The sequence below is a fragment of the Diabrotica virgifera genome, chromosome 3 (genome assembly GCF_917563875.1).
Source record: "Diabrotica virgifera virgifera chromosome 3, PGI_DIABVI_V3a".
Lineage (NCBI taxonomy): Eukaryota > Metazoa > Arthropoda > Insecta > Coleoptera > Chrysomelidae > Diabrotica > Diabrotica virgifera.
In genome coordinates this window covers 76,146,579-76,268,474 of record NC_065445.1, presented here as the reverse complement: position 1 = coordinate 76,268,474, position 121,896 = coordinate 76,146,579, and the positions used below count along the sequence as shown (strand labels likewise).

The 121,896-nt window shown below is 33.5% G+C and overlaps 2 protein-coding genes across 5 annotated transcripts; both read left to right on the top strand.

Annotated features, from left to right (window-relative positions):
- Positions 1-8,066: 8,066 nt before the first annotated feature.
- LOC126881153 (kielin/chordin-like protein) lies at positions 8,067-109,775 on the top strand. 4 transcript variants are annotated; one of them, XM_050645226.1, is made up of 10 exons: positions 8,067-8,214; positions 14,135-14,226; positions 22,343-22,438; positions 27,312-27,564; positions 32,801-32,958; positions 42,965-43,010; positions 47,369-47,982; positions 54,912-55,122; positions 102,798-103,318; positions 107,315-109,775. In XM_050645226.1, coding segments are annotated over exons 1-10 (4,377 nt in total). In that variant the 5' UTR covers positions 8,067-8,213; the 3' UTR covers positions 109,700-109,775. The 4 variants fall into 4 exon arrangements, with proteins under 4 accessions (XP_050501183.1, XP_050501182.1, XP_050501184.1 ...); XM_050645225.1 differs by having other exon boundaries at positions 32,801-32,980; positions 42,831-43,010; XM_050645227.1 differs by lacking the exon at positions 42,965-43,010 and having other exon boundaries at positions 32,801-32,980.
- A 6,314-nt stretch (positions 109,776-116,089) lies between these two features.
- On the top strand, positions 116,090-121,730 carry LOC126882514 (uncharacterized). Its single transcript, XM_050647481.1, has 2 exons — positions 116,090-116,728; positions 121,725-121,730. The coding sequence occupies exons 1-2, from the start codon at positions 116,090-116,092 to the stop codon at positions 121,728-121,730; spliced, it is 645 nt and encodes a 214-aa protein (XP_050503438.1).
- The last annotated feature ends 166 nt before the right edge of the window (positions 121,731-121,896 follow it).

Here is a 121,896-nt window from a genome sequence, read left to right as displayed (position 1 = left end):
TTAAAAGTACAATTTTAAGGCACGCATGTGAAAGTTTGCAGAATGAGCGAAGCGAATTCTGCAATTCACATGAGTGCCTTAAAAATGTACTTTTTAACACGTGTATCATACAATATATATTTTTTCTACAAACGTTATAAATTTATAAAATACAATATTTTTGTTAATTGCTGAAACCATGAAACCTATGACCCGTAAAAGGTAGAACTGGTTGTCTACCCTCGAGGGGAATGTCTAAAAATTCTTAGCGAAAATATTATACCGTTACATAAACTTGTTTTTTCTACAAACGTGTTAAAAATGCAATAATACAGTTTAAATTAAATTTTAAAAAACCTTTTAAACCACCTTTTTCAAATTGCGCAAGTTGCACTATTAATATTAATGTTAATAAATGAAATATAAATATTTTGAAACAATTCACTTTTAACTGCAGTGTCTTAAAATTTTTAAAGCACTAGTGCTTTAAAGTAGCATTTTTAACGCTCCTATGGAGTGCTAAAAATTGCATTTTTAACAGGGTTGTAGAAAAAATCCTTTATAAAAGGTATATTTGTTAAAATCCCTATACAGGGAAATCACAGAACAAAACTAGTTTTCAATCGGTTAACCGATCATTATCAGTGTTTACATGAATCGTAACATGCTAACCACCAAAGTAAAAAATATTTGGGTAAAAACCCTTTACAATTAATCCGTCATAGGAACAAAGAAATAAAATGTGGATTTTAACATGGATGCTTTAATATCCAATATTTCATGCTCTACATAGGTACCATTGAGCTCGAATCTGACTTTTTCACATCATGACTTTATGGTAGCAAGTACTGTACCTAGAGCATGAAACATTGGATATTTTGAACATCCATGTTTAAGATCACATTTTATTTCTATGTTCCTATGACGGATTAATTGTAAAGAGTTTTTACCCAAATATTTTTTACTTTGGTGGTTAGCATGTTAGCATAAAAGAAACCCTAGAACACACCTGGGCAGTCGACCAGTCAAGCACGGAAATGTGGAACAACTGCAAGGAGGCTCTGAAATTAGCAGCCGAAAGCACATTAGGAATATCCCGAACCCAAGAAAGAAACGACTGGTTCGACCAAGACTGCAAAAAAATAACAGATGAGAAGAACGAGGCATTTAGGACCATGCAACAACGGAAAACTAAGGAGAGGGGGAAAACGCATACACCGAAAAAAGAAACGAGACTCGGAAAATGACATATTAGAACGGCTCGAAAGCCATATGAGTCACGGAGAAACAAGAAAGTTCTATCATCAAACAAATATTATTAGAAAAGAATTCAAACCGAGAATCAACTATTGTAATGATAAGGAAGGTAACTTACTTAACAACAAAGAGGATATCCTGTTACGATGGGTAGAGTACTTTCGAGAGTTACTGGAAGGGGAACCTACTAACAATATAGAGATGGAATACAGAAATGAGGAACTCGTGGAACCCCCCTCGGTAGAAGTGAAAATATCTATAGAACAAATCCCCAGGCAGCGATGGCATCCCAGCAGAGTTATTTAAGCACGGTGGAGAGTAGCTCACCAAGGTAATGCGAGAAATTGTTTGTAAAATTTGGTCTGAGGAGCAAATGCCTGAAGAATGGAGCTTAGGCTTAATATGCCCGTTACACAAAAACGGAAACCAACTGGAATGCAATAATTACCGCGGAATAACTCTCCTAAATACGGCATACAAGATATTGTCAAACATTTTGCACGAGAGATTGAAGCCTTATACCGAAACGTTTCTAGGAGAATATCAGGCAGGATTCAGCCGTGGACGTTCAACCATTAACCAGATCTTTACACTACGACAGATCTTGGAAAAAGCGCAAGAGTTTAACATAGATATGTACCATATTTTTGTCGATTTTAAAGCTGCTTATGACAGTGTATTACGACCAAGTCTCTACAACGCTATGAATGAGTTAGGAATTCCAAAAAAAACTCATATGTATGATAAAAGTGACAATGGCGAAGATGATATCAACAGTAAAAATTCAAAACGACTCGTCAACCCCATTTGAAATACATAGGGGGTTAAGGCAGGGAGATGCGCTGGAGTGTCAACTTTTTAATGTAGCATTAGAAAAAGTCGTACGAGACGCTAATATAGATAGCAGGGAAACAATATTCAATAGATCTGTCCAAATTCTAGCATATGCAGGAACTGCGGAAATCCTAACCGAGCTAGTAGCAGCAGCAGAACGAATGGGGTTACATATAAATCGAAATAAAACAAAATTCATGGCGAGTAACACAAACACAAGAGCTGGAAATGTTGACGCAGATCTAATCATCAATGACCAAAACTTCGAAGCGGTCAAAGAGTTCATATATCTAGGGACATCGGTTAACCCCTATAATAACACATCAGAGGAAATAAAAGGACGAATAATAATTGCAAACAGGTGTTATCATAATCTATCAAAGTACTTAGCTAACAAACGTCTGTCTAAAAAAACTCGTATAAGGCTGTATAGAACATTGATAGTCCCCGTTCTCACGTATGGATCAGAGGCATGGACGCTAACTAAAACAGATGAATCCGCTCTGTCGATTTTTGAAAGAAAGGTGCTACGTAAGATATTCGGAGCGGTCTGTGAGAACATAATATGGAGGCGTAGATATAACTTTGAACTGCAGAATATCTACAAGCATATGTTTGGTGGAAAAGATATTATCAGCAGTAATTGCACAAGAGCTCTAAAATTCTATATTAATTTTAGAGGTCGAGTGCAATTTGTTGCGATTATTTCATGAATAAAACTGTTCAACACCAAAATTTTATTGTAATTTATTTATGTAAGTACAAATTAGTAGGTAAAATTAAACACACAATTTTTAAAACATTAATTGTCATTAATGTCACTGAATGTATTTTTTCGTAGCAACGAAGGGCATCTGACGTAATATACTTGACGACGGGCAATTATCAAAAATTATCGATTTAATTTAGATTTATGTAGCTTTCTATTGGTCAGAATCTCCTATGGATGAAATAATCAGTAGTAATTGCACAAGAGCTCTGAAATTATTGAATTTTTCCCGAGTGACAATTTGACAGTTTTAATTTCACGAGCCGAAGGCGAGTGAAATTATGTCAAAGTGTCACGAGAGCAAAAATTCTATATTAATTTCAGAGGTCGAGTGCAATTTGTTGCGATTATTTCATGAATAAAACTAAATACTGCTAAATACTGATGATGATCAGTCAACCGATTGAAAACTAGTACTGTTCTGTGATGTAGCCCTGTATAGGGATTTTAACAAATATACCTTTTATAAAGTATTTTATGGTTCTTTGTAATACATGGTATACAGGCAACTACAGAATTTTTTTTTCCTCGTGGATTATTTTAATTTAGAATACCTAGGCAACCAAGGAACACATTTGGAAGACCATATGAGTTTGAAATCTAGTAAGACACAGGGGCTAAATTGTTACAAATCTAACACCAGCTTGTACACTGTATATTTCTTGTACTGATCTGTAAGTACCAATGTAAGTTATTATTAATACTTTATATTATATCATATACTGACTACAACAGTTAACATCAGATTAGTACTGGTCCATTCGAACACCTTTGTGACACCTTCTGTGTTTTATTAAATATTGTTAAACCTTACACCTAAAACTTAACCTAGCTAGGGCAACTGTATCTTGACACAGCTTCATTTATTTTTTAGCTTTGTTCAGTTTCTAAGGGCCTGATGATGGCGTACAAATTGTAAACGTCGAATCCGGACGCACACAAACTGTAGTAAAAGAACGTTCAATAAGATTATGAGCATTAGACTCCTTATTTCCTAACATGTACACAATGTGCTCATACCAGCAGCTAATCACTTTTTCAAAAATATTTATTAGTTTATCATTCTAAAAAAATGAATGCATGTAAAAAGCATTGGATACGAAATTTTGCGTCTATGCCCTTAAATAAGAGAGTAGTTGAAAACATCTGACGTATATTTAGGCGACGCGACGCAATGAAGACAATCTGTCAAAAAAATCAAAAGACTGCTATGTGATTCTCGAATAAAACACGAAATTAGACTAAGATTATCAGTAGTAATTGCACAAGAGCTCTAAAATTCTATATTAATTTTAGAGATCGAGTGCAATTTTTTGCGATTATTTCATGAATAAAACTGTGCAAAACCAAAATTTTATTGTAATTTATTTATATAAGTACAAATTAGTACAAATTAAACACACAGTTATAAATATTTGACGATTGAAAGTCATCACTTTTATAATTTGTAAAACATTAATTTTCATTAATATCACTGAATGTATTTTTTCATAGCAACGAAAGGCATCTGACGTAATATACTTGACGACGGGAAATTATCAAAAATTATCAGCTTAATTTTTATTTCTGTAGCTTTCTATTGGCCAGAATCTCCTATGAATGAAGTGATCAGTAGTAATTGCACAAGAGCTCTAAAATTATTGAATTTTTTCCGAGTGACACTTTGACAGTTTTAATTTCACGACCCGAAGGGGAGTGAAATTATGTCAAAGTGGCACGAGGGCAAACATTCTATATTAATTTTAGAGATCGAGTGTAATTTGTTGCGATTATTTCATGAATAAAACTGTTCAAAACCAAAATTTTATTGTAATTTATTTATGTAAGTACAAATTAGTACAATTAAACACACAGTTGTTATAAATATTTGACGGTTGAAAGTCATCACTTTTATAATTTTTAAAACATTAATTGTAATTAATGTCACTGAATGTATTTTTTCGTAGCAACGAAGGGCATCTGACGTAATATATTTGACGACGGGACATTATCAAAAATTATCAGTATAATTTTTATTTCTGTAGCTTTCTATTGGTCAGAATCTCCTATGAATGAAATAATCAGAATACTACGTCTGGTCAACTCTTTTCTGTGAAATCGGAGGTCTTTAATATATGATTCTACTGGAGAAAATCAAAGTTTCATGAACATTGCACACCTAAACGAAGAAGTGCTGCATAGAATAGCAATAAGCAAGGAACGAGAACGTTTCAACACAGTGACAGTTAAAAAGACATCATACTTAGACCATATACTAGGACATAGTAAGTACCAACATGCTCAACTAATAATGAAAGGAAAGATCGGGGGAAAGGAAGGACTAAGAAGGAAAAGAATATAGCGGCAATAAACATCCAACAATGGACGTGGTTAAATTTTTAATATCTAATAAGAACAGTTGAAGATAGAGAAGAGTTTGCAATTGTAATAGCCAACCTCCATTGAGGAGAGGGCACTTTAAGAAGAACAAGAAGAAGAAGAAGAAGAGGCAATGAAGCATTAACAGGCCCAAGACCTACCAAATTCACAATGAAACTTTTTGCATTCGATTCGTAAGAGCCTTAGGAAATGAATGAAAATGATGACGAAATTCAGAAATAATTGATGAAAATGAGTTTGATTTTGCTACCCGATGGTTGTTGGGCTCGCTGAAAACGTATATCATGACGGCGATGGTCTCCGAGGCACCTGGTGCCCAGCATGGGCCTCATCTTCTGGAGCTTTATGAAAAATTTGATAAAAAAAAATTAATGCAAACTGTTTATTTGGAGGTCTTTAGGAACGCTGTTCATGAATATCATGACCGGATTGTCTCCAATGCACCTGGAGCTCAGGACGGGCCTCTCTTCATAGGATTTTGTGGAAATTTGAGAGAGAATCAGTGCAAACTCGTTATTTGATGGTTCTTGGGGCCTTTGAACACTAATATCATGCCAGCGATAATTTCCGAAGGCCTCCTCTCATAGAGTTTTACGTGAATTTGATACAAAATCAATGCCAAACTCGTTACTCAGGGTTTTTGTGAACGCTGATATACGAATTTTATGACGGCTACAGACTCCGACGTAGCTGATGACCAGAACGGTCCTTGTCTCCAGGATTTTTGTAGAAAATCGACATAAGTTAGGCCGTTAGGTTATATATTTTACTAATTTCCGATTGATTTGAAAATACTCTTACATATTTATAGTCCTGTCGCCAGGGGGGGTACAACGGCCTCGTTAATTCAGATGGACTTACCCAAGTTTTTTTTATGTATTTTGACCCGTAGAAAACGAATTTTTTGGGTAACAGTTGATCCGGATGTCGATAAGATTGTTATAGACCAAGAACTTGAGGAATCAAATAACAGCGATTTTTGGCAAAACAAAACAATATTTTGTATTTTTTGGGTCATTTTAAGCAAAAAATATTTCTACAAGTTTTTTAGTAGGATGCAGAGTTTTCGAGATAAACGCGGTTGAACTTTCAAAAAATCGAAAAACTGCAATTTTTAAACCCGAATAACTTTTGATTAAAAAATAAAATAGCAATTCTGCTAAGCGCCTTTGAAAGTTCAAGTCAAATTATGTCGGTTTTGATTATTTGCATTGCTAAAAATTTATTGTATTATTGTTAAACAAAGCTACAAACAACTAGTGCGTGAGTGATGTTTCTATGATTTCTCATTTAAAATCGAACGAGTAGGTAGAATAGGTACTAGTGCAATCAAGACTATTTCTACGTTACATGCGTTAAAACGCATGTAAAAGCACGGGAAACCCTACGTGTTTATAGCTTTGTTAAACAATAAAAAAATAAATTTTTACCAATGCAAATAATCAAAACCGATATAATTTGACTTAAACTTTCAAATGCGGTAAGCAGACTTGCTATTTTATTTTTTAATCAAAAGTTATTCGGGTTCAAAAATTGCAGTTTTTCGATTTTTTTAAAGTTCAACCGCGTTTATCTCGAAAACTGTGCATCCTACGAAAAAACTTGTAGAAATATTTTTTACTTAAAATGGCCCAAAAAATACAAAATATTGTTTTGTTTTGCCAAAAATCGCTGTTATTTGATTCCTCAAGTTCTTGGTCTATAACAATCTTATCGACATCCGGATCAACTGTTACCCAAAAAATTCGTGTTCTACGGGTCAAAATACATAAAAAAACCTTGAGTAAGTCCATCTGAATTAACGAGGCCGTTGTACCCCCCCTGGCGACAGGACTATTAAATATTTTTGGTTTTTTTATAAGCCAAATAGGTCTGAATCCCGCGTATGAAAAAAAAGTTGATTAATAGCAAGCTGAAAATTTGTTAATAGCTTAAGGGTGTCTAGTCGGACAAACTTTGATATATGGGAGCACTGGAACAGGGGAAGTTATAATTGTGGAACAGGTTAAAAATTTGGAACGGTCAGACCACGAAAACGGCACATGTATTTTGTCCGACAGAACAGACTTAAACTCTCCGAACAGAGATTAAACTCTCATGCAAAAATTAGACTGCTATTTATCACCAAATGGGCGTTTTAGTGAGTGGAACATGTAGAATATGTCAAATGACAGGAATTATGACAGGTGATAAATAGCAGTTTGATTTTTGCATGAGAGTTTAATCTCTGTTCGGAGAGTTTAAGTCTGTTCTGTCGGACAAAATAAATGTGCCAATAATAAAATCAATGTTATAGTTGTGACAATAATTTTGATTCAAATTCTATGCCCAGCCTCACGTTCTCTTCAATCTGTTCTTTGTGTTTTTCCTTGGCCTTTATTAGTTTAGTTTTAAGCGTGTTCAGGATGTCTTTTTCACTAATGTTTTGGATCAGTTGGGAGACACGGTGTACTTACTACCTTGCGACGCGCGGAGGAATCTGGATCCAGAAGTCTAGAGTCTTCTATCTGTCCTGTGTATATTTGCTTGCGTTATTGGGGATAATGAGTTTGTTTTGAACGCGATATAATGCTTCCTTAATACTTTGATAATCTTACCACACAAATTCTCACGGACAAAAAATAATAATACCAATCGTAAAGAATGAATTTTCATACTCAAAAGTCATTTACTCTTCAAATAATTAAAAAAAAAACAATATTTTCAACTGCTTATGAAACATGTGTAGAAAGGTTTTCAAACAAACTGCCCGCCCATTTCAGCATCAAACTCAGATAGTCCCTACATTGACTAAATACATTGACTATCATCGACTATATTGAGCTAGATAGTAAGCTAAGATTGCCCTGTCATAATAAATGTCATTCGTTCATTTCGTCAAACATGTAATTGCAAAATTTCAGTGATATTGTACTCATTTTTTAAATAACTTATTTATACAAATTCCAGTTATCTTAGCAAGCCGAACCATCCAAACTGAATTTCCTTAATTTAAAGTAAGTTGCTGTTTTTCATTATACTCGTAAAATATTAGTGCAATCAGTGAGGGTATTTGCCTCTTAATTCCATCCTACGGTATCAATTTACTTGATATTTTCACTGTAAGTAGGGAATAGCTCAAGAAACAAAGTCTACCGTGTATCCTCTAGCTAGGGCTAGGGGACCTCTATACCGCTTTTATCTGGGGGATGGTTCCTACCCCTTTTCGGAGGTGGGAAATTTTTTGGTGAAAATAACCTTAAAAGTGGCTAGAGAACTTACTTCTAAACAAAAACTGTTCTATATTTTTTTTTTTGAAAAATCAATACTTTTTGAGTTATTTCTGGTTAAAAATTTGCCATTTTCATTGAAAAAAGGCACTTTTTCGGATGGTTTTTTGCGTTTACAGTAAAAATTATGCATCTAACGAAAAACTAACTATATATTTTTGTAGCATATGAAAAATCAAAGAAATTCATTTGTTCGTAAATATTCTAGTAATAATACAAAAAGAGATATGGTAGGTGAAAAGAGATTTTTTTGGTGCATGTTGAGAATTGGTTGATTTTAGGGGTATAATGTTACGAATACCTTTTGTAGGGCTTAAAAAGACCTTTAGAACGAACACTCATCCACTAGAATTTAAATGCATTGTTTTCCTTCTACAATACCTTTTATTATAGTGTTATTTCTACATATGTTCAAAAAGTTGGACGGGTTTAAAATGAATGGTTTTTGAAAAAAATAACACCAAATTATAGAGCGAATTTTGAAATTTTCTTGAAAGTCTTCTTTTTCTCCATGTAACTCGAAAATGATAGATACGAAAAAAGGATATAGTACAAAAATGTAGAGTTTTTTCAGATGACAATTTTGTTTTGTCTTTCATTACTCTGTTTCTTTATGATTTTCGAGTTGCATGGCGAAAAAAAGATTTTTAAGAAAATTTAAAAATGCGCTCTACAGGGTGATTGATTAGTAGGGTAAAGCTCAATAGCTCCGCTATAGTAATATATAGCAATAAAAGTTAATAACAAAAATTTTAGCCACCTTTGAGATTCACATTACAAAATTAGCTAGAATGTTACAGGGTGTTCGATAACACAGTGGCAGACCAAACTTATGTTTTTTTAAATGAAACACCCTATATTTTATTTTAAAATTCGAAATTTTGTTAACTTCTCCATCACAAAAATGTAAAGGTTTGTTATGTTATACAGGGTATTTACAAAGTTATAACCAATTTTATATGAAAATCGTAACAAGTTCAACTCCCTGTATAAATCAAAATAAGCAAAACAACAATGGTTTATTAATGCCATATTTTTTAACGTATTGTCAAAATTTTCAAGAATGGTCGATATTGCTAATTTTCTTTATATCAAATACAGGGTGAGCCAAAACGCAAGTACATTATTTTCTCAGTAATTTTAAATGGAACACCCTGTATTTTATATCACTATTGAAAAGTACCATTATCGTACTTTATTTTTTAGATAACGTTCCCTATGCCTAAATTTATTTAAGTTTTCGAGATATTTTCATTTTTCAATGGACCAGTAGCGTGGCCACCCAAATCACCAGAATTTAATAAACTGGACTGATTTTTTGGGGTTACATTAATAATGAAGTTTATAAAATACAAAAAAATTAATAACCATTTTCAATTTCGTTGCAAAACGAAAACACAGCCGAACCATATTCTAGTCCAATCAGAGAGTGCTGCAAGCACCCCTACCGGTTTCGAACTTATTAGTCTCTCATCAGGAGGCACATATGCTGCTCTCCCCGATCCAACCAAAACAAACCCCAGCATGCAGTCCCGGATTGCAACGAACGAAATGGCATAGATGCCCTAGCGGCAACTGCTTGAAAAAAGACTAAGTTTTCACTCTAATGGCATATAAAACAACATAATGCTATTCTACATCCCACCAGAATGAAAACAATGGGAACTTTCTCTGGTTACACCTCCGAGGCTTCTACAATTTGCAAGCCATACGGATGCTGAGACTAAGGAAGATGAGGGAATTCTACAATTTAAAATTCACGTCCCATCTGCTCAGCGCGGTAAAGTTCCAACGAGAATGGTTTCCTTCATACTCCACACAGAGTAAATGTAAATAAAAAATGAATAACCATTTTCAATTTCATTGCAAAACGAAAACACAGCCGAACCATACTCTAGTCCAATCAGAGAGTGTTGCAAGCACCCCTACCGGTTTCGAAACTTATTAGTCTCTCATCAGGAGGCACATATGCTGCTCTCCCCGATCCAACCAAAACAAACCCCAGCATGCAGTCCCGGATTGCAACGAACGAAATGGCATAGATGCCCTAGCGGCAACTGCTTGAAAAAAGAATAATGCCCGATTTCACCAACGATACCTAAACAGTTGCCTTATTAAGTAATTCTTATCGATAGGAACTTCCTAAGTCAATAATTAAGAACAATAGCGTTTCACAACTAAAAGAACTAATTATCTAGGAAATTATTTCCTAGGTATTAATTCGGGTACGTTTGAACTATTTTTGATAAATGAAAAGAAGAATACGATGACATTACCTTACTTTTTCGATTATTTGTCATTACTGTTTGTTTGCCATTGCCAAGTTGGTTTTATTCAGTTTTGTACTGTTATAGTTATTTTATTTAGTAGTTAGTTATTTGTGAATTAAGTTTGTTAAGTTTTGTGTGTTATTTGTATATGTACAGTGAAATGGAGGAAAAGAAAAAAGTTGTAAATTTCACATATGACGAAAAATTAAAGTTAGTTGAATTGTAATTAATGAAATAATTTTAAAATAAATAATATGTTGAAAATTGATTCTTTCATTATTAATTTTTAATGACATACTTTTAGTGATATCATGAATGGATTTTTGAAACACAACACTAGTTTGTTAGGTAGTAGGTATACTACATAATTTTGTCAATAGACCTGTAAAAAACTCCAAATGATTTTCTATATTTCCCAACACATATTATATTATTAATATAAAAGAAAATACACAATTACAACTAATATACCTAATATTACAGAATAACGCAGAAAACTTAAGGTAAGAAGCAAATTATTGACAAACGTCACAAGTACATTATAGTCAAGTACATTATTAGTCAAAATTGTAAAAATATAACCTAACTGTCAATGATAAGTATGTAATACCCATAGATATATAATACTCAAATACCTAAAGTTTAGGGAGATCAAAAAACGTATCCTACCGTAAGGTAATGCTTAAGCGGTTTAGGCAATTCTTATCGTATGGTGAAATCCGTTTTAGAGTTAGGAAGTACCTAAACCCATTTAGGTAATTCTTAAATATTTAGGTATCGTTGGTGAAATCGGGCATAAGTTTTCACTCTAATGGCATATAAAACAACATAATGCTATTCTACATCCCACCAGAATGAAAACAATGGGAACCTTCTCTGGTTACACCTCCGAGGCTTCTACAATTTGCAAGACATAACGGATGCTGAGACTAAGGAAGATGAGGGAATTCTACAATTTACAATTCACGTCCCATCTGCTCAGCGCGGTAAAGTTCCAACGAGAATGGTTCCCTTCATACTCCACACAGAGTAAATGTAAATAAAAAATGAATAACCATTTTCAATTTCGTTGCAAAACAAAAACACAACCGAACCATATTCTAGTCCAATCAGAGAGTGCTGCAAGCACCCCTACCGGTTTCTAAACTTATTAGTCTCTCATCAGGAGGCACATATGCTGCTCTCCCCGATCCAACCAAAACAAACCCCAGCATGCAGTCCCGGATTGCAACGAACGAAATGGCATAGATGCCCTAGCGGCAACTGCTTGAAAAAAGACTAAGTTTTCACTCTAATGGCATATAAAACAACATAATGCTATTCTACATCCCACCAGAATGAAAACAATGGGAACCTTCTCTGGTTACACCTCCGAGGCTTCTACAATTTGCAAGCCATACGGATGCTGAGACTAAGGAAGATGAGGGAATTCTACAATTTACAATTCACGTCCCATCTGCTCAGTGCGGTAAAGTTCCAACGAGAATGGTTCCCTTCATACTCCACACAGAATAAATGTAAATAAAAAATGAATAACCATTTTCAATTTCGTTGCAAAACGAAAACACAGCCGAACCATATTCTAGTCCAATCAGAGAGTGCTGCAAGCACCCCTACCGGTTTCGAAACTTATTAGTCTCTCATCAGGAGGCACATATGCTGCTCTCCCCGATCCAACCAAACAAACCCCAGCATGCAGTCCCGGATTTATAAAATACCTCCAACAACAAGGGATGAGATAAAAATAGAATACAAAGTATATTTCGATGTGTTAATTTACAAATGCTCCGTAGAGTAAGTAGCTCATTCAATGATCGTTTTTAGGCGTACATAAATGTGTTAGGAGATCGTTTTGAACACCTTATGTAATTAAATATTAAAGATATTTTATTAAAAGTAGCTTCTAATTTTTTCAAACATGTTTTTTTGCAAAATGTATTACTGATAAATTATGTTTCGTTCTTTATTTGTTACATTGTTACATTTACATAAAAAAATACTGTTTAATTGTCTTCACAAAATATTGTATTTTGTGTTTGTGTGTTTTTTTGTAAAATTTATTACTAATTTTCTTTGTTTATTTGTTGCATTTACATAAAAAATAGTTTTTAATTGTTTCAAAAATTTTGCATGTAGTGGTTGTGTTTTTGTTTGTAAAATGTATTACTAATAAATTATTTTTATTTATTTATTTGCCACAGTGTTACATTGATTACCGGATTGATAATCGGTAATCTTCAATTGTCAATTCAGTCATGGCTTACTTAAAATTTAGATAAATTTAAACACCTAAAATAATTTGCTCTGAAGAATGAAAATATCTCGAAAACTAATAAATTTGGGCATAGGGAATGTTATATAACAATTAAAGTACGTTAATGTTACTTTTCAATAATGATGTAAAATACAGGGTGTTCTTTTTAACATTACTGAGAAAATAATGTACTTGCGTTTTGACTCACCCTGTATTTGATATAAAGAAAATTAGCAATATCAATAATTCTTAAACATTTTGACAATAAATAAAAAATATGGCATTAATAAACCATTGCTGTTGTGCTTATTTTTATTTATACAGGGAGTTGAACTTATACCCTGTATAACATTACAAACCTTTATATTTTTGTAATGGAGAAGTTAACAGGATTTCGAATATAAAATAAAATATAGGGTGTTCCATTAAAAAAAACAAAAGTTAGGTCTGCCACTGTGTTATCGAACACCCTGTAACATTCTGTCTATTTTTTTAAAAGCTCAAAAGTGGCTAAAATTTTTGTTATTAACTTTTATTGCTATCTATTACTATAGCGGAGCTATTGAGCTTTACCATACTAATCAATCACCCTGTATAATTTGATTTTTTTTTTTTAAAAACCATGCATTTCAAATAAGTCCAACTGTTTGATCATAGAAATAACACTATAATAAAATGTATTGTAAAATTACAATGTTACATTTAAGTCTGGTGGATGAGGGTTTAAATATACTTCGCATTTTATCTCAAAGCAAATTAGTCGTACATTTTTTTGCACCATTTCTTGCTTAGTTTGAATGTATTCGACATTTAACAGTTCTCATTTTAAAGCTTTATTTAAGCACTACAAAAGATATTCGTAGCATTATACCCTTAAAAATCGACCATTTCTTTGTTAAAAGTTGAACACACCGATTTGAGCATGCACCAAATAAAATCTCTTTTTACCTACCGTATTACTTTTTGTATTATAACTGGAAGATTTACGAAGAAACGAATTTTTCAATGAAAATTTAAAACGTCGAATAACTCAAAAAGTATCGAATTTTCAAAAAATATCAGTAAGTACTATTTTTTATAACATATTTTTTTATTCTCAAAAACTTCATAACTATTTTTCTAGTGCATGATTGTTTATGTCCATCTACACCGACTGCTGAAAGAAGAAAGCCAATAACTACTAGTTCAAAGAATACAAGTTGTTTTACAACAAGTGTGAGTAATAGTATCTTTTTTAGCTAAAATACAATATATTTATACAGGGTGAGGCAGATAAAAGTCCTATTAGAAATATCTCGAGAACTAAAGGAACCAGAACCATGAAAATTGGAATGAAGGGGTTTTGAAGAGTGATCTCTTTAATGAAAATATTTTCATCGATTTGCTACTTCCGGTTATACCGGAAGTGGCTTATAACTTCGTTTTTTAAATGGAACATCCTGTATATTTTTACATTTTTGGATTCTCCTGGATGTCTTCTTTCTTAAAATATGAGGTTTTGTAATGTTATACAAGGTAGTTTAAAAGATAATTACGTTTTTTTTTTCTTAATTTCCTAGCAATATTCACACCCTGTAGAATTGTAGTAGTTTGACATCAAAAACTCGATTTATGTACAAATGATTTTTAATATAGTCTACTGTTGTCAAAAATTGTTAGTAGAGCTAAATGTTGAATTGTACTATACAGGATTGGTCGAAACTCGGAAAGAGTATTTTCTGAGTTTTCTTAAATGGAACACCCTATATTTTATTATCGTAATAAAATGATATTTTATGCTACTTTTTTATTTCTTAAGCATTCCCTATACCTAACTGCTTTAATTTGTGGGTTATTGGTGATTCAAGCCAAACATTAATTTCAACAAAAAATACGTGAAATTTTATTAGGTTGGCCGTGAAAATATTCAATCACAAATAATTTTTCGAAAATAAATACATATTAATCTTGACTGATCTTTAAAATTGCCAATAATGGTTGAGCTATCAAAATACCTACGTAGTTAACATTCCTGGCGCTATTAACAATTAAGCACAAATTAAAGCATTTAGGTATAGGGAATGCTTAAGAAATAAAAAAGTACCATAAAATGTCTTTTCATTGCAATACTAAAATATAGGGTGTTCCATTTAAGAAAATTCAGAAAATCCTCATTCCGAGTTTCGACCAACCCTGTATACTAAAATTTAACATGTAGCTATAATAATAATTTTTAATAATAGTTGACTATATTAAAAATCATTTTAACATAAATAGAGTTTTTGATATCCAACTACTACAATTCTACAGGGTGTGAAAGTTGCTACGAAATTAATAAAAAAACGTAATTAGCTTTTAAACTACCCTGTATAGAGATCGAGTAGTGTGTGTGTGTGTGTGTGTGTGTGTGTGTGTGTGTGTGTGTGTGAAAAAATGGCTTGGATGCGGGTCCGTTAGCCACAGATTTTTATTTTATTTTTACCTCAATTTATTAGTTTTGTTATATTCCCACCTATCTGACCCAAATGACTATATTTGTTTCTTTCAAGTAGTTTATGAGTAATTTAAATATTTCCATTTTATGACAACTTAGTAGATATTCTATACTAATTGGAAAATGAACTTGTGTTTGTCGTAAATTGTAATACAATTGATTTATATATCTCTCGTTAATTTTGCATTCAAAGAAAATATGGTTCAAATCTCTAATCGAAACATTATCACAAAAACAGACTGATGAATTAACTATTCCTAATTTGTGCAGATGTGCCTCATATTTTCCGTGTCGAGTTTTTAATCTGACGATAGTAGAAATATCTTGCTTTGGCAGGTTATACTTAAATATGTATTGAGGTGGCGGAGGAAGTTCTTGATGTAAAGAAAAGTATAAATTTTTTGATATGCTTGAAATATTTTTCCATTGTTTTTTCCATATTTTATTTATTCTATCTTTGACGTCATTTATTGCATCTGTCGATAAGATCTGAGTTAGGATCTCACCATTTTTTATTGCATCTTTGGCCAACTCATCCACTTTCTCATTACCCAGTATACCGGCATGCCCTTTTGCCCATATAAATACTACTTCCACTTTAGACAAATTATTTTTTATATTACATAAAATTTTTGATTTGTATGAATTAAAATCAGTGTTTTGAATTGCATATATTGCAGATCTGGAGTCTGTTATTATCACAGCTTTTTCAATATTATTCTCTTTGATCCATTCTAGAGCTTTTTCGATGGCTATAATCTCAGCTGTAAAAATACTACTAATACTAGATAATTTATAATTATTATGTTGATGGGTATTTTGCACATACATAGCACATCCTACTCCTGTTTGATTTTTAGAACCATCTGTGTAAATTACCGTATAATCCACAAAGTCGCTCAGTATAGATTTTACTAAAATATTATTTAAATGATTTGATTCTGTATATTTAGGAATTATGATTCTTGGTTTTTTTATCAAAGTTTTATACGGAAATTTATAAATTGGTAATAATTTACTGTTGTGTAAATCTGTATAATTCCTGGTTTCAATGAATGCATCTGTTAGTAGTGGTGAATTTTTTATTCTCCAATATTTGCTAGTTAAGTTTTCCATGTTTAATAAAGCCAGACTTGTTAAAAGGTCTGACTCAGTGTTTCTTAGCTTTATGCAGTATTTTTGAGCTAAAAATTGTCTACGTAAATTTAATGGGATTTCATTAAACTCTGCTAGCATAACGTTTGTTGGAGTGGATACCATTGCACTTAAACATATTCTCAAGCATCTGTATTGTATCCGATCTAATATTTTTAAATTCGTATTGCTTGCTGATCCATATATCCAACACCCATAGTCCACAACTGACCGAATACAAGCATTGTAGAACAATAAAGCTGTTTTGGGGTCTGCACCCCATTTTCTGTTGGTAATACACCTTAGTATATTTATTTTTTTTTCACACTTACCTTTGATGTATTGAATATGTTAAGTCCACAGAAGTTTATTATCTAGTACTATCCCTAGATACTTATACTGATTCACCACTGGTATAGTATGCCCACTCGAGGTTACGTTTCCCGGTGCGCGCAAACTATGCCTGGTGAAAAACATAATATTGGATTTTTCTGTGGACATTGTCATATTATTTTCATTTGTCCATTGTATAATAATTTCAACTATATGCCTCAATGACCGTAGACAGTCGTCGTAGGTTTTTTGGGTGGAGTATATACAGATATCATCTGCATATTGTAAACATTTAATGTTTTCGTCAAACAAACTATGAATACTAGCAGAATATAAGTTGAATAATGTTGGACTTAATACTGAACCCTGTGGCAGACCTTGATTTACAACTCTTGGTCCGTGTAGTATATTTCTATGATCTTTTATCCATATTGTTCTATTAGTATATAGATTTAATATATTATTACAGATTTCATTATTGAAACCAAGTGAACACATTTTATATTTTAGTATGTTAAGATCTACTGAATCATAAGCTCCTTTTATATCCAGAAACAAACAAACTAGGTACTCATTTTTAGACAACGCAATTTGTATATCTCTAACTAGCTTCGTTACTACATCCAATGATCCAAGGCCTCGGCGAAATCCATATTGTGTACTAGGTAAAATACAATTTGATTCTAAAAACCATTCTAGTCGAGCTTTGATTAATCTTTCGAAGGTTTTACTTATACACGACATTAAAGAAATTGGTCGATATGACTTAGATAAATTTTTGTCTTTGTTAGCTTTTAATAATGGTTGTATGATATATTTTTTAAAATGATCTATGTATTGCTCTCCTACCCACCAACTATTGAAAACTTTAAGTAATTGCTCCTTAGCTATTATGGGTAAATTATAAATTAATTCATAGGTAATAAAATCATAGCCAGGAGTACTATTCTTCGTTGTTTTCATTGCAACCTCCAAATCTTCAAGAGATCGAGTAGAATCTAAAAATGTAAAAATATACAGGGTGTCCCATTTTAAAAAACGAAGTTTTAAGCAACTTCCGGTATAACCGGAAGTGGCAAATTGATGAAAATATTTTCATTAAATAGATCACCCTTCAAAACCCTTTCATTCCAATTTTCATGATTCTGTTGCCTTTAGTTCTCTAAATATTTCTAATAGGCCAGTTATCTGCCTCACCCTATATTACAGTCTGTTCCAACGAAAATTTGACCCCCCAAAAACTCAGAAACCAAGAGCTTCTTCACAATTAAAAAAAACACCTCAATTTATATTGGGAGGGGGACGAATTTTTATGCAAAATTGATGCCCTAAAATGTAACCCCCCACTGCCCCGCATCAACCCCCAATTTTTTTTAAAGAGCAAGTGTGGCCGAATTGTACATCAGCAGCTAAATCTAGAGGACATTCTTTCATTTTTTTTAATCAGTCAGATCTATTGATGTGTCCAAAAAGGCTTTAGAATCCATTTACGCCTATTGTCAGCTTCAGTCAAACATTGTGACGCCTATTGTCAGCTTCAGACATGCTTTTACTTTATCTTTAGCTCTCTATAGATTCTTCTGTTACTTGGAGGTTCTTGTTCAAATTGTTAAGGTGGCTAAAACATCTGCCAAAATACTAATTTCAAGAGCCAGTAGGGTCAGAAAAACCGTAAGCATATTTAGATTTTGCATTTTGTAAGAACGTTAACAATAATTCAGCTCTCAGTTCCATAAATCTTGTCAATACTTATCTTTTGGATAGCCAACTGACCTCTGTGTGATAAAGGATATTTTGATGAAGCGAGTCCATATCTTCATAAACGATTCTGAATAGCCGGGTTTGCAAAGCTTTACCTTTGATAGAATTTACAATTTTTATTACCTCCTTAAGCACGTTATTTATATCAGAAGGTACTACCTTAGAGCCTGTCGATGAAGAAAACAGTGTGTCCAGGATATGTTTGGCATTATCGATTTTATTTTGAAAGAAGTACGCTATTTTTACCATTCATAGCTTCAACGCCATCACTACAAATAGCGATATATTTTTCCCAATCAATATTGTAGTTGCAAGTGTTTTCTAAAAACATATCGTACAAAAACTGGCGAGTAGTGTTTGCAGGAAGTGCTTTGCAAAATAAGATTTCTTCCATGATATTGTCATCTACTTCAAAGCGCACAAATACTGCAAACTATACACAGTCGGAAACACCTGTAGATTCGTCAAACTGCAAACCAAAATGTTGGCTGTTCTTTAATTTTTGGCAAAATAGGAAAAAATTTAAAATAAAAAATTATTACCTAATGTATGTAGTTTTTAATTAAATTATTTCTTTGGCTTTCTATGACACCAGGGGGTCGCCAGAATATTTCAACCTGTAAAGGGGTCGCAAAATCAAAAAGATTTAATAAACACTGCTTTATAAGGACCAAAAGCTGCGATTTGGTGACTGCGTTCGTAAGAATCAACTTTTCGCCTCCGCCACAATCTAGGGTTCAATCTGATGGTGACGTATGATGGGTCGTTGGAAAGAGAGTATGTTTTCCGTATTTTACGTTATTTTGCCGGTTATTAGTGCGCTCATCACTGTATACAACTTAGCGAAATAAATATCTACGGACAGACATGAGGGCCAATATTGATTAGGTGATAGTGAGGTCGGTTACTATACTTAATAGACGTGAGAAGAGAACAAGAAAAAACTAATGAAAACGTTTTAAGAAAAGATAGTCAGAATTATCACAGGAAAAACAGGATTTCTTCTTTTTCTTTTTCCTCTTTATAAGCAATTTTGCTTGTTCATTCCCGGATTGATATCTCTATGGATGGTTGTCACTCCATCTTTTGCGCGGTCGGCCGATACTTCTTTACCACCGATATACCGATATTGGTGATTTATCTCTAGCTATTTTGAAGACAAGCGTCTCCCTATTGTATTTATGTGGTTATTCCATTGATTTTTCTATTTAGTGTTCACTTGTTTATACAATGTACGTTACATTGTCTTCCAATGTTGTCACTCCTCTTTCGATCTCTCAGCGTATTTTCTGTAATTCTTCTCAGTACTCTCATCTCCCATGTCTTACACTGGCTTTATAAATTCTTGACTTCATCTCTGTATTAATATGTAGATTTCGCTATATAGTGTTCTTAAGACATCCTGCCAGTCTATTTGCTTTTTGTAATTGATATCTCACTTCTTTGTCCATGTCTCCGTAGCTGGACAATGTGATTCCAAGATATTTTATTTCCATTACTTGTTCAATAGTGATACACCATCAGTTTCTATTTTACATCTGAGTGGTTCTTTACTGTTAACTATTGTTTTCATTTTCTGAGATAAAATTGTCACATTGAATTATTTTACCGTTATGTTAATTCTGTGGACTAATTTTTAAACGCTTTTCTTTAGTTCAATAGTTTGCGTCAAATCTTTAGACGTTAATTTGACTGTCTTTTCTCCAATGCAAATGAATTAACATTTGCAGACATATGCATTCGCGGGAACAAATATGTTTATTAATTGTTTAAGAGCAAACAGTAGCGATCAACAGGTACCAACAAACGCTTTCCAAGATTGCGGCTGTAATTATGAATATTTGTCGAGATATTTGGTACACTTATTCGTAATATAATAAAGAATGGCGGTACAGAGCCAATTTCAGAAATATGTTAGTATGTGGAAATTACTCTATAACTAAATAAAATATTGAAAAAAGGAGCCTGTACCGCCATTAAGAAAGACAAAAAATACACTTTCTTCAAATAAACTTTTTTATGCCGTGCCTACATTTTGTGTCACATTGGAACTACTAAAAATCAATATTTTTGTAACAAGAAATTGAACGTCACTGACTTGGCAACATTTAGCGCCTATGTGTATAAAAATTATTTTTTTGATAATATAAACGTCACTGTCAGTGTCGAATTACCAACGCACTGTTGCCTCACTTTTGAAAGTTCGAAGAACTTTGGCAATCTTGGACCGCGTTTGTTGCTACCTGTTGATCGCTACTGTGTGCTCTTAAATAAAAAAAAACTATTTTAATGGAAATTGCTTAAATTCTCTTGTTTTTTACAATGTAAAATCTTGAAACTTTTACGGATTGTAGCTAATGATATGAACTATACATAATTTTACTTTTTATGTTAATTATTTACGTTTCATAAATAAACAATAAAGTTTCAAATTTTGAGCGATCATATATTTGTTTATATAAAAATCGGCGCTTATTCATGTCAAATTTCAATATGATACGAAATAAAACTTCCACCAAAACTTTAATTAAAAAAATTCGTGTTTTTGTCGTAGTCTTAGAAAAACCACCGGTAGAGACGTTTTGTGCTACAATTAACATTAGAATTCATTTAAGCGTATTAATTAAACGCTTTTCTTTAGCTAAATCGTTTGGGTCAAATTTTTAGACGTTAATTTGACTGCTTTTTCTTCAATGCAAATGACTAAAAATTTGCAGACATATGCATTCGCGGGAACAATACACGAATACTCAATAAAAAAAATTTTATGTTTATTAATAATTGTTTAAATAAAAAAACGTTCTTCATGGAAAATGCTTAAACTCTCTTGTTTTTTTACAATGAAGAAACTTGAGACTTTTATAGATTGTAGCTAATTATATGAACTATACATAATTTCACTTTTACGTTAATTGTTTACGTTATGCTTTATAAATAAACAATAAAATTTAAAATTTTTTGCCGATTCCGACTACTTTTCATGTTAGTGCATCATATGTTTTATACATATTTTAATAAACACGATATATTTTAATGTTTGAAACGTGTAAGACTAAAAAGTAAAAAATAAATACGAAAAAAATTTTAAAGAAATGCTTTTATTTAGTTACGAGTGAATAAAATTAAAAATATAAAAAAATCAAATAAAAAGCAAAAAAAAATTGAAGAAATCTAACACATTCGTTATAGAAAAGGCTGGGGCTAAAACCGTTTATTCGATAAAGACGCGCCAAGCTTTTCTTTAACGAATGTGTTTGATTTTTTCATTTTTTTTTATTTTTTGCTTTTTAGTTGATTTTTTTTATAATTATTTTAATTTTAGTCACTCGTAACTAAAGAAAAGCGTTTCTTAAAAAAACTTTTTTCATATTTTTTTATTGTAGATTATTTTCATCTTGGGCTATCAATATTGCGTCATCTGGGTCACAGAGTAATTTTAGCTACTTCTTTGTTTCCCACCTTGTATCCTCTTCCTTTGGTGACGCTTTTGATGATTTCATCCATGACTAAGTTCTTGTATTAGATTTTTTTTTATTTTTAAATATATACGATTTTAAAGATAATATTTCTGTTTTTGTTTGATGTATTGATATTTTTTATAATAATAACCTTATTATTTTAAACTTTTAGGATAACAACTGTAATAATAATTGCAGCAGATGTGATATATTATATAGCTGTACCAATTTTCCAGATAAATCCATATCTCATTATACAACTGCAACGGTAGGTGATTATTGTAATGTAATGAATCAATGTTGTTCTGAAGCTATTTCCTTGTGGCATTTTTATAATCAACTATGTAGTTTCAATGGGAAATAAGCCACAATTTTACCAAAAAGTTATTTTATTAACGTTTCGAAGCCCAAATCGGGTTTCGTTGTCAAAATACACAATACTACTAAAATAAACAAAAATGTTGTTGCTAAGTAAAAAAATTCTTCTACATAATAATTTATTTAATCTGACTCATTTATATTGGCAATTCAGACGTATATTTTATACATTTTAAAGTAGAAGACTTTAAAATGATATCGCCAATATTTATGAGTTGCATTCCTGGGACGACTTTACTAAAAGATAGTTCATTCGATTACATGAAATCAATCCCAACTCAAGAATATCCGTCACAAAAAAATCATAGCATGTGATCTGTCTTTAAAAAGACAACCAAATGCAACGATGACAGTAAAATTAGAGATTCCATAGTAAATCACGAGGGAAAACCAGGAAAAAACCAGAAAAAAAAAACAGATAAAATTGTGGCTTATTTCCCATTGAAAATAGTTGGTAATGAATCAAAATGAATAACCATTTTCAATTTCGTTGCAAAACGAAAATAGAGCCACATCATATCCTAATCCGAACAGAGAGTGCAGCAAGCACCTCTACCGGTTTCGAAACTTACTAGTCTCTCATCAGGAGGCACATATGCTGCTCTCTCTGATCCGACCAAAACAAACACCGGCGTGCAGTCCTGATGAGAAACTAATAAGTTTCGAAACCGGTAGAGGTGCTTGCTGCACTCTCTGATCGGACTAGAATATGATGCGGCTGTATTTTCGTTTTGCAACGAAATTGAAAATGGTTATTCATTTTGATTTACATGTTTACTCTGATTGGAGTACGAAGGGAACCATTCTCGTTGGAACTTTACCGCGCTGAGCAGATGGGACGTGGATTATAAATTGTAAAATTCCCTCATATTCCTTAGTCTCAGCATCCGTATGGCTTGCAAATTGTAGAAGTCTCGGAGGTGTAACCAGAGAAGGTTCCCATTGTTTTCAGTCTGGTGGGATGTAGAGTAACATTAAGTTGTTTTATATGCCATTAGAGTGAAAACTTAGTCTTTTGCTAGCAGTTGCCGCTAGGGCATCTATGCCATTTTGTTCGTTGCAATCCGTGACTGCACGCCGAGGTTTGTTTTGGTTGGATCAGGGAGAACAGCATATGTGCCTCCTGATGAGAGACTAATAAGTTTCGAAACCGGTTGAGGTGCTTGCTGCAATCTCTGATCGGACTAGAATACGATGCGGCTGTATTTTCGTTTTGCAACGAAATTGAAAATGGTTATTCATTTTGATTTACATGTTTACTCTGATTGGAGTACGAAGGAAACCATTCTCGTTGGAACTGTACCGCGCTGAGCAGATGGGACGTGAATTATAAATGGTAAAATTCCCCTCATCTTCCTTAGTCTCACCATCCGTATGGCTTGCAAATTCTAGAAGCCTCGGAGGTGTAACCAGAGAAGGTTCCCATTGTTTTCAGTCTGGTGGGAGGTAGAGTAACATTATGTTGTTTTATATGCCTTTAGAGTGAAAACTTAGTCTCCTGTAATGTAATGCTTTATTAAAATAAATATACTATAAATAAACAACACGCAATCCAAATAGCAGATCTAAAAATTTCTTATGTTTAAAAAAAATTCTGGACAACTTAAATTCGAGCGTTCTATACTTTGCAAAGCAAACGGACAATAAATGGATAGAAGTGGGGAATCTAAAATTTGCATTCCACCACACGTTAAGTTATCTAGACAAAACAACAACGAGTTTGACTCCTAGTACTTAATTTGTAAGTACACGAAGGTAAAGAAAAGCAGTTTAAGATTTAGTTTCGATACAGAGACCACCACCATTCGCTTATGCGTATTTCATTCTTTTTTACTCCTCAGAGCGACTCGTGGTGTGCTCTCTTCACACCAATCAAAAGGAGTGAGAATACAAACAAAACTGAAAGTATATGTTAGATGAAAGTAGGTACTACATAGCATGTAATAAGGTACGGGTTCCAAGATGAATAAAAATGGACGCAATACATTATTTAATTTCAGAATTATTATGGTTTGTTTTTAAACCAGGAGAAGTAAACTAAAAAGACAGATTCGCGCCCAAGAAAATCACTAGAAAGATAGAAAAATAACCAAATACATCTTCTTTTTGGTTCAATCATATCAGCCTTGGACGGTAATCCATACATATTATATTATACTAATACGTCGCTAAAAAATTCTAAAAACAACTGTTTTTTATACAAAAGTAGACTTAAAATCTAAAAATTAAAGAAAGAATGCAGAACACACAAAACATCGTCGAGATAGCTTAATTAACCAATGAACTGTCAGTAGTGTCAAAATTTTATAAATGTCATTAGTGTCAAAAGGACCCCGCAGAAACCTTATGGGAAATGGCTCTCTGTCAAATGCTCTGAAACTTTGGGTTCTGGTAGTCCTTGATGTGTAGAACAAAAAACTCAGTGGGCGCATAGCTCCAAAAATCATGGTTTTAAGATATAAGCTTCTGAAGTTATAGTTACAGTGAGGACGTTTGAGTTGGAATAAATTCATTTTCTTGAGAATGGGCGACTCTGGAGATGAATTAGAAATCAAGTCGATTTTTATTTTTAAATTATAATTTTTTGGCATATATATCATACTAGTGACGTCATTCATCTGGGCGTGATGGCGCAATCGATGATTTCTTTAAATGAGAATAGGGGTCGTGTGATGGCTCATTTGAAAGGTTATTAAATTCTCTATTCAATAATATAAATATTAACAATATTATTTATACAGGGTGTAAAAATTTTTTTTAATTAAATTAATTGAGACAAAAAGAAGAATGTATATAGTTTATTTAATTCGAAATACATTTTAGTGTTGTCCGAAACCAGGAAAAAATATTTATTTGATAAATAAACATTGTTTTTCGCTTAAATTCAATATTAAAGCTGCCACCCACCTGCCCCTTAGCAGTTTGAACATTTAATTTAAGGGAAAAGCAATGTTAATTTTTCAAATTAACGTTTTTTTCTGTTTTCTGACAGCAGTAAAATGTATTTCGAATTAAAGAAATTATATACATTCTTCTTTTTGTCTCAATTAATTTAATTCAAAAAAAAATTTGGGCACCCTATATAAATAATTATGTTACTGTTTATATTAGTAAATAGATAATTAAATACCCTTTCAAATAAGCTATCACACGACCCCTTTCGCTTAAACGGTAATTTGAAAAATTAACATTGCTTTTCGGCACGATTGCGCCATCACGCCCGGATGGATGACGACACTAGTATGATATATATGCCAAAAAATTATAATTTAAAAATAAAAATCGACCTGATTTGTAATTTATCTCCAGAGTCGCCCATTCTCGAGAAAATGAATTTATTCTAACTCAAACGTCCTCACTGTACCTATAACTTCAGAGGCTTATATCTTAAAACCATGATTTTTTGGAGCTATGCGCCCATTGAGTCTTTTGTGCTACACATCAAGCACTACCATAACCCAAAGTTTCAGAGCATTTGACAGAGAGCCATGTCCCATAAGGTGTCTGCGGGGTTCTTTCATAACAGTGGAGTAAGTAAACTTGTCTGAGGTTGGACCAATTACAAACAAGCATTACGGCAAGGTAAATTTGAATTACTTCTCTTGGTTTAAAAACAGACCCACATTAATTCTAAACAACATTATAATTTAATTTTATTGCTAACTTTTCCATGATATTCTCCCTTACAGTCGGAGAGATAGTAGCGGATTTTGCTCGTGATAAGTAATATGAACAAACTATACGGGGTATGTTGAATTAGTTATGCACATGATTTTACCCAACGGGCAGAAACTAGAGTAGGGGACGAGGGTAGTTATAAGGGGTCAAAGTCGCGGTTTTTATTATTGTGATGCTCGTGATGTTAGTGACGCTCATGATGGAGTGCACCAAAATTTGGGAATTAGTAAGTCATGACGTAAGTAAGTATAATATCCAGGGGCCGAACGCTGCATGACCGACAAAGGGGTGGGGGCAGGGGTGAATATAATAATTATAAGGGGTTCTTTGTGACGTTGGGGATCGAGATAGTGCACCAAAATTTGGGAATAAGTAGACCATACATAAGTAAAATCTTCAGAGGCGGAAACCAGACTGGGGGACGAGGGTAGTTATAAGGGATCAAAGTCGCGGTTTTTATTATTTTTTTATGACGCTCATGATCGAGATAATGCACTAAAATTTGGGACGGTCATGACGTAACTAAGCAATATCTCCATGGGTGGAACGCTGCTTGGGGCACAAAACTGGTTGGGGGCAAGGGTGAATATAAAAATTATAAGGTGTTTTTTGTGACCTTATTGATCTAGATAGTGCACCAAAATTTGGGAATAAATAGATCATAACCCAAATTTTAGTGCACTATCTCGAGCCCGAACGTCACAAAAAAACCCTTATAATTTTTATATTCACCCCTGTCCTCACCCCTTTGTTGGCTACGCAGCGTTTCGCCCCTGGAGATTTTACTTAGTTACGTCATGACCTACTTATTCTCAAATTTTGGTGCATGAGCGCCACAACATCTCGATCATGAGTGCCACAACAAAAAAATAAAAAAAAACCGCGACTTTGACCCCTTATAACTACCCTCGTCCCCCACTTTGGTTTCCGCCCGTTAGGTAAAGTCATGTACACAACTAATTTAGCATATCCCCGTAGAGTTTGTTCATATTATTTATCACGAGCAAAATCCGCTCTCAGCTCTTAGGCTATTACTTTAAGATAAAAAGTTAAAACATGCTATTTAGGTAAATAATAAATTTTAGGGTGAAGATTGTTCTTGTCTAAATTGTGTCTGCTCAGAAATGGAAATACAGAATCAAACGTGTGACTGCGTAACTTGTGTTTGTTCGGTTTGTTTTGAAAATGGAAAAAAGGCACCATATACAACCTATATTCCATCAACTACATGTGATTGTCAAAATTGTGTCTGCTCAGTATGTCCTTCTCCTGCAGGCCAACCAAAAGACCGAGGAGATAAAGGAATTACAGCACCTCGTTCTGGACTACAACCAATAGGTATTATAAATTTTATTAAATGGTTACTAAGGCGGTGATCGCCGTACACCGCGTACAGCGTTACGCCATAAGTCGAGTCCGTATGTTTTAAGTAATAAATAATGGATGCGGTCTCTTATTGTAGCGTACGGCATAATGCACACGAAGCGTATCGTCATAGACGCGTATTAGATGCGACGTGCGAAAAGCATACGCTTTCGTGCTGCTCACTTGTGTTTTTATGGAATACTGTACACGAAGCGTAAGCGGCACAGAATCGTCAATGCAGGTAAGCTTCAAGCCGCCAGGCGTAGAACGATGTCAGTCGCTTGTAGTACGCCCTGAGTGTTAGAACACCTTTTTTGACGGAATTTTATGAGAATGGCGGATCAAATATTAAAATTTGTCCAACTGATTGAAAATTATCAGTGTTTATATAATAATACCCAAGCAAGAGTACTCCAGAAAAATGTGTAGAATTTAGAGTCATCTTCCGATAACTCTTTGGCGGCAATAAATAACCTTATGTTGTAGTTTTTGTAGATATAAGGATGCACCCAAAATTTCTTATGTTTCTTTTTTTTTGCGGCGGCGAAGATAATTTAACAAATGTAAGTCCTCTTCATCAATTAACATTTTTGCAACTACTGTAAAAGCATGGAAAAAGCCTTAAAACAAGACGATCACATGCCGCTTGCAAATCGAACCGTTTGCGGATTTTAAGTCATAAAGGAATCGTCGCTGCATAACGAAACTTATCCGCGTCTATGACGATATGCTTCGTGTGCAGAATGCCTACTACTGTTACTGTACAAGCATTAGGGTGGATCGATTATCGCAATATTTTAAAAAAATTGACACTTTGATTTGGAATACCCACCAAAAGTTTCCTTTAGTAACGACAATAAAAAAGTGTTATTACAACTTTTTGATAAAATTACGTCTTCTGCCCTCTACCGGCCTTTGAAAAACGAAAAAAAATGTTGGAGTAATAATCACAAAATAAAAAAAAATTGACAAATTTAATTGTAATACCCACCAAAATTTACCTTAAGTAACGACAATAAGAAAGTATTATTACGACTTTTGGATAAAATATCTTCTGTCCTCTACAGGCTTCTGAAAAACGGAAAAAACAATTTATTGGCATTATCAACAGAAGCCTGGTCCTGGCGGCCCTGGTTTGTTTAGTATATTGGTCCCATCTTTGTGGTGCAGGGGTGCTGCGACTTTGGACTTTCAAGAATTTTTTTTATTTAAAACGGATGGACGTTTTTTTAATTGATGGAAAAAAACCTTGTCTGACTGTTGAAAAATGCTCAAATTTGCTGTTGTTTTTGAGGTCGGAAAAGTTAAAAACATCTATTACAAGCACAAAGGACTTTCACAACGAAAAATTACATTACATAAAACGAATATTTGATCATGGTAAGGTCAAGAAACCTTACCATCTGAAGTCTACGGTGTCAGCATGCAGAATGGCGGCATGTGGCATGGAGGCTTTAAATGGAGGCTGTCATTAAAAGCCTCCATGCCACATGCCGCCATTCTGCATGTTGACACCGTAGACTTCAGATGGTAAGGTTTCTTGACCTTACCATGATCAAATATTCGTTTTATGTAATGTAAATTTTCGTGTGAAAGTCCTTTGTGCTTGTAATAGATGTTTTTAACTTTTCCGACCTCAAAAACAACAGCAAAGTTGAGCATTTTTCAACAGTCAGACAAGGTTTTTTTTAATTAATTAAAAAAACTGAATAAGAAAATTAGAAGTATTTTTATATCGTACATGGGATCCATCTCTCTTCATAGTGGTATTTTGAATATTTTGACCATAGCTCTGAAGATTGCTTTATAAGCCGAAAGCGCTCAGCTAGGAATGTTTTAATTTACACACTTCAAAAGTACACTTCTCCCTATTTACCTGTATTCATAAGTGTGTACAAAACTATTTCAGTCTTTACATTCAATAATGAATCATCTAACATCCGACCTTTTTTTTATTCCACAAATTAATTTTGAAGCAGATGATATTGATCTTATTGATTGACCATCTTGCCCTCCATTGCTTTAAGGTTTGAAAGTAGAGGATTTAAAAAATATTATTTCCGGATCTCCTGAGAAAATCATTGACATCGCTACATTTCCCTATCACACCCAATCTGTAGAGATAATCGTGAAGATCGTAACTGAAGCATCTTCATCGGTTCTTGGACAAAAAGAGACAATTTTATCAAGGCAAAAATGGATTCGCGCAAAGATATGCCCAAATTTGAGTCTAAAAAAGAGTACAAACAATAGATAATCAAAATTAAGGGGGAGGATAGGGAGTGGGTAGAAGAATAAATATGACATATTTAAAAAATATTTCGATTGGATATCATTTTTATAATAATAACATGTACTTATTACTTAACTTTTCATTTAAAATTATAAGTTCATATTTTTAATTTTTTTTTTATTTTTCAACCCCCGGTAGAGGGCAGAAGATGCAATTTTTTTGAAAAATCGCAAATAGAGATTAGGTTTGTAATACAAATACCAAAACAGTTTTCGAAACTTCGATTTTTCGATCCACCCTAACAAGCATGCAGACGCGACGCATGGCGTAGGGCGCTTATTGGAGATAGGGATGCGCGATGTTCGTCGATGATTGAAAAACCTCGATGTTGAATGCTCTTTGGTCGATGTTTTGCCATCAATGTATTCGTTAACATCGATGGTAACATCGAACACTAGTAATCTTGAATTTTAGTAAATACACTAGTGATATATTATAAAATTTTACAGAATACACCAGTAATGGTGTATTGTAAAATCTAGGACTATTTTTAAACAAGATATCCGTAGGATATTCAAGGGTGTATCCGTAATTTGAGAAAAATTTTGAATTTTTATATTTTTTCAATTGTAAGAATATATTTGCATATTATACCATAATTTTTAATTTCAAATAACTTTTCTTAATAAACCGTCTTCGATAGTGTGAAATAAAAAGTTACCTTACTCTTGAACAAAATTCATATTTTTTAACATACCTCGTATATTATTGATAAAATTTGATATCTGATGACTGAATCTTAGGTTTTAGACTATGCAGAGTATTTTATAAAAAAATTTTTGCATAGTTAATAATAAAAGCACATCCTGTTTAAAAAAAAATCCTAGAGTTTTTTACAATACACCAATTTAAAGTAAAGCAAATCAACTTTATTTTTAATATACAATGTATATACCGAAATGTACAAGAAAAAAAGTTATAATGAGAAATTTAAAAATAATCGTAAAATATATCAAAAATCATTAAGAGTATAAAAGTTTGAAATACCATATTATATTGCTTAAAAATAGTCATACAGCCTTCTACAATAAACCATTTTAAAGTTAATCGATTTCTCTTCTTACTAAATGTACCATCTTTTATACCTAGAAATGCGTAGAAAAAGTTACAGAACGATGTTTGCGAAATAACAAGGAAAATTGTCCTAAAATCGCTGTGAGTGGCGAACTTTGAAAAATCATATTTCGGAAATTATAAATCCTAAAAACTTCTACCTGACGACATTTTAAATAGGAAGGCTAGAAGAAGCAATACATGTACCTATATCACCGTGGAAAAAATTTATGGGGCAAAAAACACAATTGCTTTCTTTCGTGTTTTTTGTTTGTTTTTCTTTTGGATATATTTTTGTAAAAAAAATATTTTATATACTCTATGTCATATTATGTATAAGTTTTTAGTTTGTGAAAACTGTCATTATAGATAGCAGTGCGTGAAGCGTTTTAAGTGTGCGTGAAGTAACAATGTATTTTAAATGGGACTTACTTTTTCGCACTGTTTTTAACACACTTTTATATAATCAAATATCCTTAAATTTCGCGTTGTCATGATGATGACATAATGAGCAATAAATTACGACAAAAGTTTTGACAGTTTTGTGATTTGAAAGAAATTAGAATTTTTAAATGTCAAAGTTCTAAAAATTGTATAATATTTCATAGAAATGAATTCCAGTGACGAAGAGTTACAGTTTTTTTATTTGTTTATGGTAGAGTAGATAAAATATTGTATGAAACTGTGCGTGAAGTACTTTTTGCGAACTTACGCGATGTATAGCACTCGCTCCGCTTTCGCTCGTGCTCTAAATATCACGTGCGTTAGCAAAAAGCATACTTCACGAACTGTTTCATAAATAACTATTTTACTTTTAAAGGTGATAATTGGATAGTAAATTTAATGTGGACTAATTTTTCTGTAGACGTGTTTGTACAAAAAGTGCATAGAACTCATCCTAATGCACCCTGTGCCTAGGGAATAATTCACCCCTTTCTCAAAAACGCACCCCTTTAAATGGTAGCACTTCGATGTTTTTTCATATCTAGAGGTCCATTGACCATATGAAACAATAAAATGCCATTAATGTTGTAGTTCCTTTTTAAAGTACATAATTAATAGCCTATATTATAAAACTTACTTAATTAATTATTACTTTCACATCACTCGAAATTTGTAAAAACATCGATGTTTCTAGAACATCGATGTTTTATTTTCGATATAATGTTAATATCGACGTTCAGGTTCGATGATACCATCGATGTTTTTTACCGACGCCGCATCCCTAATTGAAGACCATCCGCTAAAACATTTACGCATGCAGAAGTGCTAAGAAGGCTGCAAAAGGATTGCGAGGTGATAAAGAACATCAAAACAAGAAAGCTAGAATATTTAGGCCACATTACCAGAGGTGCGAAATATGAGATATTAAGGCTCATAATGCAAGGTAAAATAAAGGGTAAAAGATCTATAGGCAGAAGAAAAATTTCCTGGCTGAGAAACTTAAGAGAGTGGTATAGTTACAGTTCAGTAGATCTTTTCAGAGCAGCCGCCAATAAGGTACGGATAGCTGTGATGATAGTCAACCTCCGATAGGAGAAGGAACTACAAGAAGAAAAATTGTAGTTAACAGCTATTTTTCTTTTTACATTCAACAAAACACCCTGGTTAGTAACGTGATCGGTATAATATATTTGCAATTTTTTTGCAGGTGGTATTTGTGAGAGTCCACGACTCAACTCCGTACATCAGTATAGGAAAGATATATGTAACATCGTATTAACCTGATTAATATTAAACGAAAATTAAAATATTTATATTAAAAAATATATATGGTAGAGATAGGGTTCTAGCAATTAGTAATAATTAAATTTTTCTGCAGATGATTAAATTTTTGTCTCATTTAACCTTTTGTTGTTTTAGAACAGTCAAAGGGCCAGACTTATTCCTTTTGTAAATGTCTTACCTGTGATGTAGATGGAAGAGAACCAAATTTTCATAACCCACAATTGGAATGTAATTGTAATATTTGCAAATGCAGTCCTTGTACACACCAGGTACACACAGAGCATACACAGAAGGTACACACAGAGCACTTTGTTGGTAAGCAAGCTGCCATCCTTATTATTACAAATGTTGATTCTCTGCTTGAATTCTTTTCTAATAGGTAATGTTTATTATTTGTTTATTATGTTTTCGTTTTTCTAAATAGAAGCATTTTGGAGATATTTAACAAAAACTAATTCCAAGACGCCATCTACAAAGAGCTCTAGCTCCCTTAGTCGTAGCTCGGACTAGGTGAATTGGGTTAAATTGTCTTAAAATTATCTGAAGAATCTCTGGTCTTCGTTTGTCGGGAGAGTTTCTGGACACCCTGTATAATAGTATCTACATATATCGTTGCAGTAACTATTAATAATTAAATTATTCTGATTATTTCATTCATATGAGATTCTGACCAATAGAAAGCTACAGAAATCAAAATTAAACTGATAATTTTTGATAATTTCCCGTCGTCAAGTATATTACGTCAGATGCTCTTCGTTGCTATGCAAAAATACATTCAGTGATATTAATGACAATTAATGTTTTAAAAATTATAAAAGTAATGACTTTCAACCGTAAAATATTTATAACATATGTATGTTTAATTGTACTAATTTGTACTTACATAAATAAATTACAATAAAATTTTGGTTTTAAACAGTTTTACCTATTCATGAAATAATCGCAACAAATTGCACTCGATCTCTAAAATTAATATAGAATTTTTGCCCTCGTGACACTTATAATTTCACTCGCCTTCGGCTCGTGAAATTAAAACTGTCAAAGTGTCACTCGGGAAAAATTCAATAATTTTAGAGCTCTTGTGCAATTACTACTGATTATTTCATTCATAGGAGATTCTGACCAATAGAAAGCTACAGAAATCTAAATTAAACTGGTAATTTTTGATAATTTCTCGTCGTCAAGTATATTACGTCAGATGCCCTTCGTTGCTACGAAAAAATACATTCAGTGACATTAATGACAATTATTGTTTTAAAAATTATAAAAGTGATGACTTTCAACCGTGAAATATTTATAACAACTGTGTGTTTAATTGTACTAATTTGTACTTTTTTTTTGTTTTGATTCTGGCCTTGGTTCAGAACCTTTAGCCACGTAACTACATATAAAATTATTATTCGTTCATAAGTATAAAATTGCCCAGTATACACTTAAAAATAAAGAATAATAAAAAATACAGCTTACAAATAACAATGCCTACTTACTATGCCTGCTTACTATGTTAATAAATACAACTATATTAATTTTTGTTTTTTTGTTTTTTTTGTTTTTTTTTTGTTTTTTTTTTTGTTTTTTTTTTCACTACGGTAAGAACTAAATCCGATTCATCCTCCCGGAGATTTAGAACCTCTTAGTGATTTATTTATTTTTTTAATTTTTTTTATTTATTTATTTTTTTTAATTTTTTTTATATTTTTTTTATTATTATTTTTTTTTAATCTTTTTTTTTTAATATATAATTTTTTTTCGAACATACATAGGTTACAAAATAATATAATTAATTACAGGAAATATCTCATTCATACATTACATAATACAAAGGAAATACCTATTCATTCAAACGATTAGTTTTACATTCACACTTTTAATTTAATTTTTTGAAGAAATGTCATAATTAGTTTAAAAATTTTAATGTTATCCTCACTTAATAGTACATTTAAGTCTAGGGGAGTACATAAACCTGCTTTCAACAATTCTTGTAGCAGCCACATACTTGCATTGAGATGTAAGGGACAGTTAAAAAATATATGATTTAGATTAGCTATGCTAGTTCCACAGTCACATCTGCCTGTTGGGAGAACTCCAATTTTATGTAGATGCTTCGGAAAACATCCATGATCTACTTTTAATCTTAGGATGGTCGACACTGTATTTCTACTTAGTGCAACAACTTTCTAAAATTGGTTAACAGCTACTGTTGGTTGTAATTTAAACAAATTAGTGCCTGTACTTTCACCGAACTGAATCCAACGTCTATCCCATTTACATTTAATATGCTGTTTAACGTATGCAAAAAGATCACATGTGTTAAGTTCTTCAATCAATATTTGAGGGTACTTTAGTGGATTTTTAGCTATTGAATCTGCAATACTATTACCTAATATGTCTGAATGTCCCTTAACCCACACAAATTTAACTTGTATTTAATTTAACCCACACAAATTTAATTTGTACTTACATAAATAAATTACAATAAAATTTTGGTTTTGGACAGTTTTATTCATGAAATAATCGCAACAAATTGCACTCGATCTCTAAAATTGATATAGAATTTTAGAGCTCTTGTGCAATTACTACTGAAAATAATTTTTTGCCTTATAGACTAAGAGCCGGGATAGGTGAAATTTGCTAATCATTTTAGGCACCATCAGAGTCTATAAATGAAATAGTAGAACCTAAAAGAAAACGTTTGAGCGCTATGCCGTCACTTTTCAGTGGCACATGTGTTGACAGTGGCGCATCAAATTTTCCACTTTTAGACCAGATAATTAAATTATTTTTAAATTGACGGCATTAAGACGTAAGGAAGATATTACAAAAATAAGACATACAAACTATATGCCGTACAACAATAATGGTCCTGCAACGTAAAAAAATTTTCATTTTCTACATATTTTCACTGGCGGAAAAAATTATAGAAAACTGTACGGCATGCATGATTTTAAGTAATAGTATATTACATACCTAGCGGGAAAGTACTCTATTTCAGCCGAGCGGCAAGGTAGTTTACCGAGGTGCGAAGCACCGAGGTAAACTACAGACGCGAGGCTAGAATGAGTTCCCGCGAGGTTTGTATACTATTTTACTCACAATCGGTTAGTAGTTTATGGATTTCTAATACTCACAATCTACCAATAATAATTTCGTTTCAAATATCTGTATCCAAGCTACCCGCAGTTCTGGTTGCGTACATTTAAATTCACTATCAGACATTTTTGTAAAATAAACACAATTTGATTATATGTACAATTAATGGCGTCGTGTATCGCCTAAATGTCAGATTCAGTTGTTGTCTTACTTTAACCGTTAATATTAATCATAATTCCAATGTAACTATTAATATTTATAATTCCAAATAGTTTTCTTTTTGTTATTGTTTTTGTTGTTTCTTAATTAAATAAATGTTGAGTGGATTCTATTCTTTCTAAACCATCTTTTAATCAAAAATGACATTGACATTTGCAGGTAGAAAAGTGACAGATGCTAGCCGGGAAAGTACTTTCCCGGCTAGCTGGGAAAGTAAAGTAAGTAATAAGTCGCTTCCTGATTACTTCAAAGGTTAGTAATTTATGGATTTCTAACCTTTGAAGTAATCAGGAAGCGACTTATTACTTACTTTACTTTCCCAGCTAGCCGGGAAAGTACTTTCCCGGCTAGCATCTGTCACTTTTCTACCTGCAAATGTCAATGTCATTTTTGATTAAAAGATGGTTTAGAAAGAATAGAATCCACTCAACATTTATTTAATTAAGAAACAACAACAACAATAACGAAAAGAAAACTATTTGGAATTATAAATATTAATAGCTACATTGGAATTATGATTACTATTAACGGTTAAAGTAAGACCGTGTTGCTCAAAATTATGAGTTTCAGCAATAGATTTGTCAGATTCAACAAACTTGTTTTGTTACCTAGCAACGATCTCACAGGTTACTTAAAATAATTCATCTTATCACATAATGAAAATGGATACAGATATTTGAAACGAAATTATTATTTTTAGATTGTGAGTATTAGAAATCCATAAACTACTAACCGATTGTGAGTAAAATAGTATACAAATTTCGCGGGAACTCATTCTAGCCTCACGTCTGTAGTTTACCTCGGTGCTTCGCACCTCGGTAAACTACCTTGCCGCTCAGCTGAAATAGAGTACTTTCCCGGTAGGTATGTAATATACTATTATTTCAAAGTTATATTGTACTATGTCGTACAAATTCATTAGCCCAAGTGCATTTTGACCCTTGCGCAAGTCTTACTTTTTACGTAGGTAGAATGAGATAATTTATTTCAGGCACCCTAAAACCAAAAAATCTAGAAAGTTATATACCTATAAAAATATTTCTCAAATTATTATGCCGTATATTTTGAATGGCACATGATGTTACAGTAGGAAAATAAATTTTCCGTTTAAGAGTTAGTAAAAAATACTTATACCGCATTATTTTCCTTTTCAAATTTATTAAAAATTAACTATTAAAAAGGTAATCCCGTATAAATATTGTGACTATGAAGAAAAAACCTCGAAAATCGTTTGCATATTAGCTGCCATAATTTTTTTCATGCATTTTTTTTAAATTTTTGTACGCGCGGCTACAACACAATTTGTTTTGCCAACAAATTATTTTTTAACTTTAAATAAAGCCTTATATATTTTTAAAATAGTTCAACACACAAAAGTGATTGATACAGACTCATATTGATACAGAAATTGTAAAATTAATATTAATTTTTATTTTTATAATATTATTATTTAAAAATATAATTTATCTAAAAAAAATAATCAAGCTAAAACCATTTTAGGCACCGTGAGAATCTATTAACTTAAATAACTATTAAAACCTAAAAAAAACATGCGCGGACATTTCGCGAATATTTTAAAAATTGACTGCATTATCTACAGTTGAGTCCGCGAGTCTTTACCCGTGCGTCATCATTTAAAGCATACGAAATAAGTCGGAAATTTACTAAACGCAACAGTAATTGACAGAAAGTGGGTATTATTCCGATCACGAGTTATAGTATAAAATTTGACGTTATAAAATAAATAGAATGTCAAATTTAAGATTTGTTTTAAAATTTTGGTGCATAATTACAGCTACATTTGAAGTAGCTTAATAAATTCTTTTATTATCATTGATTAATAAATAAATAAACAATTTATAAAAAAATGTTATAACATATTTTCTTTTTGTTATTTTATTCATTTTTACGGAATATTAAACACAAGCATTCCTTAACTGTGTCAACAATGAGGTTATTTGTACGTTGTCAAAATTTATCATAAAATAACATAAACTTACCATAGAATTTCTTTAGTTTCGAAAACAACTGTTTGTATACTATAAAAAAACTTCAAAATGCAAAAATTCGACAAAATAACAGCAAAAAATTCAACAAACTGAGAGCCACAAAAGTAAACAAACCAAAACATCAGAAATTGTACTTAAAATATGTGAAAACGTCCCCAATCGTCTTTCTTTGTACCTATCTCTTTTCAATGCACTGAATCTAGATCGTTCATAAAAATAGCATGTGTTTTTACTTAATAACAGGCGGCAGCTGGTTTGTCATTAGTTGCATGCGTGGAAGATAATGATGCTAGATAAAAAGTATGTGTTTTATCTCGCCAGGTATTAATGACGCACGGGTAAAGACTCGCGGACTCAACTGTACATAGGTACCGCTGCGCTGCAGTTAGATTATGGCTAGGTTTAGTAAATCCGGAGCTTTGAAGAATTTAACACATGTGATCTTTTTGCATACGTTAAACAGCATATTAAGAGGATCGGTACGTATTTTCGGCTGCAATGCTATTCAAATGGGGATTCATTTTTTTCAAATCCTGAGAAAACTAATAAGTATTTTTGAAAAATTTAAACGCAGAATGAAAGATTACGTTATTAGCGAGGGCCGAAAGTCCCTGAGAACTTCTATAATGTTTATTTTAATAAGTTAAAGGGGTGAAAAAACTAAGAGAAAATTTAGTGTGATTTTTAATTTCAAATATCTCATTCAAAATAAACTTTTTATTTATTCTAAGGGACTTTCGGCCCTCGGTAATAATTTAGTCTTTCATTCTGCGTTTAAATTTTTCAAAAATATTTATTGGTTTTTTCAGGATTTGAAAAAAATGAACACAATGCCGTGGTAATATTTTCCAAATCTGTCTTTGTCTTACAACGCACTCAACCGAATATAATATTGTCAGCATATATTGTCAGTCAGACACTGACAATCAGTGACAATTTTAAATATTTGACATTGCATCGGGAATATTTTGAGAAATTGATTAAATAATATTGATATATAGTGTATTTGATAAATAATTGATTTAAGACGTGAACTTAATAAAAAGTTATTTATTGTGTATTATTTGTGGAAGATCCAAGCAGAGAATACATCAGATATATCCTGTGATCCAAGTATTTTGTTGTTAGAGATGTTCAAAATTGTAAGCGTTCCAAAATAACAACATATTATTAAAAAATCACTTTAACACTTTTCCTCTTTTCTCGATTGATTATTAGTTTTTGTTGTACAAATAAATTATTACAATCACTGAAAACATAGTTAGTGAAAAAATTATCACATTTATTAACTGAATTAATAATTTGCAATTATAAAAATAACAGTTATCCAAGAACATTCAAAAGCCATCTCTTTAAAGTAATTATGACATTTTCAAGTAGAATGACATTCTAGTAATGTTTACATATTCACACCAGTGTGAATTTTACTACACGTAATTTGCCGTGTAAATACAGAAAAAGTAGGGATACACGTAAAATATTTGCGAATTATGTACCCATAGCCTTAAATGTAAATGGGATAGACGTTGGATTCAGTTCGGTGAAAGTACAGGCACTAATTTGTTTAAATTACAACCAACAGTAGATGTTAACCAATTTTACAAAGTTGTTGCACAAAGTAGAAATACAGTGTCGACCATCCTAAGATTAAAAGTAGATCATGGATGTTTTCCGAAGCATCTACATAAAATTGGAGTTCTCCCAACAGGCAGATGTGACTGTGGAACTAGCATAGCTAATCTAAATCATATATTTTTTAACTGTCCCTTACATCTCAATGCAAGTATGTGGCTGCTACAAGAATTGTTGAAAGCAGGTTTAAGTACTCCCCTAGACTTAAATGTACTATTAAGTGAGGATAACATTAAAATTTTTAAACTAATTATGACATTTCTTAAAAAAATTAAATTAAAAGTGTGAATGTAAAACTAATCATTTGAATGAATAGGTATTTCCTTTGTATTATGTAATGTATGAATGAGATATTTCCTGTAATTAATTATATTATTTTGTAACCTATGTATGTTCGAAAAAAATTATATATTAAAAAAAAAGATTAAAAAAAAAATAATAAAATATATATTATAAAAAAAATTTAAAAAAAATAAATAAATAAAAAAATAAAAAAAAAAATAAATAAATCACTAAGAGGTTCTAAATCTCCGCGAGGATGAATCCGATTTAGTTCTTACCGTAGTGAAAAAAAAACAAAAAAAAAAAACAAAAAAAAAACAAAAAAAAAACAAAAAAAAAACAAAAAAAAAACAAAAAAAAACAAATAAAAAATTAATATAGTTGTATTTATTAACATAGTAAGTAGGCATAGTAAGTAGGAATTGTTATTTGTAAGCTTTATTTTTTAGTATTGTTTATTTTTAAGTGTATTCGCGGTGTGCAAGTACTTGGAAAGGGAAACGAGAAACGACCCTGCGCGAGTCGCGGAGAAATATTGCAACTATCTTAAATAATTCATATTGTCAATTGAAATTGTCAAATTGACGTATATTTCATACCTTCTGTCAATGAAGCAGAAAGATTATATATTGCTCCACAATATTGATATGATATGCAATTATTATATAAAGGTAAATTTAATTAATTGTATTTTGCTTGCAGTACTGCATTTTAATAACTAATTTTATTTACTACATACAATTGTTGATGTTTTCATAACATAACCTGAATCTTATTTTTTCTTCTTATTATTTTTTTTGGACTATGGCCTTGACAATTATCCAGTAACCAGGACTAATATAATTGGCCAATATAATTAAAAGTGCGAATAATAGTACAGAGCGTAGAAATAGGGGTCGCTTTGCCGAACTTGCACGGTCCCAATACTGGGCAATTTTATACTTATGAACGAATAATAATTTTATATGTAGTTACGTGGCTAAAGGCTCTGAACCAAGGCCAGAATAAAAAAAAATCCGGAGCAGTCCATTTAAGAAACTAGGGGAGGTAGTCGTACAGGAAGCCGACTCTTGGATAATATTATAATAATTAATTATATGTTATATGAAGACTCCAACTATGATTCAGCCAACCAATTATGGCTGGAATTTAGTTAATAATAAATATTTATTTGATTGGTTTGTTGGAGATTAAAACATGTAATAAAAACTAGGTGTTCAATAAGAATTTATATATCTTTTTTTGGTGTGAAATTGAAATTGTATGTATTGATAATTTTTGTTCAGGGGAACCTCTAGCCACCAATCTGCGAATTCTGTGCACTTGTGTAAACCTGTTTCACATTTAAATTGTGAAAATACATAATATGTACATTTAAATATTCAGGAACTGGAATCAATTATAGTATTAAAACTATTTTTAGAAAATTACTAATGATTAAAATTTTGTCAAATTTTTGTATGCATAAGAATGACTAGCAGTTTGACAAAAGAGGTTTATCGAAAAATTCAAATTGAAGCATGCTTCTCTCGGTAAACCCCACTATACACTATTCCACGAATATACGACTGTGTTGGATTATTTCGACAACGAATATTTTATTGTGTAAAATATGAAGAACGAAAATAAATTGCAAATTACATTGCTTTTATTGGAATAATTATTAGAGCCATTTACTTTCGTACTTCTTATGCTGCACACTGAAATACTCGTTGTCGCGATAATCCAAAACAAACGTATGTTGGTGGAATGAACCATATAAATGTTTTATGATTTAAAGGCAATATGATCTTTTATCATAACATAACTTTCTTCATAATCTGATATGAATGCCGTACAGGTAAGTATTGCCAATTCTTGGATATAGTAAAATTGAGACTAAATCATTTAAATATATTTTATTGCTGTCGATAAATGTTCCATTAAAAATAAACGGCGTTATATTTTTCATCATCATTTGATGTTGTTTACGTTATAAAGTGTGTGCCGTACAGGAATATATTTTATGATTTCATAAGGTGATGAAAATTACTTGGAAAATCCTACTTATTTTGGGAAACCCTAAAGTCAAAAATGTACGGCATGAATATTTTTGTCATCATTAGTCACAGAATATTTTAAAAATATGTGGAAATATGATACTAAATAGTACAATAGTAGTCCGGAAATGAATTTTCCAAATAGTAAAATTTAAAAAATATTTTTTTACCATCGATTTTTTTGTGTCTACCTTTTTGTACGGCATTTTCACATAAAGTTTATAAACTGTAATAACTATCTTCTAAAATTTATGCTATTCAGGAAGTAATAATTTTTCACCACAAAAAATGGCGTTTAATATAGAACACTCAAAATTATGAAATAATAATTTTTTTCGCCAAATAATTTGTACGGCACTTATGTATTTCATATTTTTACAGTATAAGTAATACCCTGAAATTGGTGCCGTACTTTTCTAGCTATTTTTTTGTAATAGGGTTGAATTGGGAATATTTACAAAAGGGTTGAAACCGTTTGAGCCAGTGCATTCGTACGGCATATTAAAATATAACTTTAAAATAGATATATTTACTTAAAATTATACATGCCGTACATTTTTCTATAATTTTTTCGTCAGTGAAAATATGTAGAAAATGAAAATTTTTTTAGGCTGCAGAACTATTATTTTTGTACGGCATATAGTTTGAATGTCTTATTTTTGTAATATCTTCCTTATGTCTTAATGCCGTCAATTTAAAAATAATTTATTTATCTGGTCCAAAAATGGAAAATTTGATGCGCCACTGTCAACACATGTGCCACTAAAAAGTGACGGCATAGCGCTCAAACGTGTTCTTTTAGGTTCTACTATTTCATTTATAGACTCTTTTGGTGCCTGAAATGATTAGTAAATGTTTCCTATGCGTCCCTTAGTCTATTATTTTTTGTTTTAGGACAGCCAATGGGTCATACCTCTTCCTTTTGTAAATGTCTTACCTGTGATGTAGATGGAAGAGAACCAAATTTTCATAACCCACAATTGGAATGTAATTGTAATATTTGCAAATGCAGTCCTTGTACACACAAGGTACACACAGAGCATACACAGAAGGTACACACAGAGCACTTTGTTGGTAAGTAAGTTGCCATCCTTACTATTACAAATTTGTGTTGATTCTCGGTTTGAATTCTTTTCTAATAACGTTTATTTTGTGATATATTTCTTGTTTTTCCTTGACTGATATGGCTTTTGAGCCGTTTTACTATGTTGTTGTCTGATTCTTGTTTTTTTGTTTGATGTATGCGTTTGCGTTTCTCCTCTTTCCTTGTTTTTGTACTTATCTAGTGTTGTCCTAGTTCTTCGTTATTCTTTTTGTTGATGTGCCTATCCCTGACAAATGTTGGCGAATATCATGGCAATCTTTATCTCATCTGCAACAGCGCGGAAAAGCTGCACAGATGTTGGGTTGAACCAGGTTCTGAGATACTTTAACCAGGATATTTAACCTTTTTACTGGACCTCGTTTTGTAAATAGTTTTCTTTGCAGGATGGCTGGTGAATACCTGATGGTCATAAAATCCCTAGTTCTTCTCACCTGTTATTTTTTGTACTCCTTGCAGTTGTTCCACATTTCCGTGCTTGACTAGTCTACTTTTCAGGTTTGTTCTAAGGTTTCTTTTATCTGTGACTGGAACACTCAAAAAAATTTAGTTCGTAATATTGATTAACAGTGAATATTGAATAGTATTTCGTTGTAACAACAATTTAGTTTTTTGTTTCAATGAACTTTTAGACATTGACGAATGTATTTGGTTATTGTCACAATGATTGAATAGTAATTGTGAAAAAAACTAGAGTACATTAATTAATAACACTCAATTTATTCAGCCAATAACTTAGTTTCGTATATTTAATAAATAATGTTAATTCTGGCAGCAACTCACTTTCTTGATTTCGTAGATGACAAGCAATTACCTTGGTTTATCGGGACAACATACAGATTTGATTAAAACAATGTACAACTGTTGTTAATATAGAGTAATATGGATAGCGCTTATCTAAAAGGTACCAAGCGCCAAATTGCCATTTCTGACTTAATTACATTAACTGGCCGATAATATTAAACTTTGTTTATCTAAAAAGTCCCAAGCACCAACTAAACGTCAGAGACCTCTTTTGGCAAAGGTTACCAAGTTGCGTGTTATGAATTATAGGACTCTGTTTATCTCTAAACGGATCCAAGCGACGAAAGTTTTATCATGTCGCATGTCGCTTGGATTCCTTTTGACAATTTATTTCAATCATTTGGTTTTCTTTTGATTAACGTGTTTTCGTAGAGTCCTTCTGATAATCCTCTTTAAGAAGTGCTGAAATATATAAGATGATTAAAGGAGCTGATGAGTCTGATTTGACTCTACAGACCAAGAACAAGATGATGAACAAGAAGATTAACCACAACACCACACTCGTCTAACAGGTCGACTAAAGAAAGGGGGATTTGCAAAATATCCCGAACAGTCTTTTAAATCCAGAAAAAAAATTAAAAGACGGTAACAAAAAACACTACACACTGAAAGGAATATTGAAGGAACAAAAACATATATCGACTTTCAGTGTAAATGTACATTAAAATGTAATGAACGCTTAATGAATGTTGACAGGTTATTAAAAAAAGGTTATAATTGAATGGTACGAACAACTTATTAATGTTCTGTTATTTAATAAAAGGATCCAAGTAAACAGTAGTTTTATATAAAAGATCCAAATCCTAAAATTAATATTTAAACAGATTCATATACATTATTTAGATTTTATCAAAAAAGAACCAAGCGCCATTTCATACTACAAAAAAGAGAAAAACTATTTTATTATATTTTTTTATAGAAGACAAATATCTAAACTCAATCTTTCCCCTAAAAAAATTGAGAAACTTAAAAAATGATAAAATGCCGATTTTTAAAACTGATAAATCTTTAATCTTAATTTACTCAAAACTGCAAAATGGCTGTTGGTACCTTTTTGATAAGCGCTATCCATATATGATTATTGTATAGATGTAAACTGATTGTTGTGACAACGAATGCATTAATCAATCTACTACTGCGTTTAATAACCACAATCAATGCGGTCATGGTGACAATAAGCGCAGTTGTTGAGACAATAAATGTTTTGCTTGACCATTTGAAATGTAACGGCTTTTCCTTATAGTGATACCCCTAGCTTCTCTGTGCTACCATTGTTTAAAAAAACAATTCTTTGTTAAACAATGCTGTTACCTCTGCCGAAGTACCGAATAATAATTTCATTTCGTTTCCAAGTGTAGTCCGTAGTAGAAGGAAGTTTTCGTGTGTCTATTATCGTGAAATTTCGGTCCAATTCCTTTTAAATTTTTTTCGAATCCTGAGAAAACTAATTAGTATTTTTGAAAATTTAAACGCAGAATAAAATATTACAGTAAGTACTATCGAGGGTCTGAAGTCCCTGAGAACTTCTATAATGATTATTTTAATAAGTCACAGGGGTGAAAAAGATAAAATTTAGTATGATTTTTAATTTCAAATATACCATTCAGAAGAAACTTTTTGTTTATTCTAAGGGACTTTCAGCCCTCGGTTATAATGTAATCTTTTATTCTGCGTTTAAATTTTTCAAAAATACTTAATAGTTTTCTCAGGATTCCAAAAAAATGAATGCGTTTAAAAAGAATTCGATCGAAATTTTGCACCTGCGCTCTCAAAAAGGATTAAATTGATATACATTTTTGGAATCACTATTTCAAACGCTTTTAAATGAGCTGTCACATGATGTACTTTCCTATTTAAAAGAATCAAAGTTATGCCTGTCACCTGAAGGGGGATCGTGTAAAGTTCGAAACATTGATGTTATAATATACTTTGATTATTTTAAAAATCGACCTGGCCGAGCGTTTTGCTTATGTGCTAAAAATAAATAAGTTAATAAGGGGTGGGGGAGTGTAACACTTATTGGAGCGCACTGTATAAGTGAAAACATAATATGATTCCTAATATTATGAGAAATCACACAGTGTAAAGTCCATTAGGTTTAGGATAAAAAAAGGGGATTTAAAAAATTATTATTAATCAATATCATACATTGGGCTAGTGCATTCAATAATTATTATTATAAAATACGTTCATAGTAGGAATGAACGAAACTGATTGTAAGAATGAATAGAATTGCTTGTAAGAATAACCGTATCTATTGTGGGAATGAACGGAATTAATTGTAAGAATAAACGGAAATAATTATTGTAGAAATAAACTAAATACGTTAGGAGAAATAACACTGTTATTGACACAACGAATAGTCTTCGTCGGTCAATTAACGACGTTGTTGTTTCAATGTGTTCGTTGACTCAATGAACAGAGTTCGTAATACCAATAATAAAGTGATATTATGGTATACATAATGAATATTCATCCATTCAATAAACGTAATACATTGGCCTTAACTAACGAAAATAATGAATTGATGAACATCGTTTTGTTGTTCCAATAAAACCAAGAATTGGACAAATTTTAAGTATTGCGTTTGTTGTCTGAATTAACATTTTTATTGATATTACGTACCTTTTTCGTTGAGTAAACTGTTTCGTTGTTTTTTATTACTTAGCACATTATGTAAATTGAATTGTATTTGTCTAGTGCCCCTTTTTTGGCGTTTGAAATCTTTGTAGAAACATAGCTTCTACCATGAAGTGGCATAAGTCAATATTTTTGTAACTTTTGAATTCCATTAGATTTGTCTTTTGAGATGTTATGTTTTCTCTGTATTGTTTTACGGAGCGGAGGCATGGACGCTTACAGACCCCACTATTAAAAAACTTAACCATTTGAAATGTGGCTTTATAGTAGAACGTTGAGAGTATCCTGGACACCAAGGATCACGAACAAGGAAGTCCTATGAAGAATGTAGAGGGAACCGGAGATTTCTTTTACCATCAAACGCATAAAATTGCAGTATCTGGGACATGTTATGATAAATCAGCACCGTTACTTCCTGCTGCAGTCCATATTGCAAGGTAAAGTCAAAGATAAGCGTGGACCCGGTGGAAGGAGAATATCATGGCTGCGGAATTTGGAAACATGGTTTAAGAAAACCTCAATGGAACTGTTTCGAGCCACAGCGAGCAATGTTGTGATTAACAATGAGATTTCTAACATACGAAACGGATAGGAACAAGAAGAAAAAGAAGGTTTCTCAAGTTTTTTCTGTCAATTACAGCATGGTCAATTTGGTTTGTGGTGTTTCCATCTGGTGATTTTCAACCTGCTCTCTGTACCTATGTATATTCTCAAGACTAAAACAAGTGCTATCCACATTCATGTCTTTGGCAGCTGTCATACTAACACAACTTAACCCATTGTCATTAGTAACATAGTGAAAATAGTGCAATACTGCTCTTTTAATTAAATAATTATTTTAATTAATGATTAACTTTTTGCCTTATTTAACCTATCTTTATTTTAGGAGAGTCAACGGGCCGTACTTCTTCATTTTGTAAATGTCTTACCTGTGATGTAGATGGAACAGAGTTACAAAGTTTTCATAACCCGCAATTGGAATGTAATTGTAATATTTGCAAATGCAGCCCTTGTACTAATCCAAATAAAGCATTAAAAACCATTGCATCATCAAACACAAGAGACCTTTTAACGGACCAATGTAAATGCTTCACTTGTCAGGATGCAACTATGCACAAACCAGATTTTTTTAAAACAAAAGTATCCTGTAATTGCGCAAAATGTGAGTGCGACCCTTGCGCAGATGAAGACAAAAGAAGACAACTTGAAACGAAACAAGGAGGAACAATTGCTGTATTAGGTAGCAATCTTCCTTCCACTGGTGTCGATTATTGTCCTTGTACAAATACATGTACATGTCTCACTTGTCAGGATGCGTCTATGCACAAACCAGATTTTTTCAAAACCAGAGTATCCTGTAATTGCTTAGAATGTAGATGCGACCCTTGCATAGCAGAGAACAAACAAAGACACATTCCTCGTCATATAGAGGAAGGAGAGAATCAATTGGTTTGCAGTAATGACGATTGCCATTGTGATCCATGTCCAGATTCAACAAAAGTAGGTTTCTTTTAATCTTTCAGTCTTGTCTTAATAAACATAAACATATTATATCATCAAGATCATCACGATGCAGAGCCTATTCTACAGATTATGATGCAGGCTCCCTTACATAGTTGTTCTCCATTTCTGCCACGACTGTCTAATATTCGCTTCTCTGTGTCATGTTGTACCTAATTGTTTCTTTATGTCATAGTCACATCTTAAGTTTGACGTCATCTTTTCTCTTGGTGCCTAGGAATAAGATAACTAGGGTGATAACCAATTGTAAATTTGATATAGTGAACAAAAGTGAATGTTCCTCGATGAATAGAAATTTGATTTATATTTTGACTAAAAATGATTTTACTTCATTATTCTTTGAACTTCTTACACTTCTTACTCGATATTGTTATCAGTTCTTCTTCTTCTTCTTCTTCTTCTTATATTAGGCCTCTTGGCCTGTTCTTAACCGATTTTGAGCTTATATATTCGTAGCTGTGATGTTGACTTCCAGCTATCTCGCCACCTTTTAAAGGGCCTTCCTATTGGTCTCTTGCCTGTTGGCTTCGAATCTCTGGCTATACGGGCTATTCTCTCGCTGTCCATTCTCGTCACATGCTGATTCCACTCTCGTCTTCTCTGTCTTCCCCACCGTAATATATCTTGTATGTTACAGAGATCTCTTATTTTGACGTTCGGTATTCTGTCTCTCAGTGTTTTCCCAGTTATTGACCTCAGCGTTCTCATTTCTGATGTTCTCAGTATCCTCTTGGTTTCTGCTGTGTCACATCTTATTTCTATCGCGTATGTCATGATCGGTCTCACACATGATTTGTATATGCGTACTTTCCCTTCCAGGCTCATATCTTTGTTTTTCCAGATGACATCCCTCAGACATCCTGACACGTAATTGGCTTTATTTGCTTGCTTTCGGACGCTCTCTTTAACATCTCCATAACTACATATTTTGACTCCCAGATATTCTAATCTCGAGACTTGTTCAATTAGTTCGTTGTTATTTACTAATTTGCATCTTATGGCACTACCTGCTTGTTTCTTTATGTCATAATCCCATCTTTAGTTGAATATCATCTTCGTCTCTTGGTGCCTAGGAATAAGATAACTAGGGTGATAACCAGTAATAAATTTGACATAGTGAACAAGAATGAATGTTGTTCGATGAATAGAAAGGGCCTAGCCGGGTAAGATGATGAAAAGTGCCCCCAACTCGATTCGAATTCCATATAGGTCACCGTTTAGCATATATAGTGAAACTAACTTTCTGAAATTTTTAGCCCTCTAGGTGGTCATGTGACCCACCTAGAGCCTAATTAGGCTTTTTAAGTTTTTATTTTTTATCTCAGCCGCATCGAGAACTAGCGAAAAACTTTAAATAAAAAAGTTGTAAGCTTTAAAAAGTTCTGTCCGAAAAAATTTTTTTTTTAATTTTTGGCTGGAAATTTAAATTTTAGAACGATTTTAAAATTTTAAATGAGTATAAAAAAATAACTAAGACATTCGTTTTCACGAAAAAAATATATAACGTGTATTTTTGCATAATATTTCACCCTGAATTTTTTCAAATTTTTAAAATTGGTGAAACGCACCTTTAAAAATAAAAAACCGCATTTTTTCGGTTTTTTTTTTCGTTTTTTGATACAATTTTATACATATTTTTCAAAAAAGGTAATACCGTCACTAGAATAGGTAAAAAACTGAAAAATAATTGGGGTTTGCTTAATAAAAATTTTTTGTAATCCCATCCATTTTCAGTATACAGGGCGTTGAAGAAAACAAAATTTTACACATTTTTTACGATTTTGACCCGTGTTGAGCTGCCCCCCCCCCACTTGCAAAAATTAAAAAACAAATAGCCCTGATTTATGAGCTATTTATGAGCTCTCATATTCCGCAAACTAAAAATTTTGAGCTCGTTCCACTGAGCAGGAATTTAATACCCTAGTGGGGGGGGCTGAGTCAGCCCCCCCCCCCCACTACTTAAAAATAGGAATATTGAATCGGTTTTTGCGGCAGAATTACGAGCTATTTATGAGCTCTTGAATTTATATAGTTTCGATTTTTGAGCTCATCCCCTTCACACCCAAACAACCCTTTAATTGATTTAACTTAAGAGAAAGATGCTGAGAAAACTTAAAATATATCGTATTGCGGATATAATTCCTATAGCTTATATACTCTAAGAATAAACTATTAAATCAAGGGCATTTCGATTATTGAGCTACAACCCCTTCGCAAGAAAACCACCCTATCTTCCCGGCTTAAGAGAAAGTTGTACTTAAAATGCGTGAAACTAATTATTTGGCAACTACATATTATCATTTAATAATTTATAAGCTTCCAAATTACGCGCTTTTAGATCAGTAAATTGCAATTTATTTTGTATAGTGCAGTCACTGAAGGTAAAAATCAACGATTACCTTCAAGTTCGGTGAACCTTCATCGATTTTCACGAAAATTGGTCAGTGGTTAGAGGATACGTCAAGAAACAAAGGTGACATGGTACCACCTTGCGCCTTTACCCTGAGGGTGGATACCGCCCCTTCTCCGGGGTGAAAATTATTTTATAAAAAATAACTGCACAAATCAATAAAAGAACAAATTAAAAGCAAAATTTATTATATAAAGTTAATAAAATAAGTCAATACTTTTTAAGTTATGAAAGATCAAAGATTTTAATTATCTGTGAAAAAAATGCATGTTTTGAAGAGGTATTTTGTAAATCACTGAAAAACTGTAAATTTTTACAAAAAAGTTAATAGTAGTTTAATTCGTATAGCTTATATTCTAGGAATAAACTCTTAAATCACGCACCTTTCGATTATATAGCTACAACCCCTTCGCAAGAAAACGACCCCATTTTCCCGGCTTAATATAGAGTTGTTCTTAAAATAATTTAAATTGATTATTTGGCGACTACATATCGTTTAATAATTTATTAGCTTGCAAAATATACGCATCTCAATTATTGAATTGCCATTTTCTTTAATAAAAAATATAATAAATTGCTTACTTGAAAAACCTTTAATGTTAATTTAAAGTAAGTTATTGGTAATTAAATGTATATTTTTTTCCGCGACTGTTCAAATCTAAGGGTTCAAGCTTAAAAACGGGAAAAAGATGCAATTTATAACACTTAGGTACTAAATACTTGTCAAAGTACTTAGAAATACCCATCAAAAATAAGATCCAGAAAAAGTTGATAGTATCAAACCCCGCTCACCAATTTTCGTGAAAATGAATGGAGATTTACCGAAATCGAAGGTCATAGTTGATTTTTACCTTCAGTGACTGCACTATAGAAAGAAAATGGCAATTCAATAATTGAGATGCGTATATTTTGCGAGCTCATAAATTATTAAACAATATATAGTCGACAAATAATTAATTTAAATTATTTTAAGTACAACCCTCTCTTAAGCCGGGAATATGGGATGGTTTTCTTGCGAAGGGGTTGTAGTTCAATAATCGAAAGGCGCGTGATTTTAGAGATTATTCTTAGAATATAAGCTATACGAATTAAACTACTATTAACTTTTTTGTAAAAACTTACAGTTTTTCAGTGATTTACAAAAAACATCTTCAAAACATGCATTTTTTTCACAAATAATTAAAATCTTTGATCTTTAATAACTTAAAAAGTATTGACTTATTTTATTAACTTTATATAATAAATTTTGCTTTTAATTTGTTCTTTTATTGATTTGTGCATTAATTTTTTATAAAATAATTTTCACCCCGGAGAAGGGGCGGTATCCACCCTCAGGCTAAAGACGCAAGGTGGTACCATGTCACCTTTGTTTCTTGACGTATCCTCTAACCACTGACCAATTTTCGTGAAAATCGATGGAGGTTCACCGAAATTGAAGGTAATCGTTGATTTTTTACCTTCAGTGACTGCACTATACAAAATAAATTGCAATTTACTGATCTAAATGCGCGTAATTTGGAAGCTTATAAATTATTAAATGATATGTAGTCGCCAAATAATTAGTTTAACGCATTTTAAGTACAACTTTCTCTTAAGCCGGGAAGATAGGGTGGTTTTCTTGCGAAGGGGTTGTAGCTCAATAATCGAAATGCCCTTGATTTAATAGTTTATTCTTAGAGTATATAAGCTATAGGAATTATATCCGCAATACGATATATTTTAAGTTTTCTCAGCATCTTTCTCTTAAGTTAAATCAATTAAAGGGTTGTTTGGGGGTGAAGGGGATGAGCTCAAAAATCGAAACTATATAATTTCAAGAGCTCATAAATAGCTCGTAATTCTGCCGCAAAAACCGATTCAATATTCCTATTTTTAAGGCTGACTCAGCCCCCCCCCCCACTAGGGTATTAAATTCCTGCTCAGTGGAACGAGCTCAAAATTTTTAGTTTGCGGAATATGAGAGCTAATAAATAGCTCATAAATCAGGGCTATTTGTTTTTTAATTTTTGCAAGTGGGGGGGGCCAGCTCAACACGGGTACGATTTTGCCGAAACTACTGGCAACATTATAATAAAATTTGGCGAGTTTTAAGAGGTAGTTGTTGTGCATTTTTTGACATACAATTAAGAATTTTATATTTATCATTGGCGCGTATACGGGTAATAGTCTGAACTTTTTAAAGAAAAAAGATAGTACGCCACTGACATATTTCAAATTAACAATCCTTTTTGAATTCCTCGTTTAATTTGTGACAAAAAATCTATCTTCCTATTTTTTCATACGACGCGCCATTTTTATTCAAAAAATAAAATATCTTAACCCTTACAAAGTGTTCGAACTTCTATTATTAGTTTCTACATCTACATACGTAAACTCGTACGTTCATTATAAAAACTAATTCGAATACTTTGGAAGCGTTAAGGTATTTTATTTTTTGCAGCAAAACGGCGCCTCGTATGAAAAAATGATAAGATAGTTTTTTTATCGCAAATGAGGAATTTAAAAATGATTGTTAATTTGAAATATGTCAGTGGCGTACTATCTTTTTTTCTTTGAAAAGTTCAGACCATTATCCCTAAGCGCGCCAATGATGAATATCAAATCCTTAACTGTATGTCAAAACATGCACAATAACTACCTCTTAAAACCCGCCAAGTTTTATTACAATGTTGCCAGTAGTTTCGGCAAAATCGTAAAAAATGTGCAAAATTTTGTTTTCTTCAACGCCCTGTATCTTGAAAATGGATGGTGTTACAAAAAATTTTTATTAAGCAAACCCCAATTCTTTTTAGTTTTTTACCTGCTCCAGTGACGGTGTTACCTTTTTTGAAAAATATGTATAAAATTGTATCAAAAAACGAAAAAAAAAACAAAAAATGCGGTTTTTTATTTTTGAAGGTGCGTTTCACCAATTTTAAAAATTTGAAAAAATTCAGGGTGAAATATTATGCAAAAATACACGTTATATATTTTTTTCGTGAAAACGAATGTCTTAGTTATTTTTTTATACTCATTTAAAATTTTAAAATCGTTCTAAAATTTAAATTTCCCGCCAAAAATTAAAAAAAAAAAATTTTGCACAGAACTTTTTAAATCTTACAAGTTTTTTATTTAAAGTTTTTCGCTAGTTCTCGATGCGGCTGAGATAAAAAATAAAAACATAAGAAGCCTAATTAGGCTCTAGGTGGGTCACATGACCACCTAGGGGGCTAAAAATTTCAGAATTCGAATCGAGTTGGGGGCACTTTTCATCATCTTACCCGGCTAGGCCCTTTGATTTTATTTTTACTAAGAATGATTTTACTTCTTAATTATTCTTTGGGAATTTGTTCGTGAACTCTTTCTTCACTTCTTACTAGATATTGTTATCACTACTTCTTCTTCTTCTTCTTCTTCTTCTTCTTCTTCTTCTTCTTCTTGTTCTTCTTCTTCTTCTTCTTCTTCTTCTTCTTCTTCTCCTTCTTACATTAGGCCTCTTGGCCTGTTCTTAACCGATTTTGAGCTTGTATTCGTAGCTGTGATGTTGACTGCCAGCTATCTCGCCACCTTTTAAAGGGCCTCTTCTGATTGGTCTCTTGCCTGTTGGCTTCGAATCCCTGGCTATACGGGCCAGGGATTCGAAGGACCTTGACACTACTAGGGATTTTGTCTAAACTGTTGATATTTTCATGTTGTAGTTCTTCGCCACTGTATTGAAAGTTTGTGCCATTCGCTGTAGGTTATCCTAGTTATCGGAGATTAAGATTACGTCGTCAGCATAACAGAGGATTTTTATTTGTTTTTCTGCCATCTTATATCCTTTTCCAGTACCTTTAATATTTTCTATGATTTTGTACATTACTAAATTAAAAAGCAATGGACTCAAGCTATCCCCTTGTCTGATTCCCGAGTTGATTTCTGCTTCCGATGTTAGTTCATTCTTGACTTTTATTCTGTTTTTGTTCCTTATCATCCTTATCATCTTGTTGGGCTGATTTTTCTCCTTTAGCAATCTTAGCACATCGTCCAATCTTACACAATCCAAGGCCTTAGTCAGATCTATAAAGCACATTATTATATTCCAGTGCTTTCTCAGAAATTTGTCTGGCTATAAATATGGCGTCTATTGTGGACCTATTTTCCGAAAACCTTGTTCTTTACTAATTGTGTATTCTTCATTTATTTTATTGGCAAGTGTTTTTGTTAAAAGTTTAAGATTTGTATTCAGCAAGGTGATAATACGGTAGTTGTTAGGGTCTTTGCTGTTTCCTCTCTTGTGTATAGGTATTGTTATACTCGTCCTCCACTGGCCTGGTATACGCTGGCTACATATTATTTCTTGAAAGAGAAATTTAGGAGTTCATTTGGTGTCCCATCGGGTCCTGGGGCTTTTCTATTGTTATCACGAGATAACTTATTTTAAGGAGTTTAAATTTTTTTACTTGCTCTACCACTTGGTTTTTAATCTCAAATAATGTATTTGTATTTTAATCCATAATACCAGTGTTTAATATTTAAGGCTGTATACAAGAATCAAGTAGAAATAGTAGAGCAAACCAAAGGTGAACCATGCGATTGTTATATTTGTAAATGCTCTATGTGTAAAGATCCCAATGTAACTCAAGCGAAAGGAGATATAACTCGTGAGACACAAATTTCCAAATGTCACTGTACAAAATGTACTTGTGAGCCAGGGGATCCCGCAATTCATCCGATTACTTTGAAAGAAGGTAATAAACGTATACACTTCATTATACGTAATTCATTAGTGAAGAGTTCATTGAACTATTAAGTACCTACTTAATTAATTTATAGATATATTTTTTGAGAATATTTTCATATTATTTTTTTAAGAGTGTCGTTGACTAGCAATTAAATAATAACGAATAGAGAATAGAGAATATTTTTTTAATATAAACTTAGGAATTTTAGGAAATATATCTGACAACCTTGATTCGAAAGCGGGTCTCTTTGATACCAAAATGAGGCATGTTTATGTTGGAAAATTATTAGTGGATGTATTGTACATCATGTGACAGCTCATTTAAAATCGTTTGAAATAGTGATTCTAAAAGTGTATAACACTTTATAAAATTTTTGAGAGCGCAGGTACAGAATTTCGATCGAATTATTTTTAATCGCATTAATTTTTTTTTTTTTTGGAATCATGAGAAAACTAATAAGTATTTTTGAAAAATGTAAACGCAGAATAAAAGACTACATGATTACTGAGGCCCGAAAGTTCCTTAGAATAAGCAAAAAGTTTCTTTTGAATTGTATATTTGAAATTAAAAATGATACTAAATTTTCTCTTTTTCACCCCTGTGACTTATTAAAATAATCATTATAGAGGTTCTCAGGGACTTCAGACCCTCGATTTTTTTTTTTTTTTTTTTTTTTATTTAATGTTGTAATATTTACAATCTGTCCTCAACTGAGAACAATAGGTAAATTATTTGACAAAAATTGAAAATTTTGACCTGTAGAGGGAGATCCAGTGATCACCCTCTTTACATAAATTAAATTAAAACAAATTAAAATAAGTTTAGTTATCACAGATTATTCGAATCTTCTTGCTAGATCCACTACTTTGAATCTCTTCAGGCGTCGTACATCATTGTGGTCATCAGTAAGGTTGCTGGCTAACTCATTTGGATGAGATTCTAGTCTCTTGGAATATTTTTTGTAATATTCCGTTATTACTGTTTTTATGGATGGCACATTGAGGTCTTGCTCTATCACATAGTTTGGCACGTACCAAGGGGCATTCAGCATTGTTCTAAGGACTTTGTTCTGGAATCTCTGCAATATTTCTAGGTTAGTTTGACTGGCTGTCCCCCAAAGTTGGATACCATAGGTCCACACTGGTTTTAATATAGTTTTATATATCAGCAGTTTGTTTTCAAGTGATAGTTGAGATTTACGACCGATGATCCAGTACATTTCTCGAAATTTTATTCCTAGTTGTTTTCTTTTTGTAAAAATGTGTTTTTGCCAAGTTAATCTCCTATCAAGATGGATTCCTAGGTACTTGACAGTATCGGTTTGTGGGAGTTGAGTTTCATTTAGTGTTACAGATGGACATGTTTGTCTTCTCATGGTGAAGGTTACATGGATGGATTTACTCTCATTCGCCTTTATCTTCCAATTTTTTAAGCCATATTTGTATATTATTAAGGTCTTTCTGAAGGGTTCTGGATGCTGTATTTGGATCATCGATAGTAGGATTATCGAGACCCTCGATAATACTGTAATATTTTATTCTGCGTTTAAATTTTTTAAAAATACTAATTAGTTTTCTCATGAATACGATAATAGACACACGAAAACTTCCTTCCAGTACGGACTACACTTGGAAACGAAATGAAATTATTCGGCACTTCGGCAGAGGTAACAGCATTGTTTAACAAAGTATTCTTTTTTAAACAATGCTTGGGAAAAGCCGTTACATTTCAAATGGTCAAGCAAAACATTTATTGTTTCAACAACTGCGTTTATTGTTACCATGAACGCATTGATTGTGGTTACTAAACGCAGTAGTAGATTGATTAATGCATTCGTTGTCATAACAATCAGTTTACATCTATGGAATAATCAAATATTACTCTGTAAGTTGTCACGATAAACCAAGGTAATTACTTATCATCTATGAAATCAAGAAAGTGTTTTGCTGTCAGAATTAATAATATTATTAAATATACGAAACTCACTTATCGGCTGAATAAATTGAGTGTTATTGATTAATGTACTCTAGTTATTTTCACAATAATTATTCAATCATTGTGACAATAACCAAATACAGTGATCAATGTCTAAAAGTTCGTTGAAACAAAAAATTAAATTGTTGTTACCACGAAATACTATTCAATAATCACTTTTAATCAATATTACGAATTAAATTTTTTTGAGTGTTGCAAAATTTGCGAGATAGCATTGTAACTGCGTCACTATTACAAATGAGACTACAAACTACAAGAGACCCATCAGGTGTTTGTAAAGTGGCCAAACCCAAACCTTAGAAATAGACTGCATTAAGTAGGATTAAATACTTGAAGATCTGTCGCCTGTGTTGTCCAGAGGAAATCGCATTCATCGACTTCAGTGGGCACAAGAACACGCAAATTGGTTAGACGTAAGTGGGCCTCTGCTTTTTTCACAGATGATGATAGAATATTTCGTGACGATAATGAAATTGAGGTTTTACCATGGCCTGAACAATCGCCAGATTTAAACCCAATTGAGCATGTATGGGATATATAGGCATATGTACGCATTTTACAACAAAATATTGCGTTCAATATAATACAGCAACTGTTTGAGAGCCTCTCAATGGAGTGGAACAGAATACCGCAGCAAGACATTTACCATCTGATCAAGAGTTTGCCTAACAGATATAGAACACTAATCAGAAACTCTAGAGCTCACACACAATACTAATTTCTAAAGACTAGTCTATTGCAGGGGCGGCCCGTCGGGGTAGGCAAGGTAGGCGCCGCCTACCCTCTTCAAATGTAGTATAATAATATAAATTATTAATATAAATTACTTATTTCAAAATTGTAATTTATAAATTTTGACACAATACCTACAATAAAATAGCAAAAATTATCCAAATTATTTTTAAAAATATCCAAAAAATTTTCTCCGTAGTTATAATTATTGTACGCTCCTTGTAGTATCAGTAGTACTGTATTAGATTCTATATTCTTCCTTGGTCAGGCACTTGAAAACGTAGCCTGAAATAGAACGACGCCAACACCGAATTGACGTACGATCTCTCTCTGTTTACGCGAGCAAGCCTGCTGCAGGTCTGCTGGTAGCGACCGTATTCTACGATTTTGAAATTGCGGATAGGCACAGAGTCTTAGTGCCGGCGCAAATTGATCCTAAGCGAACACAACCTGGCACCGGCGAGGTGCGTAGAGAGTTCTGCGCATCCTAATATCAGTGAATCCAGTGCCAGGTCTAGCATGCGAACTTTGCGAACGTTTGTCATCGGCGTACAGTTTTCTGGTGTCGTGGGACGCGTGACTCAATTCTCAGTTGCGGTTTTGTTTTCGAGATGGACGTAGAAAAGCTAATAGAACTCGTTCGGAATTACTATTATTATAAACAACACTGATTGTGATTGGATTGTCGTTGCAAAAACTGCTTACCTATTACATATATTTATATCTTGTCTACATATTTTATTTTTAAGCATGAACAAGCCCGGTATGATGACACATTTTATTTGAGGGTTGTGCGATATTCACAGATATGCTTAACGGTTTTTAATGATAATGTTGTGTAGATTTAGGAAATGAATGATATTTACAAAAATGTTATACCTATTGAAAAGGGATTACGCCATTATTTGTGACATTGTATTTCTAGGCCTGGATCCCGCGTACCAACAAAAAGTTGATTAATAGCAAGCTGAAAATTTGTTAATAGCTTAACGGTGTCTCGTCAGACAAACTTTGATGTACGGGAACACTGAAACAGGGGAAGTTTTAATTGTGGAACAGGTTAAAAATTTGGAACGTCAGACTACAAAAACGTTCCATATATTTTGCCGGACATACCTTCCAGTTGATTTGTTACCATTTCATTAAACTCTCATGGAAAAATTAGACTGGTGTTTATCACTAACTGGGCATTTTAATGAGTGAAATAGGAAGAACATGTCAAATAACAGGAATCATGTTGGTTAGTAATAGCAGTCTGATTTTTGAATGAGAGTTTAATGATAGGGTAACAAATCGATTGGTTGTTCTGTCCGACAAAATACATGGGACGTTTTCGTAATGTGACGTTCCAAATTTTTAAACTGTTCCACTATTAAACCTTCCCCTGTTCCAGTGTTCCTGTTCATCAAAGTTTGTCCGAATAGACACCGTTAAGCTACAAACAAATTTTCAGTTTGCCGGATCCAGGTCTATAAAGTATGTTTTGCTTTTAAAATAAAAGGTGTCCTTCATTTTGTGTAGGTTCATTTAATAAAAATAAAAGTTAAGTTTCTGTAATACTTAAGAGGCGGCATTTCGAATACTTGCATCATATTGAAAAGATGTACCGCACGGCTCTGTAGTTACTGTGGCTTTTGCCAATAAATCAAAGTTATGCGTTTACAAGAGCATATTATTTGAAAAATAAGGAGCACCATAATGTGTCATAATTATAATCTCCTTTATACAGATCAAAAAATTGTTTAGTATGTATTTCTAAATCCACACAATCATTGGAAAATGATTCATGGTAAAAAATATCTATTAATGACACTGTTATCGACAAAGTCGATCAATTTTAAACTTGTCATCATATATTTATTAGACTTTTGTTTATCGTTAAAAATTAAATGATGGTTGTGAATTGTATTTTTTGTGTTATTTAATATTTTAGCAAAAACATAATCAGCAAAAATCTTATTTAAAACATGCGAACCGTTTTTGCAATCACAATCAATGCAGTGTTTAACTTATGCTTGTTATTATAAAGGTATGTAGAAATAGAATACTCAGTGTAAGATATCTTTTTATGCACCCCGCTTATGATTAAATTCGATGTTTTCAAAAGTCATACCGCTACGACTACTAGGGACGTGTAAAGTATTTTTAAAACGTTACTAGTTACATGTACGGAACTACCGTTTTTTAGTTGCCTACTCAATTCAGTACAAGGATCAGGTACATCAGTATTCTGTAATCAGTATTTGTACTCAGCACCACTGAGAAACGGTATCAATAGTAACCGTTACACGTTTGCACTTATTTTGCCCGTCTCTATTCGTTACGGCGACAGCCGACGGTCGGGTTAGCTTGTGTTTAATATGCGGTACGCTAGAAAAATAACTGCACAGGTCACCCGTCCCACCGGCGCAGGTTGTGACTCGCTTAAGTTCAATATGCGCCGGGACTTATAGCCGGACCTACAAAATTTTATCAGTTGCTTCTCTTGTGTCTTGTGAAACTGTTTTAAATAATTGATTTTTGATTTTGGCTGTTATTAGTAGGTTAACCTTTAACTACCCGCGCATCAAGTTATGACATAACTACACGCGTGGCGTACTTTATACGCAACAAGAAAATACACAATAACAGCGGATTTGTTTTTTTTTTTTTTTTTTTTTTTAAAAATACACTTAGTTGTTTGTTATAAACCTTATTTGGCATCAGTAAATACTTGGAGTTCCTTCTCAGTAAGCCAATTGGGATTTATAACTGGAATTACGGAATAACTGGATTCCATGATAAATAAAATTGCTAATAAAAAATTTTTTGAAATGTAATTTTTTACGGGAGAAAAAGTATTGATTATAAAGAAAAATATATTTTGTGCCATAATGACTAAAAAACAATTAAAATATGTACTTACATTACTACTTATATTAATATAATCGTGGCGCATATTGTGCACCACCGGAAACAACAAATAATAAACTGTAAATTACGATCTTCCCAGAACACCGATTATAACGAAACTAAAACCAAATTGTAAAGCACATTCCAGTGATAGGTTAGAGACATAAACAAGGTCAAAAATTAAATTTTTAAATATATTTGCAGTCTGCAGTAGAATTCTTATATCTAGCGTACAAAATACGCCAGCGCGTGTAGTTAAAGGTTAAGTATTGAATAAAATTAGGTAGGACAATTTAAATTTGTTTATGAAAACTGAATAATAAACAGGTAAATTTGAGATCGGTCTATTAAAGGGCATTTTAATTTTATATTAATTTAGTAATAATTCACTAACGACAAATAAATCTGTGAATAGTTATTTGTCAGTCGTCCATTATATTTTTATTGTGTTTCAATACAATTTGGATAATTTAAAGTTAAACTGACGAATTGTGTTATTAGATTATATAGATAATTAATAATTTAAAGCGAGGTTAATTGTTAACCTCGTGTTAACAATTTATTCTAAGAGTAAATTATTATTTGATACATAAATAAAATAAGTAATATTTGACGTTGTTGAAACGTAGGTGTGTTAGTTTTATTGGTGGAAAAACTTTAGTCATCGAATATGAATATTTTAAACGATGTAATATGCAGTTTGATCGAGACGCCTTTTTCAAGGCGCCAAAATCAAGAAAGATCAGAAATTATTTCAATGGGCCGGCCTTTACCAAATTTAACAATTTTATCCACAGATAAGACAAAAGACAATCGACCATTTTCGAGATCGTTTAAAACAGTATGGTAAGAAAATCATAAATGGCTAAGCGGAAGTTATTTTAAAAATTCACTTTTCTATTGGCCTGGTCTGTTGCTCTCAAATTTGAAGCAAAATGTTTGGGTGAGTCAGGGATATTCAGATTTGAAAAATTTATCAGCTAGTGTAAAAAAACATGAATCTTCGAAAGAACATTTAAACAATTGCTTAGGTTTAAAACGGTTAGAAAAAAATAAACAAACTATTGACAGTGCTTTAGCTGGACAAATTTCTCTATCTAATAAGATATATAATGAAGAAGTTGAAAAAGATTGAAGAAGTTGAAGAAATTGATGTTACAATTCTGTTAGTAAAACAAGAACTTGCATTTCGCGGTCGTGATGAGAGTTTTTAATCGAAAATCGTTTTTTCGCGGTCGAAATTTTTAATTTAGTAGTTAAACGCGATCAGGAAATCCAAGATCATGTTAAAAAATAGAAGGGGTGTTCACGGGTTTGTCAAAAACAATACAAAATGATTTAATATATTGCCTTGCCGATTACGTAAAAAATGAAATTTCAACAGAAATTAATGAAAGTCAATTTTTTTATATACTAGCGGACGATACTGCTGATATAACCGAAAAATCACAGTGTACTTTAACAATCCGTTTTGTTAACAAAGTTGGTCAGGTAACAGAAAGATTTTTAGGGTTTTTTGATGTTAGCGAGAATAGATCTGCAGACGCTCTATATAGTATAATTTCAAACGTGCTTGAGCCATATGATTACAAAAATAAATTAATTGCTCAATTTTACGATGGTGCAAGTGTAATGGCTGGCTCTTTAAACGGATTACAATCAAAAATTAAAGTAGATGCTCCAAAAGCAATTTTTACACATTGTTGCGCTCATAGATTGCATTTAGTATTGCAAGACGGCTCAAAATGTATTACAAATTGTAGGATATTTTTTGTCGCCTACCCGAAGTATATGTGTAGCCTACCCGCATACTGAGGTCACGAGCCGCCACTGCATTGGACCAACGATACTGATCTTTGGACGAAAATTAATGCTCCCCGTTTTTGAATCAATGTTTTTTTCGTTATATTTACGTACTTTTTTTGGTTCAGTGAATGTCATCTTCATGTATATTTGTATATAGCATACAAATAGTTAATAAGTAAACAAAATTACGACTTACTATCTACATAAAGATTACAAATATAGGTTGAAGCAACGATTTTTTGCCGATTCTCAAACTAATGTTAAGTATCTATGAGTTTAAAGAAAAAAAACATATATTTTTAATTAACACAAACAAGTTTTTATAATGTAATTTGGAAAAACTGAATAACTAAATATAACAGAAATTGATTCTTCTTATAAAATATATAAAAATATATATACTTATATTTATATTATATAAAAAATGTATACCTGATATCATGAAAATAAATACATCTACAATAACATCTCCATAAATACAACATCTCTCTGGGATTAATTATCACCACTTATACAAAAATCAAATGGATGAATGGCATTTTTCTTTGATTTCAAAAATCTAATATGATCTTCGACTTCTTGCTGGGTCTTCCCGATGTAAGAATGATTACTGGAAATCTCTGATGGTATATTTTATTATATATTTGGTTGTCCATTAAGATCTTTTTTTAACCATTTGATTAGTTCGTACAAAATATCGATGTAGAACCCAAAGAAGAACTGCATCTTAGCCATCTACAATTTATATTAATAATTATTATAAAAAATAAATCTAAATAGTGAACATAGTTGTATTTTTGAGTATCACATTTTTTATAGAAATATTTTAATTTATCCTGAAAAAAATTGCTAGATGTTGAGATGTTTATTTTTACTTTGATAGATACTACCGACTGCAAGAGTTAATAATATTTTTCAATTATTTACGGTTTGATCACCTAAAGATTTAATTTACTAATCTTTTATAAGATTATACCATTTAGAAATATTTTCAAATGGTTCCTATTTTCTTTTACCTATATGTCGAATTAGCTTTTGAAAAATTTACAGAGAACAAACATTAATAATACAATACTAGATATGCAGGATTGAATAATGAAATAGGTACTTACATTCGGTAATGTCTTCATGGGTAATCTTCTCAAATAAAAATTTATTTATTTTATCCTTGATATGACTTTCACACCGAAGAAAGGAGATAATTCTTTCGAAATTGCTGTCCCATCCATCAATAAGTCGATTTCCATTTCCAAATGCCACTCCAAAGTCCATATCAATCTGCAAAAGTGGAAATAGAAGTACAACTTTTTCTTATATAGAAATCCAACAAAATAATTTATAAGTAGTTAAAAATATATGTAAATACATACCTTATATAGAAAAATCACCAAATCACTAGTGCCAACACCGCTCCTCAGAGTCTGCAGGGTGACTGTCTGCTAGGAGGCTGCAACTGTTGTCACGTGATTTTTTTACACCAATAAAAACACTTATAGAGTTTAAAGAAATGTATCGGTTTATGTACAAGATTATTGCTACAATGTATTGATCATTGATCCAGGTATATTACATTAATACAATGATTGCGTTACATTAAAACAATGTATCGAGTTATTAATCAAAGTCGAAAACATTGATTTAATGTTATGAAAACATTGATTCAATAAACGAGTTCGTAATTTAACAAACACTGTACATTAGTGCAACGTTTTATATTCATTAATTTAACCGCATAATCCTGATGTATAGTTTTATATATACAATGAACAAATTATTAGTATTATGAAAAAAGTCATTGGATAGATAAAACGATTCATTGGATTAATCAGTATATTCATTATTTTTTAATGAATAGAATTACATTGTAATAATGAATATAGTCATTACTTAATGACTATGTGTTTATAGTATTAACGAAATTTTCATTGAATCAATGTAAAAAAGTCAATGATTGGCGTTCATTACCCAAGTTTTTTTTATGTATTTTGACCCGTAGAACACGAATTGTTTGGGTAACAGTTGATTCGGATGTCGATAAGATTATTATAAACAAAGAACTTGAGGAATTACATAACAGCGATTTCTCGCAAAACAAAACATTTTTTGTATTTTTTGGGACATTATAAGTAAAAAATGTTCTTACAGGTTTTTTCTTAGGATGCATAGTTTTCGAGATAAACGCGGTTGAACTTTCAAAAAATCGAAAAATTGCAATTTTTGAACCCGAATAACTTTTGATTAAATAAAATAGCAATTCTGCTTACCGCATTTGAAAGTTCACGTCGTCAAATTATATCGGTTTTGATTATTTGCATTGTTAAAAATTTATTTTTTTATTGTTAAACAAAGCTATAAACACATAGTGCTTGGGTGATGTTTTCAATGATCTCCCATTTAAAATCGAACGAGTATGTAGAGTAGGTACAAGTGCAAGCGAGGCTATTTCTACGTAGAATGCATTAAAACGCATGTATTAGGCACGGGAAATACTATGTGTTTATAGCTTTGTTTAACAAAAAAAAATTTTTTAAATAATCAAAACCGATAAAATTTGAGTTGAACTTTCAAATGCGGTAAGCAGAATTGCTATTTTGTTTTTTAATCAAAATTTATTCGGGTTCAAAAATTGCAATTTTTCGATTTTTTGAAAGTTCAACGGCATTTATTTCGAAAACTATGCATCCTACGAAAAAACTTGTAAGATCATTTTTTGCTTAGAATGATCCAAAAAATACAAAAAAAAAAGAATGTGTGTGTACTTTGTACGAACGTAAGAAGTTATACTTCTATTAAATGATTTCTTAAAAATAAATATACTTTAAACAGTTTGTTTTAATTTTTTTAAACACCAAACTAATTTTGTGCTTACCGCTTTCAAAAAAAAAAATTTAAAAAGTATAGGATTGCACTGGATTCGAACTTAAGACCTCTTCGGCCTCGATCTTTGGCCGAATTAGTCGAGGCATTGAAGCACAAAAAAAGGCCTTACTGTCGATTTATGGCACAGTAAGACGTATTGTAATGCAGTTTGGTGCGTTGGATTCGTGAGAATGTCAGGAAATTTTGTGAACTAATGTAATGAACAAGAAATCTGAAATTGCATTTGTGCATAAGAAAAATGCATTTCAAAAGTGCATTTTGAAATAGGCAATTATTATAAATTTGCAACTCGGTAAATAGTTGGGCAACATCCCGATTAATTATTTTAATTATTTTTAATCATCTTTAAGTCCATATAATAGTCTAAGATGTCAATAACCATTAATAATAAACAAAAAATTTTTCCTTATGGGGAATCGAACCAAGTACTAACACGTCCGTAACTACATGGTGATTGATTAGTAGGGTAAAGCTCAATAGCTCCGCTATAGTAATAGATAGCAATAGAAGTTAATAATAAAAATTTTAGCCACCTTTGAGCTTCACATTACAAAATTAGTTAGAATGTTACAGGGTGTTCGATAACACAGTGGCTGACCAAACTTATGTTTTTTTTAAATGGAACACCCTATACTTATTTTATTTTAAATTCAAAATCCTGTTAACTTCTCCATCACAAAAATATAAAAATGTGTTATGTTATACAGGGTATTTACAAAGTTATAACCAATTTTATATGAAAATCGTAACAAGTTCAACTCCCTGTATAAATAAAAATAAGCAAGACAACAATGGTTTATTAATGCCATATTTTTTAACGTATTTTCAAAACTTTCAAAAATGGTCGATATTGCGAATTTTCTTTATATCAAATACAGGGTGAGTCAAAACGCAAGTACATTATTTTATCAGTAATTTTAAATGGAACACCCTGTATTTTATACCACTATTGAAAAGTAACATTACTGTACTTTAATTTTTAGATAACATTCCCTATGTCTAAATTTATTAGTTTTCGAGATATTTTCATTTTTCAATGGACCAGTAGCGTGGCCACCCAAATCACCGGAATTTAATAAACTGGACTGATTTTTTGGGGTTACGTTAATAATGAAGTTTATAAAATACCTCCAACAACAAGGGATGAGATGAAAAATAGAATGCAAAGTGTATTTCGATGTGTTAATTTACAAATGCTCCGTAGAGTGAGTAGCTCATTCAATGATCCTTTTTAGGCGTGCATAAATGTGTTAGGAGATAATGTTGAACACCTTATGTAATTAAATATTAAAAATATTTTATTAAAAGTAGCTTCTAATTTTTTCAAACATGTTTTTTTGCAAAATGTATTACTGATAAATTATGTCTCGTTCTTTATTTGTTACATTGTTACATTTATATACAAAAGTAGTGTTTAATTGTCTTCACAAAATATTGTATTTTGTGTTTGTGTGTTATTTTTGTAAAATTTATCACTAATTTTCTTTGATTATTTGTTACATTTACATAAAAATATAGTTTTTAATTGTTTCAAAAATGTTGCATGTAGTGGTTGTGTTTTTGTTTGTAAAATGTATTACTAATAAATTATTTTTATTTCTTTATTTGCTACAGTGTTACATTGATTACCGGATTGATAATCGGTAATCTTCAATTGTCAATTCAGTCATGGCTTACTTAAAATTTAGATAAATTTAAACACCTAAAATAATTTGCTCTAAAAAATGAAAATATCTCGAAAACTAATAAATTTGGGCATAGGGAATGTTATATAAAAATTAAAGTACGTTAATGTTACTTTTCAATAATGATATAAAATACAGGGTGTTCCATTTAACATTACTGCGAAAATAATGTACTTGCGTTTTGACTCACCCTGTATTTGATATAAAGAAAATTAGCAATATCAATAATTCTTAAAAAATTTGACAATAAGTGAAAAATATGGCACTAATAAACCATTGCTGTTTTGCTTATTTTAATTTATACAGGGAGTTGAACTTGTTACGATTTTCATACAAAATTGGTTATAACTTTGTAAATACCCTATATAACATTACAAACCTTTATATTTTTGTGATGGAGAAATTAGCAGGATTTCGAATATAAAATAAAATATAGGGTGTTCCATTTAAAAAAACATAAGTTAGGTCTGCCACTGTGTTATCGAACACCCTGTAACATTATAACTAATTTTGTAATGTGAAGCTCAAAGGTGGCTAAAATTTTTGTTATTAACTTTTATTGCTATCTATTACTATAGCGGAGCTATTGAGCTTTACCCTACTAATCAATCTCCCTGTAGATACACATACCGCTAGCCTACGTAGACACTTGCTAGACATGGGCGATATTAGGTATAAACAAAAACAAATAGGTAAGTAAAAATTGTAAAGAAAATTACTACATACTTAAATGTATTATAAAATTAATATATTCCTAAATTTTAGAAGAAACATTCGTAAATAGGTACATTTATACAAAACATTCGAAAAATCGACACTTCAATCCTTCAAAGCCTCGACTAAATGCTATACCAAATACGCTACGAGGACTGTGTTAGTATCGGTTCGGACGTACCTACCTAATGACAATTCACGGTAACAAACAGACAAGGTGAATAAATATACAATAAAATGTTTTATTAATACTCATCTTACTCCTGAGGAAGACAAATCCAAAGACACAAAAATTATAATAAATATATTTACTAAAATCACTAATATACCTATTCTTTTCACACCTTTTCTTGCACTGATGTTTATACATAACTAGAAAGATTTTAGCCACTAAACGCCATACTGTCTGTATGCGCATGCGCGCAGTATTATGAAATGTTACTCTCAATCGCGCCTAAAGAAGTATAACTTCAAAAATATTTTGATTTGCGAGAAATCGCTGTTATGTAATTCCTCAAGTTCTTTGTCTATAACAGCCTTATCGACATCCGGATCAACTGTTACCCAAAAAATTCGTGTTCTACGGGTCAAAATACATAAAAAAAACGTGGGTAAGTCCATCTGAATAAAGGAGGCCGTTGTACCCCCCCTGGCGACAGGACTAATTTTAATACTGTTAGGTTAAGTTAGAGGCAGGTTCATAGACATATAGTCCGTCCGTCAGTGACGGTTTAAGGCACCATCGGGCCCTAGGCGGTCATAAGAAGTAGGCCTCTTTGTAGCGACCATTTACTTAAAACAAATTTACAGATATTTATGTTGTTTTGGGAAGTACCTAGTTACTCTAAAAATAAATTACGACAATGTAAAAAAGATCATTTTTCTATTTTCTTACATTTCGCAACAACTTCTCATTGATAGTCCATAGCTAATAGGCCAAAGAAAAAAGGGATATTGTGTCGATATGTGATTTTGCCCTGGGTATGAGTGCCACCCCTTCGGGGGTGAAAAAACATACATTCAAAATAAGTGCGGAAATGGATAAACTGATTAATTCTAAGTAACTTTTGTTCTATCGAGTTTTTCCACTAAATCAATACTTTTTGAGTTATTTGCAAGTGAATATGTTTGTTTTTCAACAAAAAAAGTTTTTCGCCAATAACTCAAAAATTAAGTATTTTATCGAAAAAATATTCTTAGAAAAAATATAGCGTATACAAAATTTAAAAAAATGGTATACAGTGCTAGTCAAAAGTCCGTACCCCCCTCGTATCTTTTGAACGGTTATAATTATAATAGTGAAATTTGGAGGGAGGAAATAAACGGACGTAAGCTTCTTAACTAGTCATGACAGGTGACGTAATAGTGACAGATGACGTTACAGAGCCACTGTGACCGTTAATTTTAAAAGGGACATTATGGCAAGTGATACCTCGTTTGAAAGGTATTGAAAATATCTATTCAGTCATACTAATTTTGTTTGAGTTTAAGCTAATTTTGATGAACAAATGAAATAAATATAAAATTGTAGTTTCGCATTTAATTAATAAAAATTCAAAATTCCGCCTATGATTACTTGTCAAACAGGTTGACGTTGACGTAAAAATTACTAGAGAATTAAAAAACGTCAACTTCTTTGAAAAAAAATCCATAGGCGGACATTTGAATTTCTATTAATTAAATTCGAAACTACAATATTATATTTATTTAATTTATTCACCAAAATCAAAATTAACCTAAACCCAAAAAAAATAGTATGACTGAATAGGTATTTTAAATACCTTTCAAACGAGGTATCACTTGCCATAAGGTCCTATTTAAAATTATCGGTCACAGTGGCTCTGTAACGTCATCTGTCACTATTACGTCACCTGTCATAAGTAGTTAAGAAGCTTACGTCCGTTTGTTTCCTCCCTCCAAATTTCAGTATTATAGGTATAACCGTTCAAAAGATACGAGGGGGGTACGGACTTTTGACTAGCACTGTATGTATGAAGTATGTAGACCCAGTATAAGCAGAACTGGAGCTAATGAAACGTAGATTTTTATTCGACAAATTCCAAATCAAATATTTCAACGTAAATAACCAAAAAATTAAGCACTTTTCGGTGAAAAATCATCACAACTTTTTTAAAGTGTTAAAAAAGTTTTATTTTTTTTTTAACAAATTTAAAGTATCAAAATTAAGCAAGTAAAGCTTAAAATAATGTTAATTCCTTTTTTTGGCAAAAAAATCTTGAAAATTTATGAAAATCTTGAAAAACTTATAAATAAGTATATTATACTGTAAGTTTCACCGGTTCACAGTGCTTATATTTCAAAACATTGGGATTTAAAGTAAAACAAATTTTTTGAAATTTTGAAAAAAAAATGTTTTGTTTTCAAAATAACTTAAAAATTATTAGTGATAACAAGAATCTTAAAAAGTAAAAAAATGTAGGTTTTGCTTTTCTGAATATTTTCAATTTTTTCTTGTTTGGAAGATAAAAATTGGTTAAGATATGACTGTTCAAAATTTGCATACCCTGGGTAGAGAATTTTTCATTTATTAAAAATTAATAAATGACAATAATTTCTATCCTTGTGGAATCGGTACTCACCGTAGGGTCCGCAAACGTTCGGATATAATTAGCGTCTCTTTGCAAAAACAATGAAGACTTTGCTAAGTAACAAGACATTTACTCAACACACACACTACCCGCTACACTAGGTACCTGATTGGAAAAATCCACTGTACCATGCCAACTGCCATTAGTTGTCGAGGCATTAAGCCAAATAAAAAAAATTGCATACACTCGTGATTAGTGACTTGTTCAAGCCCTTTCTACTACAGTTCTTTTATAAATAAGCCCTTTATACCGATAAAACTCACAGAGCATATAAACAATAAATAAGTAAAGTAGCTTGTGAAGCAGTAATAATTAATTTCATTTGGGATGCTACTTAGGGGGTTATTTTCACCAGTTTTTTTACCCAGAAAATGGGATTAACTTTATTCTTAGCGTATCTTGCTTACTTTTTATGCTAGATTTTTTTAAACAAGAATAATGCTTTTTTAAACATTTAAACAAGTTATGATGAGTTTTCCATGAGAAGTGCTTCATTTTTTGATTATTTCACGTTAAAATATTTGATTTGGAATTTGACGAACAAAAACCTTCTTTTCATTAGCTACAACTCTGCTTTTACTGGGTCTACAGACTGACTGCGTCTGCCACATACACCATTTTTTAAATTTTTTAAAAGCTATATTTTTGCTAAGATATTTTTTCGATAAAATACTTACTTTTTGAGTTATTTGCGAAAAACCGTCTAAATACGTGATATTTTTTGTTGAAAAATGAAGATATTCACTTGCAAATATCCCGAAATGTATTGACTTGATGAAAAAACTCTATTGAACAAAAGTTGCTTAGAATTAGTCAGTTTATCCACTTCCGGACGTATTTTGACGGTATATTTTTTCACCCTCGGGAAGGGTTGGACTCAACCGTGAAGCAAAAACACACATTGGCACAATATCACTTTTTTCTTTGACATGTTAGCAATGCTTATACCAAATTTCATGTCAATCCAAGCTCTTGTTTCAAATCCAAAGGTTCTTTAAAATCCGGAGGTTTTGCAATATTTTACCGTGAGTGAATGGACTAATACCCATCGGTGGGTAGAAATTGAAAAAAAGAAACGTACCATACCAAAATAATTATCAGCTTCTAAGCAAAATTTGCTTAAAAATTGATTACCAAATTGATTAGAACATGGAATATAAAAATGCATTTGAAGATAACTGCTTAATTTGTCTTGAAGTCGGTTGTATTTTTCTGATATTTGACAAAAGACAAAGCAAAACACTGAGTTTGATTGAAAATCATAAATTAAACATTTTCTTTTTTTTTTTGTCTCAGTTAGCCCTATTTGATTTTTTTAACATTTTAATTTTTTTAAATAACTGCTCAAATAATTAAATGTTAATTAATGCATTTGTGTGGGATGCAGGCCCCATCAAGTGCCCAGGCCCTAGGCGGCCGCCTAGTCCGCCTAATGGTTTATCCGGCACTGCCGTCCGCTATAACTTTTCCCATGTGGTACGATTCATTTTCAATCAAATTAAGTCAAAACAGAAAGTGAAACGTACGCCGATGTGTGTAGTATATAGTATACAGTATACAAAATGTATATACACATCGACGTTCGTTTCAATTTATGTTTTGACTTAATTTGATTGAAAATGAATCGTACCGCATGGGAAAAGTTATAGCGGACGGACATAATAGCTAGACTGCACACTGTAATCTAAAATTGTTCCCCCAATACGACAGAGAAAACTGTTTGTATTTAGGGTAGGCATCTCTTTCTAAAGAATGGGAAAAGAAAGAGAGGATTTAAAAACAATTAAAGTTAGAAAACTACAATACATAGGGCATATCATGAGGGGCGAGCATTACAACTTGTTACAATTAATAATAAAAGGAAAAATACAGGGTAGAAGGAGTTGTGGAAGAAGACGCATCTCCTGGTTAAACAATTTGTGAGCTTGGTTTAACTGTACTGCTGCTGATCTCTTTAGAGCAGCGGCATCGAAAGTGCGAATTGCCATGATGATTGCCGACCTTCTAAGAGGAGATGGTACATGAAGAAGAAGAAGATCTCTTTCTAAGTGGCGGGGATTATCAAATCGGCAGCAGTGAGAAAGTCATGTGGTCGATAAACGCCGCTGATTAGAAAGGGATGCATAGCCTGTTTACAAACACTTTTATCTGTCGCTCAGGAGGAACAGTTTTAAATTGCAGAGCGCAGATCTAATCCTGTATAAACGATTTTTAATTTACTATTTACTTTATGTGATAGCATAACAGTGGCGGTTCCTACAGTGCACGTGTGCACGTGCACTCCCACAATTATTTTCATACAAACATTATATATATTGTTGTGATCTTATTTTTGAAATCTGATGCTGTTCTCAGATGTAATTTATTTTAATTAATTAATTAATAATTATCTCATTAATCAAACAGATAAAATACCAATATAGTGTCAATCTCATGGCTAAATTATAATATCAATTACTTACTTTCGTGGCTTCAAAATATTTCTCAGTGGATTCCTAATCGGGATAGATAAAAGAGAGTAAAATAATACACACATATGAATTTCAATTAGAAATTATAAAAGCGTTTATTTTATCTAAATGGCATTAAATGCTTAATATTTCTTATATCTTATCTTTCTATCTTTATTTAATATAGCATTTACAAACATGAGAATCTTATTTCTTTTGTCTCCAAAGTTATTTTATTTAAAATGAACTATTATGATTTATCAGTGATAAATTGATTTAGGTTTGATGAAAAATTTTTAATAATGATTGTGTGCCTCAATTTTCAATGTGGTATTTAATACATAAACCATACATTCATGTCATAACAAAATAGACTGACCTTTACTGATGATTTGACAATGTCTTCACACAAAACACGTTTCCTCCTATCTTGGGTTGCGATCAAACGACTCGTACCAGCTTCCCAGTAAAACCTCTGCTCCTTTCTGAAAACTACGCCTCGTACAGCTCTCGTTCCTGCCTTCTCCTGATGCCGTGTTCTACCTTTTTCAAACACTTCAACAAAACCGGGATACTCTAGACTCAAGGAGTTATATACTATCTCGACTCGGCCTAACACTCGTTCCACGATATCTTACTTTTTATTTTTCACAAAAAAAAACAAAATAACTATACCGGCGTTTTACTTTTTTGCACACACCTCTCGAAAACTGGCCTTCGCCTTTCGATCGCCAAAAACATTCTGCCTCATATCTCTCATCCATCCTCCTACTTCCAAATTACCCCTTCCAGCATTCAAAAATCAACCAATCCCAAGCAACTTTCAGTTATTCGTATTTATCAACACAACTTTCCTTTTTCTAAATATCTTAATGGATTTCAAGAAAAAATAAGATTCCCATTTCAATTTTACTTTCTACATTAATACAACATTTAAAAATTTAATGACCTATTATCTTATTCACTAAAGTATTAGTTAGCGGTGGTTAATGACAAATCCTTCCGCGAACACTTTCTTTGTACACATCACTCTAATTGTTTATTTGAGTCGTATTGTTCCCGCGGTTCGTAAACACTTCTCCGAATCACTCTCTTAAAAGCTACCTATACATAATTTGTTTTATACAGGGTGTTCCAAATTTACATGCCCGTGGTCGAGAAAAATGAAATCCTTTATTTTAATTTGACTTTAATTTATAATTATAAACTTTTATTTCTTATATCAATTGGGAATATAACAATATATATACATATATATATATATATATATATATATATATATATATATATATATATATATATATATATATATATATATATATGGATTCCGACTTTAGGAAGCCAAAAACGCTATATCGCACCGGTCATACGAAGCCCGACACCTCCTTACGAAGCCCGGATTTAAATGTTATTTTAATAATGTTTCCTTTAATGTTTTATCAAAATTAATGTTATTAATGTTATTTCCCCAAAAAACGTACTTTACACCATCTCTCGATATTTTAACCAAGCTCAGAACATGTAAATACGCTTGGGCTTCATATATATTCGGACAAATTTTAGAAATGTACCATAGGTAGCTCTGAAATCATGATTAACAATACGAAGCCCGGGCTGCTTATGCCTGGAATTATTATCAAAACATACACTCGTAGTTCATGGTATCTACCACCAGTTTGCGCTGCGAAAAAAAGTATATACTCTGTAGAAGTTCAGCAGCGTTAGGAAGCCCACATTGAGCTACCGATTATAAGAAGCCCTGAAGTTTGGCAACGTTTTTGCATATTCCTCAAAGTACTATCAGGTTGTAAACATTTTTATTATTACCTGGCAATGCACATTTTTCGTATTTTTGGGTCGTTCATCGTCATTAATCTTGTGTACTAAGACTCCCGAGAACAGATTATGGTAATTCTTAGCATTACCTGTACACAGTAAGATACCGACAGAAAAAAGATTTAAAAATTGAACCGCAAAAGAATTATTTATTTTAATTGATACAATTAATACAAATTAATACTTTGTATTACTAATTTACTATTTTAGTTTGTAATAAGCCACAAAATTTGCTAACAAATAGGAAATTAATATGACAAATTAAATTATTGTTTTTTTTTATTTAAAAAAGGTTAATGCCTCGACACCTAATGGCCATTGGCATGGTAGGTACGGTAATTTTTAACAGTTAGGTACCTAGTGTAATGTGTAGTGTGTGTGTGTGTGTGTTGAGTAAGTGTCTTGTTACTTTGCAAAGTTGACGTTATTGTCTTTGCAAAGAGACGCTAACTGTATCCGAACGTCTGCGGTCCCTCCGGTGAGTACCGATCCCACAAGGACAGAAACTATTTTCATTTATTATTTTATAATAAATAAAACATTTCTGACCCTGGTGAGATTCGAACTCACAACCATTCGGATTTTTCGATCCAAGCTCTTACCACTCATTCAAGGACGGGGTTAAAGTTATTATTATTAAATATTACTTTATAAAATTAAAAATAGTCATTCTTATGAATTATGCGTATTATTCTGATTCTGATACGATGAACACTTGTTTGATGGGTCTGAGCCACACAATTGAGGGTTAGGCCACTGTTTCATTTGTATTTTTAGTATTTGTCAAGGCAACAATACATTATGTAGTGCCATCTTGCCAAATATAGAGCTAGATTGTGTAGACCACTGTTGAACCATATATCCAATTTTTCTGCTTTTATTGATGTATTAATCTAAAAATGCTCAATTTGTGGACTGTGCCACTGTTGCTCTGAGCGCCTCATTTAATACAAATACAAAATATTTAATACAAATGCATATAGATTTTCCCTTCGGAAAAAATCAAACAATATAGATGTTTTTTAATTTCATTAAGGGGGTGGGTACGTAGTTTCTGCTGAAATGCTACTCAAATGGAATTCATTTTTTTTTTTCGAATTCTGAGAAAACTAATAAGTATTTTTGAAAATTTTAAATTCAGAATAAGAGATTACGTTATTAGCGAGGGCCGAAAGTCCCTGGGAACTTCTATAATGTTTATTTTAATAAGTTACAGGGCTAAAAAAATAAAAGAAAATTTAGTGTGACTTTTAATTTCAAAATATCTCATTCAAAATAAACTTTTTATTTATTGTAAGAGACTTTCGGCCCTCGGTAATAATTTAGTCTTTCATTTTGCGTTTAAATTCTTCAAAAATATTTATTGTTTTTTTTTCAGGATTTGAAAAAAAATGAACACAATGTCCGTGGTAATATTTTCCAAATCTTTGTCAGTAGTAAATAGAATATTGCCAGCATATTGTCAGTCAGACAGTGACAATTTTAAAAATTTGACCTGGCATTGGGAATATTTTCAGTTGTTGATTAAATAATATTGATAATGTGTTTGATAAATAATTGATTTAAGACGTGAACTTAATAAAAAGTTATTTATTGTTTATTATTTATGGAAGATCCAAAGCAGAGAATACACCAGGATATATTCAGTGATCCAAGTATTGTGTTGTTACAGATGTTCAAAATTGTAAGCGTTTCATAGTAAAAATATATTATTAAAAAATCACTTTATCACTTTTCCTCTTTTCTCGATTGATTATTAGCTTTTGTTGTACAGTAGATAAATTATTACTGAATACATAGGTAGTGAAAAAATGATCAGTAGTAATTGCACAAGAGCTCTGAAGTTATCCAATTTTTCCCGAGTGACACTTTGACAGTATTAATTTCACGACCCGAAGGGGAATGAAATTACGTCAAGTGGCACGAGGGAAACAATTCGATAATAATTTCAGAGATCGAGCTGCAACTTGCTGCGATTATTTCATGAATAAAACTGTTTAAAACCAAAATTTTATTGTAATTTATTTATGTAAGTACAAATTAGGACAATTAAACACACAGTTGTTATAAATATTTGACGATTGAAAGTCATCACTTTTATAAGTTTTAAAACAGTAATTGTCATTAATGTCACTGAATGTATTTTTTCACAGCAACGAAGGGCATCTGACGTAATATACAGTCGGAAAAATGAAAGAATACCCATGAACGAACATATAAAACACTCTGTATTTTCCTGTCACCGTGTCACACAAAAAATTGGCCAGCCCAAGTACATGTAATAATTATTATTACATGTACTTGCGCTGGGCAATTTTCTTTGTGACACGGTGACAGGAAAATACAGCGTGTTTTATATGTTCGTTCATGGGTATTCTTTCATTTTTCCGACTGTACTTGACGATGAGATATTATCAAAAATGATCAATTTAATTTGTATTTCTGTGGCTTTCTATTGGTCGGAAATATGAAATAATCATATTAATTAACTGAATTAACAATTAAGGCAATTAATTATACTAGTAAAAGTTATCCAAGAACATTCAAATGCCATCTTTACAGTTAATGATGAAATTGTCAAGTAAAGTTTACATATCCATACCAGTGACAATTTTACTACACGTAATTTGCCGTGTAAAGACAGAAAAAGTAGGGATAGCCTTAAAATATTTGCGAATTATGTACCGATGGCCCTAAGAAATGTTTAATAAACAACATATTAAAAAGTTCTACTCTAGAAGTGGGCACTTAATTTTTTATTAAACAAATGAACTGCGAAATTAGATGTTTCTTTAAATAATCCCGAAAATATAAATTTTAGAAAAAACTGACTTGACTATTGAAAAATTCAGACTATTGAAAAAAACCTAAATATAAGATTAAAATTTTTATAAAATTAAATTTGTAGCTTCTATAATTTTTTATTTATAACGCTTCACGCTATAACGCTATAAGTCACCCTTCTCACAAACATTGGCGCACTGTAAACTAGCGAAGTGCACGGCTGAGTTATTTCAGTGTATTTCTCTAATTAATGGATCAAATAAAATTTTACAAATTGGACAAGAAAGAAGGAAATTAAGAGAAGGAACAAGAAAGGATAGCTTAATTGGAAAGAAGAAAAATTAAGCTATCTTATGGTTATAATAAAAAGAAATAAAATGTATGGGCATAAGTACGGTGTGGGCTGAACATTATTTAAAAATGTGTAACTAATAAAATTTTTCTTATAAAGCTCTCAAATTTGCACAACTTACCTTTCAAACATCTTACTAAACAATGTTTCATTCAAAAAAATGCCAAAAATTTAATTCAAATGATATGACACAAAAATGCAATTTTTGAAAACTTTTACGTAAGTTTTAAGTAAAAACGTAGTTTACAGAATTACCAGCACTTTAAAACGGTATTACTCAAGTTTGAAAAGATTTATTACAATTTTATAGGTGTTTTTTAAAGCATTTGATGTATTTTTTAAAATTTACTCAATAATTTTATTTTAGAAATGAAACTATGAAACTATGAATGAAACTATTCCTTTTTGACAAAAATTAAGAAAGATAACAAAAATGTACCTAATACAAAAACCGAAAATTACCAACTAAAAAATTGTTTATAAAAAGTGATCAAAAATGTTTTCTCTAAAACTTACCTAAAATAAATTTAATAATAAGCTTAAACAATAATACATTTTCAACAAAAAAATATTTTTAGCTCTTAAACATTATGTCTGCGTAACTTCGAACCTATTAATAACTTTTTTATTACCAGTTTTACGAAAAAGTTATTCTTTATAAAATACTCTGCATCGTATATGATCTCAGATGCAACCATCCAATATCAAATTTTATTAATTTTACATACGAGGTTTCACATACGATTTTACATTTTGACATACGAGGTATGTAAAAAAATATGAATTTCACTCAAGAGTAAAGTACCTTTAGATTTCACAATATCGAAAATTGTTATTAAAAAAAGTTGTTTGGAATTACAAAATATGTTTCACTGTTCAATTACATTCTTCTAAATGAGATATTGTGAACTATAAAGGTACGGTATGTTTAACAGTAAATGGTCGAGTTCAATTAGTTACCACTATAAACATCCTGGAATAACCGATAATAGTATAAAAGGTCCGGTTTCAGGTAAAATTTAAATATGTTTTCTGGTACAATTTCTTTGCTTTATTATGGGATTACCGTCTAGTCAGTGTTAATTGTCAAAAGACCAACTCTGTCTACCTCGGTTGCTTATCGCTCCGGGTGGGTCTTAACAATGGGCCAGGTCAGATAAATTTAATAATATTTACGACCGCACTAATTGAACTCAACCATTTACTGTTGAACAAACCATACTGAACTGTTAAGCAAAAGTCATATTTTTTACATACCTCGTATAAAATTGAAAAAGTTTGATATCTGATGGTTGTTTTTTGGACTTTAGACCAGAATAGAGTATTTTATGAAGAATAACTTTTTTTCGTAAAGTTAATAATAAAATAGTTGAAATAATTGAAATAAAATAATGATGATGGGTATCCGTAATTTGAGAAAACATTGAATTTTTTTTTCAATTATAATGATGTAATTATAATAAAACATAGTTTTTAATTCCCAACAACTTTTTATAATACCCATATTTTGATATTCTGGAATATAAAGGTACTTTACTCTTTAACAAAATTCGTATTTTTGACATACCTCGTATAAATTTGATAAAACTTGATATCTGATGATTGGGTTTTAGATTTTAGACTATGCAGAGCAATTTATGAAGAATAAACTTTTTTTCGTAAAATTTGTAATAAAAATGTTTCAAATATGGTTCCTTGCTACGCAGACATAGTGTAGAAGAGCTTCTTTATAAGCATTTTCAAATTGTAATGCCGTATTCGGATTCAGCATAATCAAAAACAAAATAGAAACAAAATTCAACGATATTTTTAAAATTATTTTAAATTATATAATTTAACATGATTGTTTGGAATTAAGAACTATATTCTGATATGCAATTTCATCCTTCTAATGGAAAAAAAAAAATTGAAAATTTTTCTAATCAACATTATTTTTAGTTGTTTATTTCAATTATGATACATATAGCTATTTGTATAACAAGGGAGGAAAGTGCTACTTTTCCTCCCGAGAATGAAGTTTACTGCCCGACGCGTAGCGGAGGGCAGTAATCATTCAAGGGAGGAAAAGGCATTTTACTCCCATGTTATACATATGGTTTTTCCACCTTCCTCAAATAACAAGTCATTTTTTCATTTTTACTTAATTTATTTATGTAACTAACCAACAAAATTTATTAGAACTAAAACTAATAAGTACGTACAATATAACTGTCAACTGTCAAATATAAGTCAAAATAAAAATGTAAACATTGTTAAATCAAAATAACAATTTACAGTTTTTTACCATTCTGTGAAATACAGAGTGTTTTATAAATAAACGTTAAAATGTATACAAACTTACGTAATAGAAAATAGATATTGTACAGGGTGTCAATAAGTTATATTTTTATGAATGAAATACCATGATGTCACTTTTACTTTTCCTCCCTAGGGAGGAAAAGTACAACTTTGCTCCCTACAATCAGGTCCGGAAAAGTATACTTTCGGTAGAGGTAGGTGGAAAACTCTTTTATTATTCATTTTACGAAAAACAGTTATTCTTTATAAAATGTTCTACAGGGTCTAAAACCTAAAATACAACCGTCTAATATCAAATTTTGTCAATTTTATACGAGGTATATAAAAAAAATATGAATTTGCTCAAGAGTACTTAAATAATATACCCTTATTTTTCACAATATTGAAAATTGTGCTTATGTAAAGTTGTTTAGAACTAAAAACCATAATTAACCCGCCAGTGGTCGCTATATGAGATTTTCTCTCACGGTTTCAGAAAATTGTACAGAATTTTTTTTCTGGGAAATTATAAGATCTGTAGTTCCTTCTAGTCTCCTAACTATCCTCCCTCGAGAATCTAATAGAATCGTCCGCTTAGATAGTGACTCAGTTGACCCAATATCACCCAATTGTTGAGTCAGCGCGCTTCAAGTGAGACATTCTCTCATCAAGCGACCACCCGCGTTACGAACTGTACATAAAAATTAATTTTATTTTGGCACTTAAAACCTGAAATAATGTAAAAAAAATTGTAATTGTCATCAATCAATTTTTCCAGAGCATTCTTGTTATATTTGTGTGCTGTGCCGTAAATTATCAAGATACGGAGATTAATTAATATTGGTTTAATTCCGATTATTTCTTTTTATTTTATTATATTATTATCTATATTATGTTACATTCGTTTTTTCTTATTATTAGTTAATAAAAAAAGTTTAAAAACTGTTTTAAAAACTTTATTTTGTAAAAAAAGGTAAAATTTAGATATGTGAGAGAAAATCTCACGCGCGACCACTCGCGTAACAATCTACCTAGCGACCAATGCCGGGTCGCTAGGTTGGGAATCTATCTTTGGTTGGGAAATAAGCCACAATTAAATTGAAAAAATAATTTTATTCGCGTTTCGACGCCCAAATCGGATGTCGTTGTCAAAATATAAAATATTACTAATATTTACACGGTAATATTTTGTATTTTGACAAGGACATCCGATTTGGGCGTCGAAACGTTAATAAAATTATTTTTTCAATTTAATTGTGGCTTATTTCCCAATCAAAATAATTATAAAAATGTCACAAGAAAATAGCTTCAGAACAACACTAAAAACCATCTTCCAATATTCCATCCTTCTCATTGAAATATTCTGAACTATAAAGGTACTTTATTCTTGATCGAAATTTATCTTTTTTGACATACCTCGTATAAAATTAATCAAAATTGATATAAGATGGTTGTATTTAAGGTCTTTGGCCATGCAGAAATTTTTACAAAGGATAACTTTTTTTCGTGTAATTAATAATAGACCAGTAAGGATCTGTTTTTAGATGGATGTGAGAGGTGGCATTCAGATTTTTGCGGATAAAGTTAGGTGATAACTTCGTTAATAATAATTGATTAATGCTCCGTCTCAAATATGCCCGGAACATTAATAAAAAAAATAAAATATTTAAAAATTTCAAAAAATTTAGTTTTTTTTTTTTACTTTTTTTGCTTATAACTTTAAAACGATTCATTTTGGAACAAAGTCGTATAAGAATAAAACAAAGGTAATTAAATTTTCTATTAGATGCGATTGGTTAAAAATCCCCCCCCCACTTGCAAAAATTAAAAAACAAATAGCCCTGATTTATGAGCTATTTATGAGCTCTCATATTCCGCAAACTAAAAATTTTGAGCTCGTTCCACTGAGCAGGAATTTAATACCTTAGTGGGGGGGTTGAGTCAGCCCCCCCCCACTACTTAAAAATAGGTATATTGAATCGGTTTTTGCGGCAGAATTACGAGCTATTTATGAGCTCCTGAAATTATATAGTTTCGATTTTTGAGCTCATCCCCTTCACCCCCAAACAACCCTTTAATTGATTTAACTTAAGAGAAAGATGCTGAGAAAACTTAAAATATATCGTATTGCGGATATAAATCCTATAGCTTATATACTCTAAGAATAAACTATTAAATCAAGGGCATTTCGATTATTGAGCTACAACCCCTTCGCAAGAAAACCACCCTATCTTCCCGGCTTAAGAGAAAGTTGTACTTAAAATGCGTTAAACTAATTATTTGGCGACTACATATCATTTAATAATTTATAAGCTTCCAAATTACGCGCATTTAGATCAGTAAATTGCAATTTATTTTGTATAGTGCAGTCACTGAAGGTAAAAATCACCGATTACCTTCAATTTCGGTGAACCTTCATCGATTTTCACGAAAATTGGTCAGTGGTTAGAGCATACGTCAAGAAACAAAGGTGACATGGTACCACCTTGCGCCTTTACCCTGAGGGTGGATACCGCCCCTTCTCGGGGGTGAAAATTATTTTATAAAAAATAACTGCACAAATCAATAAAAGAACAAATTAAAAGCAAAATTTATTATACAAAGTTAATAAAATAAGTCAATACTTTTTAAGTTATTAAAGATCAAAGATTTTAATTATTTGTGAAAAAAATGCATGTTTTGAAGAGGTTTTTTGTAAATCACTGAAAAACTGTAAGTTTTTACAAAAAAGTTAATAGTAGTTTAATTCGTATAGCTTATATTCTAAGAATAAACTCTAAAATCACGCGCCTTTCGATTATTGAACTACAACCCCTTCGCAAGAAAACCATCCCTTATTCCCGGCTTAAGAGAGGGTTGTACTTAAAATAATTTAAATTAATGATTTGTCGACTATATATTGTTTAATAATTTATGAGCTCGCAAAATATACGCATCTCAATTATTGAATTGCCATTTTCTTTCTATAGTGCAGTCACTGAAGGTAAAAATCAACTATTACCTTCGATTTCGGTAAATCTCCATTCATTTTCACGAAAATTGGTGAGCGGGTTTTGATACTATCAACTTTTTCTGGATCTTATTTTTGATGGGAATTTCTAAGTACTTTGACAAGTATTTAGTACCTAAGTGTTATAAAATGCATCTTTTTCCCGTTATTTAAGCTTGAACCCTTAGATTTGAACAGTCGCGGAAAAAAATATACATTTAATTACCAATAACTTACTTTAAATTAACATTAAAGGTTTTTCAAGTAAGCAATTTATTATATTTTTTATTAGCTTCAATTTTAGTGATGAAAACTTTTTGTAAAAACTTACAGTTTTTGAGTCATTTATGAAAAATCGCTCTAAAGCATGCATTTTCTTTCCAAAAATTAAAATATTTGATCTTTAATAACTCAAAAAGTATTGATTTATTTTAATCACATTATATAACAAATTTTGCTTACAATTTGTCCCTCTCTCGATTTGTGGGGTTATTTTTAATAAAGTAATTTTCACTCCCGAGAAGGGGTGACATATACCCCAGGCTAAAACCCCAAGTTGTTATTGTCAATTCGTGAAAATAAATGGAGATTTACCGAAATCGAAGGTAATAGTTGATTTTTACCATCAGTGACTGCACTATAGAAAGAAAATGGCAATTCAATAATTGAGATGCGTATATTTTGCAAGCTAATAAATTATTAAACGATATGTAGTCGCCAAATAATCAATTTAAATTATTTTAAGAACAACTCTCTCTTAAGCCGGGAAAATGGGGTCGTTTTCTTGCGAAGGGGTTGTAGCTATATAATCGAAAGGTGCGTGATTTAAGAGTTTATTCTTAGAATATAAGCTATACGAATTAAACTACTATTAACTTTTTTGTAAAAACTTACAGTTTTTCAGTGATTTACAAAAAACCTCTTCAAAACCTGCTTTTTTCTTGACAAATAATTAAAATCTTTGATCTTTAATAACTTAAAAAGTATTGACTTATTTTATTAACTTTATATAATAAATTTTGCTTTTAATTTGTTCATTTATTGATTTGTGCAGTTATTTTTTATAAAATAATTTTCACCCCCGAGAAGGGGCGGTATCCACCCTCAGGGTAAAGGCGCAAGGTGGTACCATGTCACCTTTGTTTCTTGACGTATCCTCTAACCACTGACCAATTTTCGTGAAAATCGATGAAGGTTCACCGAACTTGAAGGTAATCGTTGATTTTTACCTTCAGTGACTGGACTATACAAAATAAATTGCAATTTACTGATCTAAATGCGCGTAATTTGGAAGCTTATAAATTATTAAATGATATGTAGTCGCCAAATAATTAGTTTAACGCATTTTAAATACAACTTTCCCTTAAGCCGGGAAGATAGGGTGGTTTTCTTGCGAAGGGGTTGTAGCTCAATAATCGAAATGCCTTTGATTTAATAGTTTATTCTTAGAGTATATAAGCTATAGGAATTATATCCGCAATACGATATATTTTAAGTTTTCTCAGCATCTTTCTCTTAAGTTAAATCAATTAAAGGGTTGTTTGGGGGTGAAGGGGATGAGCTCAAAAATCGAAACTATATAATTTCAAGAGCTCATAAATAGCTCGTAATTCTGCCGCAAAAACCGATTCAATATTCCTATTTTTAAGTAGTGGGGGGGGGGGCTGACTCAGCCCCCCCCCCACTACGGTATTAAATTCCTGCTCAGTGAAACGAGCTCAAAATTTTTAGTTTGCGGAATATGAGAGCTCATAAATAGCTCATAAATCAAGGCTATTTGTTTTTTAATTTTTGCAAGTGGGGGGAGGGGCAGCTCAATACGGGTGAAAAAGTGAAAATTTTGAACGCGAATAACTTTTGATTAAAAAATAAAATAGCAATTCTGACAGCATTTGAAAGTTTAAATCAAATTATACCGGTTTTAATTATTTGCATTGCTAAAAATTAATTTTTTATTATTAAACAAAGCTATTTGTTTATAAGCCAAAAAATTTTTTATAAGTTTAAAACATTGCTGAGGCCCCTTAAATAATCCGATTTTAATTCTGTAAAGTGTATTAGATAGGCAAAGCACCTCTTTATATGTAAAAAAATTAGACAACTTCTAAATGGTCTACTTTTTGTTCAGAAAGATTTTAAAAAATTTGAACTTTTTTAAAAACATTTAAATTGCAAAATCTATTAGGTCGATTTTAATGAAATTTGGTACACGGTGTAAGTATGTTACAAAGAATTTCCTAAGCGAATTACTAAGTAAATAAAATAAATTTCGACCACGAGTCAGGATTCTGTTAACCGAGATACTATAGTATCAAGCGGCGCCGCTAGGAGGAGCTTCTCCAACAATGCGTCTCAGAATACCTTAAGAACACTTGGTCATTTTGTACTCTAAACCGAGTAAAGCATGAAAAAGAAAAAGAAAATAATCGTTTTCGTTTTGATTCAATTCGAGTCTCTTGCCATCCTCTGACACGGTGTTTCTGGATCTTTATCCTTTATCAAAGAGGCTATTGCAAGTAGACTGAATTGAATCAACTCGAGACGAAGAAGAACTGCATCTATTAAAATATCTGCAGTATATTGTGGTTAGACTGTCCTCTAACGGGGAATGACAAAATAAATAAAATAAATTTCGACCACGAGTCAGGATTCTGTTAACCGAGATACTATAGTATCAAGCGGCGCCGCTAGGAGGAGCTTCTCCAACAATGCGTCTCAGAATACCTTAAGAACACTTGGTCATTTTGTACTCTAAACCGAGTAAAGCATGAAAAAGAAAAAGAAAATAATCGTTTTCGTTTTGATTCAATTCGAGTCTCTTGCCATCCTCTGACACGGTGTTTCTGGATCTTTATCCTTTATCAAAGAGGCTATTGCAAGTAGACTGAATTGAATCAACTCGAGACGAAGAAGAACTGCATCTATTAAAATATCTGCAGTATATTGTGGTTAGACTGTCCTCTAACGGGGAATGACAAAATAAATAAAATAAATTTCGACCACGAGTCAGGATTCTGTTAACCGAGATACTATAGTATCAAGCGGCGCCGCTAGGAGGAGCTTCTCCAACAATGCGTCTCAGAATACCTTAAGAACACTTGGTCATTTTGTACTCTAAACCGAGTAAAGCATGAAAAAGAAAAAGAAAATAATCGTTTTCGTTTTGATTCAATTCGAGTCTCTTGCCATCCTCTGACACGGTGTTTCTGGATCTTTATCCTTTATCAAAGAGGCTATTGCAAGTAGACTGAATTGAATCAACTCGAGACGAAGAAGAACTGCATCTATTAAAATATCTGCAGTATATTGTGGTTAGACTGTCCTCTAACGGGGAATGACAAAATAAATAAAATAAATTTCGACCACGAGTCAGGATTCTGTTAACCGAGATACTATAGTATCAAGCGGCGCCGCTAGGAGGAGCTTCTCCAACAATGCGTCTCAGAATACCTTAAGAACACTTGGTCATTTTGTACTCTAAACCGAGTAAAGCATGAAAAAGAAAAAGAAAATAATCGTTTTCGTTTTGATTCAATTCGAGTCTCTTGCCATCCTCTGACACGGTGTTTCTGGATCTTTATCCTTTATCAAAGAGGCTATTGCAAGTAGACTGAATTGAATCAACTCGAGACGAAGAAGAACTGCATCTATTAAAATATCTGCAGTATATTGTGGTTAGACTGTCCTCTAACGGGGAATGACAAAATAAATAAAATAAATTTCGACCACGAGTCAGGATTCTGTTAACCGAGATACTATAGTATCAAGCGGCGCCGCTAGGAGGAGCTTCTCCAACAATGCGTCTCAGAATACCTTAAGAACACTTGGTCATTTTGTACTCTAAACCGAGTAAAGCATGAAAAAGAAAAAGAAAATAATCGTTTTCGTTTTGATTCAATTCGAGTCTCTTGCCATCCTCTGACACGGTGTTTCTGGATCTTTATCCTTTATCAAAGAGGCTATTGCAAGTAGACTGAATTGAATCAACTCGAGACGAAGAAGAACTGCATCTATTAAAATATCTGCAGTATATTGTGGTTAGACTGTCCTCTAACGGGGAATGACAAAATAAATAAAATAAATTTCGACCACGAGTCAGGATTCTGTTAACCGAGATACTATAGTATCAAGCGGCGCCGCTAGGAGGAGCTTCTCCAACAATGCGTCTCAGAATACCTTAAGAACACTTGGTCATTTTGTACTCTAAACCGAGTAAAGCATGAAAAAGAAAAAGAAAATAATCGTTTTCGTTTTGATTCAATTCGAGTCTCTTGCCATCCTCTGACACGGTGTTTCTGGATCTTTATCCTTTATCAAAGAGGCTATTGCAAGTAGACTGAATTGAATCAACTCGAGACGAAGAAGAACTGCATCTATTAAAATATCTGCAGTATATTGTGGTTAGACTGTCCTCTAACGGGGAATGACAAAATAAATAAAATAAATTTCGACCACGAGTCAGGATTCTGTTAACCGAGATACTATAGTATCAAGCGGCGCCGCTAGGAGGAGCTTCTCCAACAATGCGTCTCAGAATACCTTAAGAACACTTGGTCATTTTGTACTCTAAACCGAGTAAAGCATGAAAAAGAAAAAGAAAATAATCGTTTTCGTTTTGATTCAATTCGAGTCTCTTGCCATCCTCTGACACGGTGTTTCTGGATCTTTATCCTTTATCAAAGAGGCTATTGCAAGTAGACTGAATTGAATCAACTCGAGACGAAGAAGAACTGCATCTATTAAAATATCTGCAGTATATTGTGGTTAGACTGTCCTCTAACGGGGAATGACAAAATAAATAAAATAAATTTCGACCACGAGTCAGGATTCTGTTAACCGAGATACTATAGTATCAAGCGGCGCCGCTAGGAGGAGCTTCTCCAACAATGCGTCTCAGAATACCTTAAGAACACTTGGTCATTTTGTACTCTAAACCGAGTAAAGCATGAAAAAGAAAAAGAAAATAATCGTTTTCGTTTTGATTCAATTCGAGTCTCTTGCCATCCTCTGACACGGTGTTTCTGGATCTTTATCCTTTATCAAAGAGGCTATTGCAAGTAGACTGAATTGAATCAACTCGAGACGAAGAAGAACTGCATCTATTAAAATATCTGCAGTATATTGTGGTTAGACTGTCCTCTAACGGGGAATGACAAAATAAATAAAATAAATTTCGACCACGAGTCAGGATTCTGTTAACCGAGATACTATAGTATCAAGCGGCGCCGCTAGGAGGAGCTTCTCCAACAATGCGTCTCAGAATACCTTAAGAACACTTGGTCATTTTGTACTCTAAACCGAGTAAAGCATGAAAAAGAAAAAGAAAATAATCGTTTTCGTTTTGATTCAATTCGAGTCTCTTGCCATCCTCTGACACGGTGTTTCTGGATCTTTATCCTTTATCAAAGAGGCTATTGCAAGTAGACTGAATTGAATCAACTCGAGACGAAGAAGAACTGCATCTATTAAAATATCTGCAGTATATTGTGGTTAGACTGTCCTCTAACGGGGAATGACAAAATAAATAAAATAAATTTCGACCACGAGTCAGGATTCTGTTAACCGAGATACTATAGTATCAAGCGGCGCCGCTAGGAGGAGCTTCTCCAACAATGCGTCTCAGAATACCTTAAGAACACTTGGTCATTTTGTACTCTAAACCGAGTAAAGCATGAAAAAGAAAAATTATTTTGTCATTCCCCGTTAGAGGACAGTCTAACCACAATATACTGCAGATATTTTAATAGATGCAGTTCTTCTTCGTCTCGAGTTGATTCAATTCAGTCTACTTGCAATAGCCTCTTTGATAAAGGATAAAGATCCAGAAACACCGTGTCAGAGGATGGCAAGAGACTCGAATTGAATCAAAACGAAAACGATTATTTTCTTTTTCTTTTTCATGCTTTACTCGGTTTAGAGTACAAAATGACCAAGTGTTCTTAAGGTATTCTGAGACGCATTGTTGGAGAAGCTCCTCCTAGCGGCGCCGCTTGATACTATAGTATCTCGGTTAACAGAATCCTGACTCGTGGTCGAAATTTATTTTATTTATTTTGTCATTCCCCGTTAGAGGACAGTCTAACCACAATATACTGCAGATATTTTAATAGATGCAGTTCTTCTTCGTCTCGAGTTGATTCAATTCAGTCTACTTGCAATAGCCTCTTTGATAAAGGATAAAGATCCAGAAACACCGTGTCAGAGGATGGCAAGAGACTCGAATTGAATCAAAACGAAAACGATTATTTTCTTTTTCTTTTTCATGCTTTACTCGGTTTAGAGTACAAAATGACCAAGTGTTCTTAAGGTATTCTGAGACGCATTGTTGGAGAAGCTCCTCCTAGCGGCGCCGCTTGATACTATAGTATCTCGGTTAACAGAATCCTGACTCGTGGTCGAAATTTATTTTATTTATTTTGTCATTCCCCGTTAGAGGACAGTCTAACCACAATATACTGCAGATATTTTAATAGATGCAGTTCTTCTTCGTCTCGAGTTGATTCAATTCAGTCTACTTGCAATAGCCTCTTTGATAAAGGATAAAGATCCAGAAACACCGTGTCAGAGGATGGCAAGAGACTCGAATTGAATCAAAACGAAAACGATTATTTTCTTTTTCTTTTTCATGCTTTACTCGGTTTAGAGTACAAAATGACCAAGTGTTCTTAAGGTATTCTGAGACGCATTGTTGGAGAAGCTCCTCCTAGCGGCGCCGCTTGATACTATAGTATCTCGGTTAACAGAATCCTGACTCGTGGTCGAAATTTATTTTATTTATTTTGTCATTCCCCGTTAGAGGACAGTCTAACCACAATATACTGCAGATATTTTAATAGATGCAGTTCTTCTTCGTCTCGAGTTGATTCAATTCAGTCTACTTGCAATAGCCTCTTTGATAAAGGATAAAGATCCAGAAACACCGTGTCAGAGGATGGCAAGAGACTCGAATTGAATCAAAACGAAAACGATTATTTTCTTTTTCTTTTTCATGCTTTACTCGGTTTAGAGTACAAAATGACCAAGTGTTCTTAAGGTATTCTGAGACGCATTGTTGGAGAAGCTCCTCCTAGCGGCGCCGCTTGATACTATAGTATCTCGGTTAACAGAATCCTGACTCGTGGTCGAAATTTATTTTATTTATTTTGTCATTCCCCGTTAGAGGACAGTCTAACCACAATATACTGCAGATATTTTAATAGATGCAGTTCTTCTTCGTCTCGAGTTGATTCAATTCAGTCTACTTGCAATAGCCTCTTTGATAAAGGATAAAGATCCAGAAACACCGTGTCAGAGGATGGCAAGAGACTCGAATTGAATCAAAACGAAAACGATTATTTTCTTTTTCTTTTTCATGCTTTACTCGGTTTAGAGTACAAAATGACCAAGTGTTCTTAAGGTATTCTGAGACGCATTGTTGGAGAAGCTCCTCCTAGCGGCGCCGCTTGATACTATAGTATCTCGGTTAACAGAATCCTGACTCGTGGTCGAAATTTATTTTATTTATTTTGTCATTCCCCGTTAGAGGACAGTCTAACCACAATATACTGCAGATATTTTAATAGATGCAGTTCTTCTTCGTCTCGAGTTGATTCAATTCAGTCTACTTGCAATAGCCTCTTTGATAAAGGATAAAGATCCAGAAACACCGTGTCAGAGGATGGCAAGAGACTCGAATTGAATCAAAACGAAAACGATTATTTTCTTTTTCTTTTTCATGCTTTACTCGGTTTAGAGTACAAAATGACCAAGTGTTCTTAAGGTATTCTGAGACGCATTGTTGGAGAAGCTCCTCCTAGCGGCGCCGCTTGATACTATAGTATCTCGGTTAACAGAATCCTGACTCGTGGTCGAAATTTATTTTATTTATTTTGTCATTCCCCGTTAGAGGACAGTCTAACCACAATATACTGCAGATATTTTAATAGATGCAGTTCTTCTTCGTCTCGAGTTGATTCAATTCAGTCTACTTGCAATAGCCTCTTTGATAAAGGATAAAGATCCAGAAACACCGTGTCAGAGGATGGCAAGAGACTCGAATTGAATCAAAACGAAAACGATTATTTTCTTTTTCTTTTTCATGCTTTACTCGGTTTAGAGTACAAAATGACCAAGTGTTCTTAAGGTATTCTGAGACGCATTGTTGGAGAAGCTCCTCCTAGCGGCGCCGCTTGATACTATAGTATCTCGGTTAACAGAATCCTGACTCGTGGTCGAAATTTATTTTATTTATTTTGTCATTCCCCGTTAGAGGACAGTCTAACCACAATATACTGCAGATATTTTAATAGATGCAGTTCTTCTTCGTCTCGAGTTGATTCAATTCAGTCTACTTGCAATAGCCTCTTTGATAAAGGATAAAGATCCAGAAACACCGTGTCAGAGGATGGCAAGAGACTCGAATTGAATCAAAACGAAAACGATTATTTTCTTTTTCTTTTTCATGCTTTACTCGGTTTAGAGTACAAAATGACCAAGTGTTCTTAAGGTATTCTGAGACGCATTGTTGGAGAAGCTCCTCCTAGCGGCGCCGCTTGATACTATAGTATCTCGGTTAACAGAATCCTGACTCGTGGTCGAAATTTATTTTATTTATTTTGTCATTCCCCGTTAGAGGACAGTCTAACCACAATATACTGCAGATATTTTAATAGATGCAGTTCTTCTTCGTCTCGAGTTGATTCAATTCAGTCTACTTGCAATAGCCTCTTTGATAAAGGATAAAGATCCAGAAACACCGTGTCAGAGGATGGCAAGAGACTCGAATTGAATCAAAACGAAAACGATTATTTTCTTTTTCTTTTTCATGCTTTACTCGGTTTAGAGTACAAAATGACCAAGTGTTCTTAAGGTATTCTGAGACGCATTGTTGGAGAAGCTCCTCCTAGCGGCGCCGCTTGATACTATAGTATCTCGGTTAACAGAATCCTGACTCGTGGTCGAAATTTATTTTATTTATTTTGTCATTCCCCGTTAGAGGACAGTCTAACCACAATATACTGCAGATATTTTAATAGATGCAGTTCTTCTTCGTCTCGAGTTGATTCAATTCAGTCTACTTGCAATAGCCTCTTTGATAAAGGATAAAGATCCAGAAACACCGTGTCAGAGGATGGCAAGAGACTCGAATTGAATCAAAACGAAAACGATTATTTTCTTTTTCGAATTACTAAGGTTCTATATACCACCGAAGTGGTTAAAAATATTGAATAACAACAGGCATATTTTGCCCCCTTATTTTGTATTTATTGCTATATTGCAGAAAAGGTAATAAGTTAAGACATTTTTGACCAGTCGGATATCATACAAAATTCAATTATCTTTATTTTATTTCACTACGACTTTGTTCCAAAACGAATCGTTTTAAAGTTATAAGCAAAGAAAGCAGAAAAAAATCGACGTTTTTCGAAATTTTTAAATATTTTATTTTTTTTATTAACGTTCCGGGCATATTTGAGAAGGAGCATAAGTAAATTATTATTAACGAAGCACCTTACTTTATCTGCAAAAATTCGAATGCCACCTTTCACATCCAAAAATAGACGTTTTTTCACAGATCCTTACTGGTCTATAATAAAAGAGTTATCATAATTGAAATAACTGAAAATAATGTTGTATATCCATAATTAAAAAAAATTCAACTTTTTTTTAATTAGAAAGATGAAATGGCATATTAGAATATAGTTCTTAATTCCAAACAACTTTTCATTATAACAATTTTCAATATTTTGAATAATAAAGCTAATTTACTCTTGAGTAAAATTCATATTTTTTGCCATAATATCTCGTATACGGCTTAAAAAAAATGAACTGATGGTTCTATTTTTAATTTAGACCATGCACAACTTTTCACGTTGACGAACAGAACGTCTATAGTCGTCTAATTTCCATTGATGTAATGTGACACAACGTCTATATACGTTGAATTTTTCCCTATTCTACTTTGCAAAATACATATAGTGTCACAACACTTGCTTATACATTTGACGCAGTGTCCGTCAACGTGTTAATTGGACACACTGTACAAAACAATTATCGTTATTGTTTAAACAAATAATAAACAATTAGCGGCAAAATCTGTGAGTAGAACTTTTTACTTTAACATGTATATAAACTAACAAAAAAAGTTTTAGAAAAAGATAATCCTGTTTGAATTGCTCCGAAACAATGCATCTTTTCGTTCTATCTTGACTCTTCTAAAATGCTTCGTATAGATTGCTGAATAGAATTGGGCTTCTTATAACAGGCAATATGACGACTTATATACACATATAAGGATCTCGTAGAACAGTCGTATTATTTAAACGTAAATTAAAACATGGCAACATCGTCGGGCTTCGTATAATGCGTAATCCATATACACTGTGAACGCGTTTATACGAGTGGGCTTCGTAAGACTGTAGGAATAAGACAGTGCTACAATGCCCTTACCCCGTAAACCGCGGGCTTCCATTCATCTGAAGGTTGTAGCGGGCTTCCTATCATTTGTGAGCCATATATATATATATATATATATATATATATATATATATATATATATATATATACCGGTATATAGCGTCCTGCGCCTTCCCGTTCCTATTTTCCAGCCGCGTCGATCTGTCCAATCTCCTGGTCGGAGATCTCTCTCAGACATTGCTTTCTGGATTCCACTTATCCAGGTAGTTTTCGGCCTGCCCCTTTTCCTTCTTTCCGGGGGTTGCCATTCCATTATTAGCTTTGGGAATCGATGTTCCTCCATTCTTTGTACATGGCCATACCAACAAAGTTGTTTTTATTGGACTTCTTCTATTATGTTTGTTTTCCTATTCATAATATCTCGTACTCGTTCATTCGTTATATGTGAGACTCTGGAGATGCAGGCCGATCTTCGCCAGAAGTCCACTTCCAGTGCGAGGAACATTCAGTTGCCAGGTTTCACATCCATACAGTACCACGCTTTTAAAGATGCTATTATATAGCTGTGATTTCTTTTCATTTGATATGGTTTTTGACCAAAGTAGTGAGTTCAAAGCTTCTATTACCTTCTGTCCTTTCATAATTCTTTCCTCTATTTCGAATTTTGTCCTTCCACTTTGTTGGATTCTCGTTCCAAGGTATACACAATCGTATCATCCTCTACATAGTTGTAACTCATTTTTCTGTCCTATACACATATATTTGGTTTTCTCTATATTAACGTATATGCCCATTTTTTTATTCTCGAAACAGCCGGTTAGTCATATATATTAGATCATCTTTGTCCTGGGCAATCACCACCTGATGGTCAGTAAAATGCAGTGTGTGTAGTGTTGAATCGTCGTTTAGCTGTATCCCCATTCCAGAACATGATTCTCGCCACTTATTCAAGACCTCATTTATATAGATTTTAAACAGTGTTGGCGATAAGCTGCATCCCTGTCGTAGTCCCTTATTCACCATGAACCTATCGGATAAATCTGTTGTTGATTTTTATGTTTGCTTGAATGTTGTTATAGTATTTTTGTACTGCTTTAATTAAAGTTATATTAATGTGGAATTTTCCAGGACTTGCCATAATTTACAAAGTGGTACGGTATCATATGCCTCAGTTCGATCGACGAATAGAAGATGTAGTTCTCTGTCTCTGGCTACTTTTTTTTTCATTGAGTTGGTTGAGCGTGGAGATGTGGTCAATGCAGGATCTTCCTGCTCGGAATCCTGCTTGTTTGTAATGGTCAGATCCGCATTCTACACCTCTATATACCCTTGCGTCTTGGATTTTCCATTCTGATTTTTGTTTATTATAATATAGTCTATAATCGATCGTAGTTGACTTGTATCTTGATGCCAATTGAACTTGTGTATATCCTTGTGGGGATAGAAGCCATTTAAAATTTTTAGGTTAAATTGTTGGCATAGACTAATGAGCCTTTCTCCATTATCATTGGTCACTTCTTCACCGTAGTTTCTTACAATTACGTTGTCTTTTTGTCTTCCTGTTCTGGCATTCAGGTCGCCCATTATTAATACCTTCCATTGATCTCCGATTTTTTAAATGGTATCTTCAAGTTGTTGTTGAAATGCGTCTTTTTCATTTATTAATGTATATTCGGTAGGGCCATATATACCTATTACTGTGGTTTTGTGTCCATGAATGTTTAAGTTGACAGTTAAAATTCTCTCGTTTATTGCTTCCCAATTTGTTATTTTATTTTTATATCTTTTATCGATAAGGATTGATACTCCTTTGGCAGCTCTTTGATGTTATTGTACGCCACTAAAGATGTGAATAAAATTATCAATTTCTTCTATACATTTACCTTTTCTTTTTGTTTCAGTAAAAACGGACACTGATATATTGTGTTTTCTTATTCCTTTGATTGCGTCTTTACTTTTTCCTTTTAATCCTTGGACGTTCCATACACCATAATTCATTGTCCATTTTCGTTGCGGATATTGTCGTTGTTTTTTCAGGTATGGGTTCCGAGGCTGGGTTTTCGGATTTTTAGCACTCCCTTTTTTTTTACGAATGTAGAGTTGCTTGCCCTACGATCCAACCCCCAACTTGGAGGGCCAGAGTTTAATTTTGAAGTTTGCTTTCTCCTAGATGGATTGTCTTCTCTACGACTCTAGAGCTCCATCTACCCATCTGCATTTAATGTTATACCATCCCTAAAATTGGGGGGTCGTCACTTTCGTCATACACACTGTACTGAAGGTGTTCTTCTCCGCCGTGGATACCGTTGTGGTCTTCATCCTTGACCCTGGACAAGGGACCCTAAGAAGGTACTAGTTTCCCTGGTCAGGAAACTCCTGGAATCTACGGAGGGCAGGAATTGATTCACTTTCCCTGGTAGGACTGTCCAAAGTAGTTCCTACCCGCTACCACATACAAACATTCATATGTAAAATTTATCCTTCTATAAATAATAGTTTTATCTAACTACACAGTAATTGAAATCAGAAATCACAGATCCGAGCAGTATGTAAGTAAAAGGTAATATATAATTATTTTTATTCTATTTCGACATGCGAAAACTTCACGGGTTAGAGATATGAGACACAATCTTCCGTTCACTGCTCAGCTGTCAATAAATTTTTATATGCCCAAATACCACCAACTGAAATAGTTTTAATTCCTCAAGTACTTGTTACGATGCCAATGACAACCGCAACGTATAAAAACTTTCCTTAGAAGTATGTACTATGTATGTTGGCTAGAATCAACTAACTGCACTCGCAATGTTGCAAATTGAAAAAAAAAATGATTTAAGGAATTCCAAATTTTAATGAATTGGTTATTGAAGAAAGAGAAAATAGGCGACTTAAATTTCATTACAAAACTGGTTTGTAGCATTTAAAAACTAAATTATAATTTTAAGTTAATAAAATACATTTAGTCGAGGAAATGAAGCTGGAAAATGGCAAAACCTCGCAATTATTTCGTCCAGCATCGATTTGTACAAAAATTTGGGATTAGGCTCATTTCACCCTCTACTTCATTTTCTATATTGAGCCGTTGTACGCTTTTGGTCTTTTAAGAGTTAAAACCATCCCTAATTGTAAAAAATTATAAAATAACATTTTAAACTTTAATATTGTCAACATTTGCTTCTTATTAGTTACATAATGATTGTTTTGTGCTTTAAGATGTAATATCACAATATTTCAACCCTTAAAACCACCCTTGTTGGAGCTATATATGAAAAATTTACTTATCCTAAAAGAATAATTTCGGCTTGCATCAATTTTAATAAAAATTTGGGGTTAGGATCAACTTACTCTGTACTTCATATTCTATATGATGCTCAAAGGCGTTGATTATTTTTAGGGGTGTAAACTACCCTTATTGTCAAAAATTATATAAACACATTGTAAACTTTAATATAGGTAACATTTGGTTTTGTCTGATTAAATAATGATTGTTTTATGCTTTAGGATATAATATCGTAATATTTACAGAAAAAAAGTAGAATTAAAGAATTACAAAAAAAGTTTATTTACACAAAAATACGAATTTACAAATATATAAAAAATAAAGATACACATACAAATAGTTTTTTAGTCATCCAGTATACGAACCGGCTCTGTGGTATTATATAGGTACATTGAAAATGCTCTATAAGGGGACTATTCGAATTTTTCGAAAAAAAAAATTAGTTTTATAAACATAGCTCCTTCATTTTTGGCGATAAAAAGTTTTTTCAATAATAGTTTTGTAGGATTTTTGAAGAGTAATAGGACTGTGTAAATTAAATTCCGTAAGATCCCTTAATTTTTAATTGAGGTGGGTTTAAATGGCTCGAATAAGGGGATGTTTGCTCGTAAATAGATGTTTTAAACAGCTATATCTCGCTAAATGTTCACTGTAATAAAAATATATGCATAAGGAAATTTTAGCTATTAAAAAAGCTACAATTTAGTAGACTATAATTTTTTTCGTATCTCCAGTATTTTTGGAGATATTTTGAAGAAAATGATAAAAAATGTAAAATTATAAAAAATCAATTTTTCTTTAAACTACATTTTTTCTAAAATTAGACCTTTTAAATAGGTCAAACCTCTTAAGTGTATTGATAATATAAATATAAAAGGAATTACAGAAAGGCGAAGACCTATTTTTAGTTACAAGGGTAGTTAGAGGTTGTTTTCACTGTTTTTTTCGTAGAGAAAAACAGGTACCGACATTTTTTGTGATCATAAGTTGCTCAATTTTTATGCTAGAAACTTTTTAATATTTCTTCTGAAAGATCTTATTGTATGCTTGAAAAAACATCATGTAAGTTTTCCTGGAAAAATGCAAAGTTTTCCCGTTATTTGGCATTGATTATTTCAAATTATGCATTTACCGAAAAAAGCTAACCTTTAACATGCCGTATCTCGGTTTGTATTGGTCGTAAAAATATTATAGAAAAACAGTTTCGTTTGTGTTACTAAAAGATACAATTTTGATATCTACAGTTTTTTTGATTAAATGCATATTTTGCGAGTTATTCTCAAAAAACCCTCTAAAAAAGTCGATTTTTCCGTCGAAAAACTGTTACTTTCAACCACGAATGACTCGAAAAATATTAGTTTTACGAAGAAAATGTAAAAAACATTTTTTTCTTAAAATTACTTTTTACATCGATTTACATGGTTAAATTGTAATAAAAAATTCCCACCCCCGAGATGGGGTGGCAACTACCCCCAAGGTTTTAGCGTACAGCAGCATGATATAGAAAATGATCCTTGGACTATTTCCTACCTTCTGTGAAAATTTCAAGTAAATCCATGCTGGACGAAAAAATTGCGAGCCAAAATGCTTCATTTCCTCGACTAATTATTAAGTGTAATCTTTTAATAAGATCCTTTGATTTTTACAATTAAACGACACTCAAAAAGAATGTGTGTGTACTTTGTACGCACGTAAGAAGTTATACTTCTATTATATGATTCCAACGAAATTAATATATGTACTTTGAATAGTTTATTTATATTTTATTTAAATATTAAACTAATTTTAATACTTACTACTTTCCAAACATTTTTATTAAAACAATACCAAAAATTAAAAAAATAAAAGAATAAAACACACACAAACACATTGAAAAATGCACCAAAGAAATGATTTCTGAACAATAATTGTTGGCAACAATTTTTTTCTGACAAAAATTATATAACAAATATATTCACAATCATAAAATGTATAAAAATCTTAGACATGAAATCCACTTACACACACCCGTCGCCCGTCTTGACCACTTACACGTACTTGTCATGTGGGAAGGTAGGCTAACTGAACGTTTTACTGTTTGACAGTGCTGAATTTAATCAAATTAGTTTGATTTTTGTGTGTGTGTGTTCACAAAGGGAATTAAAATATTAAAATAAAACAAAACATAGAGTAAGAAAACAATAGGTATATTAGATGAAGAGTGGTGTAAATTTTGTTGGTAATCAAAGTATGTAAATCAAAGCATTACCTACTAAATAGATAGGTACATACATTTTCCAAATAGGTAAGTACCTATGTAATTTTTTATTACAATACTGAAACATATTTACAATTAAGTACGTACCTGTTGCTTTTAAAAACTATTTAAAAAGTTACTACAATTATAAACTTGCTCTTGTCTGTGTCCTCACAACAATAAAATCTAATATACCTATACAATATTTGTTTATCCATAACCTCCATATTGAACAATTATTGTCATGTCATTTGAACACCCAATCAGAGCAAAGGTATAATGTCTGCGCCGGGGAACAAGGTTTTTGATGAATTCGCGCATATTAAATTTCACTCCCATCGCGCCTAAAGAAGTATACCTTCAAATTTATTTTATTTATTTATCGTATGGCATAGATACAATAAGAACACATAATTTAAAAAAAGTATATAAAACATTACATGAAGTATCACAAACGAACATCTCATGTATTAATATAATGTAAAACATTTTCGGTCGCATTCAGGAACTCATCCTACTCCAGGGTACCGCCTTCGGGGGCATTCCTCAATAATGTGGCGGACGGTCTGCCGTTGTGCACCACAGTCACACTCAGGAGTAAGGGCCTTTCCCCATCTATGCAAGCTGTCAGCACATCTACCGGTACCTGTTCTTATTCTGTTCAGCGCCGTCCATGTATTGCGGGGCAGTTCAAAGCCTGGCGGTTTCTGATCGATACAGGCCATTTGGTGTGATTCCTGTGGTGAGTCGCTCTCCCATTGTCTTCTCCAAGCGTTGGTGAGGTCGAAATGTTCCTGATGTAGGGAGGTGGCCCTTAACAATGGGGGATATCTGGAGCGCAGTCTGTTCATTTCGATATCAAGCTTATCATGGTGGATGGGTAGTTGATGGTTAGCCTTGATTTTTCGATATTCTCTGAGAAGAGAATGACTTCTTCTTAGTTTCGGCGGTGGAATGTGACTCAGAATGGGAAGCCAATAGTTCGGTGTTGGTCGAATTGTACCTGAGATCATTCGCATTGTCTGGTTTAATTGGGTGTCAATGATCTTCGTGTGTTTGCTATTGAGCCATACCGGCGAAGCATATTCAGCCGCCGAGTATACGAGTCCGAGAGCGGATGATCTGAGTACGGAGGCTGAGGACCCCCATGTGGTGCCACATAGCTTTTGGATTATATTATTTCGCGTCTTCAGTTTTTCTGCCGTTCTATGTAGGTGTTCCTTAAAACTTAAGGTTCTGTCAAGAGTCACTCCAAGATATTTTGGTGTTGAGTTATGAGTGAGTAGTCTGTTTTCAAAGTGAACGGAGAGTTTTTTGTTGGCTTGGGCATTATTCAGATGGAAACAGCACACTTCAGTTTTCGTTGCATTGGGCCGTAGCCTCCATTTGCGAAAATATTCACCCATAACAGCAAGGTCATCCGTTAGTATTGTTTCTGTAACATACATGTTATTATGTCTTGCTGCAATGGCCCAATCGTCAGCATAGCCAAATTTCTGCGAAGTTGTCCTAGGTAGGTCCGCGATGTATAAATTAAAGAATAAGGGTGCCAAAACAGATCCCTGTGGCAGTCCATTGCTGAGCTTCATTTGGACACTTCTTAAGTTGCCCATTGTGACGTGAAAAGATCTGTCGGTGAGCATGCTATCCATGAGTTTGGTTACCTTTTGGCATGGGATGGCACGGATCAGTTTGCAGATTAATCCTTGTCTCCAGACGGTGTCGTATGCAGCTGATAGGTCAATGAAAACAACGGATGTTTTTTGCTTTCTTTGAAAACCTGCTTCAATATGTGTTGTTAAGGATAGGATCTGATCTGTGCAGCTGCGGTTAGGTCTGAACCCTGCTTGCTCAATAGGTATCACCCCCAATATGGTGTTACTAATTCTGTTGTGGATTAAGCGTTCCAACAGTTTATAGACACAGCTCAGCAGTGCAATCGGTCGGTAGTTTTGGGGTTGATCATTTGCTTTTCCTGGGTTTCAATATGGCTATAATGGAGGCCTTTTTAAGGGGATGGGGGATTTCTTCTGATTTTAATATATCTGTGTAGAAATCAGCCAGCCATTTCCTAGCATATTTGCCACAATGGAGTAAAAATTCTGGATGTATTTTATCGGAGCCGGGTGCCTTTCCAGACTTTTTTTCTGATATTGCTGAGGTAATTTCTTCTGGAGTAAACTCGTCAGAGTATTCAGATGTAGGCGGGCATGCAGACTTTAGTGTTTTTAGTTCTTGTTTTACTTTGGTGGTGTGGTCACGATCTCTAGGTGCCCTTGAGTTTGCTACAATGTGGGAGGCCACTCTGTTGGGAACTATAGGTACTTTGTCTCTAGTTGAGTGTCGGCTACTACCAAGTTTTCTAAGTAAGGACCACGCTTTTCTTCTTGATTTACTAAAGTCTAGTTTTTCCACAGTTTCCATCCTTTTTTGCCGTCTGGCTGCATCTAAACTGTGCAGCAGTTCGTCCGCAATTTCTCGGTCTTGGCTTTCGTTGTATTCTTGATACAATTTTTCGCAATTTTCATCCCATCCTGGGACATAATCTCTACGATATCCTCTGGGTATAGTTTTCTTCGCTGTATATATAACCGCGCCAACAAATCTCATATAGTTTGTACGTGTTGGGGTTATCCATCCGAGACATTTGTCCAATCTTGCAGTAAAAGTCGCCCAGCCTGCTTTTTTAAAATTCCACCTAGGTCGAAGGAAAGATGTTATTATTGGTATTTTGATGCCAACTTGTATTACAACTGGTCTATGTTGGCTATGTGGAAAATCTGGGAGCACTGTACGTGAAGCTGCCAGGGGTTGATTGTTTTCGTTTGTGGAGACAAAGCATAGGTCTGGGTTGTATTCTCGCCTCCAGGCTGCAGATCGAAAAGTTCCCCTATCTTTAGCGTCAAAGACTAAATACGTACCAGCCCCTTCGCTCCAGTTTATCAAAGCCCCGCCATTTTGATCACTTTGTCTATACTTCCAGAGTTCGTGATGGCTGTTGAAATCTCCAACATACACTGAGGGGTGAGGCTGAGCGTGAATAACATGCGGAGGCCACAGGACTGCCGGGGGTTTATAAATATTGCTGACAGTAATTTCGCCAATTTGTATGGTAACCGTATGAATGTTATTTATGTCTGATGTAGAACATATGTGTGCATTTTCTATTTTGTTTCGGACATAGGTTGCTACTCCATAAGCTGGATGGTAAGTTGCACCCAGTAAATCGTAACCATGAATTCTTCCTCTAGCGAGAATTTGTTCCTCGTTTTCTACATGGGTTTCCTGAATTACGACTACGTCGATATTATTTTCAATGAGTACCTTTTGAAGGTACTCACATTTACTTCTACTAATACCTTCTATATTTAAATGGCATATTCGGACGCTTGGTCCGAGTCGTTTTGTTGCTTGGTCCTGAGAAGGTCCCTTTAAGTTGTTGGCTGGAGGCATATCTTATTATTTTAATGTGTTCCTTGCCAGGAGATCTAGAGATTCTAGATTCTCTGGCTGCCTATCGTGCTAGTTCATTTAGCATTACCCAGGGTGCACGTGTAGTATTCTACTACGGACGCGAACTAGCTTTACACCCTTATACCTTCAAAAATTTTCACCTAGGGAAATATTGCTTATGCGGAGGCCCACGGTGTTATCTTTTTTTAAATTTTAATATGTGCACCCCCAATACTTAACAGTGGGCGCCGCCACTGTAGTATAATTATTGCTAAGTTATTATGATAATATATTTTACCCACTGATTATTTTTTAGATAAAACCAGGAATTGTAATTGTGTCACTTGTACTTGTTCTCCATGCGATTTTCCCAACAGCGCCCAACAAGCATTGAATTGTCAGTGTATCGTTTGCCAATGTAGTTTATGCCAGTTAACGAACGATCAACTACCTGTTAGCCCTTTAATGCCCTGTAATTGTACTGTCTGCAAATGTAACCCCTGCGGCGATCCTAATAAATATAGAGACCAAATAGACCATGAACCCCATTTAGCTGGTTGTGACTGCTTAACATGTACATGCAATCCATGCGCAGATCCAGCAGTGCAAAGAAGCAAACAACCTGATCAGCTAATCCAGGAAGCTGGCCACCCACAGCAATTTGGAGCACATGAAATGAAAAATTGCAACTGTGTTCAATGCTGCTGTAAAGGTTCCACTGCGGAGCAAAGAGAGAAGAAAGTTGATGCAACTGATGAAGAAGTCCCGTGTTCTTGCCCGATTTGTATGTGCAAAAAGGATAAAAATACACATGGGAAGGGAGACGAAATATATGCAGTAAGTTATTTAGTATTACTCTTCTATATTTTCTCCTTTGTAATGATGTAGTTGCGCAGCGCCGCGCCGTCCATAAGGGCGAAGAGGGGCGGTTCCCCCCGGCGCCGGATTAAAAGGGCGCCGGTAGGTGCCGAAAAATTTTTTTTGGCAATACCGAAATTACCAGTAACAATAAATAAAAGTAATGACATTGACTAAGGACAAGAAAGATTTTACCCACTTTAAAATATGTGAATTCAAACCAGAAATATTAGCAATATTTTATTATAAAATTGTAAACTTACCAATCGTAGGTAAATAAAAATAGCAGCTAGTATTACTTTGATCACATAAGTGTACGAAACCTTATTTATCTCAACTGAACTATAGGTTTGAACTATTATACTGCCTGAACTATATGTTGAACACTATATATTATCTGAACTATATTATGTTTGTTCTGTGATAGTGGAATCGTTGTTTTTTGTAAATAACGAAGAAGTGAAGTCACTTCAAGAATAATGAAAGGAAAAGCAGTTGGAAAAGATGATGATATTTCTGGGTAAGTGTGGAGAGCGTTACCAGGGACAGAAACTAGGTGGCTGACAGGTTTATTTAATAAAATTATGTATTTTGGACAAATGCGAGACGAATGGAGAAGCAGTATATTAGTACCTGTTTACAAAAACATGGGAGATACAACAATATACAAGCTACAGAGCCATAAAACTACTTAGTCACACCATGAAAATATGGAGGGGGAGAGTAATTGATAGACAGATACGTGCAGAAACCGAAATATGCGATAATCAATTTGGGCTTATGCAGGGCAGATCAACAACAGATGCAATTTTCATTATAAGGCAGCTGATGGAGAAATACAGGAATAAAGAAACTTATAATATGATGGTAAATCTTCAGAAAGCATATGATGATAGAATTCCTCGAAAGATTCTATGGTGGGCACTCATTAACAAAGGAGTTCCGGATGTATATGTAAATATTGTGAGGAATATGTATGAGGGAGCAACAACTAGTGTTAGGGCAGGTGTGGAAGAGACTGATAAATTTCATGTGAAAGTAGGATTGCACGAGTACTAGGACTCAGTGCTTAGTCTTTATTTATTCTTATTAGATTTGGATCAGATAACAGCGAAGCTACAGAGTAACATTCCCTGGTTCTTAATGTATGCTGTTGGTGTAGTATTAGTATGAAATAGTAAAAGCGACTTAGAACAAAAACTGGAAGAGTGGAGACAAGCTCTTGAGGAAAAGGGTTTAAAACTTTTTGAAAAGTAATAGTTTTAACTACCTACGATCGGTATTAAAGAGTAATGGAGAAATATATGGAGATGCATGTAGTGGAATTAGAGTTGGATGGATGATGGATGAAGTGGAATGAAGCGAGTGGTTTGTTGCGTGACAGAAAAATTCCAGTGAAGCTGAAGGGAAAATTCTATAAAACACTTATAAGGCTAGCTATGAAGTACGGAAGTGAATGTTGGACAGTTAAAAAGAAAGAAGAATACCCAATCCATGTGACAGAAATGATAATGCTTAGATGGATGACTGGAGTGACAAAGAAGGATGAGATTGGGAATGAGTATATTAGGGGAAGTCTAGGGTTGACACCAATAGATGCCAAAATGAGAGAGCATATGTTAAGATGATTTGGTCATGTCGAACATCGCGACGTCAGTCACCCAATATGAGAATTCTTGAACTGCAGGTACCTGGAAGGAGTAAGAGAGGAACACAAAAGAAGACCTGGGCGGAGAGGTTTAGGCAGGACATGTCGGTAAAGGAGATTAATATCGATATAATCCAAGACAGAAACTTATGGAGAAATGCAAATAGTAAAGCTGACACCGCATAGATATAAAGGCAAAGAGAATGATGATGAAACAAATAGTTTATAGGTTTTCGCTTTGTGCATGACTGACGCGATATCACCCAGCGCCTTAATCAGACATTTTTGGATCTCACAATTTGACGTTAAGCATATGATAAATAGGTAACAGTTATGTACCATTTTTGACAAAGATTTTTGTACAAACAATGACAATGACATTACAAAGATAGCTCCAATATTGTCATATTTCGCCAGTACTCACGTTGGCATTGTTTCAAGGTACCCCCACCATAGTAACCCACGGAGCGAATACGGTATACCGATTCACTAAGTTGCAAAAAACTACTTACAAATGGAGGAGGAAAGGGGCGGCTAAAATTTCTTACCCCGGGGCGCTTGAAAGCGTTGGCGCTGCCCTGTAGTTGCGTCATGTAATTTGTTTGACTATTTCTGTCCTATTATCTCTCTGCTGTAGGTGTTGCTTTACTTCGGAGAATGAGTAACCAGTCATGCCCTTTATTTGGTCCGACCATCGTTCTGGAGATCTTCCTCTAGATCTTTTGCCTCTACGTTGCCTTCAACTATCATTCGTCCCATGCCTTCTCTTCTTCTAGTTATGTGTCCAAAATACCTCAGATTATTGTTGTTGATAGTTTTGGTGAGTCTAGATTTTATGTTAATGTTAAGTTCTGCTAGTATTAAATTATTTGTGCGATATGCGGTCCATGGTATGCGCAACAGTTTACGGTAGACCCGCATTTCAAATATGTACCAGTATACGCTTCGAACCTGCTCTTTTGATGGTCCAAGGCTCTGAAGCGTAGGTGGCGATAGGGAATATTAATGCCCGAACAAGGCATAATTATGTGTTTTTTGTTATGTCAGTGTTCTTCCATATTTTTGTGAGTTTGACTGTTGGCAATCTGCCCATTTTAATGCGTCTAGGCGTCTCGTCTTCGCATCATCTACTGTTAATAATAATGGAGCCTAAGTAATTAAATTTTCTAACCATTTCGTAACCTGTCAAGTTTCTTATCTCTGTTCGGTTGTTTCTGATTCTATCGATGATCATTACTTTGGTTTTATGTACATTTATTTTCAAACCACATTCCGTACTCACGGGGCCTAGCCTATTCATAATTTCTTTCAGTTCTTCTAGTGAAGAATCCAATATAACAGTGTCATCAGCATAACGTAGGTTTTTGTTAAAAAGTTATATTCTCACTCTAGGTACCTATACAATGATGAGCGCGCTAATAACCGGCAAAATAGCGGAAAAGATGGAAAACATAATACATTGCGAAACAAAAAGAGATGAAACTAGTGGAGGTGGAAATGATCGTTATAAACGTATTAATTAACATTATATTAAATAGTTTCCCACCTTTAGACATCTGTGACAGGAGTATTTTATAAAATTTTACTGTCACAATGGCAGTTGTCATACTCTTCTGATACGTCTAAAGGTGAGAAACTATGTAATTTAATGTTATTTATACGTTTATAACGATCATTTCCATCTCCACTAGTTTCATCTCTTTTTGTTTCGCAATGTATTATGTTTTCCATCTTTTAAGCTATTTTGCCGGTTATCAGTATATTATCTATACATTTATTGAATAGAATGGGGGATATTATACATGCCTGTCGAACTCCAGAATTTAATTTGAAGTTTTTCGAAACCACATTATTAACTCTTACATTAGCGGTGTTAGTTACATAAAGTTCTTGTAATAGATGTTCTGGCGTACCATTTCTCTAAGTAGGTATATTCCATATTTTATCCCATTTTACTTTATCAAAGGCCTTACAACAAAGTACAAATATGTTTCTATGTTAAATTCTCGAGATTTTTCGATAAATTGACGAAAATTAAGAATGTATTCCCTTGTTCCTCTACTTGAGACGAATCCGCATTGTTCTTAAGGAAATTGTAGTAAAATAATTAATTTTAGTCTTTCATTGATGATGGTTAAAAGTACTTTGCTCGCGAGAGATATCGTATATATCGTACTTTTTTGTATTTTTCTGCTCTGCACCAGGTATATTTTTCTAACACGCCCGTTTATTCTTTGACTGTTTCCCTTTTCTAGTCACTTAACAAGTTATTGTAATTTTAATCGTTTACCCATTTAAATTTGTTTAATATTCTCTTTTGCTTGCAGGATGAAAAGATGGTAGAAAGTAAATATAAAAGTACTCCTAGCTCTAAATGTACCTGTGAAACATGTAGGTGCGGCGACGGTACCAAACAACTCGCTAAAACTGATGTACCTATTCAAATAACCAGATCAATTCATGACCGTGATTGTATTTGTAAAGAATGTCTCTGTGAAGAGTTACAAAAGACTTCTACAATAGAGTTTGTAAAATGCCATTGCAGTACCTGCAACTGTGTAGACTGTCTTTTTAGACAACCAGAACCTCAAAGAAAGATTCAAGATAGAACAATTACAAAAATCCCAACTCACTGCACTTGTAGAGACAAAATGGCCAATGAATGTATTTGTAAAGAATGTAAGTCCTTCAGTGACGTTAGCACTGAATTGGATGATAAAGCAACAAATTCACTTTGCAGCTGCAGTGCTTGTTCATGCTTGACGTGTCACACCAAAAAAGTTGAAAACATTGAAAATATGAAATGTTATTGTGAAAAATGTAAGTGCGAGAATTGTAAATTTATTAAATATCAAACTCGAGAATTCAATATCAAAGAAGAATTAGGTGACAACAAAAATCTTTGTACGTGCAGTCCTTGCAGTTGTACTGATTGTGTTTTAAATAACAAAATAGAAGGAAAAGCTATCAAAAACAATAATCCTTGCCCTATTTTAGAAGCTAAATGTACGTGCGTGGAGATTCCAATGTCACAACCAACACGTATTGAACAACAATCAGAATATGTACCAAATGTTCCGAAAATGAAACAACATCATTCGTATGCTGCTTATCACGCTTTTGTTGACCCAATTCATGTTCACAAAAAATTACAGAACCTTACATCTTTACCAGAAACCGAAAAAATTAAAGCAGCAAAAGGTCAAAAAATTGAGGCAGAAAACTTATATAATTATTTGCCAATCTTGCTTCCACAATCAGCAATGCCAGTTCGGACACAAGCAAAAAGAAAAAAGAACTATAAATCATCAAAAAGTAAGAAAGCGCGAGGGCTCACTAGGAGTGCAGAGTTAAGTAGGTTTAAGCAATTTGGTCTTTCTAGATCCAAACCAATACCGTATTCTGAGGAAGTGTTTCCTGTTTCTCAGAGCGATGTAACGAACAACCGTACTATCTTCCACCAATTAGATCCAAATCTACCAGAAAAACCTTACGACCTTACAGGGAACAACAAGTCTTTTCTTAAAGACAAATGCAAATATGAGGAACAAATCAAAATCCTTAAAAAAACTCTTAACAAAATTAAAGGACTGAAAGAGAAATATGCTCATAATTCACACAAACGGTCTGTATTTAAAAAATCGTGCGAATACGAAGAATCTATATCAGAAATTAGTACGGCTTTCAAGAATTTAAAGAAACACTGTAAAGCTGATGACAAAACAATTAAAGAACTAACGGAAGAACTAAAACGTTATACGAGCAGCACAACATTTTTCAACATCTCGACCAGTGTTCAACAAGAGAGTGAATATGATCATACTGTTACAGAACTGAGCGTCGATATTCAACAACAATTTCCATGTTACAATCCTCTAAGAACATCCGTACCAAATATTCCAGTAGTACAGCAGGAAACTGTTAAAATTAGACCTGCAACCGCTACACTTGGGCAACGCAGACGAGGCAATATTTGCGATTGTGCTTTGTGTACTAATGCTCATCCTGATATTTACTCTAATACTGGGTACAAGATAAGCTCACGACATAGCAAATTAATCCGAACAATAAATTATGACACTTTTAATAAACCTAATACATTATCTCATAATCTTGCCCTGACATGTAAAGAGGACAAAAGAGAATCAGAATTTCCACCGTATTATATTTTACAACCTTACTGTCTAACAAAAGAAAATATTCCTGTAGAATGTGAAAATCACCATGAAACGGAAATGATAAACGCTCCTGACTTTGTGCAACCAGCTGCTGGTTTAAATGAAACAGTTAATACCTGGAGAAACAAGTGTGCAACGGATAATGCAAATGATATTAAAATGACAAAGAACGTTGAAACACAAAGTTTTGATAGACCAAAATTTAATGGTGTAGCTTGCAAATGTGGAAAATACCACAAAGATAACAGATTTGTAAACCTAACTGGATTCAAAGTGATTAACGTTAAAAGGATAACTGTAGATAGTATTGTGGTAGAATGGAAATGTCCAAAAAGTAAAGCTGTCACCGGCTATGACATTGAAATTAACGGGAAGCAAAAGTCTAAGATCTTAAGTGGCTGGAGAACGTGTGCCATGATCCACTCCGTTGATCTTTCTTCTGTATTATATATTTCAATTTATGCAATAACACCCTGCGGACGATGTGAACCACCAGCAAAGGCTATTTACGAAATTAAACAAAAATCAAAGTGATCAATATTTAATTACTTGTCTCGTGTGTCTTGTATCATTTTTTCAATTTTTTTTAATACAGAGGCCTAATTTGATATATTTTGTCCATTTTTTTTTAAAGAGCTAATAAGGTGACTTCTACAGTAGTTGGTAAGTGTTAATTAATAAAATATAACACATAAAGAGTACCTACAACATGTCCATATTATTTAAAGAAATTATATACATTATATTGCACATTACACAGATCCTTCTTAAAAATGTACCTTTGACTGTCTACCTGTGAGAACCCGAAAAACTAAAAGTGGCAATTGGTCAAAAAATTAAGGCAGAAAACTTACATATATAACTATTTGCCAATATTGCTTCCACAATCAACAATACCAATTCGGACCCAAGTAAAAAGAAAAAATAACTATAAACCATCAAAAAGTAAGAAAGCACGAGGAGTGCAGAGTTAAGCAGGTTTAAGCAATTTGGTCTTTCTAGATCCAAACCAATACCGTATTCTGAAGAAGTGTTTCCATTTTCTCAGAGTGATGTAACGAACAACCGTACTGTCTTCCACCAATTAGATCCAAATCTACCAAAAAAACCTTACGACCTTACAGGGAACAACAAGTCTTTCCTTAAAGACAAGTGCAAATATGAGGAACAAATCAAAATGCTCAAAAAACTTTTAACAAAATTAAAGGATGGAAAGAGAAATATGCTCATAATTCACACAAACCCCGGCCCGCAAGGCGGGGGGCCCCGACGTTAGGAGGGGCCCCTTAAAGCGTTCAAGCTTAATTTCTTTACTAATTCTAAAACTTCCTTTAAATTGGGGATCAAAATATATTTTCTTAATAAGCATCAAAATAGGGAATTTGGAAGGAAGTAATAAAACGGGTAATTGATGTAACTCTTACTCTTTCCGGGTAAAATTTAGCGTTTCGTGAACATATTGGTAGTTTAAATGAAAGTAAATTCCAACAAGGTAATTTTTGTCGGTGGTTCTTTTACTAGCTAAATATGATCCTATTTTAGCTAAATTAATCGATAAAAACAATAAGTTAAAAACAAATTACTAGAGCCCCCAAAAGTTATAAATTTGCTGGCTCAAGAAATGAAAAATAAATTGATTAATTTAATTAAAAAAAGTTGTTATTATTCAATAATTTGATACCACTCAAGATATTTCAAAACACGATCAGCTTAGTTTATTTTTCGGTATATAAAAATAACTTGCGATGGAAATCATTTACCTACCTTCCAAAGCAGAGGTTGCTGAAAGTTTTTTGGGATTTTTTCGCATATTAGACCAAAGTGCAGAAGGTCTTGTAAATGAAATTTTAAAATGTATACAAACAAAGCACCTTTCCATACAAAACTGCAGAGGAAAGGGATATCATGGGGCAAGCGTTGTGAGGGCGCATAACCGACATTGAAAAAACAGCTTCCTATGTTCATTGTGCATCCCATAATCCGAAACTAGTGTTGAATGATGCCGTTACTGGTGTACAAGAGTTGTTTTTTTTAAGATATAATTAAAAGATTATAATGATTTTTATCTACTCTATCTCATATTATGTATAAGTTTTTAGTTTGTGAAAACTGTCATTGTAGATAGCAGTGCGTGAAGGATTTAAAGTGTGCGTGAAGTAACAATGTATTTTAAATGGGATTTACTTTTTTGCACTGTTTTTTGGCACACTTTCATATAATCAAATATCCTTAACTTTCGCGTTGTCGTGGTGATGACATGTGAGCATTTCCAGCAAGCAATGAAATTAACGAAAATTTCATTGCTTTCTAAAAACACGTCGAAAAATTAAAAGCTAATACATTATTAGAGCACATGAATAATTTTAAATTTGCCGTTAACATTACTATACAATTTAAAATACTTAACTTTATTAATCTAACATCAACATTTTTGCAATCTGAAACGGCAGAGTTAACGGTAGCCATTCAACTTTTTGAAAAAAACTCGTGATAATCTTCGAGAAATGAGAAATTCGTTTTCCGAAACTTTAGCAGAAGCAGCAGAAATAGCAGAATAGGTGGGGTATTATACCGAAATTTAAAAATATATGGATAAAATGAATAAAAAAATTTTACGATGAGTTCAGCGCCGACTAAAATATAACTTGTAAGGTATGTGCAGGTAATAACGCCAGCTTGGTAATATCGCCAACTCGTGATTTCTCAGAAAGTACGTTTGCTAAATAATAAATGGCAACATGGATATGTTCCTCATATAGTATTCTAAATCACGGGATCATGTTTGCGATGACCTTAGATTCGCCAGCGGTGTTTATGACAGTTGAGTATCAGTGTTCGGTGTAGAAGGAGTACCGTTTATAATTTTACATCTATTGTGTTTATTAGATTGGAGCGGCGTTATTGACGTGTAATATTATTTGAGTTCAGTGATTTATACTTTGTTTCCTAAGGAATAAAATGATGCATACAGATTTTTAATATAGTTTGGCTTATCTTTGAAAACCAAATTACAAACAATTTATGTGTATGTCGGTAATATCGCCAAGTCCAATAGACGGTAATAACGCCTTGGCGTTATCATCTCTTCTTGGAGTTTTGGTTGCCTTGGCAACCTTCTCCAGATACGTCGAAGGTTGGAAAAATTAAAAAGCGCTCTACCGTAGAGTCATCGACAAGCAACAGTGATTCTGATGATATAGAGTTACGTGAGATGGAAACATCAGATCAAGAAAAACATGACACTTCACTTTCAAATATTCTAACCACTCCAGATTATGGTACAAAAATGTTACTGTTCTTAAATACTTACTTATTGTTATTTTTCAGCAAATATATCATTTTAAAGTATAATGTTCAATTGTTAGACCGTAGTGCATTCGAAATAATAGGTTGGCGATATTGCCAACAAGGGTTGGAAATATCGCCAAAGATGACTTTTTTTTTAAATTGTCCAGTAAATGTGTAAAAATAGCCAAATTATTATTTTAGTGGATTCTACGTAATTTCAAGTAGTTCATTGAATAGCTCAAGTTGTGACATATTTTTTAATATGACCCACGATCCCACAAAAAAATTCTAAACCTTAGCTTGGCGATATTACCTTCAGATACCTTAGTAAAAATAGTTTTGAAGTTTCATTTTCTGAACAGTTTCATTTTCAATGAAAATTTAGATATAATATTGCAACAACTTACTAACAGGTTTGTCGGATTATGAGACATGTATAATAGGTTTTCATCTTTTCATGTCTATTTCCAAAAAAATCTATTAACACTAGCTGATGAAGACTTCTTAAGGAAAGGCCAAATATTGTCATTTAGACATACAGAGTGAGTTTTATGTATGGAAACACTCAATTATCTCGAAAATGGCCTGGACCATTTTTATAGATTTTGGTAGGTAGGGGTTTTCTAATGCGGCCGATATTATAGTGATAATTACATTGTTGTCATATTTTCCGTATTTCTGTAAATCTAATAAACTTTTTTAACACCCTGCATATTTTTTGCGGTTTGAAGTCCTTAAGAAATAGGTACTGATTATTTTTCATGTTACATTCCCTATACCTAAATGCAATAATTTCGGAGTTATTGCTACATTTATTTTAAAAAAAAAATTTAAACAAATTATAAAAATCAATTTTTTTGGCCCTGGTAAACACTATTTTAGGTTGTTTGGATTTGTTTGGTTTTGTTTAAAACTGAAAAAAATCGAATGACGATTTTCAAGGTTCAAGAACACAATTACAAAATATAATTTTTGAAATTACAAAGTACCTAAATTCAAGTCCAACAATTCTTCTAATAGGTTGCCATAAGATTGTTTGCCTCGTTTTATTCTATAACATTGCTTTTTAATTTTTAATGAAGTGCATATGAGAGGACGGGCGATCGGGCTGCATTAATAACTAAAAAGCAATTAAAGTAAATGATAAAATAAGGCTTGATCTTGAATTTGGGTACTTCGCAGTTTCCAAACTAACATTGTTAATTTGTGTTCTTGAACCATGAAAATCGTCATGATTCGATTTTTTTCAGTTTTAAATTGTTTATAACTCGGAAACGATTAATTTTAGAGAAAAAATTACAAAAGATTTTTTGTTCCCAACGATACAAACAACCTAAAATAGTGTTTACCCGGGCCAAAAAAATAGATTTTTATAATTTGTTTAATTTTTTTTTTTTAATAAATGTAGCAATTGTGGCATTTAGGTATAGGGAATATAACATGAAAAATAATCAGTATTTCTTAAGGACTTCAAAACGCAAAAATTATACCATTTATTTGAAATACGAAAGTTCATTAGATTTCCAGAAAAACGGAAAATATGAGAACAGTGTAATTAGCCCTATAATATCGGCCGCATTAGAAAACCCTTACTTTCCAAAATCTATAAAAATCGTGCAAGCCGTTTTCGAGATAATCGAGTGTTTCCATACACAAAACTCACTCTGTATTTTAGTAATTATACTGATATTAGTTGTCGTTATGACGGGGTCCCACAAAAATTGTTGCGGGGAGGCCCCCAATCTCCAGCTACGCCACTGCGTCTGTATTTAAAAAGTCACTGAATACGAAGAATCTATGTCAGAAATTAGTACGGCTTTCGAGAATTTAAAGAAACACTGTAAAGCTGATGACAAAACAATTAAAGAAATAACGGAAGAACTAAAACGTTATACGAACAGCACAACATTTTTCAACATCTCGACCAGTATTCAACAAGAGAGTGAATATGATCATACTGTTAGGCAGGCCGCACATCAAAGAAACATGAAACATTAAACGTGAAATTAAATTAAAATGAAATTAAACAAATAAATTGTAAAAAAAGTAACCGTTTCATGTGATATGCTAATCGATGAAACAAGCAATGATAGTCGGCAATGGATAATGACGTGATCGTTGCTGTCGGCGCCGCTCTTTAATTGCTTTTTAATATTAAAGAAACGTGAAACATAAAACAAATAAATTGTGAAGAACGAAACCGTTTCATGTTATATAGTGTAGGAAACACAGGTTGAACTTCGCAAACTCGACACAAGTCCGGTTTTATTTTTTTTTTCTTGTATATCAAGGGGTGTTTTTAATGAGACTAACTTTTTCTTAAAAGATTTCGCCCCGGAACACCCATTTTCATGCCTTTAAAGGGGGTAGTTTGTGGTTTTTGCGAAACGTAGCCCTTCCTGTACGTTATTGCAAAAAATTCCTTAATAGAAATATGAAAGGACTATATTTCCTAGAATTTATTCCGCGACAGCATATATCTATCACACACCGTTTAGCGGAGCTGGCGTCCCAAAGTTGACAAGTTTTTAATAAAGATGTTTTAAAAAAATCATTTTTCCCTAACCGTAATGGGAATCAAGAAGCAACCCAGCTCACAAATAAATGTCTGATTTTTTGGTATAGGTTTCATTTAAGGGCATTGTTCATTTTTTAATTACAGGGTGTTAAATTTTAAAAAGTCCCTTTTTGTACCATCTGAACCGCTTATGCTAGCGTAAAAAAACTTTCAGCGATTACCCATGTACAAGTGTTATTTACAAATTTGTAAATTTGTATAATTCACCCCCATATTTTCCCCGAAACCACCCAAAAAAAAAGGAAAGTGAATAAAGAAAATATGCAAAAGGTGACTCTGGGCCACCACTCTGGCTTTGGGGTACAAAGAAAGTAAAATATGTATAGGTTCTATGGAAATTAATAAACTGAAAAATACAGATATAATTCTGAATGACCAACTCGAGACAAACAGCTCCCCACTCCTCAACCTCTTCAGTTGAAGACTTAAAAAGGCAAACACATTGTAAACTATATCACTTAGTAGCAATACGAGTAAGAGTCTCTCGGTAGCCGCCGAAGAGACAAGACGTGCAGAGTGCGGACGAGCAGCAGTAGCAGCGCAACAAGTCGAGGAGAGGGAAGTGCTTTGGTGTAACGTACTTCTTAGTACGGCTGTGAATGTAAGCACAGCAACACTAGAGCGCTCGCTCTCGCTAGACGCGAAGACGTGGAAGCAGAGGCAAAAGCCAACCTCTTGGATGTGGTGAAACTCAGGAAGTTTGATTTCATTGAATTTTCTGAGACATTGCAAACAAGGGTTGGAAAGCAGAATAAGCAATAGCGGGCTCGACGTGAGCCGCTACGGGATACTCTCTGTGCCTCCGTTAGGAATGGGTACAGTTTAAAACACTGTGCCTCGACACTGCAAGGTGTAGTTATTTAGAATACATCTTGCAGCCCCGGCCCCTAAGGTCAGAGAGTTGAGAAAATCAAGAGGATCCCGTACCTAGTTCTGTCTAGGTACGAGAACTACCGCGCTGTTGTGCAGGGAGCCAACCCTGAAGTCGATGTGGTGTCGGGCCAATCGGCTGAAAAAAAGGCTTCTTCTAAAAGTTAGGTTACCGCTCCCAACCAAAGATGACACGAGTCAGATCTCGGTCACCCCCCAGATCCAAGGCGCTTTCTCCGCCAAGATATGCAGACTCTAAAGAGTCCCTCCTGTTACAGCACCCTGAAGAGAGCAGCGATGACCACTCAAGCGACCAGGAAGATGGAAAAGACGGTTTTACGATCCAAAATCGTAGAACAAGAAAAAAGAAAAAGAAGTCAAAAGGCAAGGACTCCACGCAGAACGTCGAGACCACCGAGAACGTCACCGAAGCCACCCAGGAAGTCGAGGATTCCCAGAACATCGAGGCCACCCAGGAAGTCGAGGACATGGACGAAGACGTCCCAGGCGCCGAAGGCGGGGGCACTACCAAACGTCAGCGGGTTGAAGAGGATGCCGCCAGCGAAGACGAGCTGACAAGGGCCAACGAAGAAATCAACCGACTCAGAACCCTGATGAAAGAATTTGCAGCAAACGTTGATGCAAACAACAAAAAATATGAAGAGGTGATCGCACAACAGAAGGCAGAGATCAAAGAGCTGAATACGGAGATTCGACGAATGAGCGAAAAGATGGATGCCAGATTCGACGAGTTGATAGCTCTCCAGAAACAACTCGCAAAGAAACCGGAGAAGAAAAACCCCGAAAAGACGGACAAAAAACCACCAGTAGAGCAGCCTGCCACCAAAAAGATGACCACCGAGCAGACTCGACCACCCAGCCAGAAGGCTACCACCTCGACGAAGGAGGCGTCCACCCAACAGAGGAAAAAGAGAAAGGAAGAGTTTCCACCCCTGGTGACACTAACCGACGAGGAAGACGCCACATGGACGTCCAACCAAGAAAAAGCCATGAAACTAGCTCCCCAGGTACAGCTACCCCTCCCCGAAGAACCAGTTCCATCCACGAGCACAGATAGGGACGCGCTTGCCGCTTCCAGTCAAACTGATACAGTGTCAATGGAAACAAACCAAAACGAAGAAGACGCCGAAGAAGCCGTGTTACCTGAAAACCAGGTAACACCATACAGAAAACCGCCTGTAATTAAGTTACAGAGTGTCAGCGAGACAGGGGCTATTCTTACCATAGCCCAGGGCAAAGGCATCATCACCACAAACAAAATCTCCAGAAGTGGCAGAGAGACGCTCATCCAGGCTAAAAGCCCGGATGACTACAGAAAGATGACAAGGATAGTGGAGGAATATGCAGAAGCATACGCCGCCAAAGAGAAAAAGAGGCTACAATGGATAGCCTTTCCACTCGACGAAGACAGGAAACCAAAATTAGTGTTACGAGGATTGCCCACGAATACCACCGAGAAGGCAATCCAAGAAGACATGGCAAACCAATATGGAATAACCTGCCACACAGCACGTAACATGTCTACGAGAGTAGGGAAAAGGAGGCCACTACCCATGTTTGTCATGACACTGGATCAGGAAGACGTGGAAAAAGCAAAGCGGGTAACGAACCTGTGCCACATGAAAGTTGTGGTAGAGGACCTACACAAGGCAGCAGGACCGACGCAGTGCTTCAACTGCCAAGGGTACCATCACGCCCAGAACTCGTGTCACAAGGACCCGAGATGTGTGAAGTGCGGCGAAGAACACCACTCAAAGCAGTGCCAGAGAGCCAGAGAAGTCAAGGCAACGTGTGCCAACTGCAATGGGAGCCACCCAGCCAACTACAGAGGATGTCCTAGGTGCCCAACCTGGGGGAGGCCTCCACCACAGAGGTCACAACAGCGACCACCACCAAACCGAAGACAGCAGGCAACCGGGGTATCCTACGCGCAAGCCACGCAGGGAGACCAACCAGCGCAGAACAACACACCGTCCAACCGACCAACCCTCCCAGACGAAGAGTACCTAGTCAGGATGGTCACAAACATCGTGACTAAGGTAGTCCAAGAGGTGATACTCAGCACCAGGCAGGCACAGAACTAATGGCAGAGAGGGGATACTTGAGGATAGGCTCCTGGAACCCGGGCGGCATAACCACAAATCAGAACATACTAGATGAACTCGCCAACAGATACGAGATGGACATCGTAGCAATTCAGGAAACAAAACTGACCAACAACTTCAACCTAAAGTTTCCTGGATACGACGTATATAGGAACGACCTCACTAGAAGATCAGGAGGAACGGCCATCCTAGTAAAGAAGGGTATTAGACACACCAGTTACACTACTCCACCACTGGTCAACATGGAAGCCACAACAATAGAAGTTAACATGAGGCAAGGCGCAATAAGGATCACATCAGCCTACGTAAGACCACAAGACCCTTTAATGGACGATGACCTAGATGCGTTCCTAAACATCGCCGAACCATCCATCATAATAGGAGACCTGAATGCAAGATCCCCCAACTGGAACGACAGAGCTACGAACAGGAATGGACGACTACTAAACAGATACATAGAAAATAACGAAGACACAATAGCAATGGGCCCAGAAGAACCTACCCACTACCCAGGAAACGCACTTCCGACACACATCGACTTAGTTGTAGCCAAAAACCTAGGACTGCAATCAGAATTAATCACGCTGGACGAAGGATCAACTGACCACCACCCCATCCTATTAGAAATCGGAACATGGGAAGAGACAAACCCGCCAAAAAGAACAAAAAAGAAAATAAAGTGGACTAACTACAAAAGGTTAGTAAGTGAAGGAATAAACATAGTGCCAGTAATAAACAATCCAGAAGAAATAGAAGGAAAAGTCCTAGAGTTCGAAAATATCATCCAAGAGGCAATTAGAAACAGCACAACAGAGGAAGATGTCGAGATATTCATGGGAAGGTTCAAAGACATACCACAAGAAACACAAGAGTTGATAAGGGAAAAAAATAGAGCAAAGAAAACAGCAAAAAGAACAAGAAACAGAGTAGATAAATCCTGGGCAAATACTTTAAATAGGGAGGTCCAAACGGCCCTAAAACTCCACCGTAGCGAAAAATGGGACAACTTTGTACAAGAGATGGAAGAACAAGACTCAAACATGAGAAATGTCTGGAAGCTCCAGAAAATGTTGAGAAGCGACAGGAAACCCATCCCCCCACTACATGGAAGATACGGCATGGTATACACCATAGAAGACAAAGCAGAGGCAATGAGGACTACACTCGAAGATGAATGCAGACTGAACTTCCACCAAGATGAAGACGACGACTTCCTGGAAGAAGTCGAAGAACAAGAAGAAGGACCAGAAGACCCAGAGGACTTCATCCCCCCAACATCACCGGAAGAAATCAATGAACATATCAAAAATAGTTCACCGAGAAAAGCGCCTGGCCTCGACGAAATAACCAACAGAGCCCTAAAATATTTGCCCAGAAAAGCTATAGTGTATTTCACAAATATTATAAACGCAATATTAAGATTCAAGACATTCCCAAACAGATGGAAAGAGGCCCGAGTCATCATGATTCCAAAACCTGGCAAGAATCACACATTCCCACAGAACTACAGGCCAATCAGCTTACTTCCAGCGATCAGCAAGATAGTGGAAAGAGTCATCCTCAGCAGACTGCAAGCGGAAACAACCCGACTAAATATCATCCCAGAGGCTCAATTCGGATTTAGAGCAGAGCACTCCAGCGAACTACAAGTCCTCAGGCTAACCGAGTACATAGCAGCCGGTTTCAATGATAAGCAGTACACTGGAGCAGCGTTCCTGGATGTAAGCAAGGCATTCGACAGAGTCTGGCACAAGGGGCTCCTATTCAAAATGCGGGATTACGGGTACAGCGGAGCGATGACGAGGCTAATCTCGTCGTACTTGGGCGGCCGGAGGTTCAGGATTCGGATAGGACAAGTCCTGTCCGAACTCGGAATCCCGGAGGCTGGAGTACCACAGGGAGCGGTCTTGTCACCCCTGCTGTACACGATATACACCGCAGATGTACCTAGAACACCAGGTACCCTCATGAGCCTCTACGCCGACGATACAGCAATAGCGGCCAAGCATAGAAACGCAGATATAGCAGTGACCAACCTACAAACTGCACTAGAAGAAATTGAAGCATGGTGTATCAAATGGAAGATAGCCATAAATTCAGAGAAAACACAAGCGGTTCTATACAAGAAAGGGAGACAGCAGCCAGAGGAACAATTGAGGGTGCAGAACAGGCCCATCGAGTGGAAAAACGAAGCCAAATACCTAGGAGTCATTATGGATAAAGGATTAACCTTCCAAAAACACGTAGAAGCCACAGTCCAGAAGGCCAACATAGCAAGAGCGAATCTAAGAGGACTCACAGGCAGAAAAAGTAAACTAACACTCAAAACAAGGTTAAGATTGATAAATAGTATAATCCTACCGGTATTAACTTATGCGTCTCTCGCATGGGGACACGTATGTAATACACACAAGAAGAAGATCCAAGCAGTCCATAACAACAGCTTGAGGGAGGCCGTCAGAGTCCCAAGATATGTAGCTGAAAGATTCCTGTTCAGAGAACTCCAACAGGTGAGAGTCACAGAAACCATGACAGACAAGGCAAGGGTCAAATTCGCAGAATTAGAACATCACCCAAATTACATACTGCGAGAGACGCTAAGATACGACGAGTTCCACCGATGGAAGCACAGACGCCCGAAACAACAAATTATAGGATAAACTAAAAGTGATAAGTGATAGTAGTGTGTTCGTAGCTCGAAACAAGTGCCGAAGATAGCGTTACCCACGAAGTCCAAGTACCACGACCACCTCCAAGGTAAGCAAATATTAGAAAATTAGAAGGGCCTTAAGCCCCCAAAAAAATTCATATAAAATAAAAAAATGGCGAAAGCCCCCAAAAAAATTAAAAAAACCAAAAACACAAAAAAATTAGAGCATCGAGTCATCGGGCGGGGCCCAGCAGGGCCCAACAGGGCTCAGTGGGGCTCGGCACGATGACTCGGGGCCCAAGCAAGCAATTTTTAGTACCGCGGATAAGTTATAAAGAAGATAAAGGCATAGAGCGCATCACGCTGGGCCTAGTTTTTTGCATTCGATTAGGATACCACAGTGGAATCTTATTACCCAGGGTTCCATTGTGAAGAGCATTTGGCTACGATAGTTGTGCCTCCATCGCGCATCAGCGTGCTATGGGGGGGAAAGGGATGGCCTGGGGCATTGGAGCGAGGTGGGGTGATCCCTGTATAGCTCGGGTCAAAACACCTCGCCCCAATGACTTGTTACACCCGAATGTACTCCTTCGAGAGGGTGAACAAATCCCACAGGTCGGGTTAAATCAAATTGCTTGCTTGCTTGCTACTATATCACTTGAGAAAGGCACTCCGCCGAAACAGCTGTAGTCACTTAGTTATAATAAATTTTGTGGAAGTATAGAAAACAAACGTTTTCACTGTTTTATTGTTAGATATGTATAGGTCATAATACGTTGCAGATAATGTGTTCTTTTATTTGTCATAAGTATGTTCTTAATAAAATGAATAAGTGACGAAAAAAAAAAACAAAAACTGGAGCCCGCTATACGGGCTCCAGTTTTTGTTTTTTTTTTTTTGTTTCAAACGGTTGCTTATACGAAAAAAATGCATCGGATCTTATTTGTAGAGCAAATAGTAGTCTTTAATTCTGTATAAGCGTTGTCTCAAAAAAATATATAGTTAATGAAAAAATCGTAAAAACATACTTGCCAAACTTATTTTCAGGGATAAGGGTAGTTTCCTCAGGGAATAACCATAATATATTTTTATAAAAAACTCTACTGATGGCGTAGGATTTTTCACTTCCCCCTTTAAAGGAATGAAAATGGGAGTTCCGGGGCAAATCTTTTAAGAAAATGTTATTCTCAGAATAAGCACCCCCTTGATATACCAGAAA

What these genes read in the sequence shown, in the direction of transcription:
- LOC126881153 (XM_050645225.1), top strand. An exon ending in CTCATTATACAACTGCAACG is followed by an intron (nt 22,439 to 27,311) that starts GTAGGTGATTAT and finishes AATAAATTTTAG; the next exon opens with GGTGAAGATTGTTCTTGTCT. An exon ending in AGGGAGACGAAATATATGCA is followed by an intron (nt 103,319 to 107,314) that starts GTAAGTTATTTA and finishes TTTTGCTTGCAG; the next exon opens with GATGAAAAGATGGTAGAAAG.
- LOC126882514 (XM_050647481.1), top strand. Translation starts at nt 116,090, where the DNA reads ATGACACGAGTCAGATCTCGGTCACCCCCCAGATCCAAGGCGCTTTCT.